The 141,289-nt window shown below is 42.5% G+C and overlaps 9 protein-coding genes across 9 annotated transcripts; 6 read left to right on the top strand and 3 right to left on the bottom strand.

Moving 5' to 3' along the window:
- Positions 1-8,866: 8,866 nt before the first annotated feature.
- Cstl1 (cystatin like 1) lies at positions 8,867-12,570 on the top strand. The gene is made up of 3 exons (XM_051183121.1): positions 8,867-9,168; positions 11,779-11,889; positions 12,456-12,570. Exons 1-3 carry the CDS (start codon positions 8,947-8,949, stop codon positions 12,549-12,551), a joined length of 429 nt encoding a protein of 142 aa, XP_051039078.1. The 5' UTR covers positions 8,867-8,946; the 3' UTR covers positions 12,552-12,570.
- A 4,422-nt stretch (positions 12,571-16,992) lies between these two features.
- Positions 16,993-19,577, bottom strand: Cst11 (cystatin 11). The gene is made up of 3 exons (XM_051183120.1): positions 19,359-19,577; positions 18,534-18,638; positions 16,993-17,157 (listed from the first exon to the last, which is right to left on the bottom strand). The coding sequence occupies exons 1-3, from the start codon at positions 19,575-19,577 to the stop codon at positions 17,074-17,076; spliced, it is 408 nt and encodes a 135-aa protein (XP_051039077.1). The 3' UTR covers positions 16,993-17,073.
- Positions 19,578-36,838: 17,261 nt separating this feature from the next.
- Positions 36,839-39,115, top strand: LOC127221200 (cystatin-14). Its single transcript, XM_051183119.1, has 3 exons — positions 36,839-37,054; positions 38,228-38,338; positions 38,814-39,115. Exons 1-3 carry the CDS (start codon positions 36,839-36,841, stop codon positions 38,892-38,894), a joined length of 408 nt encoding a protein of 135 aa, XP_051039076.1. The 3' UTR covers positions 38,895-39,115.
- Positions 39,116-40,838: 1,723 nt separating this feature from the next.
- LOC127221199 (cystatin-12) lies at positions 40,839-44,772 on the top strand. The gene is made up of 3 exons (XM_051183118.1): positions 40,839-41,085; positions 44,116-44,226; positions 44,581-44,772. The coding sequence occupies exons 1-3, from the start codon at positions 40,852-40,854 to the stop codon at positions 44,659-44,661; spliced, it is 426 nt and encodes a 141-aa protein (XP_051039075.1). The 5' UTR covers positions 40,839-40,851; the 3' UTR covers positions 44,662-44,772.
- Positions 44,773-50,930: 6,158 nt separating this feature from the next.
- On the top strand, positions 50,931-56,367 carry Cst8 (cystatin 8). The gene is made up of 3 exons (XM_051183117.1): positions 50,931-51,277; positions 54,822-54,935; positions 56,200-56,367. The coding sequence occupies exons 1-3, from the start codon at positions 51,050-51,052 to the stop codon at positions 56,281-56,283; spliced, it is 426 nt and encodes a 141-aa protein (XP_051039074.1). The 5' UTR covers positions 50,931-51,049; the 3' UTR covers positions 56,284-56,367.
- Positions 56,368-70,553: 14,186 nt separating this feature from the next.
- On the top strand, positions 70,554-75,811 carry LOC127221197 (cystatin-13). The gene is made up of 3 exons (XM_051183115.1): positions 70,554-70,903; positions 74,806-74,919; positions 75,666-75,811. Exons 1-3 carry the CDS (start codon positions 70,676-70,678, stop codon positions 75,747-75,749), a joined length of 426 nt encoding a protein of 141 aa, XP_051039072.1. The 5' UTR covers positions 70,554-70,675; the 3' UTR covers positions 75,750-75,811.
- A 6,543-nt stretch (positions 75,812-82,354) lies between these two features.
- Positions 82,355-84,991, top strand: LOC127221196 (cystatin-9). Its single transcript, XM_051183114.1, has 3 exons — positions 82,355-82,576; positions 84,062-84,175; positions 84,864-84,991. Exons 1-3 carry the CDS (start codon positions 82,355-82,357, stop codon positions 84,939-84,941), a joined length of 414 nt encoding a protein of 137 aa, XP_051039071.1. The 3' UTR covers positions 84,942-84,991.
- Positions 84,992-90,364: 5,373 nt separating this feature from the next.
- LOC127221195 (cystatin-9-like) lies at positions 90,365-93,768 on the bottom strand. The gene is made up of 3 exons (XM_051183113.1): positions 93,559-93,768; positions 91,421-91,534; positions 90,365-90,536 (listed from the first exon to the last, which is right to left on the bottom strand). Exons 1-3 carry the CDS (start codon positions 93,766-93,768, stop codon positions 90,450-90,452), a joined length of 411 nt encoding a protein of 136 aa, XP_051039070.1. The 3' UTR covers positions 90,365-90,449.
- A 19,491-nt stretch (positions 93,769-113,259) lies between these two features.
- LOC127221321 (cystatin-C) lies at positions 113,260-117,125 on the bottom strand. The gene is made up of 3 exons (XM_051183213.1): positions 116,866-117,125; positions 114,184-114,297; positions 113,260-113,575 (listed from the first exon to the last, which is right to left on the bottom strand). Exons 1-3 carry the CDS (start codon positions 117,088-117,090, stop codon positions 113,492-113,494), a joined length of 423 nt encoding a protein of 140 aa, XP_051039170.1. The 5' UTR covers positions 117,091-117,125; the 3' UTR covers positions 113,260-113,491.
- Between the last annotated feature and the right edge of the window lie 24,164 nt (positions 117,126-141,289).

Below are 141,289 nucleotides of genomic sequence, written 5' to 3'. Positions count from 1 at the left end.
CAGATTAAAAGTGTGCCTTCCCTCCTTAAGAGCCAGATTAAAAGTGGATCTTCCTATTTCAAATTAAGCAAAAAATGCCTTGTAGGTGTGTCTTCCATTTTGGGACTTTAATTAATTCCAGATACAGTTGTTACAGGCCTTCTGATTGCACTGTGACAACTCTGAGACTGTGTTAACAAAGTTAACCTTGAATCAGGGGGTGGAGCCAGTGACTAGCTGACCAGAATTAGCTATAGAGAAGCCAGGGCTATGGATGAGAAGATGCACAGGAAATAGTAGGGAGGGACTTGGAGATTTCTGGCTCTCTTCAATCTGGGAGGTGTGAAGAGAAGGTTAACGAGTCACTCTTCTGTCACTTCTTTGATCTATCAGATTTTCAGCCCAATATTTTACTCCCACGGCTTTATTGGTAATAAAATAACTTATATAAACACATCATAGACTCAAGTTGACAACCAAGAACAGTCATCCCAGGGGTAAATGTCAATTACTCTGATTTATGTGGTGTTATATTGTTTATGATCTAATAAAGCATGCCTGGAGATCAGAATGCAAAGGTAGCCACAGACATAGAAGCTGGGCAGTGGTGGCACAGACCTTTAATCCCAGGATTCAGGAGATAGAGGCAGATGGGTCTCTGTGAGTTCAAGGCCACTCAGGGCTACATGACAGTGAGTCAATTTGAAAGGGGAACAGAGCTCACACCTTTAATCCCAGCACCATAGATGTATACAAGATAGGAACTCAGTGTCTCATGCTGCATTCCGGGAACTAGTCTCCAGCCACAATGAGGACAGGATCCACCTTCCAGTCTTGATAGAGGTAAGAACTCTCTAGTGGCTGGCTGCTTTGCTTCTCTAATCTTCAGCTTGAACCCCAATATCTATCTCTGGGTTTTTATTATTCATGCTACAGATTTCATCAGTACAAATCATACACATGTATTATATATGTATAAAAATATCATGTGAGACCCAAAACATGATTATGTCAATTACAATTTTCAAAAATAAAAAGAGAAAGGGAGGAATCTGTTGTTCGTTTAGATGGAGAAGTCTGCTTAGGAGCTGATAAATTGTTTTTAACAAGGAAAATGCCTGAAAAAAAAAAGTACTTAAGTTTGAGCGAGGAGGACAAGCCACTCCACCCTCATGTCCTTAGCCAGCTCTTCCCTCCCAGGGAAGCACTGTGTAACTTCAAGAATGCTTTCTTGGCCTTGTGACTTCTCAGGTTCCTTAGCCTAGAGGAGAAAATGTACAGGGCACTTTGGGTTGATGCCAGCTTGAGCCATCTGTAGCACCACCTTATCCTTCCAACATTCTGTGCTCCTGCTGCAGGCTTGATTATCAGGACCACAGGGCATTTTCAGGCAAGGTCAGTCACATCCATCTGTGGTCGCTACAGAGGTGAGGGTCCAAGGCTGCTTTGGGGACTGCTACTGGATCCTTGGGAGGTACTGCCCCACAGGCAAGCCTGTGATACTTGAGCAGGTGGCAGACTGATAACTCTTTCAGGGCCATCTTGGAAGGGTGCCTGGCAACCAGTTAGGTCTTAAATAGATTTGCTTCCTGTCTGTGTTATATCCAGGTCAGCATCCTGTTCAGAGTAGGACTATTCAGGGTACAGAAATATATTTTTTTAAATGTTCAGAAAAGAAGCCAAACATTATCAGCCTTCTTGTTTGTAAGGAGGTATTTCATCTATTTACTCTGTGGGAGAAGATCCAGACATCTGATATAAGTGTAGGCTCTTTAAAAGAATGGCACATTGTGACTCTTCTTCAAGTTCTGACACTGTACCTATCAGTGAAGACAGATGTCCCTTGGTATCCATGGGGATTGCTTCCAGGGGACCCTGCAGATACCAAAAATCTGTGGATGCTTCACCCCTCTTTCAAAACAGCATAGTGTTTACATCAGACCTGTACATACCCCTCTATACTTCTCATTACCCCTGCATCTCTTAAAATACCTAATAAAACACAAAGCTCTATGTAAATATTATTCAGTCTCTATTTTTCAGGGACATGCTTGGTCCAGACCTAATTGATTTGTTTGTTTGTTTGTTTGTTTGTTTTGTTTTGTGTTCCGAGACAGGGTTTTTCTGTGGCTTTGGAGGCTGTCCTGGAACTAGCTCTTGTAGACCAGGCTAGTCTCGAACTCACAGAGATCTGCCTGCCTCTGCCTCAAGAGTGCTGGGATTAAAGGCATGTGCCACCACCACCACAGCTTGACCTAATTGTTCTTTAGGAGTTGTCTATTCACAGTTGACTGAATCCATAGACACAGGGGCTCACAGGAAACAGCATGGAGCCCTGAACCAGTTCCACTTTTAACACTCCCCAGTGGAAGGTTCCTTTTCTTATCGAAATAACTGACACAATGATGTCAATATGAGCCCTGATGTCCCTTAAGCTACAAATGCTAAGTGTGTGTCCAATTAACAATTTAAATTTCCAAGCATCTGTAATACTTTACTTGTGAAGTGTAACCTAGCAAGAGCTCATTCATTAAAGGCTTTGTTGTTTTCTGAAGGGCTTTGAAGGCTGCAACCTCAGTGGATTATTTCATGGATGGACCAATGATCAGATGGCATGGTTGGGAGGTGATTAGAACTATGAGGGGAAGAAGTAGATTGATTTGAGGAAGTAGATTAGGGAGGGGACATGCTCTAGAGGAGTATTTCTTTTGTTCTGGCACCCAATCTGCTGCTTTCTGCCTGTGTATTGGATGCCACTCGATATTTAGTCATATTAATAAAAAGCCAGCATATCATCCTATGAGACACTTACTTTTATGGTTATATGCCTTTGGACCAGACTGATGGGTGGTTTAGTGCAGGCCCTAGAATCCTCAGTCAAGGTCAAGCAGAAGCCTTAGTAGTTTACCTATGGGGGGCAATATAAGGGAAAGCAACAGCTACAAGGGCAGACTAGGAGAAGGGATGACTAAAAGCTACAGCCAGGAAACATCCTTGCCTGCAGACTGCTCAGCCCACACAGCACAGCATACTGCCTGTCGTGATAAAGCACATTATTTTTCTATCTATTTCTTACTTGTTTTCCTTTGGAAGCTGGACTGACAAATCTATTATGTGTTATTTTACTCTTTTGGCTTTTTTACTCTTTGACACATTTGAGTGACCCACCACCCAGTTCCCAAATAAATCACCCACAGAGACTTCTTCTTACTTATGAACACCTGGCCTTAGCTTGTTTTGTTTCTTGCCAGCATTTCTTATCTTAAATTAACCCATCTACCTTTCTCCTCTGGGCTGATCTCCTTCTTACTTCTGAATCCATTTACTTTCCTTCTTACTCCATGTCTGGTTATGTAGCTGGGTTGCTGGGTGGCTGAGTAGCCGGCCCCTGAAGTCCTCCTCTCCTTGTTCTCCTTCTATTTATAACCCCTGCCTGCCAGCCCCACCTATCCTTGCTCCTGCCTCAATATTGAGCAAGCATTCATCTCTTTACGAGGACCACCAGGAGTTTTAGACAGGCAAAGAGTCACAGCTTCACAGAGTTAAACAAATGCAACATAAACAGAAGTCACACACCTTAAAATAATGTTCTACCACACAAATCCCAAGCCTAGAAGTCAGTATGCAAAACGAGGAGTAAGTGCAACTCATGCAAGTTCCTCCAGGGATCTAAACATCACTCAACCACAGGCAGATCTCAGTAGTCCCACCTACCTGCCAGGCACTGCTGATCCATCAGGGACCAGGTTACCAAATTTAGTTAATCAGATACGAGGCCAGATTTACTGAGCAGGTGGGAAAGATTCTTTAAAAAAAAAAATTAAATAGCTACCATAGAAACTGTCTTCCTTTAGGTGGTGTGGCAAATGATAAGATGGCTTGGGTACAGGTAAGCAAGAGGGGCTATGGTGCAGGGCTCATTGTCTCAGGCTTTTTCTGGTGGTTTTGGTCAAAAGTAATTCTTTTCTCCTCACTGTCATAAATATAGGTCATGAAAATGGGTATAGTGGTGTCAGAAAGTGTCTTCAGACTGATTGCATATTCCATAGATAGTACTCTAGATAGTGTCACATGCCCTTTATCTATCCACCTAGCCATTTGCCTGCTTATCCACCCTCAATCCATCCATCTGACAATTCACCTATCATGTATCCATTTATCCCATACACCTACCCATCCATCCGAACCATATTATGAGTTACAATTGACAGACATTCATATGTATATTTAGTGAACATTTTGTATCGTAATACTTGTGTTCACTTGCAGAATCATCACTCACTAAAATCTACCCAATGAACACGTCTATTATCTAAAGTTTCTCTTCTCCTTGACATTCTTTCCCTTTGCTGTTGCCTTCCTCCGTGTATAAGCAGACCCCACATTTTCTGCTTGTCCATGTTATCTTCCATTCACATGACCAGCGAAACTTTTCCCCTTATTTTACATATGTACCCATGTTTCCAGTTTCCTTCTTTCCCCAGACATCTACAGTTCCTATTTTCTATTCAAACAGTCAAAGCTCACAATTATCCCTGTTTCATAAATAGTATAAGGCTTAAATGTTTCCTATTCATGAATTTTCCCAGTGAGGCCTCAGTCTGTCCCATGGGTTTTTCTCATGTCCTATGGACAAGACCAGGGTCCCTGTGATTGCCTCTTTCCACAGACCCAGCAAAAGTTCATTATTCTCCTTCACCATAGATTGAGCAAGAGTCCTCTAAGTTCCTCCTTAGGCTATAGAATTCTCAATTCCCCATCCTCCATATAGCCTATAAAATTATGAGGCATTTTGCTTCCATTTTTATAACATGAAAAGAGTCTTATTTTCCCCTTTCCTTTGAACATGACCAAGCTTAAAAATTCTCCAGAGCTGCTTGGATATAACCTGTCTGAGTGTTTCTCTTCATTCCTGAATGTAACTAGGCCATCATACTCCTCTTACTTCATATCTATAGTCAGGAATCCAATTTTCCAATTCTGTGAAGATAAACACATTCTTTCTTTGCCTTTTCTCCAAGAACACGAGCAGTCATATTACTTCCTCCTTTTGTGCTCCTTCCTCATTGTGTTGTATTTCACCACCAGGGTCCTTGTTTTCCCTCTCGATTCATGGGAAGGGTCCTGATATTCACTATATTTCTCATATTTTTGATTGTGACTGGAATCTCTATTTTATTTTTTATTCCACAAATATAACATGATCCCTACTTTCCACACATCCATGAACATATTGGAATTCTATATCCCTTAGTTATTGGACATTATTCCCATTTAATTCCATATTCCATTGATACAATTAGGCTGGTTACTTCTCTTTTATTTAATAGTTTTAAACTAAATACCTGTTTCTTCCTCTTACCATGGATCTTTCTGGTATTGTTCAGGGAAAACTGGATCAGGAAACAAGATGCCTGCCTGAACTTATAGGGCCCAGAAAGCAGTTTTATTTGCAGTGTTGACACATAGGCTCAGCAGAGGACTGTTTGACAAGCTACACTCTAGAACTGGAGAAATGGCTCGGCAGGTAAGAGTATGTGTTGCTCCTGCAGAATACCTGTGCCAGAGTCCAGCTTCAACGGGGCTCTGGTGCTGCAGGAAGGATGTGTGAAGTTGGTGAAAAATGAAGAGTCTGATCACCAGTTGTCTTTCAAACTGATGGGCCTGACTAGCTCAGACCGTCTTTATTTATACAGGTTCTAATGCATTCAAGCATGAGCAGTTTCAAAGCATTTCTCTTTAATCATTTTCTAAGATTCATTAACATTTTAGTTTCTCTTCTTTCCCACTCTCTTGATGTCATTGACTTTTACCCCATATCATTATATAGCAAGCCAAATGCTTATATTTAGCTAGGTATATATTATTCAGACTGTGCCCTAGCTGGCAGCAAATATGCAGTTACAAAGTAAGAGATTTGAGCCCTGTGATTAATTCTTAACTATATGAGATCAGCTGAATATATTGTGATGCCTTGAGTATCATTTTCAGGTGTATACCAGTGTCTGAGTGATCTGTATGTCAACTTTATTATATAGATTTCAGTTATAATCCTATTCTTTATAAGTTCTGAAAATAGTAATGATTAATACCTAACTTTAACTATCGAGACTAAGTTGCTTTGTTCTTCCTGGGAGTTTCTAAATGTGCTTCCTTAACAGGAAGCAGGACTTTTAGATTTCTTTATTGATACTTTGATATCGGAAAAGTATCTGAGTGTTCATATCCTGGTGCCAGAGAAATGTTTGGCCTTTCACGTCCTATCTCTTTTTCTTTCTGTGTTTCTACAAGGTTTTAAATGTCATCTTTTAAGAAACCATTTTCTTGCTTCTTAAGTTCTTTGGAATATGCTTATCTCTTTTTGGTATTGAATAAGCAATAACCATGAACTTTAGCAAGTTCTTCCAGCTTATTCAGGATGACTGCAAAGGCAGCCAGGGACAACTGGAGAAAATGGTTTCTGTAACAGATCCGAGAAGTTTGATTTTCCTGTTCCCAGTAAACTCGGGCAGACTCATAACTAACAAGGCATAACTAAGAGTTTCCATAAGAATAAGCATAGCAAAAGTTAAAGAAGCCTGAAACCCCTGAGCTTCCCAAGGTCAGCACAGGAGTTTGCAATATTGTATCCATAGGTCCTTACCAAATGGATAGGAATCTCCAAATGGCCTTGCTGTCTAAGGAACTCCATTTGTGAAACACCTATGCACTGTTCCCAAGGGTTACTGAATGGCTTCCACCATACCTGGATTTGATTCCCAACACCCACATATGTGGTTTCAACTGCAGTTCCTGGGAATCTGAAGCTCTCTTCTGACTTCAGGCACCAAGCACACAGATGGCACACGTACATACACCTAGGTAAAATGTTGCTATATATAAATTTTTAAAAAGAAAAAAGAAAAAGGTGAGCCCCAAGTTCAGTTAAACAGACTGTTTTATACTCCATCTGTCCCCTTGTTGCCTTCACACATAGCAATCCAGAGTGACATATATTTTGATTGGCTATATTTAGCTTAAATAAAAGACTTTTTTTTTTTGAATTGCCCCACAAGCAGCAGAGTTGGCTACAAGTCATTAATAGTATAGAGAGAAAAGAGTAGGAATTAGTCTGTAGTTGAGACATCTACTCCATAGTGACCTTGGCTTATCCAATTTGGAGTGTTATAAAGCTGCTATGTCTGGAGCTGGACAGCTTCTAGTACTCTGTGGAGCACAGTACAGGTGCTGTGATGTATCCTAGCAGGATTGTACACTGTCACAATGGGGGGGGGGTGGCTCAGACTAGGGTTAGGAACTTAGTAGACAATGGTTCCAGCACATGAATAAGAGTCAGGGGAGAATCACACAGAGGTTTGAGAACCACCAGTGCCAGATTCAGGAGCAAGTTCTTTGCCTCCATCCATCTTCATATTACAGGGATCTCAGGTGTGGTGGCACATGCCTTTATCTCAGGATGGGGCATAACCAACTAGAGTTCTGTGAGTTCCAGGCCAGCTTAGCCTATACAGTGAGCTCCAGGCCATCCAGGACTACAAAATGAGACCTTTATTTAAAAAGAATAATTCATATTATAGGAAAATGAAAAACCTAGGTTCATGGAGATTAACTATCCCTGGATCCCCAGAATATCTCTGGATAATGTGTGTGTGTGTGTGTGTGTGTGTGTGTGTGTGTGTGTGTGTGTGTTCTGCCATATCACTCTGCTCCTCACTGACTAGTACTTAGTTTTGAATATTTTAACTTTTAATTTGAAATAATATAAGAATTACAAAATGGCTGAAAAAAATGCAAAATCTCTCCTAGGCCTTTAACCTCCCCAGACATTGGCATAATCCCAATGCCACTAAGAAGGGAATATTTTAATACAAGCTCTGTACTACATTCAGATTGTGGGGATGGGGTGGGTTGGGGGCAGTAGGGAGTATATGAAGGACCAAGGTTGCTGTTATGTCTTACTGCATTCCTCTTCACCTTATTTTTTGAACCAGGGTGTCTCAATGAACTTGGAACTTAGCATTTTGGCAACACTGTTTGGCTGGTGAGGCCCTGGGATCCACCCGTCTTTGCTTCTCAGCACTAGGGTTACAGATGTTCACTAACAAATCTAGCTTTTATGTGGGCGCTGAGGATATGAACTCAGGGTCCTCATGATGTGGCACCAGATTTCATTGGTTCTCTTATTATTATTCTTTTCCCGGAGCAAACTGTAGTGTACTACAATGTGCTTCTGGATACAGGCAGCCCTGAATAGGGCTAATTTCTGAGTAAAGCTCCTGGCTCATTTCACATGGGGAGCTTGGAATTACCTCACAAAGCTCTGCTGGGTCACAACAGGTTTACAAGTGATAGTATGTGAATCTGCCACACAGTAAGAAAGAACAGAGGGTAATCTGTGTCAGGTGAAAGGCAAGAATAAGAGAAACCTGACCAAGGAAGCTCAGCACTCAGGGATGCTGGTGGCTTGGTAAGATGGTTGGAATGTATTACTCCAGATTCCATGTGGTTGAGTCCTATGTCTCATTTCAAATATGGCTTTCTCCATAAATGTTCACCCACTCCCATACATAGAACCCTCTGTCCACTACAGCAGGTTTTATTGCAGAGCTCTGAACAGGTCTGTTATTGGGATTTCTTACACACTGCATGTGTAGGCAAGGCCAAGGACTCCTCTGGCTTGGCAGCATACAGAGACAACCCCATACTTGTACTGCTAAAGGACAGATTGGCCATTGCAAATGGGAGGAACACTGCTGGGGAGTAGAGTATATGGCCCCTTGGGAAGCTTTTCATGGATAGTGTTCTTAGCACTGTGGAACTTGGGCTCTTAATCTTTGCTTAAGTGCAGGTGAAACCGCCTCCCAGGAAAGCCTGTGCTGGCAAGACTTCTGTGAAAGAGCAAGGGAACAGTCGCTGCACCCCCTACCCTGGCAACAGTACAGAGAAGTGCCTGCTGACACTGTGGAGATGAAAGCCAGAGGCTTGAGGATCCCCTTGCTGCTCTTGCTGGTGACTGTAGTTGTAATGGCCAAGCTGAATCACATCCAAAGGTGGGGAGGCTTCAAGGAGCAGGCCACAAGCAAGAAAAACATGAACTCTACAGTCCAATTCTTCATCCAATCCTACAACAACGCAAGCAATGACACCTACTTGTTTCAAGTTCAGAAGCTAATTCAAAGTCAGATGCAGGTTTGTGCCTTGCTTTCCCAGACACCAACACAACTCCCATCTCGCTTTTTCAGATGTATGGGGATTCTGACTGTGTTCCTGGGATAGCAGAGTACTGATAATTCTCTGGGAGCATCCTATGTGATAGGTGTGCTTGCTGCTTCTGGGCTAAGCAGCTCCCCAAGTCGCTACAGCCACATGACTTACCTGGGTTTAAGGTCTGGAGCCAACCTAACTCGATCTTCTTGGCCAAAAGCTGATGTGTAGAGCTTCTTCTCCATTGTTCTATGGAGGGAATTTCATTTTGTTTTGCCTACAAGACTGCAGGAATGGGGTTGGTTTTGCTTTCTTTAATGATTTTTATCTGAACAAAACATACACATTCTGTGGATTCCTTACATCCAACAGCATTTGTTTCAGTGTCTAGGACTGTAAAATAGGACTGAATTTCCCACTGGAGACATCTGGAACCACAAGTCTTTGGGGATAGCAGTGGGGAGGTAGCAGGGAATGAGCAAGCAGCTTGAGTGAGAGAGTTCCATCACTTCTGAGGCAGAGTCTCCGTATTTATTCCTGGCTGGTCTGTACTGCTCGACCTTCAGCCTCCTGCCTCAGCCTGCTGAATGTGAGCGCTAGGATCACACCTGTGTGTTACCATACCTTCTCAAAGTACTTGTGAATTGTATCATTTGAAAGATGGTAAAGAATTTGCAAGCACAGATTGATCCACTGTTCCCTATGCATCCTAGTTAGACAGATTTGGGGAGAAACAATTCACAAGAAGGAAAGACTAATAGTCTAAGAGGATGGGACGCGGATGGAACAGGAATTAATAGAAAGAGAGAAAGGCATGGAAGTGGGGTGGGCAATACTAGTGTTATAAGCAGGCTAGTGAGTTCCTAAATCCCCCAGGGGAATTCCTGGCTATTATGAACTATGACCACCAGGTGGCGCTGTCCTCACTTGTCTTTTTTCACTTGACTCATTTTCCTTTAGGTATGGCTGAAACACTTAGATTTAATGTGTGAAATCAGCCTTTTACCATGAACAGTTAACTGGTCAAGAATAGTGTCTTTTAAAAAATGTTATAAGCAAACTTGATGTTACTTAAAGTGATAAGTGGACAGTGTGGGCTTGGAGATTGGAAGGGGAGTAGAGTTATGGGCACAGGTTTCTGGACATCTAAATATCCAGGTGTAACTTTGAAAGTCTCAGTACTGCAAAAAAAGGGGAAAAGGGGGTAGTGGACTGGTGGGCCTGCCTTCGACTTTCAGCTGCTCCAGCTGGCCCTGGCTTGTGCCTCTGTGGCTTACCTAGCTATCACATCATCACCTTGCATTGACTATCACCCCAGGAAGAAACACATTCAGGGCACAGCAGGTATCATTTGAACTGGAAAGCTCCTAGGAGATAAAGCAAGATCTTCAGCACATACCATTCTTCTTGGTTCCCCCAATGGTCCACAGAGTTGACAGAAATATTTAGTAACTTAAACATTTGAATTTTCTTAAGACACCGCTGTGTGGCTTTTCCTGGGGAGACCCAAACAAGTGTCTACTTGCTATACACAGGACACCACCAACAGACCAAAGAAATGGTTCCAACCAAGTTTAGCTTAGTTTACCAGTGGGTCTATGGGAGATACTTAAAAAACACATGGTTGACTCCAAAGCAGCTATAGCATCAAAAAGCTCATCCTAGCAAGGGTGATAGCTCAGGATGGTGATGGCATCTTGGAAGTTCCTGCAGGTGGCTCAGCTAGCCTAATAGTCTCCACAATGATCTAGGGTAGGAGGCCTTACAATCTTGTTTCATTTGATTCTGAATCTTATGAGCCAGCTTCCACTCCCCAGGGGGAATGTTTCAATTGGAAGGCAGTAGCTACACAATGGGCTGGTTTTTATGCATTAGTGGAAGTACTCCTATTTTGCCCACAGACTCCTCAAGCAGATTGAATGCTTATGTGGACCTCGCAAATGAAGAAATGGAGTCTGCCACATTAATTTCTCAAGGTTTCAGAGCTAATACATGGGGAGTGACTGAAATCAATTTGACTTCCAAGCTTATTTTTAAAGATTTATATTTTTATGTGTATGAGTGTTCTGTTTTCAAGCACATGTATATAAGAGCACCACATATGCCCAATGCTTGCAGAGACTAGAAGAGGGCATTGGATTTCCAGGGACTGGAGTTATAGATGGTTGTGAACTGCCATGTGGGTTCTGGGAAGCAAGCCTCTGCTTGCAAGTACTTTTAAGCCATCTTTCTAATAAATATTTAGATGTGTTGCTGAATTGTCTACTTTTTGATTCTCTGGGATGGAGAGTAAGGAGGGAGAAAATGGCTACAGACTGAAAAGGAACAGGGCTAGGAGCTCACAGTGGTCTGTGGTTACAAGGCAACCCAGCTTGTCTTATTATGATGATAGCTGAGAGACAAGAACTATGTGGTTCCCACAGCAAAGTCTAGAGCATGGGGTTGTGGCTGATTAGGGATCTTAGTTGCTATTGAGACTCACTCAGTGGAGGGGGAGCTGAGTTTTGGCAGATGAGTTCTGGGAACGGGTCATGGAGAGGGTCAGACACTGGATAGTCATGAATGGAAATCAGCAGTACAATTATATCTCCACAGCTGACCACAGGAGTGGAGTATTTGGTCACTGTGAAGATTGGCAGGACCAAATGCAAGAAAAATGAGACAAAGAGAGCTTCCTGTCCTCTGCAAAGCAGCAAGCTGAAAAAGGTCTGTTGTTCAGAGTCCTCTGAGAAAGCCTCAAGGCTAAGGCTGGGGAATGAACATCCTCAAACTGAGAGTTGAAGGCTCGCAACCTTTCTTAGTACATCCAAGAAGGAAAGGCTGTTGGCATAGCCAGTCTGGCCACCCAAGCAGACACAATCCTGAACCAGGGCATCTGCTTCCCCCACAGAGCTCCAGGGTACAAGTGTTGTCTGTTCCTCCTCAGGGCTTTTGTTATCTTGCTCCCATTCTTTAGGTCACTGAAGACTGTCCCCATTTTCTCTATGTCTTTCCAATCGGGTTGTCCCTTCCTATGTTTTCTGGTCCTCATTGGACAGATGGTAGATATGAGGGCCCCTTTCTGTCCCAGGGTGTAGGTGCAGGGGTGGGAGAAGGGGGAGGGAGGCTCAGTACCTCTTTCTGGAATCCTAGACCCTGTTTAGACTGATGACTCCGGAGGTCTCAGAGGAGCAGTTCCTCTCTGGGTTCCCCTGGGCCTCAGGAGATGGAGCCTTTTCTTCCATTGTTGAAAACTATTTTCCCCAAAGTTGTTTGTCTTTCTTCTTCCACAGAGTCTGATTTGCACGTCACTGATATATACTGTGCCCTGGGTGAACTACTACCAGCTCTGGAACAATTCCTGCCAGGATAGTGAAGTGCCCGTATAAAGATCTCTACTGACACCCAGATGCCTGTGTTGTGTACTGGATTTTATATAGCCCTAAGAGAACTTGTGCCCCTCTCTGGGGTGTATCTACATGCTCACTCATCTTTACAACACTCACACTCAAAAACATGCATAGTAATAGCACCTTTATTGACACATGTACTTCTCCTTCACACACACACAGGCATACACATCCCTGATCTCATATACTTACATTCATCTTGCAAACAGTGCAAATATTTCCACATGTGAACCTCTGTGTTATGCCATACCTACAGCTCACATACACTTTACAGATATGCAGTGGTACCCGGGACTGCTATGCTTTGAAGAGGATGCTGACATTCTTTTGTGGGGGGGGGGGATGCTCTCTGTTCTTTCTACATCAAGTCCATGCTTCTGCTATCTCTAGGCCCAAGTACAGCCATCAACTCTGGCCTGGGGATGGGGAGCTCTATATCCTATCAGTACACACAACACTGTGACTCACACATGTCACAGTGAGTGTATCCGAAGTCCCATCACCAAACAAGGGTGAGTAACCAGTGTAGATTCAGTACACTTGTACCAAGGCTGGGACTTACAATGGCTAAAGGATAACAGGCAGCAGCAGTAGCAGCAGCAGGAATGTCTTTTTGTTTCTGTGAAGAGAATGGCTTATAGTTTAGAGGTTTAGTCTTTTATTGTCATGGAGAGATGCATGGTGGTACTCAGGCAGACATGGTGCTGGAGAAGTATCTTAGATCCTCATCTAGATCCTCAGGCATCAGGGAGAGAGAATGACACTAGGCCGGGATTGAGTATTTGAAACCTCAAAGCCCACCCCCAGTGACACACTTCCTCCAACAAGGCCACTCCTAATAGTGCCAAATTCCTATGAGCCTATGAGGGCCATTTTCATTCAAAACACCACAGAAAGGTATAGGAAAGTATCCTGGGGGAAAGGTAGAAACCCCCAGAGTCCCTGCCCACTACAGTCACATGGTTCCCTTAGTCCCCAGCCACAAGCTATGAGGACATCTGTAACACACTGTCTTCTGGGAATCAGAGTCAGAGACTCAGTGCTCAGGTGTTGTTTGGGTTTGTTTTCACAGGCATCTCTTCCTGGCATGTGTCAAATTCCAGACTCTAGAAGAAGAGAGGTGCCAGGCACTGGCCTCGTGTGTGTGTGTGTGTGTGTGTGTGTGTGTGTGTGTGTGTGTGTGTGTGTGATCAATGTGCTTTCCCTCTAGGTCTCCAGACAACAGGCATGGTACAGTGTTATATTCCCACTTCTCTATTGCTACCTCCCTCCATTGACTCATGTGAGCTCAGTAGAGAGGGCACATCCTTGAGCTGAGGACATACTGAGTGTCCCATGGGATGCTTGGCTTTTTCCCTGGGTCTGCCATTGTCTCACTTAAGGGAGAAGAAGTGAGAGTCTCACATTAACCAAGGCTCTTAGAGGAGAGGGGCACAGGAAAGGAGTGGGAGGTTACACATTTGTAGAGAGAGCCCAAAGCACCCTGCCATGCAAATCCAATGTCATATTACACCCCCCCACTTTCTCTCTGTACCCACTGAGTAATTTTTTCATTCCCTAAACACATCATTCTTATCCATTCTTTAATAATGGGAGGTGCTCCCAAACTTCCGTGGAGACATCAGTCTACATCATGAGAAGAGGTGGACCCACTGGAACTTTTAGGAGGTTATTGGATCTCTGTCTATGTAAGTGGATGAACCCACTTGTCTGATAAATGAATCAATGTGTTAATGACTGACTGTGTTATCTTGGGAGCCAGTAGTGATGAAAGCCAGTTTAGATAGTTTCTGCCACTCCTTATCTCACTCACCAAGTGATGTCCTGTGCTACCTCAGGACTCGGGCAAAAAGAAGGCTATCACTAGATGGTGCTCCTTAACCATGCATGCAGATAGTTTTCTACTTACCTGTCTATTTTATAACCTACAGAGTCCAGTTGTGTTTGCGTTGTCATATATCCATGGGTGTGAGGACAATCTCTGGAATGTGGTGATCCCACCAAGGGCCACACTCTTAAAGAGAACATGAAGTTGGGAGGGTTTGGGGTGGATCTGGGAGCAGTTAGGGAGAGGAGTGAGAGGTGAATATGATCAAAATAATTGGATGAATAAATGAAATACCCAGAGGATTAATGAAAATGTATTTTAAAACTACACTTAGATCCTTTGCAAGTGGAAAAGACTTTGGTCAGAGTAGAACTCCTGGGATTCTAGTGATACTGATTTTTGTTTGTTATTTGTCATTTTTAATAAGATGTGATGAAATAGGAATAAACTTTAACAATCTCTAGTCAAATGTCTCCCTTTTAGAATGTAGTGGCTAACAGCATTAACTTTATCTCTTGATTCCTCCTACCAATGATGTAACCTGCCTTTTATTCTCCACCTTGTTAAATAAAGTGCCTAATGCATAATTTTTTTTTAGGATGTAATATGCCTAAACTTTTATTTTACTGCTCATTCTTCAAATTCCCTAACACACACTTATTTATTCCTTGGTTGTAACATATTTCTGATAATTGATTCAATCAAGTAATATTTGTGATAAAAAGCATTGAGCTATATTTTTTAATTTAGTAAATTTATTTTACATATCAACCCCAGTTCTCTCTCCCTCCCATCCTCCCATGCCCCTCACTGGCCCCTCCATCCACTCTCCAGGGGAGGGTGAGGCCTTCCATGAGGGATCATCAGAATCTGTCAAGTCATTTGGGGCAGGGCCTAGGCCCTCCCCTGTGTATCTAGGCTAAGGGAGTATTCCTCCATGGGGAATGGGCTTCCAAAGTCTGTTAGTGCACTAGGGATACATCCTGGTTCTGACACTTGTGAATACTATATTAAGTTTTATATAAATTTATTGGCATTTTGTAAGTTCCTTATGTATAATGAGCACAGGCTAAATTCCAACCAATATCATGAGTAATTCCACAATTTTATTCATTGATTTAATCTAATATGTGATATTTTATTTGTGTGTGTGTGTGTGTGTGTGTGTGTGTGTGTGTGTGTGTGTGTGCCCCCACTGGGTCAGAAACCTTGGATATCTCAGGAGCTGGAATTACAGGTGTTTGTGAATTGCTTGATATGGGTTCAGGGAACAGAACTCAGGTTCTGTGTCAGAGCCATTTCTCCAGTCCCACTGGGAGATACAAGCACATTCTGCCAAAGTATTTAAAGTCCAACTCTAAGTAATTTAATATATGCATTCGTGTTTTATTTTTCCAGAATACTGGTGAACATCTTCAAACTTGATCTAAAGTTGAAAGAATTTTGCAAAGAACAGCTATATACCCACCACCTACACTCTAAAATTTATATTTTGTATTGGTATTAGACATCTCTTTCCCTGTTCTTATATTTATTTACTCAACAGTCTCCTTTTTCATATTTACTTCAAATTTAGCTGAAGATATAAGTATACTTTACTTCTAAACATGTCTGATTGCAAGTTAAAGACATTTCATAATTTGTAGGTTTTTTTTCCCTTTTGAGCTAAGTTTCTTAATGTACAGATAGACTATTATTAAAAGTAATTTACTTCATTTGTAGTACTGTATTATTATCAATAGGAGATAGAACAAGACATGAAGCGGAGCCCCTGTGGCATAGTTCCTGGCTTTTCCCTGACTGCACTCCTTTCTCTTCTAGTGGATTTAGTCCCGTTGATTGATATTGGGGACTATGTCCATTTTCCCACAGGGCATATATTTTCCTTTGTCTCATAGATAAAACCTCCAGAATCCAAGATGCATTTGCTCTGGTCCTGGCTGCTGGTATAATATGGTGGGAGTGTAGATCTGAGTTTAGTTTACAGAAATGAAGGGCATCTCTCAATTCTGAATGAGTAAGGTCCTTGACTTTCTTAGCTCTTCATGTTTTCTCTTCTTGTTTCATACTTTAGAGGAAAGCTCTTTGTCAGGCTTCTGAGGGATTCCATAGTGTTAGCATCTCTGCTGTTCACTTACCTTCTCCCTATTGTCCTCCCTATATCCTATTTTCTCCATCTAGTCTTAAGACCTAGAGTATTTGGCCTGAGGATGTGGCTCTGTTTGTAGAATTTTTTTTTTTTTTAGTCTGCAAGAAGTCCTGTGCTTGACCCCACCCCAGCATTGAATAAAGTTAGGTGTGGTGGTACATGCCTGTTTTCTCACCATTTGGGAGGTAGAGGAAGAAAGACCATAAGTCTAAAGTCATCCTGGCTACATAGTAAGTTCCAGGTCAACCTGAGGCTACCTGAGACCTGATCTACAAAACAAAACAAAACAAAACAAAAGACAGACAGACAGACCCCCCAAAAGCCCTAAAGTCCTCTACTTGCTATGAAGCTGGGGGTGAAGTTCTGCTGTCATGCAGCTGTGAAGAATTTATGGGGAAAAACTGGAGTCATAATATGAAGACCATGAAGAGAACAGGCTAACATCTTTATTGCTCTAATTGAGGATTACTGTTGTCTGCAGGGTGACCTGAAGTTTGGTGGACACAGCAAGCACTTCAAGATACTCAGCTATTGGTACAGTTTTTTTTGAGAATTTTGTATTTTTCAATCCAGGGTATGACATACACTGAGAAGTAGCACTGTATTTGCTAAAACAAAAGACCAAAACACATATTTTAAAAGATGAACAAGAGATGGGCATGGCAGTACTCTCTAATGGCAGCAATTGGGAATCTGCAGTGGGGTATGGATAGTGAGTTCAAGTGGGGTGCATAGTCAGACTCTAAAAAATAAAAGATAAAAGAACTAAAATGCAAAGTGAGAAGGAAGAAAATATCAAACATAAGGCTGAGAATTGGCACTGCCTCATTGTCCCCTCCATCCCGGTATTTATATGATTTCACTCATGTGACAAGAGCATTGTGATTATTCTGGAGAATGTCCTGTTTGTGGTCAAGTTTGGAGTAGTAATGGAAGGCCTGGTTCTATTTTCTTGTCATTTTCACTCATGTAGTATTTACCTGATCTTCTCTCAGTGGGATTCTATTGGACCCACATTTCCCTCCTTCTCTCCTTCTCATCTCCTTCATAATCCCCCATCCCTCCCTCCCTCTTTCCCTCCCTCCATTTTGTCTACTTATCTGTCCATCCATTCACTCACAATCTTCTTATTCTATTTACCCACCCATTTATTCTTCTGTCCTCCCACCTACTCCTTTCTTCTATCTTTCCTTTCATTCACTCAAACCATTGAATTTCATGCCCTAATATGAAGAGGGAGACCAGGAAAGGATACATTTGTGTGTTGAAAACTTTCAAGTCATTATTGCTAGATTTACCATATAGTTTATGAATTGAACAAGAACATGTTATAAGCAAAAGGTGAGGCTATTAACGATCACATTAAAAATGGGAACATCAAACAGGATGAAGCCACACAGGAGGGACATACAGCCATCCTTGACCACATTCATTTGGGGAAAGTTAAGAGATGGTTACAGTGCTGTTAGGACTTATAGTGTTGGACACCTTTAGGTGTCTGTGCACACAGAAGTGGTGATGATGTTGTGTAGCATCTGGCTAACCTTCTGCTGGATCAGAATGAAGTCTGCAGGGGACAGAGGTGCCTTTGGGGCTGAAGGCCACTCAGTAGGTCCCTCAGCAGGCCACCCACACAGACTTGTTTTCTTTAGTCCACCCATACACCAGTCAAATTATTTTCAAATGCATTTTCCTATTTCCTGCTAAAATATGGTTAATCATTAACTGCTTCTCTTGGCCTGGGGTATCCTTCTGCAGTTCAGCCACCCAACTGCTTCCTTTGGACCACTTCCTCCCTGTGATTCTTCCATTACCAACAAATGATAGTTCAGCTTTTTTCCTTCTCTAGTTTCCTCTTTGAGAGGAGATACCATCCATGAGATCTTTTTCAAGCAAATTTGAATAGATCCCAAATAAGTCTGCCTTCCCTTATGCTAAGACCACAGAAAACCCCAGGAAAATGGCTTTGTATGAATGAGCTTGCCTTATAAAGTGCCCCTTCCTGGAAATCACAGGTGCTCTTCTCTGTCTTGAAGCAGGTGGTCCTCCGCATTTCCACTCTGATGTGAAACTCCATGTGGTCTGTCACCTGTGGGTAGTGAGGGGAGGAGAAATGGAGAGAAACCTCTTCTCCCCATTGTGCCTTCTATATGAGGGGACATCTCATACTCATGCTCAATACACCATGCTCAATGGCAAGGGCCCAGTTTTGCACAGTTGTAGATCCTTCCTTCCTGCCTGACTGCAGGCCTCTTTTAAACCACTCATTGGGATAGCACCAAGACTACCAGAAGACACTGAGATGTTACTAAGACTACTGGAAAACCTATCTTTCTCTATGGGTTCAGCCATCCCTTGGACAACATTGAAAAGGCTATCCAGGCAGGACTGTGTACAAGTGTTTTGTGAATGGCTAAATAGTAAACAGGTTAATCTCTGTAGGTCATGTTCCTGTGTTATAACTTTTCAGTCTGACCAAGGCAACATGGCAGACCCAGATGGACATAGCACAGATGGCTCCACTAGCCTGCTTTAAATGGCACACAACCAGGACAGTTGAGCCTGGGTATGTAGTTTGTTGGTTATCATTGAAAGGACAGATTCATCCACTAGTGAATGTACATTTCTCTTAAAACACCCACTTTCAGTTGGGAATGGTAGCATATATCTGTCCTGGGGAGACTGGGTCATGAAGGCAGCAAGGTTGAGGCTAACCTAGTCTGTATAGTGAGATCCTATCAAAACACCTGCGATTTAACAGAGCACTGGGTCCCTCTGGGGAGTAGAGACAGGGAAGCTACATACTCACCTGCTTCTCAATCTTCAGGATGCGAAGAATCCTGAAGTTGTACACGTCTTCACTTTCCTTGTTGTATGCATCTGTGACATACTCCAATGTTTCTGGCACAAAAGGCTCCAGTGCATTTACTTCTTGGACACTTATAAATGTCTTCCTCTTTTGTTGGTAGCTGAAGGTCACCAAAATGGCTAACAGGAGTTGTGATGCCTTCCAAAATCTGGCCATCATCCTTCAGCTGGAGAATATTGGGAAGAGCCTCCTGCTTTGTCTGTTGGGTCATATTGAGCACAACTGTCCTGAGGCAGACTTAAGGGAAGCAGGAAGTGACACCCCCAGCTCTCATATCTTTCTCCTCCCATCTGCCTACTCTAGGGACACTTTGCAATGACTGGTAAGTTCACTCCTACTCTCATTCTTTTTGTATAGTTCATGTCTCTCTTTCCTTCAGGAACACACAATTCTGTGGACTGCTACTCCCTCAGTGGAAGCCAAGCCAGAGGCCTCTTTCCACTGAGCTTATGTCATAAGGGGCCACAGAACACTTCACGGATAGGCAGTGGAGGAGACATGGGGGCATTGGCTCTCAGGAAGTATAACATAACCAGCAAGATGATGGAAAGGAGAAGCTCTGTAAGGAGTAATTTTTTCCACCTGCTGCTGGTCTTGTCCCACCGCTGTGCCAGCCCCAAATAACACACAGAGACTCTGTATTTGATATAATGCTGTTGGCCAGGTACTAGTTTCTTATTGGCTAGCTCTGTCTTAAGCATTAACCCATTTCTATATATTTCCATGTGGTCTTACCGGAGAGTGGGGGCCGGCGGTTCTGTTCTCTCCAGTCTCTACATGCTGACTCCTCCTTCCTACTTCCTCTTTCCTCCTTGTCTCCTAGTCTCTCCTATCTTCCTTTCCTATTGGCCAACAGTGCTTTATTCATTAACCAGTATGAGAAACATATTTACAGAATGACATCTCCCATCATCTCTTTTCTGTCTAAATAAAAAGAAGGGTTTTAACCTTAACAAAGCAAAATATATCACATAAAAGTTATCAAATAAGAATCACAGTTAACAATATTTAGTCCATCAACATTTAGCAAGATTTAAGAAAATATTTCATCATCTATACTATCTTTGTGTGTCTAAAGTCTATGTAACTTATAATCCTAAGGAAAACTATATCCATAACTATCTGTCTTCAACTCCTTCAAAGACCACAAAAGGATAATATATAAACTCTAGAAATGACAGAGACAATTTGCCTGGTCAGTCACTGGAAGCTCTCCTGTAATCTTCCATCTTCAGCCTATAGGCCATAGTGTGTCTGGCAGACTCTTTAGCAAAGCAGGAAACTTTAAACTGTCTGCCTGTGTTGGCAGTTTTTCCGTCACTTTTCTCTGTGTCCTGCAAACTGTCTGGCAGACTCTTCCATGAAGCATGTTCTCTGTAGCAATGTCCATCTTGAATCAGCAGTTACTTTTCTGTGGGTCCTGCATGCCCAGTTTATACAGCATAAAGTCAAACAGTCCAGACAAGAGCAATATCTTGTCCAAATGGCTAGTTTTGCCATGTTGGAAGCAAACACCATATGTGTTTCTTCGATGTCCATCTTCCTTTCTGACATAGGTGGTGTTGCCAGGAGCATTTATGTCTCACTTTCAAGAAAAACCCTAAACCATTTTAAATGCCATATTCTGTAGGTCTTTGAAAGGTTTGAAGATTCCTATCCATCTCAAATACATCTCTGTGTATCTTGAAACCTAACTAACGTAACTCTAAGCTTTGACTATCATAGGTAATTATCTATAATCTGTACTAAATTATATATTACATTCCTAAATGAGCTATATAAACACAATACCTAAACAAGAGAAATATAGATGTCACAAAATTGACCTTAAATTGTATCAATAAATGAAAATTCATTCCAAAACAAAGGATTCATATCTATACCATAATCCCCTTTTTACCTATAAAAGGAGATCACTTGTTGTCATTAACCATTTATAACCAACCCCATTTAAATGAAAACAAACATTTATAAACAATATTTGGGAATTTGGGCGTCGTTCTTTCCAAACTGCTTCCTGCTGATAGGGGGCGCTGTCATGGGGATCCTAAGAAGATGCAGAAATCCTGGCTGTAGTCTGCAAGGCTGCTTTGTTCAAGCTGTTTTGAATGTTGGATCACCTGCGACTGTTTCAGGGTGTCTGGCTTGCTCAAACCACATTAGTATGGAAGGAATCCACAGCTTTTTATTTTCTGTGGAAACAAAAATAGAAATCCTTTTCCCCAGGAACTTGTCCTTAGACTTAAATTTTGGAGTCAAAGCATTTTAAGTTGAATTAATCAAGCAGCATTTCCTTTAACAGTTGTTGTTTCCTCAGCAGTCAAACAATACAAAGGCAATATAATACTGTACAGTGTCCAGATTTTTTCCATTTGTGGCTTTTTTATTATTCTGTTTCTTTTCTACTTTTTTGAGACAGGGTTTGTCTGTGTAACTCTTATCTATCCTGGAATTTACTCTGCATACCAGGTTAACTTTGAAATCAGAGATCTGCTTGCCTCTGTCTCCCGAGTGCTGGGATTAAAGGCATGTGCTACCACACCCAGCTATTCTCTGTCTTTTTATTATTTTTTAAACCATTTTATCTTTTTCTTTTTCTCTCCCAAGCCTACGTATATTTTAGAATACACTGTAAACCTTTAGTGGTTTTTCTTAATATGAATCTGTCTTTTACTATAAATCTTTATGTTTTTCTGGCCACGAGTCTTTTATCTGGTAAACAACAACACTGCTAAAATGAAAATCATAGCTGTGTTAGCTGCTGTTTACCAAAGATTGTGGCAGGTACCTTTACTGCCAGCAGTGAAAGCTGTGCTCACCACCTTGGTTTGTGCTGCCATCCAGCAGCATGCTGCCGGCTTGGAGATGTGGTCACTGCTATTGCTAGCTCTGATATACACCAATGAATTATTAGCAGAGTTTCTTAAAAGCCTTGCGGTTTTTTGCCTCTTATGCTGAGTCAGGAAACTTCCCTTAAAGAAGCCGTGCGAATATCTGCTTGTCTCTTGCAAATCAGAGTCCAACTGAGAAAAATGCTACTACCAAGAAACCTTGCTTGTTTTTGTTCTTTTGTTTCTAAAACCCTTTCTTAAGCTTTTAAATTTTAAGTGGAAGTTCTTAATAGCCATGTGGGCGCCATATGTAAGGAGTAAGGTTTTTTTCTCCCGCCACTGGTCTTATCCTGCTGCCGCACCAGCCCCAATTAACAAACCGAGAATCTGTATTTGATATTATGCTGTTGGCCTGTTACTTGTTTCTTATGGCTAGCTCTGTCTTAAGGATTAACCCATTTCTATTAATCTCCACATGGTCTTACTGGAGAGCGGGGGCCGGCAGTTCTGTTCTCTCCAGTCTCTACATGCTGACTCCTCCTTCCTACTTCCTCTTTCCTCCTTGTCTCCTAGTCCCTCCTATCTTCCTTTCCTATTGTCCAACAGTGTTTTATTCATTAACCAGTATGAGAAACATATTTACAGAATGACATCTCCCATCAAAGCTCACATGAAGGGGCTGGGATTTGAGGAAATCCTCTCTTTGACCTAGCTTTTGGACACTGGTTCCAGGCAACATGTCAAAAGAGCAGGGTACTAGGAAGAAAGAGAGAAGTCATGACCAGGATATCCTCATTTTAGAAAGCTGGTCACACTTGAGTGTGGTTGACTTCATGTTTTATAGGTAGGTAGGAAGTTGGAAGAAGAGATGCCAAGAGTTTCCTACCTGAAAAATTGAGTTTCAGTAAGATAAGATTCTGCAGGAACTCGTTTTTTTTTTTTTTTTTTTTTTTCAAAAGGCAAGATCAAAGGCATGGAGGCTGGCAGGACACAGTCATTTGTGTGGTGCCAGCTCAGAAGATAGTTGGAGTAAACCTGAAGGACAGTGGTTCTCAACCTGTGGGCTGTGATCCCCTTGGCAAACCTCTGTCTCCAAAAATACATTGCTGTTCGGTTGGGGGTCACCACAACATGAGGAACTGCATTAAAAGGTTGCAGCATTAAGAAGGTTGAGAACCACGGCTGAAGGATATTTCTCAGGAGGCTGTAATAACAAGACAGGTAGTGAAAGCTCCTAGGACAGAAGGATGAGTGCATATACCTGCATTCACACTGACATGCACATACATGCATATAGTGCCCACACTATGATCTATTCCATGAATTGGGCGAAGGCCTAGAGATTGAAATAAAGAGACAAGACAGCAGGTCATTAATTCAATGGCAATGTCAGAATGCCAAATGCCGAATGCCATTTATTGAGGGGATGGAATGGGCTTAAATACTGACACAGCACAGTGAAAAATAACAGGATTTTTAGGCTTAGCTCCTCCCCATGAGGTGTGTGTTATCAAAATAGGAAGAGTACCAAAAAAAGCTTTGGGGCAAGGAGTTCTGGTCAACAACTTCAGGCTTGCTCAAGGTGCCTCTGGGGTCCATGCATGGCCCTACACATGCAAACATATGTAACCACACTTCTGATCTATGTGTGCATTCACATTGACATGTATCTACATACAGACGCATGCACTTCCATTCCTATCCTAAGTACATATTCCCATTGACCGTTGTGTAGCTATTTCTTCTGAATTGGAGCATCCTCTTCCTAATGGGGGAGATTCACTGAGACTAAGGAAGTAATAAAGACTTTGAAGTCTTAGGGAAGTTGTGAAGTACCTTTCCGAGGTTATAGAAGATCCTCCCCAGCCTAGCTATCTGCAAGTTCTTCAAGTAGCTCAAAGAGTTTCATGAGTCATTGACCATGTTGGAGTGGGAGAGTTCCCTTTAAGTCAACCATGCATCTGTAAGTTGCTCCTCACCCATACTCCTGAAGATAATTCCAATAATGTCACTGGTTCGCAAAAGTAGAAGTGGAGCTGAAACCAAGATTCTTTCTTCAGTCACACATCATTGCTGCCTCATCTGAGGCCCCATTGGGTGGGAATCTTCACAGGGAGGGGTCTGAGGTCTAAGACTTGCACCATCAAATTCCCATACCTACTTGGTGTCATTTGAAGGGCAACCCCTTGGTATCTTTGTAAGTGAAGTACTTACAAAGTAGGAGAGAGAGGAAGTGAAAGGTAGGCCCTCATTTGCCACTCTTGGGGTCATGATAGCTGGTAGTTTTGCAGAAGAGATTTGTCTGCGATTTGGGTCTGCTTCATTAATTACCCAGAGGGTTCAATAACAAGGTTGATGTCATGGTAATGCCTGGGAGAGGAGTTTGTTTATTGCATGGCAGATGAGAGGCAGAGTGAGACAGACAGGAAGGAGCTGGGTTCCAATCTCTCCTTCTAGGACATACCTCCTGTGACCCTACTTCTACTAGTTGTACCACTTAAGTACTTTATAACCTCCCAGCTCTATAGCCTGGGACCATACATAAACCTTGAGGGGACATTTAAAGTCCAAATAATACACTGTATCTCTTTCCCCTGTGAGTCTACCTCTGTGGAGGTGATGGTTTCTTTTCCTTCATCACACATACTATTTCTGTTCTGTGTCCTCTACTTCACCAGCCATGGTTTTCCAGACCGTTGTGTTTCCAGAACTAGGAGAGAAATAAGTGGGGACTAGAAAGTTGCTATTTGGTTCTAGCTCTAGTGCTCATGCCTTGGCAGAAATGCACAACTGACATCCTTGGGGTGTCCTCCCAGTTCTTCTCCACCCTCACTGCTAGGATCCACTCCTCTGCTGTGCTCCTGGCTGCTGGATGAGGTTACCATGATGATCTATGTCTCAAGTTAGCTGAAACAACAGCTTACAGCAAAGTAAGTTTACCATTTCCTAACATCCAGATCTCCAACTCCAATCCCCTCAACTTCTCCCATGACTCTCCATCTCTTTCTCTTTCTCTCTCTCCCTCCCTCTCTCTCTTCCTTCCCTCTCCCCTCCCCCCCCCATCTTTTGGGCCCTCATGACTGCATGGTACCTACCCAGTCACCGAGTTAATCCATCTCAGGACCCCTTCTCTATAGCTCCAAAATCTCTTCTACCTATAAGCAATGTATTTACAGATTTGTAATCTTGGACAGAAGCAGCTTGGGCCAGGACATTGTTCTGTTTGTCACAGCAGCAGAGACTTTGTCTCTTCTGCTGCTTGGGCTGACTCATTCTGAGACTTCTCTTTTTTTTTTTTTTTTTGGACTAAGATTTGTATAGGTCCCCTTTGATACCTCTCACACTCTCGGATGACTGGCCATCCAAGAATTTTCCTTGGATGGAAAGAAGAAGCCACAGACCATTTAGTTTCAATGTTCACCTGTTTCATAACAACTATTCATTTCACTTTCTAGACATCAGCAAGCAATGTGGGTGTCTTTTCCACCTGCTGTGAAAAGCTTGTGTTCTTCTCTGGCACCCAGATTGATACCTGTTTTCATAAATGACAAAGACTCTGTTGTTAAATTCAATAGAATATTTATTTTCAAGGTTACAGGGACTTGCCTAATGTGTGAAGCTACAAGTTTGGGGTTGATCTGCTGGCTACCTACTGCTACTTCAGGTAGATGGTTCAGCTAGTTGGTGTCTAAAATTTCTCACACAGCCTTCAACCCTGGTATGTTTGTAAGTTCTCTGATTGCGAGCAAGAAAGGCAGCAGCCATAGTCAGCATGGTGGTACACATTTTAATTCTAGTTCTCCAGAGACATAGCAGATGGCTCTCTATGAGTTCAAGGCCAGCCTTGCTATGTTCAACAGCCCTCTTCTCTCCTCCTTCTAAGAGAGAAGGGCAATAATCCATAAGACATAGCTGTGATGATCTTTTCTAAGGGGACGTAGCTGATCTAATGAAGATAGTGGTAGATGGGCTTGGAGGATAATCTTGTATGTACAATATCTCTATTCAAGCATTATTCTGTTTATGGATCTGTTTATAATTCCTGATTTATACTGTCAATAATATACAAGAACAGCTTTCCCACAAATTCTGCTGGTTCCAAATGCCTCATATGTATTTATAATAATCTTGGAGCGAATGTACCAACCTCTCAGCTTTGAAGTCAAACAGACACCTTATCAGCTGAGCCCCACAAAATACCCACACTGACAGAAAGTCTAGTTCCTTCTCCTAGGACAGTTGGTATTCATTCCCTATGTGCAGCACTGGAGTTTAGCAGGCCAACTTGGGGTAGCTGTCCTGACTGTTGTGTGGTGTTTAGAAGTGTTCCTTTCACTGTTTATACCATTTGGACACCATAAACTGGGAATCTATCTGTCTGTCCCCAACCCCTGTACATCATGTCTGTGTGTCTCTCAGGTAGCTATCTGTCTATCAAATCTGTCTATCTTTCTAAAGTTGTCTATTTAGGAGATATCTATCATCTATCTGTCTCTATCTATATCTATCTATCTATCTATCTATCTATCTATCTATCTATCTATCATCTATCATCTACCTAGAGCTGCCTAACAGATGACTATCTAGTTGTTTATCCACATTTGCTGAAGCAACAATTTTTTAAACCCACTGACTTGAAACTCATCTTGATCCAATGCCACATTCCCTGAGTGTGTGACTCACTTTGTGACCTCAATTCTACTCCATTCTCAGGGAGTGCTTAGCTAGTAATCTCTTGACCCCTTTCTCAGCCTGACTCTAGCTAGAGTCCTGGGAACAAGGCTCGAGCACCTGCATAGCTAATTAGCCAATCTATAGATTCTGTAGCATTTGTTTTCTTCTTCAAGCATTTACTGGCTCTCCTTTGTATTTAACTTTCCAAGCATTTGTAAAAATAATTTAGCTTGCTACTTCTTGTTGATATTTTGAGATTAACACTAAGTATACCAATTCATAGAGAATTAAATTTGTGTCACACTGAGAATTATATTTATACTTTTTAATTACGTCATGTTTTTAAGTACTGTTCAGATGACAGAAAACAAGTCTATGCATATTCTGCTTATTATTGGAGGTCAGCCAGGTGGTCCCTGCTGATGTGGGCTAGGTTCTTTCTTGCATTGAGATCTGAGCTAAGTAAGGTGCATGTGATGATTAGCCTTCATTGTCAAGGTGATTTGAGGAGAGAATCACTGGGGGAAACACGTGTATATATGGAAGTGTTTCCAGAAAGACTTAACTGAAGAAGGAGAGCTCACCCCGAATGTGGGTGGTAGCATTGTACTGAGTATCCTGACTGAATAAAAAGGAGAAAGCCAGTGAAGCCCTGATATTTATTTCTGTTTCCTGACTGCAGACATACTATGATCAGTTCTTCCCTGCTCCTACCACCATGCCTGTATTAAATAGTTCACTCAAACTGTGAGCCCCAATATACCTTTCCTCCCATAAATTGTGTTTGCCATGTATTTTGTCACAGTGACAAGAAAAATAAGCAATATGGTGCATGTAAAAAAAAGTAAGTGATATATCACCATGTCCTCAATCTTCAGATCCTAGGGTAGGCTTATATGGTAGTAAAATATTTGCATATGTGAGTAAAGAACTTGAGAGAGGTCTCCTTGGGTAGTATGGCTACTAGACTCAGGATAGTCACCAAGGTTCCTGTGAGAATGAGTAGAGGGCACACAGTCAAGGGAGCCATGAGAGGAACATGGAAGCATAAAGGCTTTGAAGCATACTCTGTCTTGGGAAGAAAGGGAAAACACAAGATGTACAGGTGACCCTGGGAGCTGAGAAGAGAAGGACTCTCACCTGGCATCTTTAGCAGGAACACAGCCTGGCTGACATTTGATTTTAGTCCAGTGAAAACCATGTTAGACTTTGCCCTCTGTTTGATAAATTTGATCCACTAAGTGTGCAGCACATGTCCTAAGCAACAGCAGAAAACACCCTCACTCATTTTAGTGGCTCTCAGAATATTTAAATTTAATGGAAGGAATATATTTATAAGGAACGATTTGTGCTGTTCTGTGCAAGTGTGCGGTTAAAGTTTCTGTGGTAAAATTCCAACATCTGGATTAGGAAGTGTTTAGTGATCCTCACCCCCAACACATACATACACACACACACACACACACACACACACACACACACCTGTGGGAATAGAAATTTTCTTGCTTTTTAAAATATAGAGTAATTTTGAATTATATTTTTGACATTTTGAAAATTATCTGAGGGAACAATGTGTTGGGTGAAAGACCCACAGAGGGCGTGGACCCTCATGCCCCGACTCAGGAAAGGCGCCCCCCACCCCAAATCACTCATGAGAAATGGTCTTGATGCAAAAGCATGAAGTCTTTTATATTCCAGCGCACTGGGGTCCACAGCCATACTCCACGTGGGGGTAGAGGACTGGGGAACCCTGGATACAGGATTGAGACAGCTTTTATAGGGTTACAACAAAGCCTGCGCATCATAAACCAATCATCTCATAGCATCCAGTGTGGACCAATCAATTTGAACTATCCAAGCCTGCACTTAGCCCAGGAAGTCTGCTTTCCTGAGGGCTTCTGAGTGAGGTGACAAGGCTCATTTCCTGTGTTCTTTCACTCACAGGTGCTGTTGTAAACAGCCCTGTCGTAAAGAGTCAAGAATGCGACCTTTTGCCTATTCCTGGGGTCAGTGGAGAGTTAGGCTAAATTTTTCCATCCTTACATTTGAAGTTGTCTTTGTGGGGCTGCAATCAGAACGAGCCTAGTGGCCCCAAGTTCGTACCTGAGTGGGGGTGTGTGTGGATAAGGGAAAGAAGTTAGTACCTGAGTGGAGAGGTGTGTGGATGAGGGAAAGGCTAGCTATAGACGATAAAGGAAAGACAGAGACACAGAATAAAAGTCAAGAGGGCAGATCAGTATATACCTTAACCCAAAAGGGGAACATGGTATCATGTATCAGAACAAACAGACTTTTCTTCCTCAATTACTCTAAGGGTTCAGTAACACACCTTAGCTTCAACTTCTTGTTCCCTAGCCTTGAGGTCAGAAGTAGTCACAGCTCAGATTCCACCCTGTTGTTATTTAGAATAAGATAGCCAAACATCCTCCTGTAGCCATACCTTTAACCTTTAGATCTTATGACTTGCTGAGGACAGTTTTGAACTCTCTGTCCTTGTGCCAGGATGGAGTGCAGCCATCTTCATGGGCATGGACAACAATGATATCCTTTTTTGATAGGAGGTTGATCACAGCTGGGTTCTGAACCTTCTGTGGGTTGTTATGTCAGGATTGGTTCCAAGTCACAGCTTTTGCAGGGCTGTTTGGATCTGTTCCTAGTGGCCTAGGGGCCAATCTGACTGTGTGCAGTTTATTCCTTTATTCCTTTTGAAGGCCTTGTTATGCTGCTGAAGGATTAGAGCCATACTGTATAGCTTAAGGAGCACCCCAAGGACTCTTTCCTTAGCTTTCCTAAAATCAGAACCCTAGGCCTGAAATCCTCAGGGAGTTTAGCACTTCAAATCTAAGCACTTTGATAAAGCAGACCAGAGTGATGGTAAGAGGGCAGGACAGGATAAGTGACCATATTGAAAAGACAGAAATTAAGCCTTTCAGCTCCTCTTTAAGATACTGACATGAACTTAAACATAGGAAAAACTCGGAGTGGGGGAGGGACGTGAGGCATGTAATTAAGTAGTCTTACTCAAGATGAGGTCTAATTGACGCTTATCTCAGGTTCTGGCTCTGCATGGTGACCAGAGAAGTCCCATTGCTTGAGGGGACTATATGATCCTTTGGAGATGACTGCTGCTGCTTGGGGAGGGTGTGACTTCATCACAGATGAACTGTCTATGAGGCTTGGCTGATCTCTGAAGCCAGTGACTAGAGAGGCTGAGGCTATTTAGGGAACTGGAACAAGACTGTGTGAAAGCTGATGTAGGATGCTCCAGTCACTCTCTGCAGCTTCAGCCTTTAAGAAGGATGAAACATGTTACGCATCCCCAGCTCACAGATAATCACAACTTGAGTAATGAACATGCTCTGTAAAGCTACCTCTGTGGCACCTTGGTTTGTTTGATAATTTTTATGACAGCAGGACAAGTTTTCCCAGTTGGGATATGCCAAAAGGGCAGACAATATTTTTAATTGACCTATTTTTTAATTAAAAGTTTTTGAGAATTTCATACAAAAGTATTTGTTTACATCATTTCTATTCTCCCTGCTCCCCAACTCCTTGCATGTCCCTCCACTTTCTCTAGAGTCTCTCTCTCTCTCTCTCTCTCACACACACACACACACATATACACGCACGTACGCACACACGCACGCATGCATGCATGCATGCACGCACACACTAATAGAGCTAGGATGCATGTGACAGACAGGAGCAAGGGACTCACCCTAGCTCTGTGCCCTCCCTGTGAGACAGGTTCCTCACATCTTGAGCTCCTAGGAGGATAGAATCTTAGGTGTGTACAACACTCACCTGCTTATCAACACACTGGAGAAGGCGTCTTTACCTGTCACTGTTGACATTGTGGGCTCCAGGAGCAGTACATACCCTTAGCTCAGCTAATTGTGGAGTCCTGAAAGTATGTTCTGGGTCTTTTAGGAATGGGCACCTGGAAGGGAAGTCACTCACAAGTGCTCTTTCTAAAGGATAGTATCACCAGCTACACTGATCTTCTCCCATCAGAAATGGTTCCTTACTCAATTCCTTGATCCTCATGACCTTGATACCATTGAAAAGTATTCTAATATTTTAGAATTCCCCGGAATTTGTGTTTTTCTGATTTGTGTATGGGGATGGCATCAGTATATAAGAACTATGCTGTGACAGAGGCTAGTCCAGGCCTCTCTGCTGTGCATGTGTTAGTCTCAGTGAGCCCAGGCTCTGCTTTCCAGTGGGTCTTCAAAAACATTGTCCTCCAATCTGAATCTTATGCAAGCCTGATATAGGGAATCTCCTCTGTTTGATAGGTACATAATGATATCTTTATTTTTTAATCTAAATAAATTTTAAATTAAATGAATTTATTTAGTTTATATCCCCTTACCTCTCTTCTACCCCCTCCAATGTACTTCTCCTCTGTTTGTGTTCAGAAAGGGGCAGGCCTCCCATGGGTATCAACAAAGCATGACATATCAAATTGCAGCAAGCCTAAACACTTAACCTTGTATTTAGGCTGGGCAAGACAAACTAGTATGAGGAATAGGTTCCAAGAGCTTATTTTAGGATTCCCACAAGTAGATAAATCTACACAGCTGTCACACACATGTAGACAGGTTGGTTCCATGTAGGCTTCCTGATTGTCGCTTCAGACTGTTGTTCTTGTGACCCATGTTAGTTGATTCTATGAGTTTTCTTGTGATGTCCTTGACCCCTCTGGCTCTTATAATCTTTCCTTTCTCTCTCTTCAGCAGTATTCTCTAAGCTTGATGTAATGTTTAGCTATGGATTTTTGCATCTGTTTCCATCAGTTACTAGATGAAGGCTTTCTGATGATAATTGGAGATACCAGTTCAGGCTACATATCTACTATTTCTAGAAGTCTTAGGTGGGGTCATCCTTGTAAATTCATGGGAGTTTCCCTTGCATCAGTTTTCTACCAGACCCTGAAAGCTCCTCCCCATTTCCAGAGATCTCTTTCTGTTCTCCCTCTACCCAACCTCAAATCTAATCCCTCAAGTGTTCATCTTCACCCACCCTAGTACACCTAAGGAAATCTCATTTATTTCTCCTTTCCAGGGAGATCCATGCATACCCCTTTGGGCCCTCCTTGTTACCTAGACTCTCTGGATATGCGAATTTATATCATGGTCCTTTATTTTATAGTTAATAACCATTTATGAGTGAGTGCATACCATGTTTATCTTTCTGGGTCTGGGTTACCTCACTCAAGATGATATTTTTTTCCTAATGGCATCCATTTGCCTTCAACTTTCATGATGTCATTGCTTTTAACAGCTGAGCAATACTCCATTGTGTAAATGTTCCACATTTTCTTCATCCGTTCTTCAGTTGAGGAGCATCTAGGTTGTTTCCAGGTTCTGGCTATTACAAATAAAGCTGCTATGTTCATATGTTTTCATCTTTTACTATGTCTTTGTGGTAAGATTGTGCATCTTTTGGGCATATGCTCAAGAGTGGTATATGAGGTAGATCCATTCCCAATTTTCTGAGAGTTGTAGCTATTTGTAGTAGCCTGTTTTTGGGGGGCTTCAGTCATATTGAGCTGACTTGCCCAGTTTGTACCTGAGTGGGGAGTGTGGATTGAAAAATAGCAGGTAAAAATGCTAAGAATAAGACAGACACAGGATAGAGTCAGGAGGGAAATCCAGTGAATACTAGACACCCCAAGCTTATTCTTCAATATTCTAGAGTATCCCAACCAAAAGTGGGACATGGAAGAAGACTTCTTTATCATGTATAAGAAATAAACAGATATTTCCCCCTTAATCCTCCAAACATTTGGCAACCACACTTTAGACTCAATTTCTCCATATCCAGCCTTGAGGGTCAAGAGTAACCACATTTCAGATCAAGTCTGTTGTTATTTAGATAAGACATCCACTACCAAGATCAAAACATCCTACAGTAGCCATGCCTCAGACCTTTAGGTCTTTTGACTTTAACCTTGGAAGACTAAGGACAGTTTTGAACTTTCTGACCTTGAGCCTGAAAGACCCACAGAGTGTGGACCTTCACACTCCCACTCAGGAAAGGCAACTCCCCAAAATCACTCGAGAAGTGGTCTTGATGTAAAAGCATGAGGTCTTTTATATTCCAAGTGCACTGGGGTCCACAGTCATGTGCCAAGCAGGGTAGAGGACTGAGGACCCTGAGTACAGAATTGAGACAGCTTTTATAGGGTTACAACAAAGCCCACACATCATAAACCAATCATCTCATAGCATCCCGCGAGGTGCGGACCAATCAATTTAAACCATCCAAGCCCCCCTTTATAGACCAATCAGTTTTCTATAGCCCTGGAGGTCTGCATTTGTGCGGGCTCCTAGGTGCAGTGACAAATAGCAGTTAGGTTAGGTCACTGGGGAGGGGGTTTCACAAGCAGTTTACAAAGTCAGGTTAAGCTGCAAGAAGTGTGACCTTTCACTTATTTACTGACTGAGGGTCTGGAATGTAAGGTATTTCGTATTTTTAAGCTTCTAGCTTCCTGGGGTCATTGGAGAGTTAGGCTGTATTTTTCCATCCTTACAAGCCAAGATGAAGTGGAACCACCTTTATGGGCCCCAACATCTGAGAAACTGCAATATTGAGTTCCAAAGTGACTATACAAGTTTGCACTTCCACCAGCAATGGAAGAATGTTCCTCTTGCTCCACATTCTCTCCAGCATGAGCAGTCATTTGTATTTTTGATCTTAGTCATTCTGACAGGTGTAAGAGGAATCTCACAGTTGCTTTGATTTGCATTTCCCTAATGGCTAAGGATTTTGAACATTTAAGTGTTTCTCTGTCATTTGAGATTCTTTTGTTGAGAATTATCTGTTCAGGTCTGTTTTAGTTGGAGTTTCTATTTATAAAGAGTCACCATCATCATGGACACTCTTATAAGGAAAACATTAAATTGGGGGTAACTAGCTTACAGTTTCAGAGCTCAGTCCATTATCATCACAACAGGGAGCCTGGGGAATGCAAGCAGATGTGGTGCTAGAGTAGTAGCTGAGAGTTCTACCTCTTGTAGACAACAGGAAATTGACTGAGACACTGGGTGGTGTCCTGGGTATAGGAAACCTCAAAGGCCACTCCAACAGTGATAGACACTTCCTCCAATAAGGCCATACCCACTTCAATAAAGCTACATCTCCTAATAGTGCCACTCCTTATGAGATTATGGTTGTCAACTATTTTTGAACTACCGTAAGGTCTGTGCTACATTTTAAATTGGATTATTTGTTTTTTTGATGTCTAGTTTCTTGAGTTCTTTATATCTTTCAAAAATCAGCCATTTGTCAGATGTGGAAAGGGAGAAGATCTTTTTCCATTCTGTAGGATGCCATTTTGTCCTACTGACAGTGTCCTTGCAGAAGATTTTCAGATTCATGAGGTCCCATTTATTAATTGTTAGTCTAAGTGCCTGTGCTACTGGTGTTCTATCCAGGAAGTTGTCTCCTGTATTAATGCATTCAGGGCTATTTCCTGCTTTCTCCTTCTACCAGGTTCAGTGCAACTGGATTTATATTGGCATATTTGATCCACTTGGATTTGAGTTTAGTGCAGGGTAATAGATTTGCATTTATTTTATTTTTCTACCTGTTATGCCAGCACCATTTGTTGAAGATGCTTCTTTTTCTCCATTGTATAATTTTGGCTTCTTCACCAAAAAATCAAGTGTCCATAGGTGTGTGGATTTATGTCTTGGCCTTTGACTCAATTCCATTCATCGTGTTTGTTTTTTATGGTGCTACAATGCCGTTTTTATTACTGTAGCTCTGTTGGAGAGCTTGGGATCAGAGATTGTGATACTGCTGTCAGTTCTTTTATTGTGCAGGATAATTTTTTTAAGCAATTTTGAGATTTTTCTTTTTCCATATGAAGTTGACTATTCATTCAAAGTCTGTAAATAATTTGGTTGGAAATTTGATGGGGATTGTTTTTGGTAAGATGACCATTTTTATTATGTTAATGCTACCAACCAATGAGCATGGGAGATCTTTCCATCTCCTGGTATCTTCTCCAATTTCTTTCTTCAAAAATATGTCATACATATCTTTCATTTGCTTGGTTAGAGATGCCCAAGATCTTTTATATTTTTTGTGGCTATGGTGAAGAGTGTTGTTTCCCTGATTTCTCAGTGTGTTGTTATTTTAGTTCTTCTAGACTTCTTAAATAGAAACACTCAGTCACTTTGAGACCCAGGGATTAGGACTATCTCTAAATAGAACATGAACATCCAAAGATTTTTATCCATAAGCAAGTGGTGGTAGATAAGCAGGTAAGGGAAGGAAAGCCTCAGAATTCATCCCTCAATCATTTGAACCTAAGAGTAGCATCACCCAGTGCTTATGTTTTTCTAACAAGCACTTGCCCTTTCAGCAAAGTTTCCCAAGACACACAAAAGTATTTAATCAAGTGTCAAGAAGAAAATTCTTGATGTCTTCCACTGATGAATGACTGCACTGAATTTTGATCCTGAGGATATACTAATTACTTATGGATAAATGACTATGAAGGTCTTGATCCTGAGTCTGAGTAAATTCAGGAAGTCTTTTGTGCCAATGCACTCAAGGATATTCTCCACTTTCTCTTTCATCAGGTTTAGTGTAACTGGATTTTTGTTGAGGTTTTTAATTTTCTTGAACATGAAATTTCAATTTATGGATGAATGACAAGAGGGATTGATCTTGAGTCTGAGGATACTCTAACTACTTATGGATTAATGATAGGGGGGCTTGATCCTGAGTCTGATGAAGATACACTGACTACTTATGCATTAATGACTTGAGGGTTTGATCCTGAGTCTAATGAGAATATGCTAACTATAGATGAATGACTGGATTTCAGGGAGGCATTTTCCTTTTCTATATACACATGGTAATCAAATTATTCTAAAAGTATGAAATATTCTAGTATCAGGTAGTAACTCTACTATGTTCTGCTATGTCTTAGTGAATTCAGTAATAACTGATTTCAAATGTGGAACAAGGATTAGACACCAGGTCAGAGATTCTCTGAAACTATTGAACACAGACTGACTATGAACTGATTTAACACAATATACTCTTCTAAAACACAGGAAATATTAGTCATCTTCTCAGTCATAACAACAAAAATAAATCTCAGTGTATTTCAAAGAAAGGAAAGATAGAATAGATGTTCTGTAACTATGGTTGACTTGAGTTAGAAGTTGGTAAGTAAAAAGATGATTTGAAATCAGTTGTGATTAGAATGAAGCAGTTCAGTAATTAGAGCCCAGAGGTCAGAAGAGATGTCAGAGATGTGAGCAGGTTAGAAGCAAGAGGAACTGATAATGAGCACAGAAAACCCAGAGAATGGAACCAGATTAGCTGCTGATCAAAGAGGGTCAGGGCAGTGAGGAATGTGGCATCTCATGAACATCCCCATGCTACTGGCCTTGAGCTTGGCTGGTGGTGTGAGTTGCAAGAAAGATCATACATAGGCAGGCTTGGAAATAACTGATTCCATTCTCTAGGAGTGAATTCACCAGACTTCTCAGGAGGTCTTCCAACCCTGGGAATCCTTTCCAGCACTGTGTAAGGTCAAATGGGGCTGGCACAGTGCCTTTAGACTGTGGGAACTGCCCTGGCAAGGCTCAGGGACAACCTGGAGATGTGCATACAGAGGATATATGTTTGTGGATGCTTGTTACTTCAGGGTTTGTGTCACGACAGGGTAGGGAATGTCTCCTTTTGCTGTCTGCCTTTTGTTTGGGGTGGTGAGAAGGAACAAAGCAGAGGAGTGGAGATAAGGGCTTAGATAGAAACACAAAAGGAGGCATTCAGGAGCACAGGGCTCTCTGATGGGCAGGGCTATGTGGGATCCTGAGCTGAGAAGGGAGTTACCAACTGTGGCTGTTTCATCTCTTTACCACTGTGTCTGCAGTCCCTAGGCTGATGAAAAGGACAATCATGTTGTGGAAGATGTCCCTGTTTGTAGGAATGGCTGTGCTAGGCACTCATATATGGACCATTGACAAAGAATTTGTAGACATTACTAAGGATCTAGATTACTTTGTCGCATCAGTGGAGTTTGCTGTGGCTCAGTTTAATGATAACAACCCAGAAGAAAATACATACAGGTTGCTTGAAGTTGGAAGAGCCCAGAAAAAGGTGAGTCCATGTGCAGAAAGAACATTATCTGCTCATGAACAGACCTGAGGTGGGGGAGCATCTGCAGGGACTGAAGAGGAGAGTACTGGGCCTGCAGCATTCTCTACAGTCATGGGTCTGGAGACCCTCCCTTACCAAGGACCCATTTTCTTACCCCCTAAATGTCTTGAGCTATTGTTAGCGCTGGGATCTGAATCCCAGACGTCCTTGGTATCAAACATTCTATCACCTCTAGTTGCTGCACAGCCATGGAGATGCAGGCTTCGCTCATCATATGGGATCGTATGGTGGTGTGGGACAGATGTTATGGAGCTAGTGTATTCTTAGTATGTGTGAAGTATAAATGTAGGTAAAGACTGCTGGTGTGTTTTGTTGAGGTTTGTTGTGTATTTGGTGGGTGTTGGGCAAGGGTGGGTGTTACCATTACCTGCATAGACTCCCAAGTGCCCCATTTGTGCAGCTTTTTGGGCAATTTTCATGTCAATCTACTGAGATGAATGTTCTTCTCTGGGAGGATGTCCTACTTGGTGCTTTCTGAGTTTTCATGCATCTCTGAGGGTATGACAGTCGTTCTCAACAACTTCTCACATTGTGTTGAGAGGGTTTCAAAACTGGGTGGTGCCTATGCACTCATTTCAGTTCATCTCAGAAGGGAACACTTGCATGATGCTAGCACTCACGTGAAAGACAATACATCCCCGATCTCCTCACACCCCAGCAAAGGTGGAGTTGTACCTGCTTCCTGGTTTAGTTAAACTACTTGCTTAGCAACTTAATCCGGCCCTTTTCTTAACCTGATTTAATTGGATTTCTTAATCTGGACCATGCTGCTCAGGTGAATGTTTGAGAATTACTACATTGCCATGTATAACTGCAGTATGTTCAGGTTGCTTGTGCAGGATTTGATTGTGGTCCTGTGAATGTGCTATATCCTATACTTCCATGCCTCTGTAGAGTGCCAGAGTTTAGCAGGTGGTACTGAGAAAAAAACTGGTACATGTCTTGTGGCTCTCATGGGCATATTTCTGTTGATATACAATGATGTCATGTGCCCTATAGATGCCTATTTATAAGCCATGCATATTCCAGATATTTGCTTGTTTTCTACTTGAATTTCTTCTTGTTATTGTATTTATGTCATGAAAAATAATTTGCATAATTTATTTTCTACAGACATGGACAATGATTTTTTTAATGGATTTGGAGATGGGGCGCACAATTTGTAAGAAACATGATAAAAACATGGATAATTGCCCATTGCTACAAGGCTCAGGAGAACAAAAGGTTAGGTAATAAAACCATCCCCAATTACAACTGACCTTTTGGGAAAGAAAAGATAATGATGCAAAGCCTGAGGCAGGGTTTAGGGAAGGTATGGGGCAATCCAGGCAGAATGAGGACACATATCAGGCATCCCTCATTGGAAACAGGAACTATCTTCTCTCCTTATTGATTTATTTATTACTTTATTTTTATCTTAAAATAGTGTATTATTTCTTTGAGAATTTCATACAATGTATTTGGATCATATTCTCTCCCCAGTTTTCCCCTGACTCTTCTCAGATCCACCCTCACTTCCCAATTTCAAGTCTTCTTTTTATTAACCCTTTAGTTCAGTTTGTGAGGCCTGTAAAATGGCTATTTCATCTTCATTTTTTTTTTTTTTGGAAAAAAGTTTTTTAAAATCACACCTATTGCATACTGCATAATCTCAATGCATTATAATGTTCTAACTTATTTATTATGATTATTTTTTCAGGTTCACTGTGTTTTCCAAGTAGATGCTCGACCTTGGTTTTCCTACTTCTCCATCCTGAATAGTAGCTGTGTGCCAACATAAAGGGGACTGGGGCTCTGGCTACACATAGTAGTCTCCCTTCCTTGGGAGTGTGGCTATCTGTAGTCCAAGGTCTGTGCAGTGCTAATGCAATAAAAAGCATCTCGCAGCATCTTCTGAATCTCTGAGAAAGGCTTAGGATCTTCAGAATTGTCTACTTGCCATGGATACCATCTTTGATGATAAGCAATTGGTGTGTGTGTGTGTGTGTGTGTGTGTGTGTGTGTGTGTGTGTGTAACTCTGGCTGTCCTGGAATTAGCTCTATAGAGACTGGCCTCAAATTCACAGAGATTCATGTGTCTCTGCCTCTTGAGTGCTGGGATTAAAGGCATGTGCCACCACCACCTGGCTGCAATTGTTCTTTTTTTTATTTCCCTTCCTCGGGTATGGATGTCTGAGTAAATCAGACTCCTCAGTTCATGTGAAGTAGCTCATGTATGGGTCCTACTGGTTGACTGGTGTTCTCATTCATTCATTTGTATATTTATTCATTCTTTACTTTCTCCATGCTCTTCACCTATGCATTGATAAGGAATGCAGAAGCCAGGCATAGTGGTGCTCATCTACAGATCAGCACTATACAGGAGGTTGAGGGGGAGGCTCTTGGAAGCTCACAAGCTGGAGACCAGCTTAGGCACCACAGCAATGTTACAACTAACAAGGAGCAGTCATCTGTCTCCCCACTGTTTCTGAGTCAGAAACCAGGCTCACACTTGTGTCCATTCTGCAGTGGGATCACACCCAGGTTCAGGGGTGGTAGGAAGGAGTAAATGACAGGATAAAAGGCCTTGCCCCCCTGAATAGCACAGGCTGTCTGACAGTGCTAGAAATAAACACATGAGTTCTAAAAGAAGAAGGCTGAGCAGGCTATGAGGAGCAAGTCAGTATACAACATTCACCCATGGTCTCTGTGTCATTTCCTGCCTTCAGGTTCTTGCTTTGGTTTCCTGCCCTGGTTTCTCTGGATGATAAATTACAAGTTATAAGATAAAATAAACCATTTCCTCCTCCAATTGTTTTTTGTCATGCTGCTTTATCACAGCAATAGAGACCTCACTAAGACAGTATTCATCGTCAGGCAATTTTGTGAGATCATCTCTTCCACCTGGAAGCCGCAGGAAGGCGTTTACAGTCATGCCCACAGTCCTGTCCCTTTCCATGTCAGAGATGCAGTTCTCCTATTCTTTCCCATAATGGCAACCTTCACACCTTCCCGGCGTACTTGTTCCCTTGCCATTTTCTCCATAAGTGAGGTGCTGTGGAGCATTTTCCCTGAGAAGTCTGGCACAGGGCCAAGTGGCAGAGCTGGGTGTGGCTATATTAGTATGTGTCTCCTTTAGGCCCATGGTTGCCACTAAAGACCCACTGCCTCCCATTCAGATTCTACCTAGCACTGGGTTGTGAAAGCACGGGCAGGAGCAGGTTTCGGGGAAGGAGACAGAGGTGACCAGCTGGCTACTCTACTGCAGAGATGGTAGAGAAGATCTCCCAGTCCTGACTCTGACCCCTCCCACTGGGCTCCTCTGAGGCTCCAAGGTCATGGGCATTGGCTTCTTAACTCCCAGTACTTAGCCTCATGAGAGTTTCTGTGGCTCTGTCAGTTCTGGAATTCAGAGCAGTAAAAGGAAGCCAGTTTGTCTTAGAATCCCAAACTTCCTATCAGTTCTTATCAGGGTGGGCCCAGGCCGGGGGAGGCAAGCTTGGAAATGTAAAGGCAAAGAGCATGTTACACGGATGCCCATGAGCCTATGGTTATGTCACCACAGTATGGAAAATGTGACCTCCTTTTCTGCCTTCTGCGTTCAGAGGAAGGGAGGGATGAGGTGGAGGAGTAGAGATGACACTGGCCAGATGCCCTAGTCAAAATTAGGATTTTAGCATCACAGGGCCTCTCTCTGGTGGGCAGGGCCATGTGGGATGACATCACCATTTGCAACTGTGCCACCTCTCCAACAGTGAATGCATTCTCAGCTCCCAGTGCATACACTGAAGACAGCCATGTTGTGGAAGGTGTTCCTACTTGTGGGGCTTATTGTGCTGGGGATTCATGAATGCAGCTTCAAATTTATCGAAACCAACAAGAATGATGAGTATTTTGTCATTTCTGTGGAGTATGTCGTGTTTCACTTCAATGAAAACCAGGACGATAATTTTGCCTACAAGTTCCTGAGAGTCCGGAGAAGCCAGCGTGAGGTAAGTAGCCTTCATCCTGTGTGGCCCCTACATTCATTCCCATGCTTGGCAGGACTGGGGGACTTCTGGGTTTGCAGTAAGTTGAAACCAAGGCTTTCATTTGGTAAATGTTTTTAAAAAAAAAAAAGTGCCCAATTTGGTGCTAGAAAAACTCAGTGAGTGAAGCCTCTGAAAAGCAAGGTAGAAGGGAGGCATCGATGTCCCAATATGAGTTCAGGGGAGGGGAATTGAATTAGGGCCAAAGGAAGCCACAACAGCAAAGACAGGTGATGAGGGTGGCAGGCGCAGTAATAAGAAGAAACAAATCCCCACACAGTAGACAGTTGGCAACAAGTGTGGCAAGGTGACACTGGGGAGCTGGATGAGGTGGGCATTGCTCAGCAAGGTGCAGATGTATGCTGGATAGCTGATAACACCAATATCACTGCTGAGATGATGTTCAGGAAGTCAGTCAGCTGTGGAGTCAGACAGGGACCCATTCTTTCAGAGTGCTATGCTAGGTGAAGACATAGGTAAGGTGGCCTTACCTGTTCAAATCCATGAATAAAATAGTAGACCAGGTGGGGTGATTGCAGTGACACAGGGTCCTGGGAGCTGAAGAAGGTAAGAAAGTGATGGAAGTGTGTGTGTGGAAGTGTAGGTTGTCACAGATAGACCCCTGGAGGAGGATGAATGAAGTGTACTCAGGAGATGTGAATCTCCTGGCGGGATGTACGGTACTCTATTAACGCAGTAAAATAAGGATCAGGATAAACAAATAGGCCGAATAGATGTTTATTCAGGGAGAAATAACTTACAACCTAGACAGATGAACACCAGGAAATTCAACCCGATCCTCTCCTGTCCGAGTCACGCCAGAAAGAGAGCGCCTTCCTGGCCCCCTCGACCTCCTTCCACAGGTCACTCCGCCCATGGCTCCACCCCCAATGGGCGTGGTCAGTGCCACAGAACTATCTCACTACACTCTATGACTTGTGTCTTGGGGAAGGAAACACTGAGATGTAGGTGTGCATAGAAGGAGGACATGGCAGTAAGGATGTCAAGCTGGTAGCATTTGGAATCCACTGGATGGTGCTCCTCAGGTGAACCACCAAGCTTTTCATTGAAGGCTTACTGAGTGCAGTGGTCTACACACTGCCACTGGACAAGACACTTAAGACCTTGTTAGCAAGAATGTAGTCTTGATTATCACAAAGGGGGTGTTGGAGCAGATGTGGTATGTGCTGATCTGGACAGAAAGTGAATGGTGCCAAGGAAGGATCCTAGGTTTTATTCTGAGCTTAAAGGGCAGGAACACCCTTTGTTTAACAACAAACACAAGAGAATTGAGGATGGAATGAAGCAATCTGAGTAGTCATGAACCAGTGGTGTAGCTCTGAAACATCCTTATGTGACTGTCATCAACAAAGCTGACTATAAAGCTGATAAAACCTACATACATTTGGGTGGCATCAGCATCTGTTGATGCAAGTGTTCCCACTAAAGTCAGCCTTTCTGCCTTTCCCTTTGAATGGAATAATGTGTCCATCCCACATTGCAGCCCCTAAATGAAGATCCCTGAGCCAGAAGGTCACAGATTTGTGGCATGAATCTATAATCATTGGTCTGGGAACCTCCCTCATGCCCAGGGACACAATGCTATTGGGACTTTCTTTCCAGTCCTTGATGATTCCATGTCTTAAGATTTTTCCAGACTTGGGCCAGAGGTCACAGTGCTCCCTTTACTAGAATTTGACCATCTTTACTGCTGCTCCCAGGCAGGGGCCCCAGGCCCAAATCATTGTGTGTAACATGCAAGGATGGTCAAGATGTATGAGACAATACTTATGTGCTTAGTGTGTGTGTCAAACACGAATGTGTGAATGTTGTTGAAGTGAGCTGAGGCTTGTGTATGAAGGTGTAATTGATGGGTTCTGGGTACAATTGTGATGTTGTGTGTCTGGATCAAGTGAGTTGTTGGTTTGCAGTGGGTGTGAGTGTTGTTGCTTTGTGTTTGATGTGAGTGCACACTGCTGTCATCTGCTTGGATTCCTGAACCCTTGAGTTATCTTTCCAGATAGTTCCCAGATATTCTGAATGAGACATGTGTTCCATCCTGGGAGGATTTCCTGGTTAGATTTTTTTTTTTTAGCCATGTTTGTTTATTGAATTTTTAATCACCTCTGTTTAAGGAAGTAGCTTGTATAGGATTTTGATAGGTACTGAGAATAATATTGGGATACTGGATAGTCACTTCATTTAAGTACTTGCAACATGAGTGCTCTGTGTAGTCAGCACCTACACGAAAGAAACAACTTAAAGGGGTTGGTGTGTTCCCTGCTCTACCTGCTCATGGCAGGCTGTCTCACCAGTGTCCTACTCCAGGTTTAGGAATCATTTACTCAGCAGGTACCTCTGATGCTGCTTGGGTGAATATTTGATCACTGTTATAGTGTCATGTGTGGGGCTTTACCATGTTCATGTTCTTTGCCATGGATTTGATTGTGTGAATATGTGGCACCCTGGATATTCACCACCCTTTCAATAAGACTGGCAGGTATTTACCCATGAAGGAAGGGACTGAGGGGGAGACTCAATGCTTACCTTAGTTGCACTTAGTAAATATTTGGGAGCTCTGGGGATCAAACTTCATTCTTGGACCATGTTAAGCACACACTTTCCAACTGAGCTATATACCTAGGTAAATGGACTTACCTTTTGTGTAGAATTAAAAGAAAAATTGAAAAAGAAACATTTAAAAGAGGCAGGCTGTGGAAGAGCATGCCTGTAACCCTAGCACTTGCAAAGCTGAGGAACAGTAAGATTGAAAGTTGAATGTCATATTGGGCTATACTGACCATGTCTAAAAAGGTCAAATGACAGCAACAAAGAAAAAAAAAACCTACAGGAAACAATCCCTCCCCATAAAACAACAGAGAAGTAAGATGGTATGTGCTATGTGCTATTTATTGCTGTTTATTTGAAATTTCTCGTTTTCTGTTTGCTTTTATAGTGGGTACTCTAATGGTTTTACAATTTCTTTTTTGACAGAAAAATAATTTGATATATTTAATAGACCTGGAGATGGGCCGTACAATTTGTGAGAAACACGATGAAGACATTGACAATTGTCCATTGCAGGAAGGCCAAGGAAAGAGAAAGGTTTGAGATTAATTTAACCCCTTCTATCAGCAATCTTTTGGGAAAGAATGCAGAAGGGAACCATAGTAAGCTGGCAGAACCTATCTCCCAGTGCTGGAGCAGTCCTCTGCTCATATCCCCATTGGCTAGCCACAGAAAACCTGGAGATTCCCCTGTGGTCTTCATCTATGATGCAGTCTTCTCTATGGTTCCAGCCCTATGCCTTCAGAGTTCTTTAAAGGTCAAGGAAGATCGTGCTTTCCCTTTGGTTACCAGTGTTTTCCAAAACTTAATTTTGAGCAAAACAAGTCCCTACTATCTAGATAGCCTTGATGCATTGTATTTTTTCTAATTTATGCTTTGTTATTTTTTCAGGCACGCTGCACTTATATTTTGGAGCCTCAAGCATGGATAACTCAGTTCACCATCTTGAACAGTACCTGTGTGAAAACTTAAGTGGGGCAGAGGTCTCTATGTACCTGTAGCCAAAGTCCCCTTTCCTCTGAGGGTGACTGTAGTCTAAGGTCTATTTTAGAACCAACACAATTAAAGTCATCTCACAGAACATTCTGGATGCCTCAACAGTGCTTAATATTTCCTGTATTGTCTATTTGCCATGGATACCATTGTCAGTGGTGAATAATGGTGACTTTATTGTCATTATCACCCTACCTGTAGGTGCAGAGTGTTGAGTAGATTCTGTGAACTAGTTCACTGTTTATTTCAATGTTTCATTCATTAATTTTCTATCATTCATTACTTTTCTATCATTTCATGCTTGTATGTAGTTCATTCATCATTCTATAATTTCTCCATATCCCATTCATATGCTAAGAAGGAAGGCAGACATTCTTCTAGAGAGTAGCCACCTACATTCCTTTCTGATTTCATCTCAGGGACCTGGATCTCAGTGGGTAACCCTTCTGCAGAGGATTGCAGATAGGCCATGGTGTGTGGGTGCGTGTGTTGGGAACTGGACTGAAAACGACAGAGATTCTACCCTTGCGGACATTGATAACTGCTGACAAGAACATTTTCTTCTGGCTAGCATGACAGCTTAAGAAACAGTAGCTTAGTTTCATTGTTCTCAGCTGTTCCTGGAAGCCCATGTTCCCACTCAGGTCCTATTTTGGCTTTTATAACTTTTAGCACCATTGACTGCCTCAAGAGAGACATTGTGCTACTTCCAGGCCAAGTGACACTGAGTCTCCCTCCTCAGATTCTGGGAATGACCTTTAAGAGACATGAGATTGTCAAGTGGGAGGGTGGGATATTCCAGGGTAGGGAAGGCAGTGGCAGTACTATCTGGAAGAACACTAAGAATGGAAGTCTTTAATAGTTCCTTCTACACTTTCGGTCTGGAAACTTCAATTTCAGTGATCTATGGCAGAGTCAATTATTTCCTGGTCTTCCTATTCCTATGAGTCTGTCACAGTGTGCACAAACAGGGATTTTGAAGCAGCTCTTCACAGCTCCTTGAATGTAGCATAACAGCTGGCTTTGGGACTCCTGACATGAGTTTAGGATTTGAAACACCTCAATATCTGACACAGAGTTCTTGTCCATGGATCCAGTGCCATTTCTGACCAGCATTGCATCTAGGCAGGAACACCTTCACCAGCAACTCTTATTACACTTCAGGAAGGTTCCTGCCCTTCTTAGTTTTCATGATATGCCAATTGCTTTTTGCCTTGACACACACAAAATCCTCCTTGGTTCTTATTACATTTCTTTGAGAGAGTTGACCAAACATCTGTCTCTATTATAGTAAAAATTTTGTAGATCCCATGTCCCTAGTACACCATAAATTAGTTTATTGTTTTTTGTGGCTAAGGTTGTTGTTACAAGCATATTTTCTGCCTGGTCCCCCATTGCACCAGCCCCAAATAACATGCAGAGACTCTGTATTAGATATAATGCTGTTGGCCTGTTACTGGTGTTTCTTATTGGCTAGCTCTGTGTTAAATATTAACCCATTTCTGTTAATCTAAGTATTTCCACATGGCCTTAACTTACTGGAGAGCGGGTCTGGAGTTGTTCTCCCTCAAGTCTCTACATGTTGAATTTCCTTCTACCTCTCCCTGAATTCTCTTTGTCTCCTAGTCCTGCCTATCTTGCTTTTCTATTGGCCAACAGTGTTTTATTCATTAATGAGAAACATATTTACAGAATGACATCTCCCATCAAGTTGTAAGATAACTCTCTGAAGAAGTGCAGTATCTTACAAACTGTGTTAATTGCGAGTGGTGATTTGCTTGTGGTCCCTATTTGACTGATGCTAGCCCTCACACTATGGAAAAAGAGATCCTCTAGTATACTTTACTGAGTCCATTTTTAGAGTTCATTGCTAGGGCTACTTCATGCTATACCTACCACTCTTGTCTTCAGTTGTATGGTAGCTTTATTTTACATTTCATTATGCACTTTGAAACTATTTTCCACTGCAGCCATTTCTCTGGGTATGTGCCCAAAGGAGATGAAATGACCATCTGTTAAAGATTCTGTACTGCCTTTCTTATTGAAGCATTACTCACAATAGCTAAATTGGAAATAACTAAAGTGTCTGAATGAGTCAACCAACCAAGAAAATGGGGGTACATATGCATCCTTTAATAAGGTATACAAAGCAATACTATTCTGTCTTAGAAAGATTCTGCCATTTGCCACATCATTAATAGACTGAAGGACCACCATGCTAGGCAAAAATAAAAATGAGATAGTAGCTACCCCATTGTGGTGTTTAAATGATAATGGCCCCCATAGGCTCATATATTTGAATGTTGGTGGAAGTGTTTGGAAGAGATTAAGAGGTATGGTCTTTTTGGAGGAGGTGTGCCACTGGGAATGAACTTGTAGATTTCAAAAGCCCATGTCATTCCTAGTTCTGTGTATTCTCTCATTCTCTCTCTCCCTTCTCCCTGTTTGTGGATCAGATGTTTGGGGTCACTACAACATGAGTAACTGTATTAAAGGGTCACAGAATTAGGAAGGTTGACACTGGTCGAGATAATAGTTTCTCATGTCACAGAGGGAAATAGGTAAATTGTGTGTAGGGGTGATGGTTGTCAGACTTCCAAAAATTTTTTGTTTCATGATTTGAATTGGCATCATTGAGACGAATATTAACAACATGGATGATTTTAGGAGTTTAATGTATTTTGTCAAGTTTGCTTTCTAAAATAATTGTACCAGTTTACAATCTCATATGTATTTCAAGAGTATATTTGATAATCTGATACATTATTTAAATATGAATGAAACCAAAGAGTTAAGCTAGAAGCTATAAAGAAAGAGGTAGACAAATTTATCCACATAAAAATGTTAAGTTTTCTTTGGGGATGTGGCTATCAGTAGATTGCCTATGTCCCAGTGGATGGCCTTACATATGATCAGCACCAAATGGACTCAGGGGATTAATAATGATGATGATAATGATAATAATGATATAAGATGGTATGTTGTTGGGAGGAAATAGATTTATGGGTTCCAGGGGAGTTGAAAGGATGTAATAGAGGTAGTTTGTGATAATATCTTGCTTATACAAATAAAGCCTATCTGAAGATCAGAGAATGGAGCATGCCACTAGCTAACCATAGAGGTCTGTAGGTTTGTAGAGACAGACAGGAAGTGAGATGGCTGGGCAGAAACAGGAAGTGAGATGTGTGGTGGACAGATCAAAATACATTGTATAAATGATGAAATATTCAGAAAATAAATATTATTTTAAAAAGTTTTAAGTTCTAATGGAAAAGATTAACAAAAATAAAATACAAATAAATTTATAAGATTGGAACTATGTTGGATAGCAGACTTACTCTGTATATTTAAAACTAAACATTAATTTTTTATTAATTCCTCTACTGCTTTTGAAATTAATTTATAAAGGACAAAGTTTCATTTAGGGAAACAGCTTAAGTGAATGAGACACTAGCAGCAGAAGACATACTGTAAAACATGTCTATCCTTGGGAATAATATAAATGACACAGAAGAAATCAATTCAATAATTGTTCTTGTAGACAACTGAGAAAATATAATTAGGCTAGAGGTATGAGGTTGAGGATTGTCACAAGTCATTATCTTCTTACTCAAACTGTGATCTGAAATGCAGAATCCCAGGCCTGGCTCCTGATCCTCAAATTAGTGTTTGTATTTGAACACAGTCTGCAGGATTTTGGGCTCACATTAACACCCCCAAAATAATGTGCACTCTACCAGTTCTCAAAGTTGACAGCACATTGACACCACTGGGGAACTATAAAACCTGTTTTTTTTTTTTTTTGACCCTGCTTCTAGGCCCTCTGATTTTATTTGTGGTGCCAAGACTTCCCTAATTGCTTCAATTCTTCTAGATTTACTAATTTATTATTTTATGAGTTTGAGTGTTTTGACTGGAAATATTTCTGTGCACCACATGTGTGCCTGGTGACTGAGAAGGTCAGAAGAGGGTATCAGATCCCTTGGGATTAGTGCTACAGTTGTGAACCACCACATAGGGGCTGGGAACTGAACATGGGTTTTCAACAAGTGCTTTTAACTGCTGAGAGCTCTTCAGCTCTATATATGCTCTTTGTACGGAGTAAAATTTGAAAACCAGGAACATATGCTTAATGATTAGAGATCTGACAATGAATACTAAATTTGAATTTCTGTGCAGCTCTTATAAACAATTCCCCATCTAGTTCTTTGCATGATTCCTCAAAGATACCTAAGAAGCTCTCAGTATAGAACTCTTGATCATAGTGGAGAACGAGAAGCCACTAAGTAATGCAATGGAAGAAAGTTGAAAAACAGTATTTTACAGGCTGCTTCTACTGCATGGTCAAAAGACTATTAGTCTTTGCAGCCTGGAGTGCATACTCACTCTGCTGTTCCTCCAGGAATTTACCAGCATAAATTTGACACCTACACAGCAAAGCAGGATCTACAAAGTCACACATGTGCAACCTGCCTCCTCCCTCTCAGGCCCAGGTCTGGTAGAACAGTAGAGGGAGAAACTGTTGGCACATGGAGATGAGGGGCTAGGCATCTGATAGGCTGAGGTAGGCAAAAGTAGGCACATGAATTTCCCAAGTGGAAGGTGCTTGCCTGGCATCTCTAGATCTCTGGCTGCTTGGAGCCAAAGGCTGGAGGCTGAACAGATGAGAGATGATGCCATATAGCATGGTCACAGATGCTATATTGCATCACAAAGCATGTCCTCCCTATAGGGCCTGGGCCTCAAGGTCTTAGAGAGTTGTGTGGCCATCACATAAGTGTGAGCTAAGAGTGCCAGAGACCCAGAAGAACCACAAGCTGGAGTGGCCAGAGTGAGGAAGGAGCCCTGCAGGACGAGCAGGTTGGATAGTCATAGAGGAGTAGGGCCAGAGAACATTGGGCACATTAGCTTTTATAACTTTACCCTTATAGGATACAGTAGGTGGTGGGAGGTATAGGGCCATGTGAAAACATGTCAGTCTTATGAATGGGATGCTTCTCTAGATGAATGGATTGTATTCAGGATGCAGGCAAAAGGCAAAGACCAGTTGTAGCGCCCCTTTAACTGGGTGCTACTGGTAGATTTTCTTAAGACAAGAAGACAGGTGGCTCTCAAGGGTGTCCCAAAGAGCAATGTCTTGAATCCAGCTATACCGATACTGAGAAGGTGGGTTCTTGTAAGATCCTTGACTGCAAACTTTATCAGAAGCGAAATGAAGTCATTTTGTTGAACCTCAGCCAGATCCATAAATGAAACATAAAGCCGGAGGCTCTGTTGGGGAGGCTGACCTTGTACTGTGTGTCTGATAACAAAAATGGGTTTCAAAGATTCTGTCAGGACCACAATCTTGCACCAAAACATTCATCCTTCCACAGCAAGGACATCTAGCCACTATTGTGTATTTAACCTTGGGTTGATGCCATATTTATTACTGAATCTTTTAACTACAGCCTCATTTCCAAAATCTGATAAAGTCCTCCTCATTTTGCTTTTAAAAATTTCTTGTTTCAGCCTCCTTGAATATGCTCATTGTTTCTTAAGGAACACATTATCTCATTGCAAGGATCTGCTGCTCCCAAGTGAATATAATAAGGATGTTTTCAATATGTAGGAGGGTATGGTATTCATACTTGTATATATGCATATTTGTGTGTGTGTGTGTGTGTGTGTGTGTGTGTGTGTGTGTGTGTGTGTGTGGCTACTTTTATGCACCTGTATGCTTGTATGTGTGGAGGCAAGAGGCTGATATCAGATATTTTCTCAGTCATTCTCTACTGTATGTACTGAGACAGGATCTCTCAGTTCAAATGAGAGCTCAAGAATTTGGCTAGGTTAGCTAACTAACTTGATTTTCTGTCTGTCCTGCCTCCAATATGCTGCACTTATAAAGAGGCCATGACACCCACCTTTCATCTATGTGGATACTGGGGATCTGAACCTTCGTCCTCAAGTTTACACTACAAGTGCTTTTACCCACTGAGGCATCTCCCCAGCCCCACAATCAATATTACAAACATTTATTTTGTGTGTGTGTGTGTGTGTGTGTGTGTGTGTGTGTGTGTGTGTGTGTGTATGTGTGAGAGACATATGTCCCAACATGCTTGTGGAAGTTAGAGAGCAACTTGCAGAAGTTTCTTCTCTTCTTCCATCATGTGGGTCCCAGGGCTGAACTTGTCTTTAGATACAGCAGCAAGTGCCTCAACCCTCTGAGCAATCCTCATGGCCCCACCAATTATTAATCTTCAGAGAACTTTTCTGTGTTATTTAGGTTGACAGACCTACAGTGGCATCTGTGGCTGCTCCACTGCAGCTCAAGCTCCGAGAGGACGTGGAGGACACAGGTCTTGTGTCTTTTGACTGAGAGACCATGGCAAAACTCTTGTGGTTCTCCATGCTCATCCTCATCATTCCAGTGGCTCTGGCAGTTGGTGTGGATCAATCCAAGAATGAAGTGGTGTCGAAGTACTTTGAATCCATAAATACCTCGAATGCCATTGTGAAGCAGTGTGTGTGGTTTGCTATGAAAGAATACAACAAGGAAAGTGAGGACAAGTATGTCTTCCTCGCGGACAAGACACTGCATGCTAAGCTTCAGGTGAGAAAATTCTGTTCAGGCAGGACATTTACATATGGTGGCACAGGTGGAGGCCAGGTTGAGAGAGTAGACCAATGAGAATAAAAGTTAGCAGCACAATTCTAAATGTGTGACTTATGCACATCCTTACAGTGACAAAAGCAATATACTCACATGACACTTCCCACAAATGCTGGGCTCAGAGTCTAATCACTTACATTAAACAAGTGCTCCATAAACCAGGGAATCAGGGCTTATACAGACAGACATGTGACTGTCTATTGAATAAATTGCTGTAGTGTCCTGTATTATTTAATTTAAAATTTATTTCTAATTAAGTGCATGCATGTATATGCTTTGGGAGTGTTGAGTTGCCTATGGTAGGTAAAAGAAGACATTGGAACCCCTAAATTCTGGAGTTAAGGCAGTTGTGAGTCACACATAGGATTCTGGGAGCTGAAATCTGATCCTTTACAAGAGCGCTATGTGCTTCGAGCTGCTGAGCAATGTGTTAATGTTTTAACCCAATGTACATTTAGTAGAAGTGAAGACATTCTGATTTCATCATAAAGGTGTGTCCCTTTTCACAAAGCCATGCACTGTCCAGCTCTAAAGAACACTGCTCATATGAAATTCAATGGGCACAATGCTTCCTGGAGTTCCTAATACAGCAGTTCTTTCTTATTGCTTTCTTTAGTATAAGCCTCACCCCCACCCCTACTCCCAATGTTGCAATTCAAGGATTGAAAATTGAAGCCCCAGTTGGTTGGTGGTGTGACTGAACTGGAGAGGTTTTCAACAGCTTTGTCACTGTTATCATGCCTCCCATGTCTCAGGAAAGCATGTCATCAACATTGTATTTCTAGGATATGAAGCTGATGATGTAGCATCCTTTATTGATTGTTCATACTTCGCAATCCCTCTTTTACAGTCTCTGGTTCCCTTTCTTTTGTGCTCAGGTAGCACGTGTAGGTATTAGCAGTAAATTTCTCATAAGTAATTTTTGTCTTAGCTCCTGTAAGGGGGATGGTGAAATGGACAGCATTCTTTAGAGCATAGGGAGCTAGAAGTCCAACTGAAAAGAAAACACCCCAGCTAGGAATTAGAAATTGTATTTTATGTTGTGGTTCAGCATTTGGGATCAGAGTGTCAGAGGAAGTATTCATTAGACAACATTTTTCACCTGTAGAATGAGTAAATGCCCTACCAAACAGACCAGATGTACTAGTAAAATGAGGCTCTGGGTGGTGTCCAGGTCTCAGTAGGTGTTCAACTCTTCCAGATGATGTCAATATATAGTGTTTGCAAGAATTGTCACTTTTTCAGGAAAGACCTTGAAGGTAAGCCCTGATTGAAGTCAGAGCAGGAGTTAAAGGTGTTGGGGAGGCTGTTGAGAGGTGTGTTTCCCCAGAAGCAGAGTATCATAGTAGGATTCAAGGGCAGGTGGTACATTTTGGAGGCCATCCCAGGTGGCACTGGGAAGGTAGAAAGGAAAGGAGACATGACAGTCAAAAGTGGCTAACCCAGGGTGAGTTAATGAGACTGATAGAGTTGGTTTTCTGACCTTGGGAAGACATACAGAGTGTACTCAAGCTGGGCCATGCTGTGGGTGGTTTGGCTATCTACCAGCCCACTTCTGCCCATGGCTGAGATCTGGCCTAGGAGCTTGGTTCTGCTGGAAACAGAAAGTCTTAGGCAAGGATCAGAAGAGCTGGCATTAGGTTTGGGAGTAATACTGATAGCATCTGCTGCAAAAGGACAGCAAGAAGGACCAGGGATGCAAGGGTATAAAAGTGCAGCCAGGCGTATTAGGTTCCTTCTGTAAGGCTGCCAGCATGGCCTTAAGGGAAGTGATCAAATTTGAGTTGCAAGGTTGTATTTTCCTTTGTTGTTGTTACTGGTGATATTTCATTGGTGGTTGAACCAAGCATTTTCATGATGACCTCCCCATGCCTTCTCTTACAGTGCTATGTCCCTAGCTCCCAAATTTGAATTTTAAAAATAACATCCCGATTAACTTATTTATAGAAAAAGCTTGTGGGGATACAGTTAGGAGATCCACATGATAGCATGGTTGAACCTCCTGGTGTATGTTCTCCCTTCTTTGTAGCCTCAAGCAGAAAGGCCTCACCTTTCCTGGCTGGCTTAGTGAGATGGCAGATTAGTGAGCCTGGTGGGTAGGTGACATGAGCCCAATGCTGAGAGTCTTCCTTTAGAAATATGGATCAACTGCTAGATAGACACTGAATCTTTTTGTGCTTTTTGTGTACTTGGAGTGGCAGTCTTACTCTGGAGGGGTGAAGATTCACCGAGTTCTTCCTCCTCTTGTAGAGACTTTAAAATTACAGCCAGCACTATGGAAGTCTGCAAAAACCATTATAGGAGAGGCTCCTACCCAAAATGCTGAGGGCAGGATGAGTTTCGAGTCATTTTGGATTCTGTAATATTTGAATATGCACAAGGAGATGATTTAGAGATAGGTTCCAAATCTAAAGACAAAATTCCGTCATGATCCATGTACATCTGATGCACATAGCTGAAAGGCAATTACATGTTTATTGTTTTATAACCTCACATGCATACATAATGTACTTTGATCATATCCCCTATTATTATTTTAGCCCCTCCCTCCCAAGTACCCCTCCTAACTTCATCTCTTTTTGGTTTTTGTTTCCTACTGCATAAACATGGGTGTAGAGTTATTTATTGAGGCAAGGGCAACTTAACAGAGGCTATACCACTGAGAAATATGATTTCCCTCTTCCAGCAGCCATTAATTGCCCATAGCTCTCCAGGGAGGGATGGGGCTTCATGAGCTCCTCCTCTTCGTGATGGAATGGTGACAGACTTAGTCTTGTGTTGGTTCTGTATGGGTAGCTATTGCTGCTGTGGGTTCAAGAGCATAGTGGCTGTGTCACATCCAGAAGACAACACCTCACAGCATCCCTCCTTATCCCCTGGCTTTCACAGTCTTTCTGTGCTTTCTTCTACAAGGTTCCCCAAGTTTCTTCAGGGGTGATGTAGATGTCCTGTTTAGGGATGATCACTGAAGAATCAATTATTCTCAGAACTTTGACCGGTATGGGTCTCTGGAAACAGAAGCATCTCTGATCCAGGCAGTGAGCCATGCAAATATATGGGCATAAAATAAACATTTAGAGGGTGTGCTTGTGTCTTGACTATAACCTGTGGCATAAGGTCAGATGCAGAATTTTATACTCTAAAAGTTAGATGCTCTAAAAGTTTCATATTTTAGAGTATTTCTGATTTCAATTTTATGGATGAGGAATATAGGATGATCTATTCCACAGTATTCTCAGCTTTCCCTAAGTCCACCACTAACTCCCAAACCCAGTGAGTAGCTCTGCTGTGATGATGATCTGTGGTTAGCTTCATCCCTCTGACATAGTCGAGTCACTTTTGTTAATCTTTAGAGCTCTGCAAAAATCAAATTCAACCTTACTGAGATCTATACATAAGTGAGAAGGATTTGTGTGTTTGCCAAAGCATTTGGGAGTTACACCAAAACATTTTCAATTAAGATTGCACCATTGTTCATCGGCAGATCACAGACCAAATGGAATACCAAATTGATGTTCAGATCTCCCGCAGCAATTGCAAAAAGCCTTTAAACCATACTGAAAATTGCATCACTCAAAAAAACTCCAAACTGGAAAAGGTGAGTGATGAATGATGACCCTAAGTGATTTGAAATCCCATCTAGGGTTATCAAGGCTTCCAGGCACTTGGAAAATCTTAGGGTGCCCGGACACTAGGAGGTCTGGATTGCTTCTTATTTGGAGTCCCCATATGGCCTGCCTTGCTGTCCCCACAGTAGAAGATGCAGGAAATCATCAAAGGCACTCCAACTCCAAGGCTCCCATAAATTCTGGACTTTTGATGAAGGAGAAACTATTGACATGGTCACTGAAAGTCTGTGCTTTTGGACTGAGACTAGCTTTCTCAGCTGGTGAGGTTAATTACTCATGCCTGTGTAGGCACAAAAGAAGTCTGTTGGTGCACCCTTCTAAATTTATAGATTACAGGGACTATTCATCTACAGGTACTGGAGATTAGGCAATCTCTAGACCAGACAACATCTCACCTTTCAAGCATAGCCCATCTTAGACTTGGGTTACCTTGTAGATGAGGAAGCTACAGTATTCGTTTTTCAATTATTATTTGAGTATCAGCCGAGAGCTTCCCAGGGAGCTTATAGCTTCCTGGGCTTTTAATTGATAAAAGATGGGCTCAAGCAAGGGCTTCTGTGAAGGATAATAAGGAGTAGCCTATGCCATGATTGGCTTGGTTATAAGGCTTCTGGCCAGAGCCTGTGTTTCTTGATCTCCAAGTTAGTAGGGAGCCTTAGACTATTCATTCCCTAGGAAAGTTGAGGTTGGTAAAGGGCCTGGTTCTGTAGAGGTATTTTCTTTCCTTTCTTTACAAGGATGGTTCTTCTACATGAATGACACCAACATCACCGGAGGCTCCAGCTGCAGATGGCTAAGTCCCATTTGTAGTTTCTGATTCAGTAGGAATTTTCATTCTGAGCAAGTTTCCAGGTGACATTTTGAGAGCCTCTGCTGTATATATTGAACAAAACATTGCCAGGAAAATGAACAGAGTGGTCCCATTGTGTTTGACTGAAGTCAAACTTGACTCAACTTTAAAAAGGGATATCATCTCCAGACAATAGTAGGTACTCATTCAGACATACATGTCAGCTCCGAGCATGTTCCAATGTTATCTCATGTACCTGATTCGTCATTCACTGTTGTTTGGCAGATTGGGATTTTAAGTTTACATTTTCTGCTTGGTACCTTGGAGTTTTAAGAAAGTTGGTGACCTGTATTCCAGCATATTTCTAGGCTTATGCCTAAAAAACAGGGTAGTTATTCTCTTTTTGACATGCTACTGATGTTCATTGCTGCTGTCTTTTTCAGAAAGCAAATTGCAGCTTTTTGGTTGGAGCGCTTCCCTGGAATGGACAGTTCACCCTGATGAACAAAGAATGTAAAGATATCTAAGGGTGTCTTGGAGCAACCCTCCCGCTTCTGGGTTTGCCTTTCTCTGTGATAAAAGAGCAACATCCTTCAAGGCTGTCACCAACACTTCCCTCATGTGTGCCTCCTTTTCTTTTTCATTTGTTTCATCATATTGGGAAGGGGTGAAATATGGACTGTGTCCTCATACCAAAGATGGACCCTCACCATCTTGATGTACCAACTTGAGGCTCCACTGGAGTGTGGACTACTTTTGTTCCCCATTGCCAGTTGAAGGAGAAATATATTGTGATTGGATAATAACCCCTTGAAGAGATCTGAACCTGGTGGGTATTGTTCAAAAGCTTTCTTTTAGATGCCTCACTGGACCTGAAGCCCCTTCCTGTCTAAGAGTTCCAGTTGGGATGTCACCATATCAGGAGGAGGAACCCATCCCTGGGATGATTTGTGAATTTGGGGACTTGTGTTTCTTCTGTCAATGTGAGAAATGGCCAGAAAGAGAAAGCAAGAGACAAAAGTGAACTGTGTTGTTTGAATGTTATCTGTGTGCACACACTCGTGTGTGTGTGAATCTATATGTGAGAAGAATGCAACAGAGAAAAGAGGGAATGGAAGAAGGGGGAGATAAAGATAGAAGTGGATAAACATGGATGATGGCAAGAGGTAGAAGTCCTCGGCAGAAAGTAATCATGTTGGGGCTGGAGAGATGGTTCAATTGTTAAGAACATTTCCTTCTCTTTGAGAGGGCCTAAGTTTTATTCCCAGGACTCACATGGCAGCTCACAAAACCATCTGAACTCCAGGCCCAGGGAAGCCAACACCCTCTTCTGGCTTCTGTAGGCACCAGATATTTATGTGTTGCGCGCGCGCACACACACACACACACACACACACACACACACACAGGCAAAACACTTATAACCGGAAAATAACAAATCTTAAAAAACAAAACAAAACAAAACAAAAACCAAAGAATTCTAGTTTTGTGACACGAAGAAGTTAACAATGTTACTTTCCTTGACACTGCTGAACTATAGGTCAGATGATAAATTTTGTGTCATATATATTTTACCACTATTTTAAAAAATTAAATATTGAAATGCTTTCCTTTTCCATTGTATAGTTTTAGCTTCTTTGTCAAAAATCAGGTGTTCGAAGATGAAGATGTGTAGATTAATACCAGGGTCTTCCATTTGATTCGATTGGTCCACCTGTTTGTTTTTGTGCCAATGCTAAGCATTTTTCATTACTCTAGCTCTATAGCAGAGTTTGAAGTCACAAGTAGTGATGTCTCTGGAAGTTCCATGGGGCAAAACTCTGGGACTAACCCATGGCTCAGTGGAGGAAGTTGTTCTACCTCAGCCTCTTAATATATTCTGACTTCCTGGCCCTCTGTAACCAGGAATCAAAACAAAATGCTGGCCTGTAACATGGAAAAGTCAAGGGAAGTCAGTTTGCACTTTGAAAGCCATATTGTTGCAGTATTGATTGGACTCTGGGGAAACAAAACAAAACAAAAACAAACAAACAAAAAGATGACTAAAGAGCCAGTTTTTTTCTTTGAATATCTTTTATTCCTTAATAAATTAAAATCTTTGTCACCTTTTGTATTTAAAGGTGAATTTAAAATATTATTTACATACTAAGTCCTTTATATTTGTATTGTATCCTTCTGAGCTTCAGAATCATAAACGAGAGAGAGAGAGTGTGTGTGTATGTGTGATGTCTCACAAATGAGTCATGCCTATCATCTGACATGTACCTAGAATTTATTTCCACTGGGCTATTGGTCTGTGCTGATCTCATGGCTCTTATTACCCAGCAGCTGTGGGTCCCAGGAATCCACTATGGATAAACTTGATTAAAATGGTAGTCAAACCTTTGACCTACGATATACTTGGCCAGTGTTGGCTACAGGGCCGCAGGGTTGGGCATTGGGTCAATTGAAGTAGGGGTTAGGATATTTCTCTCTGAGGGACTCCAGCTCACATCACAGCAGGTGTATTCACAAGCTCCTGGTGTCCTCTCCTGGTGTGCGTTCTCTCCTATATCTTCTGCAATGTGAGTTGAGGCAGAACAATGGCTCCAAAATGTCTATATTCCAGTCCTTAGAACCTGTGAGCAAAATAGACACCTAGGCGTAGCAAGTGTAAATGGTTCTGTGTGTCCCTAGCCAGTATGGACAGGCCCGTCTATGAAACTTGTTTTGTGCTGCCACCCTGCCCAGATGTTCCATCTTCTTCATGAAACACTTGCCATGTTTATCTGTTCCTAAATTATGGCCTACTCACCGAGAAAAGTTTCTTATCTGGGGTTACAGCCTCCTGTGCAGAGACATCACAAACACACTTGTAGATGCATGCACCCATGGGCCCCTGATATGTGTCGGGGTCATTCTTCCTGCCTGCTCTGTTGTATCTCTGAAAGGACTGGAGTCCCAGGAGTTTGACGAAATGGAAGGCACAAAGATTGGACACTTCAGCATGGTTGATGAATGAAGGGAGAGACACCCCACTTTTGACACCTCCTCAGCAGCATGGGATACTTTCTGATGGGACTTAGTTGATGACTCCTTTTCTCCACCATGTTAGAGCACAAATAAAATGAGTTTTACATCTTCGCCTAGTGATGAGAATTAGATTGACCAGTGAGAAGTAACATCTGATCCTTCTGTGGGAACCTCAAGAATATCATTTCTGTGTCTCCAGGCCTCAACCCCTCAAAAGCCAGCCCAAGTCAGTACACAAGACAGGGGATTCTATCCCAATTCTGTCCTTAGTTCCAGGGTTTTTACCAAGTAACTCAGTGCCTAGACCTCCCTGCCCTCCCCCCCTTTATGCATACTTCAGGTGGGAAAATGGGTTCAGGGAAGGGTGGGAGTGGGTTACTGAGCAGCTTTTGGTGCCTTTCAAGAGAAGGGGGTGGGGTTCTGAGGCTGGGGTATGGGTTTACTTGCACCTGTGAGTTACTGATGCGATTGGTCTGGGCAATGGGGACAGATGGCGGCCAGGACAGGAAAAGAATCTTGGTTTCTGCTACTTCCTTCTATTGCTACAGTAGTCCTTGTCCCATCAAAAATTTGAAATGTTAGTTTTGTAGTCACTTTTGTTCTTGAGCTGAAAGTTTGTTACAACGTACAAATAGGCCAAGGTCAAGGGCAAAACAGAGACTTGTAAAGATACTGGCCAAAGCACAGAAGACTCTGATTGAATGATGGGGAAGGTCCTGACCAATGGGTCCTATAGTTAGATTCCTAACCATTCCAACATTCTTACTAGGACTGCAAATCTGGGGCCAGTGTCAGAAAGGTGGTCACGACAGGGTAATTATTCAGATTCCCCCCCCCTTTTTTTTGCCCCAGAGCCCTATTCTCTGCCATACAGACTGCCCTCCCCACCACCACCACAGGGACACTGCAGTGACACACACCATTCTCCACACCCAAAGCTTTCTGACAGATTTACTTCATCTTGTAGGAAACCAGCATGCCTTGTTTTTTAGAGCCTTGCCTGTGTTCATGGCCAGAAACTTCAAGGCCCTGCCACACAGAAGTAAGTGCTCATGTAAATTACCACATACCTGCTGATGCTTACCAGCGCCCCTCTGCAGGTAGGCTGCAGGGCTTCTATACATCCTCTTGCAGTCTCGTTTTGTCTGTGCAATAAAAGGGATACCATCTTCTGTCCAGAACTAAGAACTTCACCCTATGGGGCAAGCTTCACTATTAAGAGAAAACCCAGTTTTCGGGTCAGAGATTGCTCTCAAGTCCTATGGAGGAGAACCCTGCTGACCCTCTTCTTCCAATGAATGAAATTAATGATGAAATGATAGTGTCTAGGGATCTTTCCCAATTTACCAAGCACTGCAGCAAGATTCTGGGTCTATCTAGAATAACGAAGGAATCAGAGTCCAATAATGCATCACATAAGGATGTTCAGGTATATGGAAGCCCCCCCGCCTAGAATGGTAGTCTCATAATACTTTAATGGAGTTGAAACTTTTCTCCTGTCTCATGATGACATGCCTTTCATGACCTTATAACACCACATGCTCATTACACTCATGTTTGTGGTGATGCTGGCTGGGGTGGAAACATCAACGGTATCTGTTGATATCCTGGCTTCTCTTTCTCCCTGGATCCTGGGCAACCTGGCTCATGACTCCTCTCTCCCACCCCAGTGGTTTCTCCTCAGCACTTGCCTGTCACTCTGGGCCAGCCCTCTCCTGGGCCTGTGCCATCTCCGTAGAGAACCTTTCCTGGTCACAGGGCCTCTCTAATCCTCAGGCTCTCTCCCTGCCCCGGGATGGCTCTTCTCCAGGCTCCTTTCCCTCACCCCAGGATCCATCTTTGACAAGTGATCACTCCTCACTGACAGTTGTCAAAGGTCACAGGGCTTTATTGTGCATGCATTTAGGTTGCTGCATAAGAACTCTGCATGCAGAAACCACGTGGAACTGGGGCCGCACCAAGCTGGGCCAATGGCAGCTCCATGACTCCAGTTTCAAGTGCCCCCACTGCTGAGACTCATTATAAACCATTCCTGTTCCCTTTATAAATAAGCACCTCCTGCCTGTTCTCTTTCTCGTTCTGTTTCTGCTCACGATCAGTTAACAACTACCCTTCCCTTTCCCAATAAACTCCATGTGGGTTTGTTGAGTTTGGTGGACCGTGTTTCATCGCCAAAGCTGCAGCAAAGAACAATAGTACCATTGCTGTGTGTACCTGATAAATGATGGTGAATGATTGCTAGTGGCTTCTGTATTTAGTAGAATTTATCCTTACTTCAGAGTGTCTTCCTATTTGTTAAAAGGTAATTTATGTAAAACAGCCTGCCATTTGACATTGACAGCATCTTCACACATCTGATTGCCTCATCTTTTACAAGCACTAAGAGGTTACATGGAATAATGGATTAGAAACCCCCAGATTTGTGTAAGTATATTCTAGAATGTTCAAACAACAATGAGATCACCTAAGGATAAAGTTCTCAGAATTTGCCCCATTATGAAGATGTGTCCCTTGACTGTATTGAACAGCCAGATATGTTTACAAGCCATGTAATCTCTGTAATCATGACCTGGTGGTCATGAGCCCTGGTTCCTGTGCTCAGGCCAAGTCCTGCTGGACTAGGTATTGTTTCTGGCTGTGGCTTCTCTACTCTTACAGCTTATCACTTCTTTAAGAAGTGACTGGATCATAGGACATGGTAGCACATACCTTTAATTTCTGCTCTCAGGAGGCAGAGGCAGGTGGATCTCTGAGTTCTAGGCAAGCCTGGTCTACAGAATGAGTTCCAGGACAGCCAGGGATACAGAGAGAAACCCTGCCTCACAAAAACAAACAGAAGACACAAGTGGTAAATGATCTGTGGAGAATAAATGATGTGATCCTATCCTTTCCAGGCTCAATGGCTTTTAAAGAGTATTAAAAACAAAAACAAAAGCAAACAAACAATGGTACTGACTTTATGGCCTCAAGTGGGCAAACTTTCATGAGACCTCTTTCTGAAAAATGGCACAGTATCCTTGCCTCTGGCAGATCCTAGGTCCTGTAGATGAAGAAAGGCTCAAGGTAGAGACTGGACATGTGGGATGCCATCATATGGGACAGAGCTATGTGGAGAGGTAGAAATAAACAGCAATAATTCTTTTCAGGACCTTTAACTTTGCTCTTCAACTGGAGATGATGAGAATGTCTTCAAAGAAGGGATTTTCCCATGGTGATTGGCTTATAAGAGAAGTTGTAGGTCTTTTTTTGATCTGTCTTTTCACATTTTACACAGTCCATGTGAAGAATTGCAGGGGCTGGCAGTGAGTAGAAGCTAAGAAAGAGGATGCCAGGGCCCTGGCTCTACCTTAGATTCATCATCCTATGAACTCACCATTTCTATATGGTGTCCCTCTGACAGGGTTTAACACTAATGATGCTATTTTGTCTCAGTCCACCAAGAGCAGTTGCTTAAACGATGCTGTTTTATGTCAGTGACACAAGCTATAGTCATTGGAATCAATAGATAAAATGCCTTCATGAGATTCAACTATAGGGAATTTTCATAATTAGTGATTAATGGAGAAGGCCCAGTCCATTGTGGGTATTGTATCCCCGGACTGGTGATCCTAGGTTCTATAAAAATAACACGCTGAACATGCCATAGATAGTAAGGGAGTAAGCTACATCCCTACATGGCCTCTGCATCAGCTCCTGCCTTGCAGGTTCCTGTCCTATTTTGTTCCTGTCATGACTTCCTTCAAAGATGAACAATATTGTGGAAGTGTAAGCCAAACAAATCCTTTCCTGCCCAAGTTTCTTTTGCTACAGGCAGGGTCCTGTAGAGATGCCATTACCCCCCAGACAACAGGGGGAAGTCTAGAGAACTCAATGCTCACATTCCCAAAATGATAATTCCTGTCTGGGTACTATTAAGCTGATTGTTATTAGATTCCAGTATAAACAGGTACCCATTATAGAGTCTAGGATTTGACCAGGCATACAACTTAAGGTGGGGGAGGTATGAGAGCCAATATTACATTTAAAGTTTTAATTACTGTGTCCAAGGGAGCCATAAAACAAAAATGCCTTTGATTTGCAAGCCCCCTGCCAAAGGACAGGTAGTTCCCTGAATCCTGGAGGCTATTGTTTATGGGTGATAACAAGTCACATGTTTTTCATCCCTCTAAACAAGTTTTTTGACCCATCTGAATTCATGTGTTTCATCCCATGTGGGTGTGAAGTTCACAGGCTGAAGTAACTCAGATGTATGCTTGCCCCTGATTGGACTTGATGAGAAATGCAATGAATTATGAGTTTTCCTTCTTATGCAGCTACAAACGGTGATTCTGGGCCATTTGTCAGGAACCTGGCCAGAACCAATCCACCTGGCCAGTATCTAGTTAAAGCTTGTTTGAAATTTGGCTTTAAACTGTGGCAGTGGTCTTATTCTCGATTGGTAGGTTTAACAGAATCAAGGCCCAATAATATAAATTGGATAAAACACAACTGAAAAACAAAATGACCAAGAGTGAATATATGTGAAGGGCGGGTGAAATTAAGTCCTATTCTGGAATGGGTTAGAAAATAGAATGACTCAAGAAAGATCTGGAACAATTTCTATAAAAGAGATGATAAAGCCTCTTTAGGCGTGATATTGATGGGCTGGAGAACCCAAGAGATTCCTTTAGAAAGGGCTGCTAAGTTTGGGGGCTCCCCAAACCATCTGAACTGTGAGTGCCACCACCTTCTCTCTACCTGATCAGTCCCTTACACTATACATACAACAGGGCCAGACAAACAGAAGACTCCTGCAAATACTTATACTACTGCATATCTAGTGTTTAATGTGTAAAGTGTGATTTATTTGGGAGATATAATAATTTTGAAACTGAATGCATTTCAAATTATATTAGTGTCTCAACATAGCAAATGTTGGCAGAATTGCCAGGTGACAAGGACACATCGTAAGGATACGAGCTTCATCACACACACACACACCATCACTTACTAAGAACTTGGGCACCCAAATCAGGAGGGGCCAGAGGAGACATGGCTCACATTACCACGCTTATCTGAGGGTCACTTGCAGAGTCTCTTGCCCAGACCTTGTGGATTTGAAAGTCAGGGGCTAATTCTGCAGGAGACTGGAGTGCATAACTGAGGAATGATGGTTGAAGAAAGAAATCTACCTGGCAGGGAAGATGAAGATGGATGGAGGGAGAGTAAAGCTCAGCCTCCAGATCCTACCCAAAGAGAGAACATTCAGAGCCTAAAGAGGTACAGGTATGGGAGGCAGAGGCCCCAGTGGGCAGATTCCTTCTGTTGTCCTCCTCAGGGGACTTGTGTGTCCCACCTGGCACCTTGTCTCAAGTCAAAGCTAACCTTAGAGTCTGTCATCTACCCTGTTTTTTGTTTTCTTATCTGCATACCCACCTCCCTCTGTTGGCTTTCATGTGGTAATGTGGTGAATGCCAGGTACTTTGTGTATGTGCAGCAACTTCACTTACTGAGTCAGAAGTTTGGTTGACAGAAACTAACCATGGATTCATTTGTGTCTTTGTTTCACTCAGCTTTTGTTTTGCTTTTTGTATCTGTTTGTCAGTGTGACTCTCTCCCCATTCCTACCATGTACAAACTCTTTGTAATGGTTGGAGATGACACTTGCAAAGTTAATATGTTTTCTGATTCATTTTTTCTGGAATTTGTTCAGGGGTGAGAATTTAAGCTTGTATGAGGATATGTGTACAAATGGTTGTTGTACTATGCATACAAATAATGTAATGATACATGTTAAAAACAGGGGCAAGGATTCAATTATGGGGCATTACTCAGCCACCAGGGGTAGAAGAGCTCCCCCTTATAGGATGGGGAAGGACAGGTAATATACCAATGAACAATTGCATAGTAATTCCTCATATTCCTAAATGTTAATGGAATGTACAATGAAGCAGCAGGCTAGATATTAATTGGCAATGATAGGCATGGTGAGGTGTAGTAGTTTAATAGTGGAAGGTAACCTTGGTGAGTTAGAGCCAAGGAGCCTCACAAAGCCAAATCATCTAACAGAGCTCATATGGGAGGTTTGTTTGGGGTGTGTAGAGGTGGCCTCTGTGCAAGAGCAGAAAGAAGAAACAGATGGGTAAGAAGGGACTGCTTTTTATAAGGGGATATAGCACATGTGAATAGGGAGTGCTTTACTTAGTGACTGTGGTAGTCCTGCTAGGTCCCTGAGGTCAGGCCAATGCAAATATCTCAAAGCCAATATGAGGACCATCTAATATAAATATATCATGCTGGTGTTTGACATTCTAGTTGTTCCAGTTTTAGGCCTTTATATTTTCTGCTTCTCCTTCATTTCCAACTCCATCATAATCTCATGATCTTCCAGGGATCACCTTTGACTCTAACCAAATAGCTTGGACATGACTCTTCTTCCTTGTCTGTTTACATTCTGGCGGAAGTCACCTTCTCCTCCAAAGTACAATATTCTCAAGGCCCAGCTCCAACTATTCTTGATAAACTCAAACCATCATATGTAGAACAATGGCTAAAAATTGGAAAACCTGCCATGCCTCTAGGACCGTCATGCTTACACATGTGATTTTGGTTTTAGGTCATATGATTGGCAAAACCTAATTGATCATGGAGAGGAAACACACAGCGACAACAGGAAAGACTTTGACAAAGCAAATATTTGGCTGGCTTTCATCTTTATCCTGAAAAAAAAAAAAAGTGCCAAATGGGGCTTTTTGGAGCTGATGGACGAAAGGAGAGGTTTAATTAAAAATTTAGATTAGCCCTAAGACAATCACTATCTACCAGTAAAAGAAGCCTCTTTTTATGATGGTTGAGAGCTGTATTAATCAGTAGGTTTAAGGATGAGAATTTAGGGAGCAGTTTAATAATATATCTTTTTAGCAAAATAAGTCTATAACCTAGCCAGCCATGATTTTTTGATCCAATTAATGGTACCAGGCATAAGTTTCATCTTATAGAGTGGGTTTTAAATCCAAGGAGAAAATGTTTCTTTCCTCTGTAACTTTTGTGTCACTATTGCAGCATCAGGCATATCTTTCTAGGCCAGTCCTTACTGAAACTTGCAGGACTCACAACTGGGTAAGACTATTGATTACTTTTCTCCCCTGGAAGAGTGCATAGATCCTTTAAGTACTATAGAAACCAGTAAGGAGCTATGAAGCTTTTAAGTCAGTCAATAATTGCTCTTTGATATACACATTAAAAATTGTCATGTATTTGTAAAATCCTTAGTTGCTTCACATGTTAGGATAGCTATTCAAAAAGACAAGTAACAGATTTGATGCAGCTGCTGTTGAGTCATTTCTACCCCCTTGAGTAAGCCTTCAGTTTTATTTCTACAAGTAACCACAATAAAACTCATTGATTCACCAAGTTGGCATTTGTGGTGTTTTTACTTATGTCTGCTTTTGGTCTCCTGTCTAGGATGAATATATATATGTATATATTTTCATATCTCCCTGGGATAGTGTCATACAACACAAAAGCAGTAGGCAAAAAGGTGATGGGACCTGCCTGAGGTATCCTGACTAGAACAGCATCAGAGAGACTGGCTTACCTCACAAAGGGCATGCAGGTATGACCACCTAGTAGGAGAGGAGAGGCAGAGGCCAGAAGCACCTGGTGCTTAAACCCCTACAGATGCCTAACCTGGAACAGGAGCATGACCTGAGTGTGATGGTGGTGGAGAGCAAGCTGGGGCTAGAGGCTGTTTAGTCTTCATTGCAGACAAAGGTACCTCTTGTGGGTAAGAGCAGTTTCTTTAACGCTCAAAGGCCAGCAACATGACTGAGAGCTTGATTTATACATGACACAGAGTTGAATACTCAGGGTAGTCTTCAAAGGCCAGGAAAGTAATCTAGAGATTAGAGAACAGAAAGACTTACTGAACAATTAGTTCAGATTCAAACCGTAATGTATTAAGTAAGAAGCAAGGTGATTAATGGGTCTGGTTAACATGCTTAAGGCAAGTAGGGTGGAGGTGGAGAGGCCACATTGTCTGGAACACTGGGTCACATCTTGTGCCTACTACTGCACCAACTTTGTGCTGATGGAAGGTTAGTGGGACCACAAAGGAGATTTGAGCAAGAGGCATATCAGTAAACTACTTGAACTTACTCGTGGGGAAAATATTCTAAGATGACCAGTTTGTGCTATTGAAGATGGAGTAGGCAAAGCCAGTGGAAGTTAGTAAAAGGAACTTATCATGACACAAACAGAAAATGTATTGTATTCTTTAAGTGGGTAGCAGTTAAAGCCTCAGAGAGGAAGTTTCATGACTGATAGGATGTAGAAGTCTTATGATAGTGAGAGACAGCTACTTGCTCTTATGGACCATTTGTGTAAGGTTCAAATCTAGATAGATAGCTGGGCATCTCACTATCTTACTAAGAAATATATATATATATATATATATACATATATATATATATATATATATCACAGGTTGTCTTTTTTGAGATTAATCATCTATGTCAGATGCTGTAGGTCATTGGGGAATTATTCTCCAGATGTCTACATAAGACATTTTAAGTCACTAGGGGTTAGGGTCAAAGTGGTGTGGCCTGGTTGCTAAAATGTAGGGATTTTTTTTTGCCTTTTTTTTTTTTTTTAAAATAATGGGTGCCTGAATTGTGAATAGTACCAATGTCATATATATTGTGCTTTTTCCTAGACATACAATAATAAAGTTTAATTCATAGATTATATGCAAGGATAATCAATAGCTATCTCTAAAATAGAATAACTTTAGTGTTATAAAATAAAATGATTTCAAACTTATGAGTTGTTTACTTCTGGAATTTTCCATTTGGTACTTTTGGACCACAACTCTCTGTGGATAACCCAAGCCAGAGAGAGACATAATGCTACACTTGGTTTTCACTCACAAGATGGATTCAAGTGGCACAGTTGCCCACTTGCGAAAGCCTATTACATGAGTTGATTGACATTTCCTGTGGAGAGGCTTCATGGGGCAAGAATGATGTTATCAGGAGAACAGCTGAATTACATCTCAAAAATACCCTGGTTATATGTATTACATTCATACTCATTGCCTGATGCATGTTGCTTAGTTCTTTCATAAAATTCTATTTACCACCTAAATGTAGTCTTTCCATTTCTTATAAATTCTGCAGTCTTTTAAACTATTTGTTTGCTTACTGTCTATACTGTATATGCCTTAATTAGTTTGTACAAATCTTAGATATTTCAACTTAATTAATCTTCTCTGATAAAACTGAATAACCTCCAAAGGAAACTGTATTCCAGGTTGTGACTTAGTGTGTGCATGTGTGCTAGATTGAGGTAGGTTAACAGGGTGGGAACAGCAGTAGCTAGGTCTGGAAACCTCCATCATGTAGCTTCTTCTTTTTTTTTTTTTATTTTACATATCGATCCCAGTTCCGTCTCCCTCCTTCACTCCCTCCCTCCTTCTCTCCCTCCCTTCCATACCCCCCCCCTACTCTCCTATTCCATTCCACCCCTCCACAGGGAGGGTGAGGCCTTCCAGGACAGATCAACAAAACCTGTCAAGCATTGACAGGTCTAGGCCCTCCCTCCTGCCTCTAGGTTAAGGGAGTATCCCTCCATGGGGAATGTGCTCCAAAAATCCTTTTGTGCACCAGGGATGCATCCTGGTTCCGCTGTCCAAAGTCCTTTAGACTGCCCAGGCCTTCTAACTAAGACCCATATTCAGGGGGTCTGAGTTGGTCCAATGCTAATTTCTCAGCTATCAGTCTAGGGATTCATGATCTCCCCCTTGTTCAGGTCAGCTTTCGTTGTGGGTTTCTGTAGCCTGGTTTTGTCCTCCCTCTCTGCATCTGGATTCTAGTTCCGCTCAGTGTTTAGCTGTGGGTGTCTGCTTCTGTGTCCATCAGCTACTAGATGAGGGCTCTATGATGGCATATAAGTTAGTCATCAATCTCATTATCAGGGAAAGGCATTAAGGTAGTCTTTCTATTGTAAGTTGGGGTCAGTTGTAAGTCTCTGGACATTTCTCTAGAGTCAGTTTTCTCTTCAAACCTATAATAGCTCCCTCTTTCATGACATCTCTCTCTCTCTCTATTACTCTTTTTCTTCTCTCATCTATTCCTCCCCTGACTCAATCTTCCTAGTCCCACGTGCTTTCTTCTCCTCCCCCTGTCTTTCTCCTAGCTCCCTCTCCACTCGCTGCCCACCCCCAATATGCTCAGGAGATCTTGTTCCTTTCCCCTTCTGTGAGGGACCTTGTATGAATCTCTTAGGTTCCTCCTTGTATCCTAGTTTCTCTGGTGGTGTGAATTATAGGCTGGTGATCTTTTGCTCCATGTCTAAAATCCATAGATGAGTGAGTACATACCATGTTCCTCTTTTTGTGACTGGGTTACCTCATTCAGGATGGTTTCTTCAAGTTTCATCCATTTGCAAATTTCAAGATTTTATTGTTTTTCTTTTTTTTCCCCCTCATAGTAGCATTCCATTGTGTAAATGTGCCACATCTTCTTTATGGCTTCTTAATAAGCCTCATTTTCCTCCTTTGTAAAGGGACTACTCAGTATACAGCCCCCAAGGAGGCACAGAGCCTGAAGGATGGTAAGATCTGAGTTCTAATATTCTGCCCAGTCACTGGGGAGGTTCTGGGGACCCAGTCTTTAAGGCATGTGTGATATTTCAGGTAGGGGTGGCCACATCTGTACCTGGAAAATGGAGAATACATTTTGGCTGAGTGTTTCTCATGCTGCCTATGCACAGGGATCTGATTCAGACATCCCCATCTTGACCTTAAGAACAAGGAGATGGTATCACTGAGCAAAACAAAAGAAGGGTGGGTGAGTGTATGGAAGTGTAAATCTTTCCAGGAAACAAATAGCTGAGTTGGGGAAAATGGGCTGAATTGTAACTGTAGAGTTATTATTATTATTATTATTATTATTGATTTAGTTTTAGTTTTTACATTCCAATCCCAGTTCTCCCTCCCTCCAGTGTTGGTTTTTTTTTTTTTTTAACCTTTCTTTGGAGGAGAGAGAGAAACCATTAGAGATCATTGTTGCTGTGTATACATTTTTTTTTAATTCACAAAGTACCCTTGGAACTGCATGTGTGGGGTCTCCAAGCAATGTTTTACTTCTCTCTAAGCATCAAAGGGACAACATGTGCTTCAGTTAGATTTCAACATTACATGGCACCAGCCTCAGGTAACACATGTTTGACTTGGTTCCATGAGACTCCCACTTTATATGCCAATTATACCTGGAAGGTCCTGAGGTTAGCTCACACATTCTTCCAAACTTGGCCACCAATGGAAGGTGCCCATACCTTCTGACTCAGTTTCTGTTGTTATGATGGGAAATCATAAATTGAAAATAATAGAGGTTAATGTGAATTTGAGATTTGTGGTCTTAAGTACACAGTTGAGGAACCACATCTGATGAGGGCCTCTGCACTGTGGCATACTGTGGTGGAGGAACAAGTGACTGTTCTGGGCAAATAATCTGCATCTTAACCTTATTCAAGATCAAAGGTGAACTGAAAGGTCCAGTCTATTTGATTCTACTGGCAATGAGCTCCATCTTTTTGGTTACCAGAGGGGCCCACCAAGAGCTGACTTATTCATGGCTGAAAAAGCTTGCTACAGACTATGTATGTACTCCTGTCTCTCACTGTCGCTCAGACAGACCTAGGGTTGCAATGACAGAAATGGGAGATGGAAATCAGATATGTATTTCTCAGTAGAGTACAGTATCATAATGATGTTAACAGAGATCCCTTCCTTTTAACCCACAGGAGTGTCAGGAGTTGAGGTGAAAGGATTATAGACAATCAGAGGCAGCAGGGCTCTCACTGGCTACATCCACACCCGCTCTGGAAAGAAAAAAGGCACTTGGTATGTGTCTCCTTGAATGAGGTACCATGGCCAGATTCTTACAGGCTCTGCTATTCCTGGTGATCACAGTGGGCCTTGTGTCTAGAAGAGTCCAAGCCTGGGGCTCACCGAAGATTGTGAGGCCATTCGAAGACATCCCCAAAACCTATGTCTATGTGCAGCAAGCACTCTGGTTTGCCATGAAAGAGTATAACAAGGCTAGCAAGGACCGGTACAACTTCAAGGTGGTTGAAATCCTAAAATCTCAGGAGCAGGTAGGTGCAGTGTCCACTCCTCGCTCCCTTATCCCTTGGTCTTCTTTTGGGGACAGCAACAATTGTCAGGGATAGCTAGTACATAGGAATGGAAACAAGGACAAAAAATGTCTTTATCTAAAATATATAATTTCACTCTAGAAGTGAGAGATAATTAGATTTTTCTATTTATTAGTCTGAGGTGGAGAAGTTTTAACTAACAAACAAGGAGTCTGTATAAGACTGACCTAAGCTCTTTCCATACTTGTGACAGTTATGTATCTTGGTCTATTTGTGAGACTCCTAACAATAGGAACTAAGGCTGGCCCTAATACTTTGACTGGCTCTTGGGAACCTATTCCTCATACTGGATTGCCTTGCTCAGTCTAAATACAAAGGGAGGTGCTTAGTCTTACCACAACTTAAATCTTTTTTTTTCTTTTAAAGTGTAGATCAGAGGTCAAAATGGGCAGCTGCAGATTTTATGCAGTGTTGAATGCTGGTGCACACAAGCTTGTATAGCAGCCTTGAACTACTGCAGCTCCACTAGAACATTTACTTCTCGTTGGTTTGCTTGGTTTTTCATGGCTCACTAATTCAGCTTGCACAGCTTCCTAGGTAGGAGCTGTTCTTCTGTGCTATAGGGAGGACATTGGGGCACAGAAGCACACACTGCTGCATAGCTGGTAAGTAGAAGAGTCAGGACATAAGCCCATATCCTTGTGATCTGAACAGCATGCGACTCTGAGAGGCAGCATGAGGAGAGTGATTTCGGAATCATGCTGGATTGTGGGGACAAGTGCAGCAAAAGGGGGAAGTCAGAGAAAGGCCTCTGCAAAAGGAGTGAAGGGCTGCCTGAGCACCCAAGAACCCCCTTGTCTCCTCCCATGTGCTGAACAATTGGCAGTGTACATTAGGCTCATGATTGGTTGGTGGCCAAGAGAACTGACCCTGCTTGCACCAATATTCTCCAAATTATAATGATTTGACTTAATGTTTTTTTAACTTATAGTGGTGTGAAAGCAATATAGGTTCAATATAAACCTTGCTTTTGAATTTCAAATTTGGATATTTTCTTGAGCTACCAATACATGGTATCATATTTTCTTGTGGTATTGTCACAGCTCCCAGTGAGCCCCATAGTCATTCATAGACAGCTGACTGTCTGGGGTACTATACTGCTAACCTAGGGCACTTGTGATGCTGAATATATTAAATACACTTCCCACTTACAGTATTTAAATATGTGGTTTTCTTTAAGGGGGGGGCACCTGCTTTGCTTGAATGCACAACTCTGGTTCTCTATGAAGGATCCCCTTTTGCTGCCAAGGGATTTTTGGCAATGCCTGGGGTGTTTGTTATTGTCATTAATGGAAGGGCTACTTCTGGTATCTAGTAAGTTGAGGCTTAGAATGCTACTCACTGTCTTACAACAGCCAGGACAAAGAAAGGTCAATTTCAAGATTTCTGGGTGACTGAGGCTGAGAAATTGATCTAACATGATCTATATGAAAGTTCTAGCACCCTGGCAATTGTGTTGAAAATGAAAGCCTGGCTGGGAGATGCTCCAGTCAGTAAAGTGATACAGTACAGGTATGAGAACCTGAGTTTGAGCCCCAGCATTCATGTTTTAAAAAGCTAGATTTGACAATGCTTACCTCTAATGCTACCACTGAGGAGGCAGAAACAGGGTTCTCTTTTGGGCCAGCCAGTATTGCTAAGTTGGTGAACCATAGATCCAGTGAAAGTTTCTGATTTAAAAAAAATAAAAAGGTAGAGGGCCATTGAGGATGTCATATTTTGGCCTTCAGATACATAATCACACACTTATGTACATGGATACATACACACACAATAAAAAGGAAAGGAAACAGTCTGGCTGGTTGCTCCTGAGAGTACTACAATTGTTTGTTCTCTCCTTCCAGGTAGTTTCTTTCCATGTATGGAAAGATTTAGAATTAAAATTTTTCCGTGTGTGTGTGTGTGTGTGTGTGAGAGAGAGAGAGAGAGAGAGAGAGAGAGAGAGAGAGAGAGAGAGGGAGAGAGAGAGAGAGAGACAGAGGCAGAGGCAGAGACAGAGACAAAGAGAGAGGAGAGAACAGAGAGACAGAGACAGAGAAAGGGTATTGGGGAAGGAATAAGGGAGGACATGTTATGTTGTATGTATGGTCAGAGGACAATCTGTGGGACTCAGTCCTCTTCTTGCATCATGTGAATTCTGGGAGTCACACTGGGGCTGTCAAGCTTGATGGTAAGTGATTTTACTCTTTGAGCCATCTCACTGGTCCAATTAAGTATATTTTTGTATTCAAGCAATCACACTGTTGTCTGTTTTGCCACTCAAAATTTCATGGAACTTCATGAAAGTACAGTTAGATATGTCTCAGTACAGCATGCTCATATCCTATCAAATCAGCAGGGTTGGTAATAGAAAAAGTAGAACAACGAATATGCGCTGCACCCAGCATAGCAATATTCTGAATTTGAATCCCTTAGTTAGAGTGTATGTGTAAGATAACAGCAAATTGCCCCTGAGTACTACTAAATCTATTTGTTTATTTATTTATTTATTTATTTATTTATTTATTTATTTATTTATTTGTGGTGCTGGACATTGAGCACAGGGCCTTAGTTAGGCTGTAAACTAAAGACATTTGGGCTCCTGCCAGTGCTGCTGCTGCTGGTGTGTGTTGGTGTCTTGCCATTCATCATAGCAATATTGGAACTCCCTTTTCTTTCCCTTTTTATATTTCCAGCACCATGAAAATGTCTTTTATTTAGTTTAAAGACAATGTGTTTTCTTCTATGAGTGTGGCCCTAAGGGGAGGTTTTATGCTATAAAGAGAATTCTTGGGCATGTCTCACGTCTCTCACAATTGTTTTATTTTTGTTTATTGACACGGTTATTGTGTTTATACATGTACATGGTATATGTATGTAATCATGTGGGTAGGTGCATTCATGTATGTGGGTTCCTGTGTGAGTGCATATTGAGAGGTCATAAGTCAGTGCTGGCGTCTTCTTGGATAACTTTCTGAATCTGGAGCTCATTGATTTTGCTAAGCTAGCAGGCACTTCCCTTGGACACTGATCTGCTTTGAAAGGTCTTGAGTCTGCACAATGATCTCTTGCCTTTTCTTCTTGTGCTCCCTCTTGCCCTTCTCTTCTCCATTGTGGTGGTATGTGGCAAGAAGACTCCTACTGGATATGAGCTCCTTGATCTGGGAATGTGCAGCCTCTAAAACCTCAAAAATTAAGTATTCTACTCTTTACAGATCACCAAATCTCAAGTTACAATAAAGAAATGGTTGGTTTCCACTGGAGAATGCTCTTTGTAATTTCCTGGCTTAATTGCTATTATTTGCTATTTAAAATTTAAAAATTCAGGGGCTAAGGAAGTGGCTCAGTAAAGTGCTTTTCTGCACATGCGTGAGGACCTGACTTCAATCTACAGCATCTACTTAGATGTTGGACATGGCAGTGTGTGTCTGCAACCCCAACTCTTGGGGCAGGGGGCAGAGATAAGCATACCCTGTACCTCTTTTGCCATCTAGTTTAGATGAGCTCCAGGCTCAGTGAAAGTGATTCAAGAAGACATCAACATTGACCTATGACCTCTCAGTTCATGCTCAAATAGGCACCCACATGCACGAATATACCTACCCACATGAATACATATATATACCATATACATGTATGTACACAATAACAAAAACAATCTCAATAGACAAAAATAAAACAATTGTGACAGAGAAATGAGACAGATGTCAAGGTAAGAAGTCTCTCAAATAATCTCAAAACTTCTGCTGGGAGATGTAGTCAAGGAAGAGCAGGAAGATAGTCCACTGGCATACTGACTTATCAAATGGGATACTTGGTGCTGTTTTCTTCTATGAGTTTTAACTGATATGACTCATTGACAGGTCACAGACAGTCTGGAGTACTATCTTGAAGTAAAGATTGCCCGAACAATGTGCAAAAAAACTGTAGGAGAAAATGAAAACTGCTTGTTTCAACATGATCCTAAGATGAAAAAGGTATGTCGCCGACATGAGAGGCAATGTCCCCTGCCCACTGAAGGCTCTTTTGCTTGGTGTCTGGACAGATTTTCTACTGTCTCTGGAAGGACAAGACTCTGTGCTATTTTTGTTTTACTGATTCCATGGAGCAGGATTCACTAGCATCTAGACACAGCATAGGGCCTCTGTGGATTACAGGAAAATGGTTTGTAGCTGGAAGCAAACTTGAAAGGTTGAGCAGTTCCTGTGTTTATGATTTTTTGTGAGGAAGGCTGGTTCCTCTTCCTTAAGAATCAAGGTCAACCATGTGTGCAGTACAATGGGTGTGGTTGATTCACTCTTAGTCCTCTCAAATCAAATCCTGCGACCTGAAAATAGGGATTTGTGTGATTTCCTCTATTTCTTTCATTCTCTCTCTCTCTCTCTCTCTCTCTCTCTCTCTCTCTCTCTCTCTGTGCACATGTGAGTGTATTACTGTGTATTACTGTGTGTTCATATGCATTATGTAATGTATATATGTAAGCACATGTACATTCGAACCATTCTCTACCTTATCTTTTGGATAGGGTCTCTTCTTGTGAACATTGATTGGTAGACTTGCTGGCCACTGACCTTATCTCTGCTCACCCTGTGCTTGGGTTATACAGATGTACAACCATGATTGGATTTTTTACATGAGTGCTTTGGATCTAAAATCAGGTATTTTACTATGCCTTCTCCATAGCTACCTAAGTAACTGTTCTTTTTCTCTCTCTTTTTTTTAGATGGTGTTTTGCATTTTTATTGTTGCATCCAAACCATGGAAATTTGAACTTAAGATGTTGAAGAAACAATGCAAAGATATCTAATCAGTATTCAGCACACCTTGCCACTCTCACTTTTCATCTAAATAAAGATGCTTGCAAGATAATGGACCTCTTCAGCTGACCCACTGACTTCATTAATTTTTGTGTGTGTGTGTGTGTTCTTTGGATCTGGTGCTGAGAGGGTGTGGAGCTATTTTCTGAGGTTTGGTAGCCTTCTCTGGTTGGTTTCTTTATCTCTGAGGAGAGATTATCTGCTGCTAATAAATGGATGCTTTTCTAGCCTAACCAAGTTCCGAGCATACTTTCCACTGTCCACAGTTGCTCCATGGGGTCCCCTTTTCACTCATGAAATGTACACATGTGCATGGAATTAGCAAGCACCTATTAGTCATGTTACCATCTTTGTAGTCATCCATTTACCATTTCAGTTTCTGACCATTCCAGAGAAAGTCAGTTCATACTCAGCTCAAGCATGACAGGCTAAGGAATCCTCTCAAGTTGGTTTTATTTTTACAATCCTAAGATAATGCCAAGGAAGAGTTTGGGAAGATGGAATAAGACAGTTGGAGTCTTGCATTATAGTTCCCTTAGCCTCCAAGTTCTGTTTGTTCCTGAGTGGCTCAAGTCTCAATCTGTCAAAGTTCACAAAGAATTCTCCAATGGTTTTCTGGTTGAGTGGTGTTTTCTCTGTCTATAAACAAATTCTGGGAGGGTGGCTTTGTTGAGATCAACTAGAAGACCAGGTACACTTCACAGCACAGCAGGGTTGTAGCTCATTTGACATGATGGCTAGTCTGGACCTATAGGCCCAGAGAATATATATTACCTCCAAAGTCTGGATCTTAGAGAGATCTAGGTGACACATGGCTTCTGGGGGAACCTCCTAATGTTGCCTGTCTTTTGTGTGTGGTGAGTAAGGTTGCTACCCAGAGTCTCCTGTGCCTCATTTGACTTGATGCTGAGCTGCTCTGAAGGGTTAAATGGTACTCTTTCTGATCTCTGGATATGTGGGGATTATGAACAGAGTGTGGGGCTGTAGAAGAGGAAGTCATAGAATTAGGCTCTCTCCCCTGAGAGCAGGCTGTCTCTACTTCTTCTAATGGCTTCTTCATGGTCTCAACCACTTCTCACTGCTGTGCACAGTTTTTCTATCTGGGAGCAGCCCATAGATTTTCCTATGGGCAGGGTATATATGCTTTGGAATGCTAGCTCTTAGAATGTTTGTCACCAAGTCTTGACTTCTGGTTAGCCATGACGGGGTGATGTTCCTGCTGACTGTCCCCAAATCTGGGGTACATGTACCCGATAAGATAGTGCATGGAGACCAGGGTTAGTGTCCATGTACAGAGCCAGTTCCTGACTTTTCAGTCACTGTCACATCACACAGAATTCCCACTGGGGGAAGCTCAGGCATTTGAACTCAACCTAGCAGTGTGCATGGGGCTATGGAAATGGTGCTGGGGAGGTAGGAACTTTGACTTTCATAGAGGGAAATTACACAGACCTGAACATTGTTCATTGTGTTTCTTGGTTCTGCACAGAAGTGACCTGGGTCCCAGAAAATGGGGTCTCATGTTCTCAGTTCACTTCTATCTCATCCATTCACACCCTGAGCTCTGCTACACCATGCCATCTCCATCAGGTGGTACACTATATTTGGGTCAGCCAAATCCAGTGCTTTTATTGTTGGGTTATCCATCTCTGCTCTAATTTTTGATATGAATTCTTTTTTGCATATATGTAGGATGGTATTGCTGTATGCATATGTACATTGATTGTGTCATGTGAGTACACAAGTATTTCTTCTATCAATATCTACCTTCTTTTTTTGAGGCAAGGTATCACTGAACCCAGAGCTCAATGATTTGGCAACACTTTGCTGGCCAGTGAGCTCCAGAAATCCTCTTGTCTCTGTCTCCTCATGGCTAGGATCACAGGCATGTGCCACCATGACTGGCTGTGGGTACAAATTTGGATCCTCAGGCTTGCAAAGCAAGCCGCTTACCAATTGAGCCATCTCCCCAGGCCCTTAATGCTCATTCTTATTTTTAAAGATGAGTTATTTTCAGGGAATTTAACCAATCAGCAGCACATATGTGCTGGCAAAATGTCTCATTCTGACCTTGTTCAAAAGATCAGCTGGTCTCTAACCATAAGGATCATAGGACTAAGGAGGAGTCCTGTTTCATATCATCGGGACTAAAATACATATCCTCCTCATGGGAGTACTATTCAAATATCCCTTTAAATTTGTCCTAGGTGTTCTAAGTCTTGTGCAAATGTGTATTGTGGACTAGGGAGGAGCAGCAGATAGAAAGGTCTGTGGACCTGGAAAGGACAGTTTCAGGTCAGGCAGAGCTGATAGCAAGGGGATATGAGAGAACCCTCAAGGCTGCACCCTCTCAGCTGATTTTACATTTACTCATTCCGAAGGCCATGTGGCTGTGGAATATGTTGCTTCCCACAGGCTTAGAAAGACACATTTGACTGAAGCCACCTGAAAACTATTCTCCAGAGAATATCCCCTTGTCTTTCTCCCAGGGAATGTTGCTTCTGTCTTCCCTGTGCCCCCTGGAAAAGTAGCTTTTCATTATCTGTGTCCTGAAAAAGTAGCTCTTTGCTGTCTTTCCCCTTCTCCACTGAAAGGAGGCCTGTTCTGTACTAATAATTAACCACAGAATCAACGTTCCTGGGAAAGGAACTAAAGGGATGTGAGTTCCTGTGACTTTCAAATCAGCATTTTTTTTTTTTTTTTTGAGAGTCACAGAAACCACCATGTCCTACCGATAGAGCAGAGTTCCGGAAGTTTCTTACCACTCTGCTGCCAGCCATCTTATCTGAGATGTCTTTTAGACACCATGTACATTTGTTTATTGTGTATGTGTGTGTGAACACATGTGTGTATGCCTTGGGGAGTCTGTTGTCCTCCCACCATATGGGTTCTGAGGATCAAACTCAGGTCCTCAAGGCTGGCAGCAAGGCCTTTGCCTGCTGAGACACCTTGCTAATTTCCTATGCAAGTCGTAATACCTACAACATCCAGGCAAGTGGTCTTTGTTGTCATAGTCTCCATCTTTTCTGTTTGTCAGTTCTCTAGAAAGTCTTGATCCTTGCCTTAACAATTTGTCCAGGCTGGCCAGGGTGTGCTCAGTCTAATTCCACAGAACTTGGATCTCTGGCTTTCATGCATGTTCCCCACTATAGGTAACAAGGCTGAGACATTTGGCCAGTTCTGCCCATTTAGTCCTCTTATCACAGAAAGAATATATCTTGTGAGATGCTAGTGAAGAAAGATCATGGTTCTTCTTCTGAACAGTGGAACACCTCTCTCTTCCAGGTAAAGGAAGAAACATGAGACAAGATGTACCCAGGTAGAGACCAAGGTACAAGAAAGGGCCTGCATACTCATGCTCATAGGTTCCCAATGGATGCAGCTACCACGGATAACTGAGGTGCTCTGATATGTCAGAGGCTACAGAGACCATAACTGGATATTCGGAACAAGTGTTAAGCACACTATTTCTGGCAGGAATAAAATAAAAAGGTAAACTATTTTGGTGTTTGGAGCCATATAACTCAGCGATACTCCTGTGTCATGAGAACACTTATGAGCAATGTATAAACAAAGGCGTGTAATTGCAGTTCAATAAACCGCATTAGTACACCAGATGGTGGGCTGGAAATTGCTCTTGGTACGTAGTTGACAGTATCTGACAGTAAAAGACAAAGATGGGAATAAACTATATGCTCCCATTGCAAATCAGGGAGGAAATGGGCCCCACCTCCAGGAAGGAGATAGGTAAAGGCAGTGTGAGGTCATAGCATGGGGCCACTCAACATAAAGAGGCGTGAAGACAGCAAAGTTTATACTAAACAACTTGTTACCAAGGCACATGAGAATCCACTAGTAAAGAGATCATTGCTGAGAATACTGAGAGGATGAGGAGGAAAAAAAAAATCAAAGGCTAGACAAAGCTCAAGGGAAAGAAAGCAAAGTGACAGAGAAAAAAGTGCAGGCCAGGAACAGAGGAGCAGTGCAGGGTAACAAGGGATGGACACTGAAGGGTGCAGATGGAGTTGCAAGGCCTTTCTGGGATGCTTCTGGGTACGCAGTTGGGCCTCTGACTCTGGAGAGAGAACACAGCATGACATCATGTGGTACTGTGACATCAGCAGGTGCTTGGGCCCTGGATCTGAGGGACTCTTGCCAAATAAGAGCCATACGGCAAAGACGGAATGGATTGGTACATGCAGCGTGTGGAGAGGGTAGAGGTGGGTAGGCAGAGGCACTGGCTTAAAGAATGACAGCAATAAGGATGACACATGAAGGGAACTAATTGATCAACTGTTAATAGACCTGTTGTTTGGTATTAAGTTGGGGGACAGAAACAGGGGAATCCTAATTCCTGATCTCATTTACATGGGTGACATTTAGGGAAGCAGAGCGAATGCTTTGTGAGTAATGTGCAAACAATTTGAGCTCCATGAATGAAGAAGGGACTGACCCAAAGGGTCCAGTACTTGATCCCAGCTTTTAGCTCCAGGCTCTAAGCACAGCCATGATGCAGTGTGGTCTCCTAGAATCCAGTGAGCTCCATCCTGTCCTGGTTCTGATGCCATGGTCATCTTCTCCTTACTCTGCTAGCCTTGGGGGTGGTTAGCTTCTTATGTACAATCCCTTCCTTCCCGCTGGGTTTAGGATAAGCTTTTCTATTTCTCACCAGGCACTTGTTAGTCTGAGTCAGTGAGTAGCCTCCTATCCCTTGTCCCCTGTCCTTGTCTAAGAAACACACACAAGTTCATGTGTGCGCATGGACAGTTTTCTACTCTTGTGACTAGTAGCCTACTTGAGGTTAGAATTCCTTTTTTGTTAGGATGAGATAGTTGCTGCTACAAAATGAAACAAGTCCTCCCACCTCAGCTGAGAACAGAAAGGCTTTCTTGGACTCATGTACATACAGCTCAGCCCAGGTAGTCTCCTTAGAGCTGCTCTGTGTACACCTATGAGACTTCCTCCTTCCAAGTCCCGCTCTAGAACAGGAAAAAGGTAGAGATGGGAAGGGGAGAACATGAAGCACCAAACTTCTGGAGATATATATTTCAATAACTAAAAATATGGTGATGGTAAACATTTTATATTATTTGCAAAAGATAAAAAGAACTTTATACTCCCATTGGGTGGGGTAATTTACAGTCTGTAAAACTACTTAAACAGGTCATCTGACTGTACCTGCCCAGGCCTCTCTGGCTTCTGTCCTACTCAGCTTTCTTACTTTCGGTGTTTGGGAAATGAAGGATGTATTAAACTCTACCAACATGGCTGAGGCTTGCTCTGGTCACTGGTTCTATTTTATATTCTAACTCATTGATAGGTGTATGTGAGGTGATGACTATGGTAACTTCTTTCTCTGCATCTTTGATTTTTTGCTTTTTTGTTGTCGGTTTTGAGAGCAGAGTCTTAAGTACACAGCCCAGGCTAGCCTTGAACTCATAGTCCTTTTCTGTCCCCTCTTCCTCAGTGCTGGGATTACAGGCATGCATTGTGCTGTAAATTATTTTAACTTCCTAAATATTTCTCCTAATTTCAGTCTGTGTCTGTCTTTTCTCAGATACCCTTCCCACTAGATGTGACTAAGTACTTTTACTGTAGTTACTATTGTTGATGAGTTTTTTCATTGCCTTTTCACTAGAGGCATTTGGAAGATATGTGGTCAGCAATAAAAGATGGTGTGTGTGTAAGTTCATGTGCATGCATGTATGATTGTATACATGCACACAGAGACCACAGCCGATGTCAAGTGTCTCTCTATCACTCACACCTATTTCCTTGGACATGGTCTCTCACTGAACTGCCTGTCCATTGTCTTCACATCACCAACTTCTCTGCCAGTAGTTGGACCAAATCTATGAAGCAACAGGGAAGTGATGCAGGACAGTGGTCTTCATTCTTAGCCTAATTCCATAGGCCCCAGGCCACTGGTGCTCAGGCAGGCTTTGAGTGAGCATATCTCATGAGCCGCTAGCAGCTATCCCTCCTCAGCCACAAAGACTACTCTTGTCTCTTATCCTTTCCAGCTCAGTTGCTCCTTGCCTTGTTGTTTTCTACTAACATGTATGGTGTTGTGTCTTTGATTTAGCATCTGAATCTGCAGCATTCTGACAATAGTTCCTCTGTCTCAATGAAGATCAGGAGCAGATGTGGCTGGCCCACATAAGAGGATCCTCTTTCTTCCCCCTTGGTTGATTCTCTCCAGTACATCCTGTTGGTGTCCTGTGTTCTGCTTTCTGGTACTGGAGGCGATTTGTTGTTGCCAAGTGTGGTGGCACTCCAGCACTCAGGAGGCAGAGACAGGCAGATCTTTGAATTCAAGGCCAGCCAGGTCTACACAGTGAGTTCTAGGATAGCTATGGCACATGGAGAAACCCTGTCTCAAAACCAACCAAACAAAAACAAAGCCCAACAACAACAACAACAAAACCTTTGTTGGAGAAAACAACAATAGGAGTGGGTGTAAATCAGAGAGGCAACTGAGAAGGTGGAGTCTGTGCCCAAGTTGAAGAGATTATGGGCTAGAGTTGTGCCAGATAAACTCCTGTGGGACTAAAGGCTAAGACTGGCAAAGCAGTGGCTGTAGAATTCTGACACTATGTCCTGTCCAGGGGAAAGGAAAACATTCCCTCGCGCCATGCTGCTACTTCTCCTAAGCTTCCTGTTCTCCATCACTCCTGTCTCGAAGACCAATGAGGAAAACATCACCTTTGCTTATTTTCTTCCCACAGTGGAGTTTGCGGTGAACACATTCAACCAGAAAAGTCAGGAGGAATACGCCTACAGGGTAGAGCATGTCCTGAGTTCCTGGCGGGAGGAGGTAAGTGACCACATCCTCAGCTGCCCTGACTGAATGTACCTGCTCCTCAGTGAGGGATAGGAGAGGGCAATCCACCCCTTTTGCAGGTTAGACATAACCTAATTCAGTTAGTTTCGATGGTTTAACCTATGTTTTCCTTACAAATTCTTTTAAAATTGGATCATTTGCTATCCACAAACCAGATCCATATGCCATTTTTATTGCTTTGAAACACTTTAAATGAGTAAGTTTAGAATGAACATTTCTTTTTTAAAAGTTTTTTGTTATATTTCATTCATTCAGTGTGTGTGTGTGTGTGTGTGTGTGTGTGTGTGTGTGTGTGTGTGTGTCTGTTGATATACACAAAGGTCAGAGAATAAACTGGGGAGTTGCTTCTTCCTACCACTGCGTAGAAACTGAATATTGAGCTCAGGATGTCAGGTTTGGTGGCAAGTGACTTTACCTGATGAGCCATCTGGGCACACATTTCTGTGTAACTACCTTGCACTAGCCGGTTGTGTCTCTAGAGCTCGCAGAGCAGATATTTCTAAGCAGATAAAGCCACTTACTAAGTAAAAGATTCACACACAAAAAAGTGCCTATGGATGAAGCTGAAAAATATGCCAGACACAAAATTGAAAATAAGCAAAACAAAACAGTAATTGGTAAGAATGGACAGAGTGAAACAAAAAGAAACAGGATTCACAGAGCACAGAGAGCCACTATCTCTCTTGAACACCTGACAGCTCCTCCTCTGAATTACCCTGCTCTGGGCACCTGGCTGACCCACTCTGCTCACGGACCACATCAGACCCTCTTCATCATCCTATAATGCCCCTACAGAATGTAGTCAGGGTAGCAATGCTCATCTTCAATGCTGTATTTATGGCCATGGGGGGAAGGGCAGTCTATTCCTCCTTCCCTGGCAAGGGGAAGGCAGAGGGGCTCCAGCCCTGTCCAGTGTTGAGGCATCTGAGGTCCCTGTGCAGCACCTAGCTGGTTTTCAGAAGGACATACTGTGAAAGGAACAAGGCTGCTCCTGAAACACTAACCTTGGCTGGACTTATAATGCAGGTATTGTACTTGCAGCTCAGCTGAGAAAGTATCAGGGGATCTGGCTCCATGTCTTAGGGCTGACTATCGAGCCAACACTGGTAGAGCCACTACCCTCCCAGAACATACCCTGTGTCCTCTTGGAGTGCAGGTGTAGGTTCGGATGTCTGCTGAGAGTGAAGTCTGGGTTTCCTACGGCTGAATGTGGGTTGCAGGGCCTGGGGATAATACACTCAGCCTTGACTTCTCTGCTTTACCAACTGGTCCCTACTCTTGGTTCTTAACTCTCTACTCTAGAGATTTCCTCCCTGGATTCTGTCCTTCATAGAGCAGATGCTAGGTCTCGAACACCAAATGGAAGTGAATCTGGATCTCTTCACACACTGAACATAGTCACAGAACTTCTTAAGAGCCAGGAAGAGTCTGTTCACTTTAATCTTTTTCTGTCTGCAGGTGAATTTTCCTACTGTTTACTCCATGAAGCTTCAGCTGCGTAGAACCCTGTGCAAGCAATTTGAGGAAAGCCTGGACACTTGCCCCTTTCAGATGAGCTACAGTCTGAATAATGTGAGGCTTGATACCGGCCTTCATAGTTTTTACAGATGTGGATGCTACAGAGACAGGGTGGGACAGTAGGAACTGGGGCAGCTAGTCATATGGCATCTACAGTCACAAGTAGAAGAAAATGAATGCATGAAAGTTTCTGCTACTTGGCTCACTTTTTCCACTCTAATACAGTTCAGGTTCCAAACCCGGGGAATGGTGCCACCCATAGTAAGCTGGGTCTTTCTATAATTAATGTCATTCAGACAATGCCCGACTGATATTCTCACAGGCCAGCCCGATCTAGGCCATCACTCACTGAAATGCTCTTCACAGATGGTTCTAGACTGTGTTAGGTTGACAGTGAAAACTAACCATCACACTGGCTAATTCTGACAGGGTGCTTTCTGCCATTGCTGTTAGGTACGTGAATCACACAAGGACATCCTAGATATTCTTCTAGAGGTCACTGTCTACTGTGCATGTGTGGAAACAAGTACCCAGGGTTGACACAAAGCTTCATATCAAGATTCTGGTCAACTCTTGCCCAGGGTTCAGGTTCACTGGGTAGTCATGTCTGAAGGCCCTTTTTTCCTTCTCCTACTTATTGGTCCATGGAAGGGAAAAGGTAAAATGGATGGTTTTTGGAGCACATGCCACAAATGTCCTTCCCCTTCTCCTTTCACTGTCTTCTCTTATTCTTTTCCCACAGACCTTCACATGCCTGTTCACTATCGGTACCTTTCCCTGGGTAACACAATTCAAGCTCTACAAGTATGTGTGCTTATAGTTCCTCTGACCAGAGTCATCCATGGACTGGCCCTGCACTTCTCTCTGCATCCATGAAGAAGTTATCCTTGACAGGGCCCTATTCTCTCATGTTCCTTGTTTTGTAACACTGTGTAGTGTCAAGACTGGGAGTGTGGAGCAATTCATATTTCTTTTGTTTCATCATTTAGAATAGCTCATTAAATACTGCATTTCTGAACACATTCCATGCATGTTTTTAGAGGAAGCACCATGAGCTCGGGGTAGGGGCAGTTTGAAGTTCCTGGGGTGGGGGGCAGCAGGAGATATAAGTAAGATGTATCGGAATTGTTATCACACAAGTCCAGAAGCACAATGGCTATAGTCTCCAAGGGTATCAAACATCTAACATGGGGCACAGAATGGCTACAGTCTCCCAGGGTATCAAACATCCAAGATGGGGCCCAGGCTGAGCTTCTGCCACTTTTACCCCAGGACATGTGGTCTCCAGAGTGGCTTTCATGCCACATCAAGTAGAGTTTAGATTTGCTAAAGAATTGCTGATTCCTTAATTTCTTAATCAAGCAAGGTGTCCACAAAATAGTTAAGACTGTAGAACTTGAAAAACTCAATTCCCAAGATTAGTAACAAGGACACTTAAATGCTTATTAAAAATCATTGGACTGTGGGGGAGAGAGAGAGAGAGAGAGAGAGAGAGAGAGAGAGAGAGAGAGAGAGAGAGGAGAGAGAGAACAGTTAAGAGCACGTACTGCTCTTACAGAGAACCTGAACTTGAATTTCAGGGACCTATTCTGGATTCAGTGGGCACCTGAACTTATATCTGCAATACCATGCCAAAACATCATTAAAAATAAAGTAAATCTTAAAATAATCTCTGCGTGATATCAGCTAGCTGGTGGGAGAGGTTGGTCGTATTTATCTATAGAAACCTCGATTTGAGCAAGTGTGTGCACATGAACATATCCTCACAAACTTTCAGAAATCAGGTGAGATTTTAGTACCTAACGTAAGCACAGAAATGAAAAGAACAAACTGACCAGGAAAGACAGTTTTACATCACCGTTTCCAACTGTCCCCATCTTCAGGAAGCAGACACCCTCTCTGATGGTGAGAGAAGACTAGAATCTGCTTTGGATGCCAACACTAGATTTGTCTTGGTGACTCCCAGGTACAGCCAAATTATGCTGCATACCAACTTCAGTATCAAATGGGACTGTAGCCCTACCCTGAGTAAGGATGGTTTTATTGGCTATAGAGTCTAAGACAACCCCAGGAGAATCTGGCCTACCATATCAACTAGGTTAGTCCTAATGAACTGGGCTACAAACCTTCTCCCATTTCTAGGCTGTTCCCCATGATCTAAGCTTTACCTTGGTCCCAGGAGAACCAGAATCATGGGCCCATCATTTTCCAGCCAATAGGGGCTGGACCTATCCTGGTAGATCCCAGGTCAAACTACACATTTTATAGTGTCCCTATAGACTGTTCCCCCTGGTGTATCTTTTGTGTCCCGGATTACCAGCAAAGAATTACTAGGAAGTTTTATACAATATTCCAGGTATTGCAGGTAGGAAGATATTTGCAGATAGTGGATTTATGTTACCATCGAATTGTTATTTTTCACTATATTATGAATTTTGAGAAATAGTTTTTGTTTGTTGTTAGATTTAAGCAATGGATTGTAATCTGAAAGTAAAACTTGAGAAAAGTTAAGGTGCAATTCAACAATCAGTTGCACTTGGAGCATAAGTAAAGACTGTCATGGAGGTACTAGAGTGTCTTGAAAATCAGGAAGGGCTTTGGGTTGAACAAGTCATTTTCTGTATTCAGTCATGTTTCTTATTTGGGGTATGAGTGTGAGATCCCAAGTACAACACTAGTCTGCCACACAGAAATAGCACGAGCTGAGAGGGAAGGGGGCATATGTTTCATGAGGGCACTAGAAAGAATTGTTCTATAAGCTTGGTAAATGGTTAGTTTCTAGGATATCCTCTGCTTCTGGGGAAAATAAACTCTTGGTTAGTATTACCTTGAGGTCTTCAATGAATGTCAGTACTGAGGATCTTCAGGGGCCTCCAGTGGAGAGATGAGAACCTAGGGTTTAGGGTCCTAAAGTTTTGCTGTAGTGTGAGCGATGAAACAAACTCAGTTTGGTTCTTTCCAGAAGTTTGGTTTTGTTTTTCTGTGGTGCTGGTGCTCAGTCTCTGCTCATTATGCACGATAGGCAGGCACTAGGTCACACTCCTTGCTCTTTTACATTATCTTTTAACATCCATTTTCCCAGTGTGTTGTTTCATACCCAGCATCCAGATTCTAGCCCATGAAAGGTCTGGCTTTCATCAGCTGACACACAAAAAAGCTTCTTTTGGCTGGTGAATGTATGCTCTAGCAAATTCATTAAAGCCTGTACTATGCAATGCCTCATACCTGGGCCCACTCCCATTATATGCTGGATGAAATATAATTTAACGTGGGGCATCTCTAAGGAGATGTTCAAGAGAGGTGAAGGAGTTCACCAGGAAATCAGTGGAGTCTGCTATGAGGAGCTCATCCATGGCTTCCAACTACATCAGAGGACAGTGAGCATTATGGGCACTTGATCAAGTAGATCCTTATTATTTGCTGCAGCCTCCTTAGGATCTCACATCTGACAAAAACTAAGACAAAGAAAACTTTTAGGTAAAATAAAATTCATAGCCTTCATTTGGGCAGGGAAGCATATGCATGTGCATCAGGTATGTTCAATGACAAAGCTGTGTTCCAGCATTGTCTTCATTAGGGTCACTATGGCTGTGATGAAACATTATGACCAAAAGCCACTTGGGGTAGAAGTTCATTTGGCTTATATATTCAAAGTCCTAGTCTGTTAAAGGAAGTCAAAGCAAGAAGTCTAAAAGGGTAGGAACTGGAGAAAGGAGCTTTTGCAGAGGCTCTGAAGGGGTTATTGCTTACTGGCTTGCTCAATCTGTTTTCTTATAGAACCCAGAAACACCAGCCCAGTGACAACATCATCCACAATGGGTTGCTTCATCCTCCACTAATCACCATTTTTAAAAAATGCCCTATAGCCAGATATTATGCAGGCATTTTCTCAGTGGAGCTTCCCTCCTTTCAAATGACTCTCACTAGTGTCAAGTTGACCCAAGTTCTGGGAGGTGGTGGTGCACACCTTTAGTCCCAGCACCCAGGAGGCAAAGACAGAAGGATCTTTGTGAATACAAGACCATCATGGTCTACAGACCAAGTTCCAGGACAGTCTTCAAAGCTACAGATAAACCTTGTCTTGAAAAATGAAAACCAAACAAACACAAACAAAAACTAGCTACCATAAGCGTCATAACCAGAAAGATTTTACAAACTGAAAGGGGAAGAAAGCTGAAGATATGTCGTATATGGATAAATATCTGATCATATGTGCACTATGTGATAGGTGGGCCTTTCTTATCATTAGATGACTTGTTCTTCTTCATCTGGAACCTTCTGAAGCCCTGACCAATGCCTCTCCAGATGAGTGACTACTGCTTGTGGTGTGGTTTGTATTGACCCTAGGATGTTTCCTAAATATGGGCTACTCTAAACATGGTGTGTGGAGTGGAAAGACCACTGTTCCCAGTAGCTGATGAGAAATGAAAATATCCTGGCTCTTGTTAGTAACCTGGGAGTGGGAGAAGATAATCATTGGGTTATAATAAGCATCTAGGGAATGATAGTCTTTCTAAAGTTAGGTGTCTTAGTCACTATTTTGTTGCTGTCAAGAGACCACCATGAAAACTTTTTTAAGAGGAAGCATTTTTAACTGGGGGTGTGCTTATAGTTTTAGAAGCTTAGTTTGTTATCGTCATGGCAGGGACCATGGCAAGCATGATGCTGGAGAAGTAGTTGAGAGCTACATCCTGATCCATAGACAGACAGGAAGGGAGAGGGAGGGATGGAGGGAGGGAAGAAAGGAAGAAGGAGGAGGTGGGAGAGACAGAGAGACAGACTGGGCCCAGCATAGGCTTCTGAAATCTCAAAGCCCACTCCCAGTGACACACTTCCTCCAACAAGGTAATACCCACTCCAACAAGGCCACCTGCTAATCGTTCTAATTCTATTAAAGAGTTGCACTCCCTGGTGATTAAACATTCAAATATATAAGCCTACGGGGGTCATTCTTATTCACACCACCACAGTAGATATAGATAAATAGTGGACACATACTTGTGGAAAGGAATCGAAAGTATTATCTGAAAAGAGTACGTTATTTAACATAGAGTGTATGCAAGTTTCTTTGTAGATTCTAGAGTGTAGCTCATGGAGATTTATCCTGAAAGAAAACTTTATGAGTTCATATGAAAATTTCTTTGTAATTTGATGGCCTGAAATTGGCAGGCTGATATCTGCCTCCTTTCCCATGGTGTTGTGTGGCCCCCAGACTTGACCTCTATACACCTGCATTGTACAAATAGCCTGCTGATGGAATTCTTTCGATGCTAAACCCTGAGGCAGATGGGAGAGATGCAGGTGCTTTCGATGGGATCAGTACTTGCAAACACCAGGCACAGGTGTACACCAAGGGTCTCCCAGTGTCAGAGGCAGACAACTATGGCCAAATGCCAAACTAATCACCACTTACTTCTCAACAGTCTTAACTGGAAGACTGCCTCTATGATAAGTTTCCATTCAGTCTATGATTCCCAAGAAATGAAGAACATGAGGACAGTTGGCAAGGATATCAGCTACTCCAAAAGGTAAGAATAGTTATTCTATGGCTTCTTTGGAATGCATGCTGGACCCTGGTTCAGGTGCCTCAGATAGGACGTAGTGGCCTCTGCTTCATCAGTGTTTCTCAAATATTAAGTGTAATATACCCTCTGAAGTTTATGAAATGCTGCTCCTTTTACAAGTGCAGAAGTTCCTAGGGTTGTCCTGATATTTAAGTGCCAAGGAGATGCTGTTGCTATTCTCTGTGTGGAGATCTTTTTCTGGATAGCAAGACTACAGTCCTCCCATTGTCTATCAGCTTCAGAGACCTGGGGAATGGCATGTGGGGAATCTCAAGAGCAAAGATCATCTATCCTGAGAAGGACATCGTGTTTGCCTTCCTCCCTAGTGTACATGGGATGACCTAGTGGAGACAAGTGCTGACCATCATTTTTCTCTGAGCACATGGGTCATGTCATGAGACCTCAGTTCAGATGGGTCTAGTTGTGCTATGTGGGCCACCTCTTAATGTCTATAAAAATGGAGGATGCCACTATGGTCACCAGGCTATCTTGTTGAGAGAACTCCATTTAGTGCTTAGCTTCCACTCTCATGTTCATAGCCCACAAAGGTTATTAAACTTGCTGGTGTTTAATGAACTATTCTATATGATGAATCTGTACAAAGAGAATTTTCTAAAATGCCAGGACATGAAACCCCAGACACTTGCAAGAAGCACAGAACTTCTTAAGCCCGTAGTTGCCGCTTCCTATGAATGGCAGATATCTTCAGAAAAAGGAGCAGGCTTGGACCAGTGCTGTGGGTAGTTCCTTGTGGTGGGTTCCAGTCATGGAGGCCCCGTAGGACAAGTAATTTTCAACATGTTGAATTGTTTTGAGCGTGGGGTGCTGATGGTGAAGGAGCAGATGTACATCTAAGGGAATAATAAAAATGAAACAGTGGATGGAGGAGGCTCAGGAAGCCTGTGGTTTGTGGTCTGGACACTGTTTACTCAACCTTATCCCTTTCTTGTCCAGCAGCTGGAAGACTTTGATCTTTGATCTACAGGGGTAACCACCAACTCAAACTCTGCTTGAGTGGTACGCTGTCTGCATTTGGGCTTCCTCTTGATCCAGAGTCATTTGTGTTATTGTCCTTATCTAATAAGTGGCCCCCAGAAGAACTTCTGGACTTTCAGTGTGTAATACAAGCTCCCAGGAACAGTAGGGATGCTCTGTCCCAAGAGTTGACTACTGTCACACTTAAGTCATTAGTTAAACTATTAATTGTTCTTGACAGGGGGTCTGGGTGGGGCTGGCCTAAGAATTAGGCTGCCCATTTTCTTGTCCCCCAGAAAAGGTCCTAAAGTGAAGTCAGTGGGACCCCTTCTCTCATTCCCCTTTCAAGCTGTGTGTCAGCGAAGGGTCTCTAATATAAAATAGCATTCACTAGGCTCTTTCCCCTGAATCCAGGGTATCACAACCAAACAATGAGCAGTTGCTACTTAGGTCCAGGATGTGCAGGACCAAAGAAGACATAAGCATTATGAGGCAATGACATGCAAGGAATAGGCAGCTACTATTGGGAGTGGGCAAGAGTTGGGGGCAAAGCTCGGCCAGGTCTTTATAGCTTGGACCTAGGCAGCCTACCTTTTGGGACTCTTTCCCTATTAAGGCTTAGGAAGGGATTCTAGAAAGTTTGCCACTGGTCCCTCCTTGGATCTCTAAGCACGTCTCTGCCATCTGCTCTTGCATCCTCCTGAACCCCCTGGCAGCACCCACAACTGTGAAAGGGGTGGATGCTAGTGTCTGGCCTTACATTGTCCAGTTCAGGACTGTCTTGAAAAGGGCAGGTATCTAGGCTGTCCTCGAATTTCTTACAGATGGTCCTTCTCAGCCTCAGCTTCATGAAGAAAGTTGCTGATAATTTTTCCTGGAGACAGAAAAAAGACTAAAGTGAGCATACCTATTCATAGATGGGCCTCATGTCTGTGGTCAATATAAGGCTAGGAATATCTCCCAAGTTTGAACCTTCTCCAAGGCCTGGCATCTCTTTCTTGGAGATGAAAGTCACAGGCTGAGTCATATACCACTAATACATCCTCTACCTCATGTCTCCACATTCTGCTCTACCAAGTGAGGCCTAGGCTTCACGCTCAATAGGTGCCTGAACCAATACATGCATTCCTAGAGGACAGGCTCTGGGAGAGTAGTGGTTCTACTGATAACTCAACTCAAAGAGATTGAAGACCAAAGAGTATATCTGCAGCATACTGTCACCTGGCCTACATCAAGAAAATGCTTGTGTTTCAATGCACCACAGAGGATTGGAATGGTGGCTTTATGGATAAGTTTTTATAGTGTGTGTTCTGAAATCTTCCTCCTGCTTCCTTCCACTGTATCTCCTCATTCCTTCCCTAGTCTCTCACCCTTCCCATCTTTTCTTTCCACATGGTCAACCCTACCTCTAGCAAAGCTGTAGTCATAGCTCACAGGTGAGACTCTAGCACAAGAGAGCTCAGAAGACAGGCCAGCTAGTGCTCTGCAGATGTTCCCAGAGGTTTTGGTGCTGTGCAGAGCTGAAACCCCTCTACTTTTCCTCTGCTGAGCAAGGAAAAACAAAATATCCCTCAACCATGACTAAAATGTGGCATTAGGAGATGGGTATTGACATCTTGAGGACATTCTGTAGGCATCTCATCACCAGGGAGCATTTTAGGGTGAGGAAGATGGTTTGATGTGGTCAATGAGCTGAGTGAAGTCTTTGAGGGGGCCAAGAGTAGAAGGGAATGAAGAGATGGAGCTGAGCTGGCAGGTGGTTCTCAGAACAATTAGTTTGTCCCTGGCCACAAGACAGCTGGCGACTTCTCACTGACTACTCGTCAGTTTCTGTTCCTTTCACTTTTCTAATTTCACAAAATCTTGTTTGTGGTGTGTGTGTGTGTGTGTGTGTGTGTACTCGGAGCCAAGAGTGACTCCAGGAGTTTTTCCTCAGTAGCTCTTCTCTTTACTTTTTGACACAGGACATCTCACTGAAACTGCAGCTCAGCTTGACTAGGCTGGTCAAAAACATGCTGTCTCTGGACCTTCCTGTCTCTGCCTTCCCAGCACTAGGATTAGGGGTGTGTATCCCAGAGTCAGGCTTTTCACATGGGTGATGGGGATCCCAACTCTTGTCATCATGTTTGTCTAGCAAGTGCTTTACTGAATGAGCCATCTCCCCAGACCTCCATTGCTTTAATATTTGAATATCTTTGCATGTTGTCCATGTCCTCTAAACAAAATCTGGCCATGATCCTGGAAGCAACTGTAACTGAAATCATTTGATGAACAACAACAACAACAAAATAGACAAGTAGAAAAGATATGAGTGGGGAAGAAAGAAATAAGCAAGGGTAGAAGGTGGACAAGAGCAAGAGAAAGAGAGAGAGATGGGAAGTGAATACTATGAAAATACACTATCTACATTTATGAACTGTCATTAAAAAGCCTATTATTGTGCATAACAAATATACACTAGCAAAAACTTTAAAATGTGTTTTTTGACATGTTTTCAGTCTTTGTCCATGGAATCTTTGTGTAAATGTTTTCTTTGCTCAGTAGGAATTCACCCTAGAAATACCTATTATAGAGTTACTATTATTATTATTATTATTTTGACAGTAAAATCCAGATCCTCCTGTCACAGCTTCCAAAGTGCTAAAACTACAGTTGTATACTACCATTCCCTACGTAAAGCTTACCATTTACCTAATTAAGTACTATCATAAAACATGATAATATAGAATAGTAATTTTTATGTGAGTAGACTTAATTTAAAAGAATGCATCAGTTAGAAAAGAATTCTAACCCACTGATTTTTTATATGTAACTCAACCTGAGACTGCAAATATCTAATAAAGACTGTCTTGCCTGCTTCATCAGGAAGCAGCAAGTGTAGTGTACAAAGTCACCCACCTGTACCTTTGAGAAACTCATGATGTGAATGGATCTGTAGGCATACTCATCCTTGCTCTGATTGTTGAATGTATTCACAGCAAACTTCACTATGTCAGGATCACTGACTGGTTTATCAATGTAGGGTTCATCCTTTTCAGAACACCATGTTTGAGCTCCTTGGGCTTGGAAACCCAAGAGAACCAGCAAGACTGCCCAAGGCAGAGCCATCTTCCTAGCTGGACACGGTATGCTGTCAGTTTTGCTCTTATAGCCCTGCTCCCTGAGGTCTAAGCCTTCAAAGTTCATTTCCTGGGTCCCAAACTCCTCCCTCTGGGCCTCCCCTCTGTCATCACAATGACTTCCTTCCACACTTGGTACCACCTTCCCAAGCCAAAACTGTTCATTCACCTCCTATTCAGGAAGGAACAAAAGGGCCCAGGGGGTGGTTTGGGGAGAACAAGTGGACGGGGGAGAGGGAGGTAGAGGGGTACCCGATCAGAATCTAGATGCTTCCTGTGTCCCAATTGTTGGGAGATGTCATTCTGTGTATGTTTCTCATACTGGTTAATGAATAAAGCACCGTTGGACAATAGGAAAGCAAGATAGGTGGAACTAGGAGACAAGGAGGAAAGAGGAAGTAGGAAGGAGGAGTCAGCATGGAGAGTTTGGAGAAAGCAGAATGCCGGCCGGCTCCCCAGTAAGAGAAGACCATGTGAAAATACATAGGTCAGCAGAAATGGGTTAATACTTAAGACAGAGCTAGCTGATAAGAAACTAGTACCGGGCCAACAGCATTGTATCAAATACAGCGTCTCTGTGTGTTAATTGGGGCTGCAGCGGCAGCGGGACAAGAGCAGGCAGTGGGCGGAAAAACCTTACTCCTTACATATGGCGCCCACGTGGCTAATAAGAAGTTCCACTTAAAATTTAACAAAAGCTTAAAAAAGGGTTTTAGAAACAAAAGAACAGAGACAAGCAAGGTTTCTTGGTAGCATCATTTTTCTCAGTTGGACCCTGACTTTCGAGAGACAAGCAGATTGCCTGACTCCTTTAAGGGAGGTTCCTGACTTAGCATAAGCGGCAAAAAACCGCATGGCTTTAAAAAAGCACTGCTAACAATTTATTGGTGTGTATGAGAGCTGGCAATGGCAGTGACCAACATCTCCAAGCCGGCAGCATGCTTGCTGGATGGCAGCACAGACCAAGGCAATGACCACAGCTCTCAGTGCTGGCAGTAAAAATACCTGTCGCCATCTTTGATAGACCGCGGCTAACATAGCTATGATTTTCATTTTAGCAATGTTGTTTACCAGATAAAGACTCGTGGCCAGACAAAGATAAAGATTTACAGTAAAGACAGATTCACATTAAGAAAAAACACTAAAGGTTTACAGTGTGGTCTAAAATATACGTAGGCTTGGAAGAAAAAGAAAAAAATAAAATGGTTTTAAAAAGATAGAGAGGAACTGGGTGTGGTGGCACATGCCTTTAATCCCAGCACTCGGGAGACAGAGGCAAGCAGATCTCTGTGATTTCCAAGTAAACCTAGTATGCAGAGTGAATTCCAGGACAGATAAAAGTTACACAGAGAAACTCTGTCTCAAAAAATAAAAAAATAGAAGTTAAAGAAACAGAGTAATAAAAAAGCCACATAAAGATGGAGAGAATATGGATACTATATGGCATTATATTGTCTTTATATCGTTTGACTGCTGAGGAAACAACTGTTAAAGGAAATACTGCTGGATTAATTCAATTTATATATTTTAAAAATGCTTTGATTCAAAATTTTAAGTCTAAGGACAAGTTACTGGGGAAAAGGATTTCTATTTTTGTTTCCACAGAAAATGAAAAGCAGTGGATTCCTTCCAGACTAATGTGGCTTGATCAAGCCAGACCGCCTGAAACAGAGTACCAGGTGATCCTACATTCAAAACAGCTGGACAAAGCAGCCTTAGAGACTACAGCCAGGATTTCTGCATCTTCTTAGAATCCCCCATGACAGCGCCCCCTACCAGCAGGAAGCAGTTTGGAAAGACTGACACCCAAATTCCCAAATATTGTTTATAAATGTTTGTTTTCATTTATATAGGGTTGGTTATAAATGGCTAATGATCACAACCAATATATTTTTAAAGGTAAAAAGGGGATTATGGTATAGATATGACTACTTTGTTTTGGAATAGATTTTCATTTATTGATACAATTTAAGGTCAATTTTGTGATGTGTATATTTCTCCTCTTACTTAGGTATTGTGTTTATATAGCTCATTTAGAAATGTAATGTATAATGTAGTACAGATTATAGATAATTACCTTTGAGAATCAAAGCTTAGAGTTAAGTTAGTTAGGTTTTCTAGATACACAGAGATGTATTTGAGATAGATAGGCATTCTTCAAACCTTTCAAAGACCTACAGAATATGGCTTTTAAAATGGTTTAGGGTTTTTCTTGACAGTGAGACATAAATGCTCCTGGCAACACCACCTGCGTCAAAAAGGAAGATGGACCTTGAAGAAACTCGTTATGGAGTTTACTTTCAATATGGCAAGACTAGCCATTTGGACAATATACTGCTGTTGTCTGGACTGTTTGACTTTATGCTGTATAAACTGGACATGCAGGACCTACAGAAAAGTGACTGCTGATTCAAGATGGACATTGCTACAGAGTTCCTGCTTCATAGAAGAGTCTTCCAAACAGTCTGCAGGACACAGAGAAAAGTGACTGACAAACTGCCAATACAAGAAGACAGTTTAAAGTTTCCTGCTTTGCTGAAGAGTGTGCTTGACACACTATGGCCTATAGGCTGAAGATGGGAGATTACAAGAGAACGTCGGGTGACTGAACAGGCAGTGAGTTGTCTCTGTTGTTTCTAGAGTTTATATACTATCCTTCTGTGGTCTTTGAGGGAGTTGAAGACAAATAGTTATGGTTATAGTTTTCCTTAGTTAGGATTAAAGATAAGTTACATATAGGACTTTAGACTCACAAATATAGGATAGATGATGGAATATTTTCTTAAATCTTACTAAATGTTAATGGACTAAATATTGTTAACTGTGATTCTTATTTGATAACTATGGTGTGACATATTTTGCTATGTTAAGGTTAAAATCCTTTTTATTTTAGACAGAAAAGAGGAGACAATGGGAGATGTCATTCTGTATATGTTTCTCATACTGGTTTAATGAATAAAGCACAGTTGGCCAATAGGAAAGCAAGATAGGCAGGACTAGGGGACAAGGAAGTAGTAAGGAGGAGTCAAGATGGAGAGTCTGGAGAAAGCAGAATGCCTGCCGGCTCCCTGGTAGGCCCACTAGACTGGCGGTGGGAGGAAAAACCGTACTCCTCACACCCAATGTATAGAAGAGACTTCCCAAGGATGCTCCACAGTTAGGTGCTGATTTACCCTGGCGCTGGGTTTTAATGAAAGGTAATTTCTGGGCAGGCCACTGGACCAGATAATAACTCAAGAAATGACAGGTTAAAGATGTATGGGAAGAGTGAGCATTTTGTTAAGGGAAAATTGGAGCCGCTTAAATTGATGTCTATTTATCCTAGAGCTGCATCATGGCACAGGGGAGACAGCTGTCTCCACTCTTGGCTTGATATTCCTAAGGAATGCACCCCAGCATTCCCCTATCACTATCACATTGCCCCTATCACTTCACAGCCGGAACAGGCTTTCTGATGTAGCCTGGCATCAGATGGCACCTGGAAGACGGTGCCAACCTTGAGGCTTCCAAAGTTGAGAAATCCAGCCTCAGGTGCACTCCCTAAATCCAGTTTCTTAGCTCCAGGGTTGTGCAGCCCCACCGCACTGTGCTGGCCCTCTAGCTGGTTACGTCAGAGCAATCCCCTCATGGGGTTCTGCAGAGGGGTGGGCGTTTGCACCCAAAGTACAGGGACTAGAGAATGTGAAAAGGAAGAGGGAGATGAGGAGATGCCTCTGGGTTTTTAGGGATGCGCTCTTTCTGTGGCCACTGGTGCCCTCTTGTGGCTTTGATCATTACAGCTCAGGAAGTACAGTTTCTGGGTGGATGGTCACAGCCTCTAATGCCAGCAGCAAATTGGGCTGACACATCTGAACCACTCTCTTTTTAATAACCCCATGGTGAAGCATGTCTTTAGCCTGCATCTGTATCTAAGTGTAATGTCTGGAGACTGTGCCAGGTACTTCTGACTAACAGCATGTGTCCTTATTTCTACTGTTAGCCTGCTTCCATATCTACATGCAAAGCTTGGAGAATATGTTAGACACTTCTGACTCTAACCAGCATGTGACCACATTCCTGCTATGTCTGTTAAGGTCTGGGATGGCTTCCCTCTTTGTCTGGGCTATGATATCTCAAGACATAAGGATGAATATCACCTCTTTTCAAAAGCTCTTGTGACTCTCATTGTAAGAGTTCTGGCTCACAAAGCTATATATCCTCTGGGAAGGTAGCATCGGTTTTGTTTTGTTTTTTGTTTGTTTTCTTTTGTTTTGTTTTTCCTGGATGCATCAGTAGCAAAAAGGATCAGCAATGACTAAATGCAAATGGCCAGACCTTCTCCATGAAGGAAAAGGTGGCACCAGGAATTCTTTTTCAGGATGTGCTATGTGTGTCTTAGTGGCCTGCAGCTGGGTGCCTTTTCTTAGGTACTTTTAGCTATCATTTGTAGTCATATATAACTTCCAAGGGGATCAGAATCTCTTTAGAGAATAGGCTTTTGGGAACCTATTCCCCATACTGGGCTGCCTTGTCCAGTATTGATGCAAGGAGAGGGGCTTGGTCCTTCCTCAACTTAATGCACCATGCTTTGTTGACACCCAATGGAAATCTGCCCCTTTCTAAATGGAAACAGAGAAGGAGTGGATGGGGGAGTAGATGGGGAGCAGGGGGGGCAGAGGGAGCAGGAGGAGAAGAGAGGGGAAACTGTGGTCAGTATGTAAAACAAATGAAAAATTTTAATTAATTAAAAAACAAATGCTATCTCTCCATCTCAGGAGGGATATTCTAGGAAGGAATATGCTCTTCTCATGGGGTCCAGTGGGATGGTAGAATTCCTGGTTCCTGGACCACATTTCAAGAGTTTCAGAGCATATCTCTGGTCCAGTCTTACCAGCCTGGCTTGTGTTGCCCCATCCTCTTACCATCCCATTCCAGCTTTCCCATACTTGCTCCTGGTTCTGAGGTTCCTGAGAGGTGCCAGGATCACCTGATGTTTTTGGGCCTTGTACTTTCTGCTTTGCATTCCCTTAGAGGACTCTCAAATAGCCCTATGAAATAGCCCCTCTGAGTCTCCCACATGCTGGAACACAAGATGACATGCATTGTCCATGAATGTAAAAGGAGAAAAGAGGATCCTCCTGGAGCAGAAGGATCCCTGACACAGATGGAAGAGACACCATAGGATTCTAGGTTTCTTTTTAAAGTTTATTTTTATTTTATGTACATTGGTGTTTTGCTGCATGTGTATCTGTGTGAGGGTGCCAGATTCCTTGGAACTGATTATGTGGGTTTGTGATTGGATCAGGTCACCAGGCTTGTACAGCAAGCACTTTCACCCACTGAGCCTTCTTCTCTCTGGCCCAGATTCCAGAATTCTGGATCTTTCTGAACCCATGCCCTTGCTTTAGCTCTTCCATCTGTGGCTTTTCCACTTCAGCCTTCAGGTGGCTTTGAGTTTTGATAATTTAAAGGATGAATTCTACATAGACTTTCAGCAAATCTGAGCTAAAAAGAAGGTAATGACTACATGACTACATGGCAAGAGGGAGTTGCACCATGTAAAGATATGTGAACCACTGGGCACCACTTGCCATAGACACAAAAGTTCTGGAGATGCCATTCCTGCCTCTCTGCTACATTTATCACCCCTGACTTTGTAAATGAGGTATCTTCATCTCAGCTTCCTTCTGAATGGAAGAGTGATACATTTTTGGGACACAGTTCTTTCTGCCCAAGTACTCAGAACTGACAATTCCATCTCTTTGGGTGTTTGTTTACACAGAAACCAAGGTTTTTGTTTAACTCTTGTTCTGTGTGGACAAAGTGAATTTGAGGATGGTTAGAAGGAAGAGAGAGGAAAAACTGTTGTCTGATATAAGCATGTTTCTCTTTTAAATGTGTTTATTGCTGCTTATTGATTTCTACCAAAATGCCATTTGCCAAGTGGTGGCACATGCTTGCAATTTCATCATTCAGGAGGATGAGGCAGAAGGGTTGAGAGTTCAAAGCTAGCCTGAACCTTCATAGGAAGACTCCATCTAAAAGAGCTAAGGGCTGAGGATATAGATCAGTGGTTGGTTGCTTGCTGTGGGTATCAGCCCAAGGCCCTGAATTCAATCCATAATAACGCACTAAAGGATAAAATACCTTTACCTTCCTTCCAAAAGTCAAAAGTCTCCAGAAGCCAAAAGTCTGGTGGCCTTTCTGTACAAAGGCTAGTGTTTATTGTGTGTATCACAAAGCACTGCCCGACCAAATTCTTCATGCTGAATACAGTTTTCTTTTCTCACCACTTGGGTGTAAAATAATGACAACCCTAAACCTCTATTTTAAATTAACAGTTCCAAACTGTTACAGTGTCACTTTTGTTAGATAAAGTCCCTCACAGAACTGGGAATTGACAAGTCCCCCAGAGCACAGGGGAAGTGGGGGGGGGGGGCAGCGAATGGAGAGAGATGTAGGAGAAAATGAGGGGGAGGAAAGGAAAACACGTGTGACCAGGAAGATTGAGCCCGGTTAGGAATAGAAGACAGGAGAGAGAGAGAGAGAGAGAGAGAGAGAGAGAGAGAGAGAGAGAGAACATAAAAGAGGGAGCCAATATTGGTTTGAAGGTAATATTGAACACAAAGAAAGGTCTAGAGAACTACAAGACTGCTGCCAGCTAACAATTTGAGCATCCATGGAAAGGCTACCATAAATGCCCTTCCCGGATAGTGAGATCAGCAACTAACTTATCCATGGAGCCCTCATCTAATGCCTGTTGGAAACAGGATCAAACACCCACACATAAACACTGAGTTGAACTAGAACCCAGATGCAGATGGAGAGGACAAGACCATGCTGCAGAAACACATAGAGACAGCTTACCTGAACAAGGAGGAGCTAATGGGCCACCAGACTGATAGCTGGGTGGGAAGCCAGCATGGGACTGACTCAGGCCCCCCTGAATATGGGTCTCAGCCAGAAGGACTGAGCAGTCTAAGGGACCTCAGACACTGGAGCCAGGATGTATCCCTGATGCACAAAAGGACTTTGTGAACACATCCCCCATGGAGGGATAACTGCCTTAACCTAGAGACAGGAGAGAAGTCCTAGTCCCTACTTCACATGACCTGTCAGATCTACATGACCCCAACTGGATGGCATTCCCCTACATGTGGAATTGGGGTGGGGGGATGGGAGGGGAGGGTGGTTAGAGTGTATGTGAGAGGACAGAGAGGGTAAGAGGGAGGGAAGGAGGGAGGGAAGGAGGGAGGGAGAGGGAACTGGGATCGACATGTAAAATAATAAATTAAATAAAAAAATGCTTTGACTCCAAAAATTTAAGTTGAAGGACAAGTTACTGGGGAAAAGGATTTCTATTTTTGTTTCCACAGAAAATGAAAAGCAGTGGATTCCTTCCAGACTGAAGTGGTTTGATCAAGCCAGACAGCCTGAAACAGAGTACCAGGTGATCCTATATTCAAAACAGCTGGACAAAGAAGCCTTGCAGACTACAGCCAGGATTTCTGCATCTTCTTAGAATCCCCCATGACAGTGCCCCTTACCAGCAGGAAGCAGTTTGGAAAGAACGATGTCCAAATTCCCTAAGATTGTCTATAAATGTTTGTTTTCATTTAATTGGACTTGGTTATATAAAATAAAGAAAGAAAGAAAGAAAGAAAGAAAAGAAAAGAGAAATGCCAGGGGGGGGGGAACCCAACAAAAATCAAAACAAACAAAAAAACAAAACCAAAAACCAAAAACCAAAACAAACAAACAAACAAAACATAGGCCTGGGCTTGCCTGCCAGTAGGGCCCCACAATCACAGAGGAATGTAGTTTAGTGAGAACAAGTTCAAAGGGCTGTTTGCCTCAAAAGGGACTGTTATAAAGGAGACCAATCCACCCAGCACTCTGTCTCTCCTTCTGCATGTGACCACTTTCCCATGGTTACTCAATGTCTGGCTGCTGTGAATTCCCTGCTAGGAGCTGAACAGAATACTAATACCATGTTTTTGCAACTCCAAAACTGAGTTTCCTTTGTAACTTACCTAGCTTTGTATATTTTGTTGTAGCAACAGAAAATTGACTAACAAAGTTGCATTTCCAATCAATGAAAGACTGGGGTCTAACTTGCCAATTTGGGAATTTGAAATAATTTTAAGAGCATCAATTCCAATGACCAATACATACTTCCTAAAATCAGAGGTCCAAACTCAAACCTCAAAAGAGCGGACATAGCACAGAGATCCATCCATGAGAGCATATGGCCATGAGTCAAGGTAACACCAGGGAGCAGGCCTCACTGGCAGGCGGGCCCAGGCCTACATTTTTCTGACATTCTCTTTTTAGGAAACTGGAATACATCAGAAATCCTGGTGGAATCTGTCTTTTTCCATTTTCTTTTGATGGTAACAGCACCACAGAGTATGCTATAAAATGAAGAGGTTTATTTTACTCTGCAGTTCTGGTCCAAGGCCAAGGAGATACCATCTACAGATGGGAAGTGGTCACATAGAGAGGGAGAGACATAATGGTGGGTGGGTCAGTCCCATAAAAGTCCAACTACTGACTGTCAATGTGAGTCATGGTGGGGACAAGCCATATCCACATTAAAACATATGAGGTTTAGTCTTTTGCCTTTTATGAACCTGGATTTTAGTTTTCAAGGCATTTGTTTTCCTTGAAAGTGAAATTACAAGCAAGTCATTCTCTCTGGGGAGTGAGATGATATATTGGGGTGCTTCTTACTGAGAGAGTAGGAGTGTGGACCTGAGAACTGGTGAGAGATTTGTGTTGACATTGGCAAAAACTGTTTTATCACTGGACCTATCTGTAGAGACTGTGGCTTTTAGGCAATTTTTGTGGTCAATGTATTGCAGTTTGTAGAGGCCATAGCAGGTGTCAAAGTAGGTGATGAGGAGTTCTTTGGAGTTAAATGTACTGAAGGTCAAGCCTCACTCCTATCTCTTGAATCTTTTACTTTATAGTAGCTTCAGTTTCCACAGCCATAATGGTAGAATTATTTACCTCAGGGAATTGTGAAAATGGAGGTGATATGGTGAGCATGGCACTAACAGAATACCCGTCAGGACAGACACTCCATAAACAGCATCTGTCATGTTTATCCCTACTGTTGATTATGGGGAAATTGTCCTTAGTGTAATCAAGCATGGCTATTGCAATACTCATCATCATATAGGTGGCAAATGAGTTGATCATGGTTCCAAAACATGTAAGCTGCAAAGACGGTGTACAGGAAGATGCAGGGATAAGAAGTACTTGTGGCTCAGTTACCATTTATGAGGTTTCTCAGGATGCTGTGGGGACAGGTTAAGAAACAGATGTAAGCATTGTCATGTGGTTTTTTGAGTTCAGATTTTTGGTCTAATTCAGGTTGATATCAGAGCTCAGAAAAACTAATTCTGGATAATTAAGCTTGACAATTTCCTTTGAAAGGCTCTGTGTTGGCCATCTGCCTGTTGTGACAAAATACTCGAGATACATACCTTAGAAAGAAGGAATATTTGTTTAGCTTACAGTTTCAGAATTTTCAGTCAGCGGCTGCTTGACTTCACTGATTTCATTGGTAAGGTAGAGTATCATGGCTGCGGATGTCTGAGGTAAAGCTGCAGAAAAAGGAAATGGGACACAGTCAGAGAGAAACAGAGACAGGAAAGACAGAAAGACAAAGACATGGGGGGGGGAGGGAAGAAGGGAATAGAGAGGGGAGATTGATTTATTGAAAAGTTTACATATTGAAAAGTTCTCGGTCTTTCTCTGTCTCTCCTGTGACATGGTTTGATGCCGTGTTTAAACACTGTGTGATCTTTTATAGCACCTTGTAACTGTTGGCTAGTAAAACATCCCCACCCACATGTCCCCTCTCCATCGTCAGAACAGGTTCTGGGCTCTTTATTTATTGGAAACAACTTTAGTTTCATTTGAAATAAGGCACAAGCCACAGCCAAGACCCCAAAAGCTTACCCACCCACCCCCCGCACCTGAGTCACTCCACTGGCTCTTACAATAGCACTCTATCCTGGGAGCGCTCTCTGCAGAGCTGCTTTGTGGGATCTTCCTGCCTTGAACCGCAATATGTCCACAGTACACAATGTTCACAAAATGTTCTTTCTGACAGTTTTGGGCAGTGTTTACTGCTCCTAGTTCCAAAACATTCTCTTTTGACTTGGCCAATGTGGCCATTGTGGTCTTTTCCCCTTTCTTAATGGCTCTCCAGGCCTGGACAATGTCTGCTTTCTCCTGGAAATGACTCCATTCAGAGCTCTTTTTTGGATTTCTTGAAGCAGTTTCCATTAACACAGCCAAATTTCCACTTCCTTGGCTAGTGTTATTTAGAGACCAACCTCAAGAGTCCAGCAGTGGCACTTTTTTTTTTTTTTTGAAAATGTCAGACAGTAAACCACGAAGGGGCTCACACTTCTGTTTGAGAGACCAAACACTGATTTGCTATTTTTTACCTTCTTTAATTTTCCAGGCTTATCAGCTATTCTTAACCAAGCTAACATCTTTCTCAAGTGTCACCTCAGTCTGGCCAAAAGTTTAGTTTGGAACCTATTTCTCCAATGCCATGGGCAGTGATTCCAGTGAAGAGATAACTGGGAGACTTATTAAAATAGAAATATCACATATTGGGGTGCGTGGGTGCCCAGAACTGTGAGTCATTATTTTTAATGCCAGAGTTGGACAGATTTGCTGTCAAATCAGCAGGCATATTTGAGGTGGTTCAGGCCAATGATCTAGACAAGGAGTAATGAAAGGTCCCAGAAGAATGTCAAGAAGGCAGCCTGCCTCTCCGGGTTTGTGTCAGAAGCTTGGTGTGGGGAGAGAGATTTCCCTTATTTTAAGCCTGGCTGTATTTTCTAACTTGTGCAGTTATTACTTTCTAAAAATAAAATAATGCTTCTTTGCTTTTTGGGATTCAAAGAGTAGCTGTTGGGCCAATAGGGGATATGAGTTGAGGGCCAGGACAGGAGACTGGGTGTTAGAGGCCCTTTTTCTTGGGGAATGACTCACCCAGGGCACCCAGGTGAGGAGCAGATGTAAAGAAAAAAGGATATGAAAGCTCTTGGAACACACAGTGAATAGTGTGGAGAGCAGTTTATGGCACTTTAGGTTTTCTGGGTTAAATGGCCCGAGATAACCATGGCACATGCTTCATTTATGACAGGGAATTTTGACTTTAAGGCCTGAGTCTTCACAGTCAAATACTGAGGGTTCAGAACATGTACAAAGGGCTTGCAGACAGGGCTCCCACCCTGCACCCCATCTCTGTGCTCTCATATACTACAGGACATTCTTCATTTGAGGCTGCAACTCCCTGATCTTAGAGGGCTGCAGCAGTGTTTTGAAGGAGGTTGAACTTGCAGCAGCATTTACCCACTGTGGCACTTTAGGCAGCCATGATCCCCCACAGGTAAACATAAAAAAACCCAGGACTTTGTCTTAGTCAGTGATCCATTGGTGTGAGGACACACCATGACCAAAACAACTCTTATTTTTTTTAAAACAGCATTTAATTGGGGGCTTGCTTATAGCTTCAGTGGGTTAGTCAGTTATCATCATGGCTGGGAGCATGGTGGCACACAGGCAGACACAGTGCTGGAGAAGTAGTTGAGAGTTCTACATCCTGATCTAAATGGACCTGACATGGGCTTTTGAAATCACAAAGCCTACTCCCAGTGACATGCTTCTTCCAACAAGGCAACACTCACTTCAACAAGACCACATCTTCTAATCCTTTCAAGCAATGACATTTCCTGGGTGGCTAAGCATTCAAATACATGCATCCATGATGGCAATCTCATTCAGTCCATCACCTGGATGAAAACTCAGGGAGCTGGAATGGTGGGCTCTGCCCTGTTTGAACATGTCTTCAGAGGTATCCTGGTATTTTGGCCTAATCCTGTGCTTGGGTTGGGGAGGGACTGCCCAGGACTATTTGGTTCAAACCTCTCTATGGATCAGGAAGATCACTGAGCCCCATGACTCACATTCAAACTGTCTAGCTACGTATCAGAATCACCTTAGATGGACACTGTACCTTCCTTTCTGGGGTTAGCAATATTTATAACTGACTTCCATTAAAAGTACTTGGGAACTTTCAACACACATGTGGTAGGGTGTGCATCCCAGCAACTGGGAGGCAGATACAGTAGGATCCCTGTGAGTTTGAGGCCAGCCTGTTCTACATATCCAGTACTATGCCACAGTGAGACTCCACCTCTTCCAAAAAACAAAACAAGATGTAAATTCTACAACACACGTAACAACAGGGGAATGGGAACTTAATTATTTTTTATATGTATAGATGTTTTTCCTCTATGTATGTCTGTGCAGCATGTATACAAATGAAGCTATAGGAGCCCCTGAAATTGGGGTTACAGATGGTTGTCAGCTACTATGTAGGTAGTGAGAATTGAACATGGATCCTCTGGAAGAACAGGCAGTGTTCTTAATTACTAATCCATCGCTCAAGCTCCAGATGGTTGTCAGCTACTTTGTAGGTAGTGAGAATTGAACATGAATCCTCTGGAAGAACAGGCAGTGTTCTTAATTACTAATCCATCGCTCAAGCTCCGAGGAGCTAACTTTAATACAAGTTTAGACTCTCTGCATTTAATCAAACACCGGATTCCTGAAGTCATTGTTTCTCTTCCCAGGTCTGAATAGGTATCCTTTTAATGGAAGTGTTTGGAGCATGACACACTTCCCATGAGCCTTTTTTCATCTTCCTGTCAATTCTACTAGATTGGGGTCCTACAGTGTACCAGAGAGGGGTAGCATCATGTTCCAATAGTGTAATTTGAACACTGCCAGTCTTCAAAAGCATTTATATCTTGAGAGATTAAAGCTGCAGGCAGGAGGTGCCTCTGAATGGTTGAGTGTACAGAAAATGACTCAAATAGGCTGTGAGGTGTGGGTAGCCCCTAAATGACCCTCAAGGTCCTGCTCCTACTGGCTCTTTGCTCGGTACTAAGCATGCGTTCATTGAATGAAAGTATCATAAGCCAAGAGAGCTCAGGGTGATCAGTAGCCCAGTGGTCATCAATGGCCAAGCCTGCAGATGGCGCCCTACCTGTGCATCACAACAATGGGAACCCAGGTTAAAACACAGATATCCAAGATAAGTTTATTTTTTAGGGTTGCCAGGAGGATAATACCAAGAGTTGGAGCACACTCTTAGCTGGGGTACCCATAAACCAAACATTTAAAATTGGATAGATTAAAGAGCCTGATAAGGAATCTATCTATTTGATCCAAATAATCTGTTCATTACTTTTGGCAACTAAGCTCTAACCATACCTGATTAATGTATCTATATGAGTAAGAACACTCAGTAAAAGCATAGAATCTTCCCCTTTCAGCCACCAGGCAGCAATTCTATTGCCTTGTATCCTGGAATGGAAGCAGAGAGAACAGCCTTGTGAAAGATGCTGCCATTAGGGCTAATCTGAGCAAATGGTTATACTAAGGGTGTTGCATTAAGGATCTTTGGAGATCTTAGGTTTGGCAGACTCAACTCTCCTTTGGCTTACTTATGAAAGTTTTACACACACACACACACACACACACACACACACACACACACACACAGAGAGAGAGAGAGAGAGTAGTTGGACTTCTCTTTGGATAGTCAGCTCACAAATAACAACACAGAGACTTTTTATTAATTATGAAAGCTTGGCCTTAGCTTAGGCTTTTCCCCAACTAGCTCTTATAACTTAAACCAACCTGTTTTTATTAATCTACATTATGTGATGTGGCTCATTTTCTGTACCATATGTAGATCTCATCTGTACCGTATGTCTGATTACTTCAGTGTCTTGTTGGCATCTCTTGTGGTGCCAAGATTCACCTCCAGTTTCTCTCTCTACCTAGTGGTCCTACCTATTCTCTTCTGTCTAGCTATTGACCACTTACCTCTTTATTAAAATAATCAGAAGGAGACATGGCAAAGATGTATCTTCATAGTGTAGAAAAAAATTATTCCAGAGAGAGAGAGAGAGAGAGAGAGAGAAAGAGAGAGAGAGAGATTGGAGGTAGTCCCTCAAGCAAGACTGCATACACCAAGGAAACTGACCCAGAGCACATAAGAACAAGAAGCAAGAAGCTCTCTCGGAGGAGATTCTACCCTTGATTGTAAAATCACGGATGACCGTGCAGCTTGCATTGACCTAAGCACCATCCTGTTTAATTCTGTGGGTGGTAAAGTACAGCTAAAGACTCTGAGAAGCAGAGACTCTTCTATATAACACTTGGCCCATCCACTCATCCTTCCTATAAAAATAGAGCTTCTGTGCAGTGACTCACCTCCAACAACCTTTGCAGCTAGGTGAGGTCCACTTAGGAGTGTTTGGCCAGAGAGATATTAGTAGAGCAAGTGGTTCCCCATGGCCCTGAGTATCCAGTACTTGCCTTGGTGTCATCAAGAACAGAATTTGTTCTTCTCTCAATAGTCACTGCACAGCTAACAGCCAGGGGGACAACTGGAAGGGCTGAGTTTGGAACATGCTGTTCCTAACAGTCATATTTCTTCAGAAAATGAGGCAGAAAAAGCAGTTTTGAAAAACACATTTTAATTTAGCTTAAAATTATTCTTTGGAGGTTATGTACTTTAAAAAATTTTTTTTTGTTTTGCTGTATTGTTGGTTCAAAACATGTCAACTGTGTAAGCTGTATCTTTAATGAACTTAAAAATCCAACATAATTATTTGAAAGTTAAGATATATGCTTAAATTCTTGCTGACATCAAAACAAATCACTTGGGATAAGAACAACCTTTGTAGTTAAAATTGCTGCTGCTTCTGAAATGTGTATCTCTCCCCCCCCACACACACACTCACACTCACATTTGTTAAAGGGTAATAAATTACATGGCCAAAAAGGAAAAAAAAAACAACTAAAAGGTAGCAATCCTACTCTGAGAGTTTTAACTTTTCATGTGTTGCTTTGGCTTGGCTATGGTACCTAGGCTTCTTTTCATTCAATATTATGGGTGTTGTGGAGGTCATTGGGGATATAGTTAATAGGCATACTCCATAGCTTTCAATAAAGAGGGTGGCCCTTGATAATATGGTGGACCACATCCTATTAACAGAAAGCCTGAAGAGCAAATATTGGGCCTCACAAGGGTAGACAGTCTTTAGCCTCAGGCTGAAGCATACACATTCCATTCTGATAACACTCACAGTCATGTGAACTAACTCTTGGGAAAGTCTCTTTCCCAAAGCATGTGATGGAAACGCTACCTTCCCTTTACTCTTTGTCTTGTATTAAGGTGTAAAGAAACTGTCCAGCATGGTGATGATGTCTATAATTGTGGTTCTCAAAAAACTAAGGCAGGAGGGTCATGAGTTTGAGGACAGGAAAATTAGTTAGACCCTAAAGAAATGTCCTCTGACTTACCTCTAATACATCATAAGACTCCCATTTTATAAAGTCTCTTGTCCCCTGCACTGAGAGCAGGGCTGGTGAACAGAGAGAGGCCAAGAGTCTGGACAGGACTTCCCCTTTTGGGTGCTTCTCTACTCTATTAGCAGATAAACACTAAATAAGATTCCCTTTTCCTGGTTGCATTTCATGTTGACTTAAGGAAGGCTAGAGTAATTTTGGAAAAGGGAACTTCAATTGAGAAAATGCCTCCATCAGATTAGACTATGGGGAAGCCTGTTGTGCATTTTCTTGCTTAATGATTATGGTAGTTTGGATGAAAATGGCCCCTTGGGCTCATAGGGAGTGGTACTATTTAAAAAGATTAGGAGGTGTGGTTTTGTGGGAGGCAGTGTGTTACTTGGGGTGAGCTTTGTTGTTTCAAGGGCCCAAGCCAGGCCAAGAGGATATTTCTCTTCCTGCTGCCTGTGGATCTGGGTGTAGAACTTTCAATTTCTCTAGCATCATGTCTACCTGTGAGATGCCATGCTCCCTGCTACAATGATAATGGACTAACTTCAGAATCAGTAAGCAAGTCCCATTAAATGCTTTCTTTTATACGAGTTGCCATGGTCATGGTATCTCTTCACAGCAATAGGGCACTACTAAAATGGTGATGATGTGCATAAATAAGCCCATCCTGCTGGATGGGTGGGTAGTCCTGGATGGTATAAAAAGGCAGGCTGAATAAGACATGAGGAACAAGCCAGTGAACAGCACCCATCCATGACCTCTGCATCGGTTCCTGCCTCCAGGTTCCTACATTGAGTTCTTGCTCTGACTTCCTTTGGATGATGCAGTGAAATTGTAAGCTGAAATAAAACCTTTCATCCTTAAGTTGATTATGGTCATAGTGCTTTATCACAGCAATAGAACCATAAGTAATTATGGTTGACTGTGCTTTAGACATGCATGTACAATGACTCTTCAAAATGCCTTCAAAAAGAGAGTCATGGCATTCCACATATATGAAGTACAGATGGGGATGTAAGGATGGAAAGGGCATGGTACTTCATTTCTGAATGAAAACAAGAAAAGAAATAGAAAGGAAAGGACATGACTGGTTCCAGGGTTTTGCATCAGATGAATGAAAAAAAAAATAAAAGAAAGGAACATGATTGCTCCTAGATATGATGGAGGAGAGTTTATTATAGATGTGTGGGAGAGCACAGGCAGAATGGACTTGACCCTGCACCATGTCAGGAAAGGAGGGAGGGGGAAGGAGAGGAGAAGAGCAGGGGAACCAGGTGCAGTAGTCCAGAGTCCCAGAAAAAGGAGGGGTAACTGAAATGGCTGGATTATACAGGGAGGGCATCTGGGGAAAGGGCAGCCCAGATCCTGAGCTAGAGAAATTCACGATGGGGGTTGGCAGGTATGCCAGCTAGGAGGGCTTGAGAGATGCAGGGAGAAGCAGGTGCCAGGGTCAGCTTTGATGTGTTAAATAGGCACCTGAGCGTTTGACCCAGGTTTGAGACCCAACAGTGTCCTTTTCCCAGACCCACCTATGCAGTTCTCACCTATACACTTTGTACAAGCATATACGATATTTTTTTTTACTGTCTTTTGCTGTACTGCCATTCACAAATACTGTATGTATCTTCTGGACCAAAGGTTGGAGGCAACTGTGCATTGAGCAAATCTATGAGTGCCATTTGTGCAGTGTGCTCACTTCCTGTCTTTGTGTCCCATTCCGATAACTCTCAAAGTATTTTAACTTTTCCTTTAGTTATGGTGCTCTGTGATCTGTTATCCTACCTGTTGCTACTCTAATTGTTTTGGTGTTTAGTTTTAATTGTCAACTTGACATGATGTAGAATCACCTGGGAATGGAGTCTCAGTTTAGGGATTGCCTCAATCAGGTTGTTCCATATTTTATCACCACAGAAATGAAAGCTGAAACAGTGCCCTGTGATACTGTGCTCTTATGTGTATATGTGGTATTAGGGCTGAACTCAGGCCATGTACATGCTATACAAGAATTCTACCACTCAGATACATCTCCAGCCATTTCTAAGATTTATTTTGAAGCAGGCTCTAGATGAGTTGCCTAGGCTAACCTTGAGCTTGGATACCTCCAGCCTGAGCTTTACAAATAGGCTGAAACTACAGTTCTGTTATACCAGGAGCTCCACAGGTTGATTCCTTCCCCATCTTTCCCAGTCTCCTCAGGCCTCTGTATCTCTCTGGGACTTGATATTGAAAGGAGACTAATGTGTTATTCTACAATGGATTCTAAATTTCAAATTGGAGAACAGCCCATGTTCTCAGCTGCTGAGCCACCTCTCCAGGCCCGTGACAGGCTACTTAGTTTGTTTTCCTTTCTTTCTGTTAGCTCATTAGCACAGCTGTAAGAAGGCATGTGCAAACATGAGAGTGCAGTTACTTTATGCCATTTATCTTGGCTATATAAACAGGGGTAGAACTGTTAGGCTTATGGATGCTGTATTTAACAAGTTGAGGATGTGCCAGGCAGCTTCCCAAATCATTTTCACCATCCTCACCAGCTGAGTTGGGGTTCCAGTTTGTTAAATTTCTCTCTTTTCAATGATAACTATGTCACAAGTAAGAAGTGGGAACTGATGCTGTTACCTTAAGATTTATGTTTACCATTCATATGTATGCTAATATGTTTTGCATATCTTCTTTAGAGTCATGCATATTGAGACTTTTTATAATTTTTAACTGGGTTTTTGTTTTTTAATTTTAACATCTCTCAAAAAGGAAATTTGCTTAGGTGGCTTTCTTGTTGGTTTTCATAGCTCTTTATGTATTCTGGATATGAATTGTGTACCAGATGTGTGAATTGTATGTGCGTGTGTGTGCGTTTGTAGCCCATCTTTTCCTTTTTAAAAATGTAACCGGTGCATTATTACGATCACTGGGAAACTTTCAGGGAACAATTTGGTCAGGTATCAGCCTGCAACAGCCACTCAGATATGCAAAATTGGAATGAGGATGTGCTGAGCCAAGTCAGTGCTCTAGATACAATGTTGGAGGAAGACAGGACAGTGGCTCTGTCCAGTATATAGGTTGTCATTATAAGGTGGGGCCTTGGTGATTGTAAGGCAGCTCCTTTAAAGGTGTGTGGTGATAGTGCCTCTGTCATGATTCCTGTGGCAGTCCTAGAAGCTCAGAGCCATGGGGACACACACTTCAGTATCCTGTCACTGCCTGCTGGTGACAATCCAGGAAGTGTGGCCAATTCACTTAGCACAACAGTGGGCTGGCTTTGGGCCAAAGACAAACAAATGCTACTGTTCAAGATCAAAGGACTCTCAAAAGGACAGATGTTCTAGGAAGCTTCTTGATACAGCTCTGATCAGTTTGGGGATTTGAATGCAGGCCCCAGCAGCTGGGCTATGCCCCCTCTGCAATGAGTGGATGGACAGTGAAAACTTGCATTTTAACATGTGGTCTCCCATACTGGGGCGCTGAGATGTCCCTGATCTATACAACTGAGGTGATCTTACTAACTGAGAACCCCTGGTTAGAAGTTGGAGTTGATCTTGTGTCACTCCATCTGTGTTGTAATCATCCCAAAAATGTGCAATAAGAAGCCTTGTATTATATTCAGGGAAAAGAAGAGTTGGGAGCATCATCTGTTATCCCCATAGGCCATAGTGGCTTAGGATGTGGAGGACCAGTGCTGCCTCAGCTCTGGGTTGTCACTCCACCTAGGATGATGCTGGCTGTTGTTTTCCTCTCTCTCTTTCTCTAACACACACACACACACACACACACACACACACACACACGGAGTTTCTATTGCAGGCAGGGTAGATGGAATCACCTTGCAGAGTCTCTCAGTGAAGGCCATTCCCTCCATCAGGTAATCTCTGCAAAAGCTGGTGATGTTGGGCCCAGCTACAGGACCCTCCACCTGCCCCACTGTCTAACTGCCTTGCAAAGGCAGTGGCAAAGCTTCAGTGTGGCAGCTCAGGTTACTCCTGGCACTTGTGAAGGGCTCATCCTTATATGCATGGTTGTATAAGCCTTCAGCTCTTGCTTTCTCTGTTTTTCCTTGCTGCGTATTCTGAGACAGAAACAAAATCAGAAGGATCCAAAGTAATTTTTTTTTTTTTTAATTGAGCAAGGCATGACAGGTACTACAAGGAGAGTGGAACCAGGGGACAGCTGTTCAGATGTGCAAAACCTGTCTGCAGCAGCTTCTCTACTGTCTCCTGGTGCTGACACACTCGGATGTCCTCCAGAGCTGGAGCACCCTTCCAAGGGATGGGACACTACAGGGAAGGAGTACAAGTAAGGAGCGGTCCACATCACCCTACTGGACTCAACCCTTAAGCAGTTTTGCAGCTGGATTTTGTCAGGGTGTGTGTGCCTTGCCAGGGCACAGTGTAGATCTGGAAGGAGCAGAGTGTCTTCTGCAAAAGGGAACAGAGAGGAACAATCAGCATACTGATACAGTTAAAAAGAGAAGTGCCCATCCCAGGATGATGGAGCAAGTGTGGAATGATGGAAATGAAACAACCCCCCCCCCCTTTAAGTCCCAGGACACTCAGCAGGGTCTGTTCATCCTTACTCCCAGATGTCATGAGTCCTCTTTCCTGGCCCCATGATTCCATATTCCTCAGCTCCAGCACAGCTTGTTAAGGAGTAGCCTGCGTAAGGCTTGGGAGCCCTTGGTTAGGATAAATAGAGCCTTTCTCTCCAGCAAGAATCCCTGTAGCTGCCTCTCGTCCAGTAGGGATAAGTGTCCCCTTAGTAACCCAACTCCCAGAATATGTTCATCCTGTAACTAAATTAATCATGTGGACACCCCTCCCCTAACCCTACATGGGCACAGATCTGTATTGGCATGTCATACACATGCCAAACACCCATCTGTAGCCACTCACGGATCACTGCTCCCTACAGAAGCATTTCTCCATGAGTGTGTACAATCTTTCCAAATAGATCCATGCCCCCCCCAAATCATATTAATCAATCCCTTGTCTGCATGTTTGCTCTTAGGCCTATATCAGGTACATACCCTCATCAGATGGGGCTGGTCATGGAAAGGACAGTCTGTCAAGTTTGGCTGAGACTTGGTGCATGTGGTTCGGCCTACCATCACATCCAAAAAGTAGTTTATTCCAGCCACGATCTACAGTGAAAAGACAATAATCCCGCCACGTCATCTCACATCACAGAACTGCAGTGTTTACTTAGGGCTTATGCCTACATTGCTGAGAGGCCAGAACTCTCACAAGCCAAACTATTCCCAGACAAGTGGCCTCAGGCTCTGCAGGTATTCTGTAATTCTGAGCAACCTTGACAAAGTGCCATATGTAGCTGAGTAAGAGGAGAAACAGGGAACAAAAGGCAGAAGCCAGAAATGACAAACCCTTCAGTGTATCAGGAAGGAGAGGATCGGGACTGGGGAGACAGACTGGGTGTTCTAGGAGCTCAGCGTGGTTTGGATCATAAGCAAAGGCTCTGGATTACAGTATGGGATTAGTTCAAATCTGCTGACTGTGGCTGCTCAGGCTAAGACACTGTACCACTGAAGGAAAGCCAGACCTTCCCTATTCATAGTATGGAGCCTAGAGAGCACCCATTCCTTTCATTTACCTAGACTCCCTCCTTCCAGTGACAAGAGGGCATAGGATGCTTCCTTCCTCAGTGAGATTGTCCAGGGAGAATTTCCTCAAGTGTGTTGTGTCATTCCCCTGTATGTCTTCCATTTGCAATTTAAGAATAGAACGTATCCCTTTTCCTGTACAGGGCACCCCAGACCAACTCACCAGAAGTATGAAGCACAGATTGAGGAGCTGGGTCAGAGGGCAGGGCTCTGTATAATGCCCCATGGGACTAAGAACAAAGCTCTTAACTTCTTGGGGTCCTGGTGTTCCCACCAGTTAAATGAGACCCACAGACCAAATAGCCCAAACTCCCTACACTTTGCTCCATCTAGTACCACAGTTGAGTTGAGGTGCACTAGCCATCAAGGTCCATGACACCTGGGAAGTGCATAACTTTTCTGAATGTTAATCACAGTAGCAGGAGAAATGGAGCAGGATTTAACTTGTTTACATTTTCAGGAGAGGGCAGAAATGAGCTCTATACATAGCTGAATAACCCTTTGTGGTCTAAAATCTGGCCCTCTTTTGGGTCAACCTTGGGTCCTAGCAGCCCTTGAAGCTGGCTCCTCTGTCAGAATCTAAGTCTACAGTAGTCCCATCTACTCAGTGAATGGAGGGCTACTGGGTAAGATTGCGGTCTTGGGGGCAATTAACAATTCATGAGGCGGCTCCCAAGGACATTCCAGGGCCATAAGAGGGAAACAAGGCTCCCCAGAGCAGACAGATGGCACCTTCTGGGAAGACCCAAGGAGGGCTTGCCTAGTGACCTGTATTGACATTATGGCCAAGAGACTCTGCACCAGTCTACACAGTCATGTGTCCCTTAAGAATGGGGGACTCTTCCAAGAAATGAGTCCTGTGGACACTGAGGAGAATCAAATCCCACATGTACAAGCTAAAGTGGCAGTAGCACCACATGGTTATGCCCCGTGGGGACCACCCTATCACACATGGCTGAAGGGAAACTTATCATGTGGTACATAACTGATCACCACAGCTGGCTGGACCATTCTACAATGCTAAGGACAGCATGGCAGGCTGCCAGACTGGATGGAAATAACCCATGCTGGGAAATCTTATGTGTAAGGATTCAGACATTATGTTGACCTGCCCCTGTCATCTGGCAGAATCTACTAACCCTGGTCAGCCCAGGGTTCCATTACTACTAATCTGCATGCATGTGCAAAGGACCCCTTTAAGTGAAAGATCCACCCACATATGCTCTCTTCTTTCCCATTCTTTCCTGCTGTTCCCCTGGGACAGACAGGCCTTTTCCGTCTTCCTCTTCTGTTCTCTATCTCTTTCCTTCTCCCCTTTTCCCTTTCTAATAAAACTTCTCACTAAACTGTCTGCCTGGCATGTTTGGCCCCCACCTCGGTCACTCTTGCCTGCCATGGAATCCGCCAAGGTTCCCAGGTGCTTTATCCTTACAGTATGGAGATGTGCAAACTACATGAGGTTTTGAGTGAAAGAACTGAGTGTCTGTGGATTCCCGATTTCCCAAACAGAATTTTGGATATGTAGAGAATGGCTTTGTTTTCAGGAAGTTTTACTCTGAAAGCATTCACAAAAATAAATGCACACAAACACACGCTCGGGTACATGTGGGCCTGAGTAGAGCAAAGAGATCAGAGCAAACGTGTGGTCAAGTGGTTACTGGAGGGACAAGATAAATCTAAGCGCCTGTCACAATAAGAAGTTTAAAGAAGGGCGAGGGCAGCTGTAAGGCCTACTTATCCTTCTTCCAGTCATTAGCAGTTGACACTAACCCCAGGGAGCAGCTGGTGGCTGCTAGCTCAACCTAGGAGACTCTGACCTATGTCTTTGGTGCCTTTGCTTGGTAGACTTTTGGAGAGAGCTAGGAGGGTTTGTGCCCACCTGCAGTTCTCTCCTGGGTTCCAGGATAAACCAGAGGGGGAGGGCAGTAACCCTGGAAACACACTGAAGAGGGCTGAGAAGTAGGGAAGGAGGAGAATCGCTCCGGTGGGAAGCACTGACATTGGCCACAACCTGCAGACGCGAACCGCGCCCTGGTCAGGAGCTCCGGTTTAGGAGGGACCCGAGAGCAGAGGGGCAGCGGGGACACTCACCTGCTTACGGGCTCTCACTACCTCTAGGGCGCGGCTGTGGTACGCATCGTTGCTGCCCTTGTTGTATTCGCTGATGGCGAAGTCCAATGCTCGCTGCACACCCTCTTCGTCGACATTGGCCTCCTGCAGGCCTCCCAACAGGCGCGGACCTTGCTTAGGGGTCGCAGCCGAGGCCACGGCCAGAATGGCTAGCAGGAGCAGCGGGGTGCGCAGCGGGCTGGCCATGGTTGCTGGGACAGAGAAGTAGGTAGAGCTCAAAGAAGACTCAGAGTTGTGGCTGAAATGAGGCTGCTAACACTGACTTTTACCCAATTGAGAGACTTCGGAACCCGCCCTCCTCTCCCGGCTCCTCCTTTTCCGGCTGCCACCCTCCTCTCTTCTTCCATCCCGCCCCTTTTCCCTATTCTAGGTCCTGCCTCCTCCGCATCATCCCGCCCGCCCTCTTAAGGTGTCTTCTTTCTCCTGGAGTCTGAAATCTCCTCTAGAGCACACTAACTCCTAGTCCCCCACCCCTCCCCTTCTCAACCGCGCCCTTCCTGCCTCTCCCATACTTCTTCACTCTTAGCTCTCTGTTCTTCCCAGTTCCTCATCTCCAAGACCCTTTTCTACAGCTTCCCCTTTCAGACTTCCAGTTTCTTAAAGTCTGGTTTCAACAGAGAAACTATTGCTCTCTGAAGCCTAACATGCCTGTGATATCTGAACTCTGTTTCTCCACAAAGGAAGAGAGCAACCAGTCTTTAACTACCTGAGACTTTGTAGAGTTCTGCCTTGACCTGTGAGTGCTGGGTCACTATCTGGAAGTACTCTGAGCAGGACTGTTGGTTCTGGCTCCTGCAGGCCCTGTCCTAAGACACTTCCTTGTCAAATGAAAATGAATTGACCTTGGTGAGTGGGGAATGGGGAAGAGTGTGGCATTCTGTGTAACTACTCATTAATTATCCTTACACCACTCAAGCCAGGCCACCCTAGGGACAGGAGACAGGACAGGTGGCAAAGCCCTGGACAGACATTGCTACAGGCTGCCCAGTAGTGATGCAGCATAAACCCATGTGTCTTTTAAGCTTTCTAATAGACAGATTAAAAACTACTAACTTGAGAGGGTGTGTTGCCTAATGTTTTTAATTCCAGCATGTGAATGGTATAAGCAGGTAGATCTCTTAGTTTCAGGTCAGCTTCATCTACATCTGTAGGTTCAGGCCAGTCAGCAGTCAGATCTACACAGGGGATAATATTGTAAAACAAGCAAAAAAAAAAAAAAAAAAAAAATTTTAAAAAGCACAAAGATTGACCATTTTGATGTATTATTTAACCTTTCAAATGTAATTTCACCATAGAGTAATAGTCCTTATATTCCTTAATGTGCATACTAATTGTCTAGTCTCAATGCATATTTGTAACATTTAGGACAGATGTTCTCTCTATTTATCCCCATTTCCCACATCTGTTAACTACCATGCTGGTTGGTGAATAGAGCACCACACAGCCAAGCTTTAAGGTTGTACTGGTGGTGGGATGGAGGAGAGGAAATAGATCAGGTGATTATAAAACTCTGTAGAAAGTGAGATAAGGAGAAGGACAAATAGGTGTCACTAGATGTTAGATGAGAGGTTCTTTTAGGATTTAAACAGACAAGGAGTTACACCTAGACCAGGGGAACAGCATCAGGCGGAGGAAGTGGCCACTGCTCAGGACATGAAGTTCAACAGTCTCTCCGGAATGCAGGAAAAGGTTAAGTCTAAGCAGGGAAGAGGTAGGGCCAGGAGTACTACTCTAGATGCTATATGTGGGGCCTATGGGCCAAGCTCGTGAGAGGGCAGACCTCTGAGGATGTTCTGGCTGCTCCTCTCAGGGATCCCTACTGTGCTTCTGGTACTTTGTCTCCTGCTTGGAAAGATAGCCTAGTTTTTCCTGATTCACCTGGAGTGTGATATTGTTAACATATGATAAAAGTGTGCAAAAGTAATTTTACTGAGTGGCCACAAAATCTAAGACATGTGTTTGACCTCAGAAAGCTCCCTGGTGCTTCTGTGGTCTCTGTTGGTGCCAACTGGACCCTTGCCAGCCCATCTGCCCCTGGAGACTCTTCTTTTATGGACTTCCTGTAAACATGCAGAATCAGCCATGTTTGGCCCTTTGGGGGCAGCAGTATCATGAGGTTCCTTTGCACTAGTTCCTTAACCTGACTGTTAGTTCTCTTTCTCAGGAAGAGGATTATGTTCAAGTGGCTACTGTATAGGCTGATGCATCTTCCATCTCAGGACAAAGTAAGCCTGGGCTCATTATGGACCACAGGAGTGGATAGGGTAGAACTGAGTTCTATGCAGGTAGAGGGCATTATTTCTTCTTTCAAACTCACTCTCTAACTCTGCTTGAAAGGGATCCTGTGACAACTGAGCTGGTAGTGAAGATGTCTGGTTTCTATAGAAACACTGGAAGGCCCTGGGCCCTTAAAGTGTACTACGAGAAATTATGTTGGGGGGTGGTAGGTAATGGTCACTCAGTGGCATCACTGCTCTTCCTTGGGTCCAGAATCTGGATGGAACCCTCTCAGCAGGAACCTAACAGGTAGCAACAATATTACTAATGAGTATTTATGTTCAGGTTAGACTAGGGGATCTTGAGGCATGGCTATGTTCATGTTGCCCTGTTGGGTAAAGCAGCTGTGGTAAAAGGGTGGCATTTGCAGAAATCTTCAAACAGCTATTTGGATGTTTTCCTGGATAAATAGGAAAGAGGAAGCAGACACAAAGCCTGGAAAGAGGGCTGCATCTGGCCAGGTCTCTCTGAGTAGAATGCTGGACAGACATCAGGTTCTTCTGGGCTCTACTCTCAGGAGCATTGCTATACATAGGGTGAGTTGACACAGGGGGAACCCTCCTTGTCTCATTATTTGACAGTAGAAAGAAGGTTCAGGGTGGAGGGTGGACCAGTGTGGGGGAGAGCATGTTGAAGAGAAGTGGTGTACATGTTGACATCTGTGTTCACACTGCCTGTCAGCTTCCTATTATAAGGCTGTCCCAGATTTATGTGGGAGAGTAGTTTACCCGAGAATGGTACTTCGGATCCCCGAGAGACCCACACTACTGCAGGGCACTTTCAGGAACTATAAGGATCACTTCCAGTCAGGTGAATTAAGAGGTGGAAGGAGAGGCGACTACTCTTGGGCCAAGTGTGTCTTCCCATTCTTCGTCTAAGTCACTTAGAGGCAGGGCTGTAAGTGCCAAAGGGGTGACAGACTTCAGTGGTCACAGCTCACCATGAAAGAGCGGTTCATGTCCTGGAGCCTGTAGCTTCAAGATAAGCTATAGACACCCGAGAGAAAGAGAAAACCAATAGCTGAGCCTCAAGGCTGAATACCATATAAAGGAGTCTACCTGTCCAGGAGAGAAACATGACTCCCTTGTGACAGAGATGACTCAGGGAAGCCTGTTCTCTGTTTGTGTAGCTGTTGGTTTCTTGGTCTGAATTAGAGAGAATATGAGACAGTGATAGAAAGTTTCTATAATAATATATAGATATTCCCTGGGTCTGGTGGAGGCAGGCCTGTAATCCCAGCTACTGCTAAGGCTAACACAGGAGGGTACACACTTCAGGATTAGCCTGGGCTACATAGTGAGAACCTAAGGCAAAAAGAAGGCTAGAGATGTAGCTCAGTCATAGAGTGCTTGCTTAGCATGTGTGAGACCCTAGGTTTAATTCCAAGTACCACACATAAACGGACAGACAAATAGTGGATGAAAAATAATGCTATTTTTAAGTAAGTGGCCAAACAGATCAAATATTACCTAGTGTTTTAGGAGATAAGTTGAAATAGGTTGAGAGTTGAGATCCTGAATATTCAATAGAAGTAAAGTATCTTTGCTAGTTGCTTTGAGTGATCAAGTCATAGGTTTGGTGGTCTCCATCTGTAAACAGGAGAGCCTGAAGTTTCTTTTATGGTGTGCTTGAGGGTCTTTGAGGTGATGCTCTTAAGTCCCTCATACACACACTTTTATGCTCTCTTCTCTCCTTTTCCTATCACCAACTCAGGGTCATATGGGTGTTTCCAGAACATGTGCTCACTTTAGTGCAGTGTTAAGTTGGGGTGGGATTATTATCTTATCACCAGAAATGATGCTGCACCCCATGTAGAGAAATGTGAGTGAGAAGTGCCTGATGCTTGCCATCTGACTGTTTTACACTTCACAGTTACTTTCTGCTCTGGTAGTCTTAACTTAGGGTTGCCTCTTTTTCTCAGACTATTTACAAGAATAGATACAGTGGTAGATGTCCCACAGCCTAGGAGGGCAACAGGGAAAGGACTTCTGAGGACACAGGGAGCTGGCTGGGGCAGCAGGCTGCTCCACCCATCTCACTGGACCTCACTCACAGGATCCCACAAGAAAAACAGGATGGTTGGCTTGGGTTAAGCAATCCCCTTGCAGACTTGATTCCTGGGTTATCAGAAGTTCTGTCCAACCCACAGGCTGGTGGTCTGCCTGTCAGTGTTGTGTAACTGGACCTTAGCTCCTTTTACACAGTGTCACAGAAAGTGATTCCTGCCCTGCCTGCTCTCTGGATTCCTGAATATTGGGGTTAGAGTCCAGGAGTCACTAGGGCAGCCCTATGTTCCCTCCAGTGTCCTTGCCTTCTTTCTTAACCTTCACTAGGTGGCTGAATTCAGTGTCCAAGACCCTTCTTTCCCATGATCTCCTCCATTAGTCTGTGACTTTGATTCCCTGCCTTGTTGTTACCAGGCCTGGACTGCTCAGGCTCATCAGGGCATTCTGCTAAGTAAGGTTAGAGAGCCTCCACCCTTTACATCTGTCCACCACTATCTAGTTCCTTCTCTCCTTTCAATGTCCCTGTGTTGTTTTCACTGATAATCTTGGGGAGTCCCTTTAGCTGGAAACCACTCCCATGGATGTCTTTCCTAATTATCCATCTATCATCCCCTCCCCTAAAGTCCCTTGATTGTCATACTATGCTTTCCTTACTGTCTTCAGAGTTGAGGTGCCTCTCTGATTTTCTTCTATATCCATTGTGTTGGCCTCCTTTGTTATAGCCAGGACGCAAGTCCTTCTGAGGTTTGAACACTGCTCCTTGTTCTGTCAATCTAAGTCTTGCCTAGCCCATGGTAAAAATACTTTTTCTACTTGGAGGCTAGGGAAGGGCAGAGGTCAAATGGAGAGGAAGAAGGGATGAGGCAGGCTGCAGTGGGAGGAAGGATCTGGGGGCATTTTTTCCTTCAACATTTTATTGTGAAATATTTTAGAATTATAGCAAGGTCCACTAGTCTGTCATTCATTCATTCATAGTAGACTGTATTTACTTTTGTTTGTCTGTCCATCTGTTCCACTCTTTCTCTCCTGAAATGCATCTTTCACTGGATGCATTTTGTAGTTGCAGACACTACTGTATCCCACCCCCAAGATACAGTATGTACACCCCTAACAAGAACTGGGTATTAATTAGCAGTGCTTTCATTTGTTGTAAACCTGTTCTGAAATGTGCAGATCTTAGGTACACTTTCACTGAATTTTTCAGGTATGTACCCCTGTGCCACTCAACCCCCATGCAATGTAAGAAGGCCCTTCACCCCTCTCCAGTCAGTTTGGATCATCACCTGACATCCAAACAACTGATGCTATTTCCACTATGGTTGGTTTCCCCCCATAGTTTCATAACTGGAATTGCATAGTATGTTGGCCTTTCATGTTTGACCTTTCCTACTTCAGTGTGATGTTTTTAGGAATACCATATTGACAAGCTATACATGTCTCCATATTTGATTGCCATGGTGAACCCCCCCCCTTTCCAAAGAATCTTGGGATGGTTCTGGCCTTGGGCTCCTGGAAATTTTGGGTTTAGGTGGCTCTTGGGCTCTTGGATGTTCTCTTTTCTCTGCTGTCTGTTTTCCTTTCTTTTTGTTTCACCTGGAATAATATCCTCTCTCCTTCCTTATCTTCATTCAAGTTGAATCTAGAAGAAAAAAAAAGACAATTAAAAATGGAGCAAAACCTAATTTTATGAAAGATTGAGCAGCTTTTCCCAACTCTTCCCCCATATTTTAAAATAAAAGTACATTTAAATATTAAAGTATGTCTGTTATAAAACCAAGCAAAAAATCAAAGGGAAACATATAGGAGGTAAGTTACATGCGTGCCTATGAATTTGTATGTGGGTGTGTGTGCACATGTGCCTTCATGCATACACATCTGTCTGTGAGTACACATGTATTTTAATTACCACAGGTATCATTGGGGTTTATAATTTGATATGGCTTCATTTTCACTGTATATGTCCTGAACATTTTTTCATATGGTCTGTTATGTTCCTTCTGTGAGACTCTTTAACAGCATGGAATATTTTCTCTGAATTTATCAAAGCTAAATGGACTAGACATTGCTGATGTACTTACTGCCTGTATACATTGTATATAGTTATTATACATGGGTTATCTTATGTTAGTTGTAGCCTTCCTTTTTGTATTGGGCAAAAGGGGGGACTGCCATGGACCACCCCATCCAGGCATGGGGGTCCCTGGGATGAGGGTTCTCAAAGACTAGGTGGGTAAGGATTCAGCGGTGACAAAACAGAAATGAACACAGAGGCAATTTGAATCTGAGTGTATTTTTCAGCTTTCAAACAATGGTTTTTTATCCAGGATATAGAATAGTTTCTCAGAAATTGTATTCATTGAAGCAAATACAGATAGAACAAATGACATCATCGTTGTTAGGTACAGTAACCTACAACTTATTCAAAGCTAACAATAAATCAGAAAATCATTCAAGGCTAATCACAACTAACCGCCTATTTTCTAAGATCAGGTTAATAAATCTCTATGGCCAGTTATTGTTTAATATTTGTTACCTAGCTCTTAAGAATCTTTAAAATATTGAGCTATTTTAACTTTTTCCTATCAAAAGGCTTTCTTTACCAAATGTTTAAACCTACTCTCACTACACATGTACAGCCATATGAAATTTTATTGTTGGGATACTTGTACTTATGTGAGTGATTTGAAAGCACTGCTCTCCTGGAGATGAGGTCATGGTCAGTTGCCACATCTCAGGGAATGGTTTCTCATTTGTATCAATATGAGAAAAGAATAGAAGAACAGAGATTGCCATGAGAACTATAGCTCAATATTTTCCTACTTATTTGAATGATGTGTATGATTTGAAAAGTGCTGGTTTACCTGGAGATGAGGTCATGGTCAGTGACCACGTCTTGGGGGACGATTATATCTTTTGTTTAAAATGTCAGCATAGGCTCTCAGGAGCATGTTGATAATATGAGAAAAAGAATAGAAGAACAGAGATTGCCAAGAGAACTATGGCTCAATATTTTCCTCAGGCCAAGATTTCCACAGCTGCTTCCAGGAGACCTCCTTTTGAAGTTATCGCCTCAGTCTGTGGAACTTGTCACACAGAATCGACTGGATTTGGTGTGGCAGGGAACTGTGGTGATATATTGTTTATGATTTAAAAAGCTTCCCTGGAAATCAGAACACAAAGCTAACCACACTAGTTAGCCACAGATGTCAGACAATGGTGGTAAACACCATTAATCCCAGGACTCAGGAGACAGAGGCAGATGGGTCTGTGGGAGTTCAAGACCACCCCAGGCTACAGGAGAGTGAATCAGTCTAAAAGAGCAACAGGGCTCATGCCTTTAATTCCAGCACTAGAGAGGTATATAAGGATGAAGAAAAGGGTTTCATGTGAGATTCAGTTTCCAGTCACAGGGAATACATGATCTCCATTTCAGCCTTGATAGAGGTAAGAACTGTTGCCTAGCTGCTTTGGTTTTCTGATCTTCAGCTTGAACCCCAATATCTGTCCCTGAGTTTTTGTTATTTATGCTACAATAGTGTATAATTTTCTCTAATGCTAGCCTTTTAGATTGTTCCTAGTTTGGAATTCTATAACAAATCATGCTGTGACATTCATTTTTAAAATTTTATTTAAAAATGGATTCCTTTAAAACTTTGTAGATGTTTCCAGTTCTTTTTAACCACTCATATCCACCCTGACTCCCTCTCTTCAACTTTACATACTTCCTATACTCCCTGACAAATTTCCCTTCAGACTTCATGTTCTCACTCTTTGTGAACATGTAACCAACTAAGTTCACTTAGTGCTGTCCATGTGCACATGGATTTGGGTTATCTACTAGGGCAATGTGTGAGTGGTCACTTCCAAAGAAAAGTTACTTTCTTTTACCCATCACCCATTAACTAACACAATAGGAAAAAAAAATCTTTGTTCAATTTAGATAGTTATTTTTCTGTTACTGAAAATTTAAGTTGGAAAGTCTTGCATACTTGAGTCTCTGTGTATGTGTATATGTGTGGTGTAGTGGTTATGTGTATATGTATGTGCATATGTACATGTAAAGGCCAGTGGTTGACATCAGATAACTTCCTCAATCACACTCTTCATCTAAATTTTATTATTTAATTATTTAGTGTGTGAGTGTGTTTGCGTGTGTGTGTGTGTGTGTGTGTGTGTGTGTGTGTGTGTGTGTGTGTGTGTGAAGTGCAGACATGTATACAACACAACATGCCTGTGGAAATCAGAGGACACCTTACAGCAGTCAGAGAACAATTTTTGGGAGTCAGCTCTTTCCTTCTTCCTTGTTGAAACAGAATCTCCCCTTTTTCTGTTGCTGTTGCTCTAGGTTTGATGGCCTGTAAGCACTTAAGTGATTTTCCTGTTTCAGCCTCCCACCTCCCTAATAGGAGTACTTGGATTACAGATGCATGTCACCCCATCATCATGGTATTTATTTACTTATCTTATGTGGGATCCAAGGATACAACTCAACTTGAGACTTACAAAGCAAGCACCTTTACTCACAAAGCCATCTCTTTAGCCCTTATCATTTGAGATGGGGTTTTCATAGAACCTAGATCTCATGAGTCAGTTACAGTGGCTAGACAAGGAATTCCATTCCCAGCACTGGGATTCCAGATCCCACTGCCACACCTGGCTCTTGTGAGGGTGCTGGCGATCCATATATATATATATATATATGTATATATATATATATATATATAGTCCCTAGATCTTGTCTGACCCATTTACTAGGAACTGGTCTTAGATATACTAAAGAAAGAGTTTTTGCAGTGAGTATACACCCAGGTCCTGGCCTGACATTTTAAAAATCGTCTTCACATTTTAGCCTCTCATTCATTCTCATCTCTTACTTTCTTACTTTTCATTTGCACCTTCTATTTTCTTTCTTTCTTGTTTTGCAACTAAATTTTCCTCTCTGTACTTAATATTTCTTTTTTTTTAATTTTCTCTTTTTAAATTTAAATTGAAAACAAGGTTGTTTTACACGTCAATCCCAGTTCTCTTACTATCCTCCCCTATCACCCCCACCAAATCCCAGCCCATCCCCTTTCTGCTCCCCAGGGAGGGTAAGGCCTTTCATGGGGAGTAATATTATTTGGGGCAGGGCCTAGGCCCTCCCCTATGTGTCTAGGCTGAGAAAGTATCCTTCTTTGTGGGATGTGCTCCCAAAGTCCATTCGTATACTAGGGATAAATACTGATCCTTTATCAGAGGCCCCATAGACTGCCCAGTCCTCCTAACTAACAACAACATTCAGGGGATCTGGGTTAGTCCTATGCTGGTCCTATCAAACTGGGGTGCATGAGCTCCCCCTTGTTCAGGTCAGCTGATTCTGTAGGTTTCTCCAGCCTGGTCTTGACCTCTTTGCTTATCACTCCTCCCTCTCTGTAACTGGATTCAGTATATTAATTTTCCCTATTTTTGTCTCCACCATTGTAAAGTTAATTGGGTACTTCGCTGTTTACCACCATCCTCAGTGTCCGGCACATGACAGACCTGAGTATTTGCTGAGTGAATCAGTGCTCTTATCTTCAAACTTCTTTTGTTTGTTGTGAAGAAATCATGTCAATGCTCAGCATAGTTTCGGCTTTACATGTGATTTGAGCAAATAGTTTTGGTAAGAAAGGGAAGGGAGATTGATCAAAGGACGAGAGGGGGGCGGAGAAGCAGAATTGAAAATGTGAAGTTCTCAGAAGGAAGACACACCTGTGTTAAGTATTCTGCAAGGCGGATTAGCTGATTAGATGCTTGATTGTAGAGAATTGGAAGTCCTAGGTCAATAACCAGATTATCTTGGCAGTATCTTAAACTCTTAAAACTATTCATGTCTACTTTTGTGTCTGATTTAACATCCTGTGACATGAGATCTTTTGGGATGTATTAACTTAAGGACCACTAGCTTATATCATTCAAAAAGCTAAGAGTGGAATCAGGTGGCAGCTGAAACCTGAAGTACAGACAGCCTCACCCAATGTTCCCACCAATGTACTTGAACTGTGACAAGTTCATGAAACTGTTACCATGTTGAGACATTATGTTTGAGGCAACCTTTACCTGTTTTTGTGGGACATGGTCACTCATATTTAACTTCAGAATGTCCTTTAACTCTCTTATGTCCTTTTAGATGAAAGCTGTTTTATGTCCACAAAATAGTATATTTCACAGTTTGTTGTTTCTGTTTTTGAGGCAGTGTTTGCCTGGATAACTTCCTGTTACCCACAGCTTCCCAATGGTGCATTTGTTATTTATTTACTTATTTATTTTTGAGACAGGGGCTTCACTATGTATCCTTCGGTGATCTAGAACTCATTTTGAAGACCAGGCTGACCTGGAATTCAGAGAGATATTGCCTGCTTTTGACTTCTGTGTTCTAGAATTAAAGGCATGCACCACCATGCCTGGCTGTGTGCACTTGTGTTTAATGTCATCAAAATCAAGGCAGGAAACCAACACGCACACACAAGCGCGAGTGTGTGTCTTCCCCCTCCCCCCCCACACCAAACCAACCCCCCTAAACCAAATAACCCAAACCCAAACATTCCCATCAAACATCAGAATCAACAAAATGGATAAAAAAATCAAATCAAAGAGAATAAATTTATATTAATGAAGCTAAAGAAGCTGGGTCAGTGACAAAGCTTGTAATCCTAGAGCCCTGGATGTGAAGACAAGAGAAAAAAGAATTTGAAGCTAGTCTGGACTACATAGCAAGATTCTGTCTCAAAGATCCAAGAATGGGGGATATACTTGAGAAATAATTGCTAAGCCTGCATAAGGCCATGGTCCAATTTCACCACCAGAGAGAAAAGGAGAGAAGTTAGTCCAGTTTCCCAAGTAAGTCAAGTTCTGAGCCACTGGTCTAGAAATAGATGGTAATTAAGGTGTCAGCAATTAAAAGATGACATCCTATTCTTCTCTACTTCTTGTTCTTTCTCTACAAGTATTCTCTCCTCAGGGACTTGTGAAGGGCAATGTGGAAGTCAGAAAGCTCTAGGCAAGACAACAAGGCCAGATGCCGACAAGAATGGGGCATTGTAGTCTCAGAGGAAGCACCAGTCATTTCCAGTTGTGGACAAGTAGCCATTGATTGATATCTAATCTATCCCAAAAGAAGTTTTTTTTTTCCCCAAAGAAAAATGGGTGTTACACCTAACCTTTCCCAGACAGAATCCACTTTGTCTGTGAGAGGGTCCCAAGTGAGACCAAGGGCCTTTGGCATAGCATCATGACACCTGGATGCCCACCATAGCCAGTGTTTTCACATGTCAGAGTGAAATTCTGCTTTTTAGGGTGAAGGACATATACAGTGAAAAAATATATTTGTGAAGACTAGGGGCTGGGTCAAAGGAAAGTATCAAGTTAAAACACAGGCTTATTTTCTTTTGCATAGAAGAATATATCATCCTTACATGCTATTTCTGGTTAGTTTAAGGGATCTGAAGAGAAGTAAGATTCAGCTTTTACCTTAATTTATTCCTCCAGTGCTTTGTTGCTTTTTTATTAATTTTTAATTTAAATTAAAAACAATATTATTTTATATATCAATCCCAGTTCTCTCTCCTTCCTGTCCTCCCATTCCCCCACCAACCCCCTGTCCCACCCCCTATCCACTCCTTGGGGAGGATGAGACCTCTGGTGGGGGAATCATCAAAGTCTGTCACATCATTTGGGGTGGGACCTAGGCCTTCCTGTGTATCTAGGCTGAGAGAGTATCCCTTCATAGGGAACTGGCTCCAAAATCCCATTCAAGCACCAGGGATAGATACTGGTTCCATGGTCAGAGGGCCCATAGACTGTCCAAGACCCACAACTGACACCCATGTTCTTTATGTGGATCTTTGCTTTTCAACTATCTTGTTTATGAACCAGTGCTTGAGAAGCACTGTGTCCTGTGACTGAGCCATGATGCTTCCTGAAGAGGCTGTGAATTAGGTTCTCCAGGGTGGCCAAGCAAAGTAGACTTTCTAGAGGTAAAATATGTCTAGCGCTCTTCTTTGCACACTATAGCACTGAGCCAGTGCATATGTGCAGTGGTGCATGCTTAAGGTCAGAAGACAACTTCTAAAGTTGGGTCTCTCTTCCCACCAAGTGGATCCCAGGGACTGAACTCAGAAGGTCAGTTTTGGCAGCAGGTGCTTTTGCCTGTTCAGCCATATCATTGGCCCCAGACTCTTTTGTTTACTGCCTTTCACTAACTGAATGCTTGGGGAAAGAATGTGGTATCTGAGTGGCTTGAATGGTTTTATTTTGAAAAAATTCTAATTGGTAGAGAAATGTCAAAAAATAGTTTCATTAGCATTTTAAGTGCTCTCCAATCCTGAGCTATGAAATTTAACATGATTACCAGAATTTCTGTGAAGTTCTTTTGCTATGTGATTGAAGTTTACAATGAATTGACCTTGGGGGGAGGCAGCTATGCCTTGCTAACCAGGTAAGGGTCAGTGTAGTCAGGGGAAGAACCTTGGACAACAGCTGAGTTCAGGTCTGAGAACGTGACAGTGGACAGCAACTGTACCTTATGTTCATAGGTTAAAGTCCCCAAGGCCTGCCTTTGGGCATGGCTAACCTCTGCTATACATGCTGATGTCTGCAGTGAGGCTCCTCATGTGTTTCTATCGTCAGTGCTGATTATTTGGTTTAATCGAGCTGTAAACCTTTATCTACCAATAAGCATTACTTTGGTTCATGGCTTTGTATACTTAATCTGAATTTGGGCGTAAGAGAGCATGCTCACACATCAAGTTATTAAACAAAGAGAGAGAGACAGAGAGAGAGAGGGGGAGAGAGAGATTCAGGGTTCCTCATTCATCCTTAATGGCATGTTCACAAGACCTAAGAACTGAGGACCAAGCCTAAGATCTCTGGGGAACATTACTTGTATTTAAACCATGGTTTGATGGTTACTGTTTTTTTTTTTTTTTTTTTTTTTTTTTTTTTTTTTTGTTGGTGGTGTTTGTTTTTCTATGAGTGTTTTGCCTTATAGGTGGTAATTCTTGCTAAGTGCACAATGTCAGGAGACCATGATATGAATTTGTCTTCACTTTTGACTGTAACATGGAATGTTTGTTTAAGACAGAGTTTTCCAGCTATTCTATATGCTTCCTCATTTTGTCATTAACAAATAATCTATGGAGTGAGACTTTGCACTATGCTTCAGATGCTGAGTGAATTCATCAAAGTTTCATCATCACCCAATGGGATCATGCTGAGGAGTGGGCCTGGTGGGAAGCAATCAGTCAGGGCCATCCTCAGAAGGGATTGCTTTTTGCCTCCTGCAGTGATTCATTCCATGAGAATGAGGAGTGAACTTGGCTCCTCCCCAGCACTTGGCTTCTTGTCTCATCATGTGATCCTCACTTTTAGCATACACTCCCATCATCTGTCATGTAATGGCATAGGAAAAAGTCCTTAATCAGAAAGGTATTTCTAATCTTAGACTTTTGGTCTCCCGAATTGTCAATTAAATAAGCCTGTCTGGGCTCCTTGTTACAACAAAACAAACCTGACACTCTCCAGCCACCATCTTAGAGAATTCTGCTCTGAACTTGATGCCATATGGTTCACCTCCCAGGCTTTCATGCAGTCACCACATAGAATTCTGCGTGCAACAGTCTGTCTGACAAGGCTTTCTGCCTTTGGGTTAGTTCAGACCACCAGATCACTGGACTGTTCCAAGGCACCAAACTGTTGTGTGGTGAGTATGCCTTTCAAAGACCCAAGATTTCTCTAGCAAGTGCTAACTTTTTATTTTAACCATAAATGGTCTATTGGCTTTAAATATGTCCACTTATGGTTGGAGGGCATGCAAAAATAGTAGTTTAAATTCAGAAGATTTATACATTCTAGTGTATTGATTAGAAACTGTGTTTGTAACAGGGAAAATTGCTTGCTTGTGCCAGCACAGGTCATCACCTTAAGAGTGTCAGGAAGAGCTCCAGTTGGCTTTGAAATGAAAGGGACAAATGCCTGACTCTATGAGACAGCCCGAGATATCCACAAACTGAGGCTGAGGAACAATCCAGTCTGCTGTTGTGGTATGAGGGGTGATGAGGAAGCTGAACTTCTTGTGGGTATAATGTGTACCTACTTCCTGTCCCCCTACAAACACCTGTAGTAAGATAGTCATTCTGTGGCACTGACCACGCCCATTGGGGGGTGGAGCCATGGGCGGATGCGACCTGTGGAAGGAGGTCTGAGGAAGAGCCTGGAAAAGCTCTCTTGCTGGTGGGACTCGGACAGGAGAGCATCCGGTGGAATTTCCTGGTGTTCGTCTGTCTAGGTTGTAAGTTATTTCTCCCTGAATAAAAGCATCTATTCGGCCTATTTGTTTATTTAACCGCATTAAACACCCTCAACCTATGCCATCTGTGATGTCTATACTCTGAACTAATGGCATAATTAGTAAACCGAATACCATTCTGGGCCAGGGTTATCCTCTTCTTGCCTTTTGGTATAAGAGCAGTGGAGCGGTGACTCATGTGTCACATGAGCAACTGCCAAGTAGTTCTCATCTGTTAAGAGCAGACTGTAGGTGCTATTGGAGGCCAGTCCAGACCATGGGTTTCTGGTTTAACTCATTGTTGGTGGTACTCAACTATCCACTTACCCAGGTGACTTCTGGGACAAGTGATGACAGATGGAGACACTGGTTAGAAGTCACAGCTATGAGCCAGCAGGCTGACCAACTCAATGAATTTCAAGTCAAGCTTTTAGTTGTAAAGGTTGGGGGATTCAGAAGCATATTCATTTTGATTCCCTGACATGGTGGACTTCAAAGTTTTGTCTGGAATCCTGCCAAGATTTTAGGCTGAGTCAGAAACTAAGACTCAGGTGAGAAAGCCAGTCTACTAGACACTGAGCAAAAGTGAAGCCCCTCCTGCTCCTTTAAAGCCAAATGCCACATTGACCTTTTCAAATTTCTGCCACAGTGGACTTGTTTCCAAGTTTCAAGACCAGAAAAAAAAATACCTAAAATACTCTCAGTATGCACTTAGGTTTCTTAAGCTTTCATTTTTATGAGGAAAGAAGATGTACTCAGCGCTGATTCATCATTGTCCTACAACTTATTTCCCCCTAGAAATTGAGTATGCAGTAAACCTTACCTGCGACCTTCAAGGAAGGGCTCTTTATTTCCATCCACTGGTTGAGTGGACTCATGTTCTCTAGGCTAAATAAGGTTCAAGGGCCTATGGAGGTGTGTGGCTAAGAGATCTTTGGCAAGGAGGATTATTCCATACACATGCAGGTCTTCTCTAAAATCAGCAGCAAGGTACTGAGGAAATCTAATTTCCTATTGTAGCATGAAAAAGAAAAGACCCAGAGACAGATATTGGGGCTCAAACTTCAAACTGAAGATCATAAAAGCAAAGCAGCTGGCCACTAGCTCTTATTCTACCTCAGACTGACAGATGATCTTGGGTCCACCAAACCTCAGACTGTTGCCTCTCCTCAGCATGGCTGGAGAATCCTGAGACTTCAATGTCTTCCTGTCCTCAATGTGGCTGGAGAACTAATGCTTGCTCTGAGTCCCTGTTTCTGTCTTAAATATCACCCATAAATCCTGGGATAAAATGTGGTGTGTGATACCAAGTGCTGAGATCATCTTTGTGTGAGCTATTTCTCTTTAGGACTGGATCAATTTCATGTAGCTCAGTGTGGCCTTGAACTAACAGAGATCTGTCTACTTCTTAATCTCCAGTGCTGGAATAAAAGGTGTGTGTCTGGCTTCTATGGCTTGTGGCTGACTTTGCTTTGTGAATTCTCAGGCAAGCTTTAACAAATCATAAATAATATATCACCACACCTTATTACTCTGTGGCTGTGAGAAACAATGAGGAAATAATTTAAGGTAGAGAAGGGGGCAAGTAAAGGAAGCGGGTGTGGGTGTGGTGTCAGGGGAATGAACACTTTTGGTGTTGTCCTCTAAGTTGTGCTGCAGGTCCTGTTAATGTATGCTTCCTCTTTTGATCCTGAAACAGTCCCAAAGTTGGAGTGATAAAGGTATGGAAATAGAAAGCCCCTCCCTCATACAGTTCTGACAGAAAAGGGAAGCAAATGAACTATGTTCTTTTTTTGAGGAAATGAGAAATGGGCCAGGTCCAGACTCCTCAACAGCTTCTGGAGCATCAGGGGCCTAGGCAGGGAACCCAGAAGGTGAGGAACCACTGTGACACCAAGACTCCCAGGCACTGTGACTCAACAAGTGAGTGAGGTAGGGCCCAATGTTTGCTTTTTCAATCATGAGCAAAGAGGTGCCAGATAAACACCCTAACCTATTCCTGTTGTACACAAACATTTTTTGAGACCTTTGGCTTACATGTGCTTCTCTGGATGTTGAGCAACTCTAATCCCAAACAGCTTCAGAAGAGTGAGTGAGGAAAATAAAGAAACACAACAGGCTCAAGTTTTGTGTTCTTGTAACTGGGCAGGCAGAAATGAAGAGACTATCAAGCTCTTCAAACAGTGGACCCCAGGGGAATTTTCTTCAAGAATCTCATGCTGGGAGGAGGAAAATAGCCCAGACATATTATAAACCTATCTTCAGAAAAGCTTCAACATAGTTCTGCTGTCTTGTCAGACCACCTTCCAGGATGAGACAAGCCCAAACTAGGATGGGTCAATGGTGGGAGGACCACACCTTGACCAGGACTATTTAGATATGCATATTCCTGGCTCTCTATTTAAACTTTAATCTCATTTCAGGACCTTGAAGATGGACCAGAGTTGGTGGTGGGGATTGAAGTGTTGGGGGTAGGGAGTGGTGGTTAATGGATCTCTTTATTCTTCTTTCCATTGTGGCCAAATTAAATTAATCCTATTTTTTTCTGCTTTCCATTATTAATTTGACTTCCAAGAACAAGAAGCAAGTGCAGAGAACATATTTTTGACAAGAAGATGTGTGATGGGAATGGAGATTGTATCTGACAGAGTTTATTAAGTCTAAACAATCAAGCTATGTCTGAGAACACTCTCCTTGGTTCATTGGAGAAGAATCCCGAGACTCAGCAAGTTTTTAAAAAGCATTCTGAATTCTTAACATTTGGTTAGACCAAGTCCTCATTAACTGGCAAAGATGAATGAAAGCTTTGTTCCTTTCTGAATCTTAATATTTTTCCTCTCAGGAACAAGACAGGGTAGAATAAAGAACAACACAGTCAGCCAGCTCTCTTGTACTTAAGAGGCAGGAGCAGCAATCCCATACTAATTGGCTTTGCTTCTTGGCTAAACATAGAAGCAGCAGTGTCTGTAATTATTGTAAATGGCCTTCCCAGGATTGCAGAAGCTGAACTATGGACTGGTCCAGGAATCTGTCAGGAACTGGTTGCATGTCTGGCTTTATTACACAGTGACCCAGGACACAGGTTTTGTTTCCCTCCTGCTTCCATTCCCACACTCATTGCAGTAAGCTTCTCATGGCCCTCGATGCTCTCAACATCATCTCTAACCAGCATGGACATGAGTCTGTCTTGGGAGAAGGAGGCTGGAGCTATTAGGAAAGGGCCCCACTGAAGAGGGGGAATTCCTGCACTGATGCCTCTTTTCTGTTGAGTTATCATAGTCTCTATCCAGTGTCTTTCCCTTCTTCCCCTAGGAACTGGGAAAGGGGCCAAACTTCCCTCTCCACCCTACTGGCAGAAGTCTAGCTTTCTCTTCCTCTTTTGGTTCTGGTCACACAGGGCTGAACTGAAGCTGAACTGGTTCCTCACCCAGTACTTTTCCAGTAGACACATATTAACATGTTCATTGTGTGCAATGTGATAATATTATACAAGTATGTATAGTGCAGTGATCAGATCATGGCAACTGGCTTTTTAAACCTTTAGTTATTGTGTTGAATTACATGTAAAATTTCATATATATATATATATATATATATATATCACAAACACACATATATGGACATAGACACATATGTTTAAGTTTAAATACAGTCACCTTATTGTGCTGTAGAATATCAGACCTTATTCTTGTTATCCAACTGCATTTATAGGCACTGTGTAATCCATCTTTACCCCTAACTAATGACACTTCCCAGCCTCTATTGCTCACTCTTCTAGTCTCTACCTAAGATCTGAGGATGTTTCTCATGTAGATCTGAGCATCTGATGCTGATGCTGATATTGCTGGCCTCTGGACCACTCTCTGATGCAATTATGGTAGCAAGTGCTGGCAAAACAGCAAGCATTATATTTGTAACGAGTTTATTCCTCTCTGAGAGGTTTGGTAGGCTTCCTGTAGAGGATTGCTGATCTTCTAACTTGGTTTTTAGTTAAAGGTCAGTAGGAGCCTTCGGCTGGATTGAGTCCTGTGAACAAAACTTCATGTTTGGTTCACAGGACTGTAGCGAGTTGAGGCTGGTATCTTTAAGAAGCAAACCTGGAACGTGTTTAACGGTTCTATGTCACACAATGCAGCTCCACACATCATAAGATAGCACAAAAACAATGCATTAGAACTGGTCATTATGTCAGTTGTGAAGATTGCAGTTATTTGCACTGAAGCAATACTGGTATCATTCAGAACTGTATGGTGGAGAATGGTTCAGAATAGCCCTGTAAATGTTTTGCTAACATGCCAGTGAAGCAATCCCAATCCTTAGCCAAGTCTAGTGATTCAGTTTAATCTGTCCCAAGTATTTATAGTTCTGGTGGTGTTTACAGAACTGTTTGCCCCATCTGAACTGTCTTCCTCTTTTAGACATCCTTCTACTTCTGTTTTGTCTTTGATTTTTAGTAGTGCTGGAGGTAGAACCCAATACTCTGTGCATGCTAAGCATATTCTCTCCCACTGAACTACACTCCAAGCCCCTGCTTTTTGTGTGTTCTGAAAAAATTCATTCCTTTTCTGCAGAAGCCAAGGAAGCCAGACACCTTCTTTAACTGCTTCCTTCAAGGTCTGACATAAACACCCATCTTTTTGTCAGTCAGAAGTCTTGATTTTTGAATCTGATGTCTAGATAGGTAAACCAAAGGGACAATGATAGTCCAAAAATCAGAGGGACAACAGGTCTATTTCTATCATGGCTAAGCTAGCAGGCTTGCTTTCCTGTTCATGCCATTATGGCTATCTATGCTACATTGTGCAGAACTGGCAGAGCTACAGTATGGCAACCAGCCACAGTATAAGGACTGACTGACGTTGGCATCTCTGGCTGCCTGATCTTTATCTTGTACTCATTTCCCAAACCTGTTATACAGGCTTCTGTTGCTGGAGTTTCTTGTTCCATCAGGTCCTACTGTCACTTCAGCCCCAAATGAACACACAGAAACATATATTAATTATAAAACTGTTGGCTGATGGATAGAGCTTCTTATTGGCTCTCTCTCTCTCTCTCTCTCTCTCTCTCTCTCTCTCTCTCTCTCAATTATTAACCTATAACAACTAATCTATAGATTTCTACATGGCCTTATCTAGAGAACACTAGGCATGTCCTGTCATCCCACACTCTACATGGCATCCTCTCATGGCAACTCTCTCCCAAGCTTCTCCTAGTCTAGCACCACATATCTTCCTGCCTCTACTGGCTATTGGCCAAACAGTGTTTTATTCATCAACCAATAAGAGAAACATATACATAAGGGCATCCTCCATCAGGCTTCCCTGGGCTTTTCATTGAGGTCCAGTAGAATCCTTTATTTTGTAAGTCAATGAGGCTTAGGTTTAGTTCCTTTTATGCAAGCACATTGATTTGTGTTATACGTCGCTGCTTTAAGGAAATTATAGTCAGTCCTGGCTTTCTTCACTTTCCCCACTGATTCAGGAGTTTCTGGGATTTCTGGTAATTTTCAGTAAAGTAATATTATAGCATCACAAATGTAAGTAGAGGTCAGCTCTGTCCCATTTTCTGTGTGGTTTCTAGTGGATGTTTAACTCACTATAAATTCACTAGAATGCTTCACAGTCTAATAGACATCTTCACAACCAAGATTATATTGCAGGCTACTGCATCTAGCAGAATAACTATCTGCTAGATGTAGGACATAGTAAGTCCCAGACAGTGGCAATGAGTGGACCAGAACTCATGTTTTCTACTAACTACAGTGTTCTTTCGCTAGTGAAAGAAAGAGAACTCTCCCAGATAAGTCTTAAGTCTCTTGATCATCCATCCAGATTTTATTTACAGATGGTCACACTGATGCTAAACTGATTCACTGAGATGCTTTCTGTGATCAGATACTGACATTTTCAAATAGCTTCAGGAATGACAGGGGATTTGGGCAGTATGACTGTAAAGAGAGAAGTTAAACTGTGCATGCCCACTTTCCAACTTCTTATGGTGAGGCTCAGGTTGCATCAGTGGTATGAAAAACCTCTGGCCAACTATCTTTATGATGAGTATGAGCATTGCCATTGACTGGAACTTGAGTGGGAATGAAGTTTCTGTAGAATGTATATGAAAATGAAAAGACAATGCCATAAATTAACACAGAACTCTTCCTTTGCTTAATGAGGCTTTCAAAGGAAAAATTTAAACGTTCAAAAACCCTGACTTAATTAATGCTTTAGAAATGACTCCCAGCCTTCCTTCTGTAATTTTAAATGTGGCAACATTGTTCCTCTCTGTTCCTTATTTCTCTCAATTCACTTTCTTTTCCCATTTCATTCCATTCTCTCAAATACAGGTCCAGAAAGGAAAGGATAAGAAAGGTAAGACCAGTGATATTTCAGCAGTGAAAGATTACTGGGATTGCTGCCACTGTGTGATCATGTGTCTGTGACCTTGGGAGAAGTTCACTGAGTCTCCTGATAGGTAGATATTGTTGTAAAGAAAAAGAATGGATCAAAGCCAGCTCCACATGGAAACAAGTGATACAAAACACATTCCTGTTTGAGGAGCTAAGTATTGTTTCACAGATGGAGGCCCTAGGGAAGAAGCCAGTGAAGAATTGGGGAAATACAATAGCTCATGACTTTGCCAGACAAGTGTGTGCTGGCCACGGCTGTTAGCATTTTCTTTAACTTTCTGTTCATCATAGTGTTCACAGCGACTTTTTTAGGATCCCTGGACAGTGCAGTGAGGCTCAGGACTTCTCGGCCTCAGAGATAGTTGGGTTCCCTATGCAGGCAATTTTGTGAACATCCAGCTTCCCAACCAGAATCACCAAGGTGCATGTATATCCTAAGAGTAGATGCTACAGCTTGCTAGGTTGTGCATCTGGGCCTAGCTTACTCAGGCCCTTTTGGTTTTTGGTTTGTTTTTTTCTAGACAATGTTTCTCTGTGTGTTCAAGACCAGACTGGCCTTGAACTCAGGGATCTGCCTACTTCTGCCTCCTGAAAGCTGGAATTAAAGGCATGTACCACCACCACCTAGCTCTCATCTTCTTTTTAATTCCACCAGTTGAGAATAAGACCACTACAACAATTCAAAGATAAATTTGAATCAAGCTTTAATTAAATACTGGCCACATGGATGGGCTCTGACCAGGTCCATCTCTGGTTTTCTAGAAAATGGCCTTGATTCATGCCTTGCAAAGGCTTAAAAAGGCAACCCCCACAAGGCCACTGTATTTTCCATCAGGTCCAATTGGGTAAGAATATATCCAGAGATATTTCTTGCCTCTATACTTCCCATCTACTTCCAACCAGGGGCAAGTGTACATCCTGAAATATTTCCTGTCCAGGTACCTCCAACCCACATATGATCATCTGGTGAAGTTGGGTTAAATGAACTTATTTAGGGTTGTGAAAACATGTGCCCTGTTATCTCTCAAAAACAATAGCCTCAGCATTTCAGGAAGTATTTGTCCTTGGGTAAGAGGATTACAAGTTAGAGGCACTTTGTTTCATGGATCTCTTAGGCACAGTAATTAAAACATAAAAGGTAACTTGGGCTCTCACACTCTCCAGAGGCATGGTTCTGTGACAGGAGGAACTTCTTCCCCAGAGATAAGCCTCTGTCCTTCAAGATGGACTTTTGCAGGTCTTAAGTTTGTATGTTCTTAAGTATCCTTTTGTTAGAGCATACTTGATATTTACTGTCTTTGTATATAGTTTTGTATCAAGCCTAAATCTTTTCTTTAGACTAAAAGGTGAATTGTAGTGAGATATTCACCCAGTCCGCAATTGTTGCACTGATCAGGCCCACTGGGGCATGGAAACAGGTGCGGGCATGACCTGGGGGAACTAGGTCTGGTGTCCTGGGCCCCAGCGCCCTCTCTTGCTTCCTGGTTGGAGAAAGAGAGCATCCAAAAGCATCCTTGGGACGGGAACCTGCTGGCAGTCATCTGTTTCTGGTGTAAGTGATTTTTCGCTGAATAAACATCCTCCAGCCTATTTGTTTTCCTAGATTCTTGTTTATCCACAATAGACCTTCACTAGTGAGTGTCTGGTGAATAGGACACCTTCATATTGTCATTCAAGCTCCAGATACCTTGGAATCATTTGAGGTTGGACTTTCCTTGACCCTGCTACACACCACACTCTTCCTGTTTCCCTCACCCCCATGTCCACTTCTAAGAGAACATCCTTTCAAGCAGTCCTTTGCTTATGAGCCTTCTCTCTGACTCCCTTCCTAGGCGAGTTATCTAAGATACCACAGCACACAGGTGGTCTGTAGATTATACCGACATTCTCGCACACTCACTTTGCTACTTGAACCTGATAAGTGAGTTACTGTCAGCCAGTTATTGTGATGGGGTGTGGTGTGTGTCTCTACGACCATCATGGCCAGCAAGTAACCATCTGCAAGAGGCCAGAAAGTAGTTTGTTTGAGTCTGACCAAGTAGCTGTTGTTGGTTCAAATTTTGGTAGTCTGACCATAAGTAGGTTATTTTAGGCATATTTAAGCATAGTGCGATTTGGGGAAAACTTTTCTGGTGGTAATTAACTCAAACCTGGATGCATAATAAAACATATATATATATATATATATATATATATATATATATATATATAAATCTTCTTGAGTAGCAAAGTAAGGTAAGTAAAGATCAGGTGCAATGACATTGAAACTCTTGGTAAGGCACATATGACACATTTCGTAAAGATGGATTGTATCGATTGAGAAAAATAAGTTCATGATAACTGTCTGGGGAGGATGTGATATGGTCTGGGCCATACTGAGTGAGAAGGTCACCACCAGATTATTCAGCACATTGGCTCCCAGGGTAGACAACATGCAATGCATCCTGTCCTTTGAAGGAATAAACCTGTGTATTTAACATTTCAGGTTCCACTAGTGTTTATCTGTGAGCAAAAAAAATCTCTGTGCTTCCTGAACCTTGGGGGTAATGCTTCCCTGCACACTGTGTGCCTCATTCATAGACAGTGGAGAAACATGGGTGAGACCTCTCTAAACATGTCTTCCTCTTTGTCCTCCAACAGCCCTTTCCTCTTTGTCTTCCAACAGCCCTTCAAAAAGCTGGGTTCCAGAAAGGAAGTCTGGCTGAAGCCACAGTTAAGCAGGCTTTGTTTTTCTTCTTCCTGACATCAGATTGTCCAAAGAAGGCCAAGTGGCCCCACCCAGAAATAAACTCACCACAGAGTATGGGTGCCAAAGGCCTGACACACTGCCTGCTTATGAGAAAAAGTTTACCCATCATACCCTATGAGGAACACAGCCCAGTCAGTCTGGAGCACTTCAAGCACTGGAACTCAAACTCTAGAACTTTTAAAGATCTCTCCTGAGAAAAATTGGCCTTTCCCTAACATGTGGTCAGAGAAGATTGGTATCCCCTGTAATGGATGAAGGAAGGAACTATAGCACAGAGTCAAGGGAGCTGAGGGCCAACTTGTCTCTCCAAATTAAGCATTCACCATCTTGGAGAATTCTAAAACAATTAGGAAGATAATCAACCAGAAATTCAGCAAGTCACGTTTCTCCTAAGAGTGAACTGAAACCCCTTTATACTTTGTATACTTCCTTTGTATTTTTGTTGTTACTATTATTATTTCACCCACATGAAGAGTCATTTAGTAATCTTTACATTGTTTTTCTTTAAATTTGTTTATTTACTTTACATCTCTATTGCTGTTTTCCCTCTCTTCTTCTCCCATTCCCTCCCTGAACCACCCCTCTATTTGTCTCCATCTACTCTTCCTCCAATTCTATTCAGAAAGAGGCCTTAAATATATATA

The sequence above is a fragment of the Phodopus roborovskii genome, unplaced genomic scaffold (genome assembly GCF_943737965.1).
Source record: "Phodopus roborovskii unplaced genomic scaffold, PHOROB, whole genome shotgun sequence".
NCBI classification, from domain to species: Eukaryota; Metazoa; Chordata; class Mammalia; order Rodentia; family Cricetidae; genus Phodopus; species Phodopus roborovskii.
This window is presented reverse-complemented; position numbering and strand designations above follow the sequence as displayed.

What these genes read in the sequence shown, in the direction of transcription:
- Cstl1 (XM_051183121.1), top strand. Translation starts at nt 8,947, where the DNA reads ATGAAAGCCAGAGGCTTGAGGATCCCCTTGCTGCTCTTGCTGGTGACT. An exon ending in TAATTCAAAGTCAGATGCAG is followed by an intron (nt 9,169 to 11,778) that starts GTTTGTGCCTTG and finishes ATATCTCCACAG; the next exon opens with CTGACCACAGGAGTGGAGTA. An exon ending in AAAGCAGCAAGCTGAAAAAG is followed by an intron (nt 11,890 to 12,455) that starts GTCTGTTGTTCA and finishes CTTCTTCCACAG; the next exon opens with AGTCTGATTTGCACGTCACT.
- Cst11 (XM_051183120.1), bottom strand. Translation starts at nt 19,577, where the DNA reads ATGATGGCCAGATTTTGGAAGGCATCACAACTCCTGTTAGCCATTTTG. An exon ending in TCCTGAAGATTGAGAAGCAG is followed by an intron (nt 18,639 to 19,358) that starts GTGAGTATGTAG and finishes CACTACCCACAG; the next exon opens with GTGACAGACCACATGGAGTT. An exon ending in AGGAAGGGGCACTTTATAAG is followed by an intron (nt 17,158 to 18,533) that starts GCAAGCTCATTC and finishes CTTTTGTTTTAG; the next exon opens with CAAATACAGTGCTACTTCTC.
- LOC127221200 (XM_051183119.1), top strand. Translation starts at nt 36,839, where the DNA reads ATGAAAAGGACAATCATGTTGTGGAAGATGTCCCTGTTTGTAGGAATG. An exon ending in TTGGAAGAGCCCAGAAAAAG is followed by an intron (nt 37,055 to 38,227) that starts GTGAGTCCATGT and finishes TATTTTCTACAG; the next exon opens with ACATGGACAATGATTTTTTT. An exon ending in AAGGCTCAGGAGAACAAAAG is followed by an intron (nt 38,339 to 38,813) that starts GTTAGGTAATAA and finishes TTATTTTTTCAG; the next exon opens with GTTCACTGTGTTTTCCAAGT.
- LOC127221199 (XM_051183118.1), top strand. Translation starts at nt 40,852, where the DNA reads ATGCATTCTCAGCTCCCAGTGCATACACTGAAGACAGCCATGTTGTGG. An exon ending in TCCGGAGAAGCCAGCGTGAG is followed by an intron (nt 41,086 to 44,115) that starts GTAAGTAGCCTT and finishes CTTTTTTGACAG; the next exon opens with AAAAATAATTTGATATATTT. An exon ending in AAGGCCAAGGAAAGAGAAAG is followed by an intron (nt 44,227 to 44,580) that starts GTTTGAGATTAA and finishes TTATTTTTTCAG; the next exon opens with GCACGCTGCACTTATATTTT.
- Cst8 (XM_051183117.1), top strand. Translation starts at nt 51,050, where the DNA reads ATGGCAAAACTCTTGTGGTTCTCCATGCTCATCCTCATCATTCCAGTG. An exon ending in CACTGCATGCTAAGCTTCAG is followed by an intron (nt 51,278 to 54,821) that starts GTGAGAAAATTC and finishes GTTCATCGGCAG; the next exon opens with ATCACAGACCAAATGGAATA. An exon ending in AAAACTCCAAACTGGAAAAG is followed by an intron (nt 54,936 to 56,199) that starts GTGAGTGATGAA and finishes TGTCTTTTTCAG; the next exon opens with AAAGCAAATTGCAGCTTTTT.
- LOC127221197 (XM_051183115.1), top strand. Translation starts at nt 70,676, where the DNA reads ATGGCCAGATTCTTACAGGCTCTGCTATTCCTGGTGATCACAGTGGGC. An exon ending in TCCTAAAATCTCAGGAGCAG is followed by an intron (nt 70,904 to 74,805) that starts GTAGGTGCAGTG and finishes ACTCATTGACAG; the next exon opens with GTCACAGACAGTCTGGAGTA. An exon ending in ATGATCCTAAGATGAAAAAG is followed by an intron (nt 74,920 to 75,665) that starts GTATGTCGCCGA and finishes TCTTTTTTTTAG; the next exon opens with ATGGTGTTTTGCATTTTTAT.
- LOC127221196 (XM_051183114.1), top strand. Translation starts at nt 82,355, where the DNA reads ATGTCCTGTCCAGGGGAAAGGAAAACATTCCCTCGCGCCATGCTGCTA. An exon ending in TGAGTTCCTGGCGGGAGGAG is followed by an intron (nt 82,577 to 84,061) that starts GTAAGTGACCAC and finishes TTCTGTCTGCAG; the next exon opens with GTGAATTTTCCTACTGTTTA. An exon ending in TGAGCTACAGTCTGAATAAT is followed by an intron (nt 84,176 to 84,863) that starts GTGAGGCTTGAT and finishes CTTTTCCCACAG; the next exon opens with ACCTTCACATGCCTGTTCAC.
- LOC127221195 (XM_051183113.1), bottom strand. Translation starts at nt 93,768, where the DNA reads ATGGCTCTGCCTTGGGCAGTCTTGCTGGTTCTCTTGGGTTTCCAAGCC. An exon ending in TGAGTTTCTCAAAGGTACAG is followed by an intron (nt 91,535 to 93,558) that starts GTGGGTGACTTT and finishes TTCTGTCTCCAG; the next exon opens with GAAAAATTATCAGCAACTTT. An exon ending in ACAGTCCTGAACTGGACAAT is followed by an intron (nt 90,537 to 91,420) that starts GTAAGGCCAGAC and finishes TTATTCCCTTAG; the next exon opens with ATGTACATCTGCTCCTTCAC.
- LOC127221321 (XM_051183213.1), bottom strand. Translation starts at nt 117,090, where the DNA reads ATGGCCAGCCCGCTGCGCACCCCGCTGCTCCTGCTAGCCATTCTGGCC. An exon ending in TAGTGAGAGCCCGTAAGCAG is followed by an intron (nt 114,298 to 116,865) that starts GTGAGTGTCCCC and finishes TTTTCACTGTAG; the next exon opens with ATCGTGGCTGGAATAAACTA. An exon ending in ACCAGCCCCATCTGATGAGG is followed by an intron (nt 113,576 to 114,183) that starts GTATGTACCTGA and finishes TCCCTTTTGCAG; the next exon opens with AAGACACTCTGCTCCTTCCA.